The sequence below is a fragment of the Salmo salar genome, chromosome ssa13 (genome assembly GCF_905237065.1).
Source record: "Salmo salar chromosome ssa13, Ssal_v3.1, whole genome shotgun sequence".
Lineage (NCBI taxonomy): Eukaryota > Metazoa > Chordata > Actinopteri > Salmoniformes > Salmonidae > Salmo > Salmo salar.
The window spans coordinates 27284882-27421213 of record NC_059454.1 but is presented as its reverse complement, the minus strand read 5'-3'; the positions used below and the strand labels follow the sequence as shown (position 1 = coordinate 27421213).

Sequence of the window (136332 nt, the reverse complement as noted above, 5' to 3'; positions counted from 1 at the left end):
CAGTGGCCACGCCCCTGGCATAGGGAAACGCCGCACAGGCGGGCGGCTCTGGTCACGTTGACGGCGTATGGGCCCAGAACCTCAAGCATGAATGTGGCTAGCTCTGAGCAGGCTGTCTGGGGGGAGACACAGACAGAGGGGAAATGTCATTTGCAGACCTCAGACACAGTTACATTAGTATGACTGACAATGTATGGAAGATTTAAGAGATCTGAGTCCTTGTCAATGGTGACCCGTCATTCAGGGCAGGTGGGGCAGAGCCCCACCTTTTTAGCAATGCCTGTTTTGCACGTTATTTTGGCATTAATACGTGTCACATATCAGTTTGCAAACCATGTAAAACATTTTAAATATATCATTGAGTTTATAAAGCTGCATACAAACATGGTCTCTTTTTTGTTTTCTTGAATGAGGCAGCTCTAAAATGCAGGTGTTTCATCTTAGCTCAGTGCTTTCTTTGGTGGTGGGGCAAGCCAGCAGAAAATATGGAGCGTTGCGTCATGATTGACTCAGTGTTCTGTCACTCATGGGGACACTACATCACCACCAAGTCTAAGGGTAGAGCTTGAAAATTCAAGCCCCTTGGGTGCTGCCATAGAGTTACATTGGAAGTGCCCATCCAGGAAGGCTCAAGGTCATTGGCCACAGATAAAATTACGTCAAATCACATTATATGTACAGTAGCTATGGTTGGACTGATCATGTCAACATCATACTTTCAAAATCTTGGCTAGCAGTTATCATCATGAAGCAAGTCAACAATCTACTGGCAAATAATTTTTAATCCTTGTCATATGAAGAGAAATTATAGATAAAACATCTCGATGCTCATCGGCCATTGGACATGAACATTACACAACAAGTTGGAAATCGCAAATTCAACCATGAGTGGTTTGGAAGGAATCAGTGGCTAAAAGCAAGCTTGCAAAGCAATCACTAGCCTGCTATTCAGTGGAGTTGATGTGTGGTCCCAAGTCTAAGATTAAGGGGCTCCTTTCCTAGTTTAAAATGATAAAAATTCAACATTGGCCATGCTGTCAATTAAGCATGATTTGTGCCGCGCTCAAAATAACTGGTAAGTCGGAACTTCAAAATCTGACTTTAGTGAGTTCAAGACAACTGGGAACTCAGGAAAAACGAGCTACGACTGGGAAAATATGTTTTGAACTTTCATCCAACTCGGAATTGTAAATCCAGGTACTCGGGCCTCTTTCTAGAGCTACGACCTGAAGATCACTGACGTCATCAAGATTCAACCTTTTTTTTTTTAAGTTCCCAGTTGTCTTGAAAGCACCATAAATCCAGAGAATGTCAGACTTCGATGACAAAGTTTGATGACAAAATTTGCCCACGAAGGACTGCCGTGCCACCTTCCTGTTCAAGTGAGCACAGCACAACAAGGTGAGTCCAAAAATGTCTTGTATGCTGCTGCATAAATGATGTAATATGCCAGGGAGATATGTATACTGTAGCTAAGAAAGTAATACTAAGTGTATGTTGTGTAGTAAGCTGTTAGTAGCCCGTGTGCCTCACCCTAATAATTTGGTCTATTTTCATCTCTCAACTTCGCCTACTGTTCTGACTTGGTGTGCACATGTAGCCTATAAACTGTTCGAGAAATGTCTGCTTATATGCCCCCATTATTTATCCTACGGTTCTGACTTGGTGTACAGGGAGAACACTGTAATAACGGCCCATGTTCTGAATTCTGTCGCTGTACATTTCAAAGTGCTGAACAAATAGTTATATTGATGACATCCTTCCTAGCTCACTCATTGATGTCTTAATCGAAATTACAGATTGCCTCTAATCCGCTTGTCATTCCCTTATGCCATAGTTTGTACATCTCAATTGTTAGTAGAAACCACATTTTTTTAAGCAAGTCAGCCATATCAGCTATGTTTTTCTAAAAGGCAGTAAATAAGTCTGAATGAATTGTTTCACTGACAGACAAGGCTCCACTGATAGCCAGGTGTAGCAGTGGTAAGGTGTTGGGACTGCTGTTGGGACATCTTTATGTAGGCCCTAACAGTTTGTGGGCACTGTTTGTCACCGTTATAGTGCTATTAATGTATTGTTCAGTGTTGTGTTGTTGCTTTGCTGGCATGCATCCCACATTTTTTTTTTCCCCACCAAGATTTACATGCTAAAATCGCCACTGGTCCTTGAAGAGAAGACACCTGGATCGTTCTCTCAGAGGATAACCCCTGCTACCCCCATGGCAGCACTCTAACCAATATCGTTGACCAAGTCCACCTGAGGGAACATCACACAGTTATACATTAGTTACAGACCCACCAGACAAAAATATGGTAACATCCACTTCCACCCAGCACTATCTCTCACCTCATACAGAAAAGTGTTAGTTGACATATAGACACTACTGACTAATAGGAACACAGGAAAGTCGTAGGCGGTCTCACCCAAGCCTGTCACTCTCAGTGCCCCTCCGGATCTGATTAGATGTGTACAGTCTGGCCCCTGAGATCCCGCCCTGCAGCTTCTCTAGCGTGAGGGCAAGGTAGAGGGCTGAGCAGCGTTTCCATAGCCATAGCAGAAAGTCGTTCAATGCCATTTCAGCAGCGGGACAGCGGCCCGTGTAATTTGACATTGACTGAGGGGGACAGAGTTGTAGCAGTTGGGGTACTAGGACACGCCCCACAGAGCCTTGGGGCGGAGCCTCCTTATCTCCCACAGTGTCTCCATAAGGATGGACTGGGCCGCCGTCTCAAAGTCCACCTGGGGGACGGGATGACATCATCATTATGAGACAACTGTGACATAGTGAATAGCATCTATAATGTCTATTTATCCTATTACTATAAACTGGCACTGTCGTGATGAGGATCTTACCTGAGACCACTTCTCCACCTCCTCTGTGGTCCAGTTAGGGAAGAATGTCCTCAACAGAGCCCTCCAGGTAGATGCCCTGTTTCTCACGGTTCCTTCCCCACCGCTGGGAACACTGGCCCCAACACAGTACCCCATTCCCTGGTACCCCGGAGAGGGTAGCGCGGCCGCCAGGTCCTCCTGTTTATTCTGGAGGTGTCCTTCCGGTTTGAGGTGTTGGAAGGCCTCGCCTTGGGAACACAACACAGAAAGACCCTGACCTCAGCTGTCAACATGTGGAGGCAACACATTGCTACAGTATGTAATGTTAACAAATGACATGTACTGTCATTGAATCATAGTCAACAATAACAATTTAATCACAAAAACCTGACGTCAACAAACAAATGACTTTGCCAGGCTGCCCCAATCACTCCTAGGCCTCTATTCAATCTGTATCACTGAAGCGTTAGGGTAAAGAGCCGACATGCGCATATTTTACTGTGAATGCAGTCTCCTCTAACGCGGGAACATTGCCTTTACATTTCAATCATGCTGTAATGCTGAACTTTCGCGATATGGATTGAATAGAGCTCCTAGTCATCCCCATGTCGCCACCAGACAGTATTTAAACCATTCTCATTGACTGGCGGGATTCTTATGCAATCTTATTTTGGCCTCCAAGAGTACAGGCCTGAAACAAAGGAAAAGATGATTGATGAGGTGTGTGTGTCAGCGGCAGCACCAGCAGAGGAAACGTAGACTAGAGGAAAAGGATGCCTCAGAAAGGCAATTACCAAGAGTTAATTACCAAGAGTTAATTACCAAGAGTTAATTGGATTCATTAGTGCCGCCCACATTGGCCAGAGATGATGCTCAGGAGTACTGCTCAGTAATTACTCAGTAGTGCAGCAGAGGGAGCCATGCCAAAGACAACTACAAAAACCAATAGGCTTTTTGTTATACTACACTATGATTTTTGATCACTACCGTTATAGCCCTGTGAAAGACAGTAAATCCCTAATACCGGACATTTTTAAGAATCTATCCTATTTTGGGTAAAGCTCTAATCTTTTAACAGTAATCTGCCTTTGTTTGTTTTACTGATCAGGAGTGAAGGGGAGGGTACACCACCAAGCATGTGAACATATAGGATTCAATGTCAAACCTAAAGGATTAACTACCTCGGTCTAAGAAATCAGTCAACTGATATCATGGACAAGAACCCTTTGTGCTGTTGTTGGGTGGCAGGTAGCCTCGTAGCTGCGGGAAGTAGGGGTCCCCCCCAATTTAATATATTTCTAAAAACAGTGGGGTAAAGTACTTAAGTAAAAATATTTTAAAGTATTACTTAAGTCGTTTTAGCGTAGCTAGCAGGACTGACTTTGTGTTAGCTAGCCAACGTTTAATTACTTCTGCGTTATGAAAGGAACTAGACACGAACACGAATGATCCATTGGTAGTTTGTTGTAACCAAGTATTCGTGCTAACCGTGTGTTATTGGAAGCTAGCATGCTAGTTAGCTACGGCGTCATAGGATACGGTGCACTGGGTGGGGTTCACGGAAGAATATTGTACCAAGTTATCCAGCTGAATAAACTAAATTGGAGCCTATTCCTGGAAACATTGAACCACTGTAGTTTACATCAATTATAATTTCTAAAGTGGAAGTTGGAAAAGTTATATTTGAGTGTTTCAGTGAATGGTTAGTGAGGGAGGCCCTGCTCTCTCGCTTCCCCAGTTGTTTAGTTAATTTTCGATGTACTATTCGATGTACAATTGTAAAGTGGATGTTCCACTGGATATCATTAGGTGAATGCACCAATTTCTATGTCGCTCTGGATAAGAGTGTCTGCTAAATGACGTAAATGTAAATGTTTTTGTGGGTATCTGTACTTTACTATTTACATTTTGACAACTTTTATTTCACTACATTCCTAAAGAAAATATTGTACTTTTTAGTCTTTTTGACACATTTAATCATACACTCATACAGTATACTCTTATCCAAGTCACTCCCTGTCTGGAAAAAGTACAAAAATACTACAGTGTCATACTTAGACCCTAAGAAATCCCCCCACTAAACTTAAGAATCGCCCTCGAAACTTAAGAATCGCCCTCTAAACTTGGCAACAGAATCTTTATTTTGATTTCTTAAAAAAACGTATCCTGCTCTTTCTGTGGAACTTTAATGTGGAAGAGGACTGGAAAATGTTGCCATCATTGAAAAAGACAAATTTACTGAATGAGGCAATGTCTCATCCTTCCTAGAATTTGTCTGAAAAACTAAAAGACAGAAGTGTGTCATACATACAGTTGAAGTCGGAAGTTTACATACACTTAGGTTGGAGTCATTAAAACTAGTTTTTCAACCACTCCACAAATTTCTTGTTAACAAACTATAGTTTTGGCAAGTCGGTTAGGACATCTACTTTGTGCATGACACAAATAATTTTTCCAACAATTGTTTACAGACAGATTATTTCACAAATAATTCACTGTATCACAATTCCAGTGGGTCAGAAGTTTACATACACTAAATTGACTGTGCCTTTAAACAGCTTGGAAAATTCCAGAAAATTATGTAATGGCTTTAGAAGCTTCTGATAGGCTATTTGACATCATTTGAGTCAATTGGAGGTGTACCTGTAGATGTATTTCAAGGCTTACCTTCAAACTGTGCCTCTTTGCTTGACATCATGGGAAAATCAAAACCAAAAATAATTGTAGACCTCCACAAGTCGGGTTCATCCTTGGGAGCAATTTCCAAACGCCTGAAGGTACCACATTCATCTGTACAAACAATAGTACGCAAGTATAAACACCATGGGACCACGCAGCCATCATATCACTCAGGAAGGAGACGCATTCTGTCTCCTAGAGATGAACGTACTTTGGTGCGAAAAGTGCAAATCAATCCCAGACTACGGTTTGCAACTGCACATGGGGACAAAGATCATACTTTTTGGAGAAATGTCCTCCGGTCTGATGAAACAAAAATAGAACTGTTTGGCCATAATGAACATCGTTATGTTTGGAGGAAAAAGGGGGAGGCTTGCAAGCCGAAGAACACCATCCCAACCGTGAAGAACGGGGGTGGCAGCATCATGTTGTGGGGGTGCTTTGCTGTAGGAGGGACTGGTGCACTTCAGAAAATAGATGGCATCATGAGGAAAGGAAAATTATGTGGATATATTGAAGCAACATCTCAAGACATCAGTCAGGAAGTTAAAGCTTGGTCGCAAATGGGTTTTCCAAAAGGACAATGACCCCAAGCATACTTCCAAAGTTCTGGCAAAATGGCTTAAGGACAACAAAGTCAAGCTATTGGAGTGGCCATCACAAAGCCCTGATCTCAATCCCATGGAATATTTGTGGGCAGAACTGAAAAAGCGTGTGCGAGCAAGGAGGCCTACAAACCTGACTCAGTTACACCAGCTCTGTCAGGAGGAATGGGCCAAAATTCACCCAACTTATTGTGGGAAGCTTGTGGAAGGCTCCCCGAAACGTTTGACCCAAGTTAAACAATTGAAAGGCAATGCTACCAAATACTAATTGAGTGTATATAAACTTCTGACCCACTGGGAATTGGATGAAAAAAATTTAAGCTGAAAAGAATTGTTCTCTCTACTATTATTCTGACATTTCACACTCTTAAAATAAAGTGGTGATACTAACTGACCTAAGACAGGGAATTTTTCCTAGGATTAAATGTCAGGAATTGTGAAAAACTGAGTTTAAATGTTTTTGGCTAAGGTGTATGTAAACTTCCGACTTCAACTGTATGTCTGTACTTTTGTCTTTTTCATGTCCCTCATGTTTCTTACTTTCTCTATGCTTTTCCCCAGTATTCATGTTCCTTAGTCAGCAGCTCTGTATTTTGTTTTCAATCTTTCAATATTTTCTACAGTTTCATATGTCTATTTGGGCCTGAACATCAGCATAGAATCCTTATGGTGATTACAAATATGTACTAAAAGTAATATAGGTTGGTTTGAGAATCACAAAGCAATAGTGGTGGTAAATGTGCCTGTTTTCCATGCTACAATTGTAGAGATCATTGTATATTTATGTCTACGATTGCTTTTCTCAGTACTGAAATGAAAAGGCCGAGACCTGATTGTCTGAAGCGCAAGCGTGTCTGTGTGTGTGTGTGTGTTTGCGTGTGTCCATTCACCCATGTGCGGATTGGCGGATAAGATTTTCCTGGCCGGTTGAAAGACCTGAGATTATGAGGGATCTGAGATGAATCCTGCACTCTGGTGCCCATCACCATGGAAACAGATCAGGTGGTTTGGGTGACCTACACAACAGGTGGGTGTGGTGTTGAGTGATCTGTGTGCAAAGCACTGGTGGTTGACTAGGGTACTGGCAGGTCGCAGGTCAGCTGGCTGGTGGCAGCAGGTTTTTAGGTCAGGTGGTGGTGGCACGCCTTCAGGATGGCTCACAGTTGGATGCATTGCTTCTAAAGTTGTTTAAGGTGGTGGTTGGGTTTAGATAAGATGAGAGTAGGTCCCCTTTTACACTGTTTCATAGGATATATATTTTGTAGAATATATTCTGTTCACACTTTCAGCTTCAGCAACCTTGGGTTGGTGATTGGGGTAGGTCAGGTCCGTTGGTTGATTGGTTGGTTACGGTGTTGTTTTTACTTTAACTCCAGAAGCTTGCTGCAGTTGTATCCCTCAAGTAAAGCACCTCATGTCAATACAGACGCTTCCGGCCCTGCGGCTGAAACTGTGCTCCTCTCATGTAGTGTGTGTTTTGCTCATATTGAGACTACTATATATACACTATATATACAAAAGTATGTGGACACCCCATCAAATTAGTGGATTCGGCTATTTCAGCCACACCTGTTGCTGACAGGAGTATAAATCGGGCACACAGCCATGCAATTTCCATAGACAAACATTGGCAGTAGAATGGCCTTGCTGAAGAACTCAGTGACTTTCAAAGAGGCACTGTCATAGGATGCCACCTTTCCAACAAGTAAGTTCATCAAATGTCTGTCCTGCTAGAGCTGCCCTGGTCAACTGTCCATCTGTACATGCTCTACAAACTATCTACAGACTATCAGTAACATTTTAGCTAACTATATACTAACCCTAACCCTAGCTTTAACCTTATCCTAACCCTAAACTTAACCCTTACCCTTATCTCTAAACCTAACCCTAACCTTATTTTAATTTATTTGATTTATTTCACCTTTATTTAACCAGGTAGGCTAGTTGAGAACAAGTTCTCATTTGCAACTGCGACCTGGCCAAGATAAAGCACAGCAGTTCGACACATACAACAACACAGAGTTACACATGGAATAAACAAACATACACTCAATAATACAGTAGAAAAAAGAAAAATATATATTCAGTGAGTGCAAATGAGGTAAGTTAAGGCAATAAATAGGCCATGGTGGCGAAGTAATTACTATATAGCAATTAAACACTGGAATGGTAGATGTGCAGAAGATGAATGTACAAGTAGAGATACTGGGGTGCAAAGGAGCAAGATAAATAAATAAATACAGTATGGGGATGAGGTAGTTGGATGGGCTGTTTACAGGTGCAGTGATCTGTAAGCTGCTCTGACAGCTGGTGCTTAAAGCTAGTGAGGGAGATATGGGTCTCCAGCTTCAGAGATTTTTGCAGTTCGTTCCAGTCATTGGCAGCAGAGAACTGGAAGGAAAGGAGGCCAAAGGAGGAATTGGCTTAGGGGGTGACCAGTGAGATATACCTGCTGGAGCGGGTGCTATGGGTGGGTGCTGCTATGGTTACCAGTGAGCTGAGATAAGGCGAGGCTTTACCTAGCAGAGACTTGTAGATGACCTGGAGCCAGTGGGTTTGGCGACGAGTATGAAGCGATGGCCAGCCAACAAGAGCGTACAGGTCGCAGTGGTGGGTGATATATGGGGCTTTGGTGACAAAACGGATGGCACTGTGATAGACTGCATCCAATTTGTTGAGTAGAGTGTTGGAGGCTATTTTATAGATGACATCGCCGAAGTTGAGGATCTGTAGGATGGTTAGTTTTACGAGGGTATGTTTGGCAGCATGAGTGAAGGATGCTTTTGTTGCAAAATAGGAAGCCGATTCTAGATTTAAATTTGGATTGGAGATGCTTAATGTGGGTCTGGAAGGAGAGTTTACAGTCTAGCCAGACACCTAGGTATTTGTAGTTGTCCACCTATTCTAAGTCAGAACCGTCCAGAGTAGTGATGCTGGACAGGCGGGCAGGTGCGGGCAGTGATCGGTTGAAGAGCATGCATTTAGTTTTACTTGCATTTAAGAGCAGTTGGAGGCCACGGAAGGAGAGTTGTATGTCATTGAAGCTCATCTGGAGGTTTGTTAACACAGTGTCCAAAGAAGGGCCAGAAGTATACAGAATGGTGTCGTCTCCATAGACGTTGGATCAGAGAATCACCAGCAGCAAGAGCGACATCATTGATGTTTACAGAGAAGAGAGTCGGCCCGAGAATTTAACCCTGTGGCACACCCATAGAGACTGCCAGAGGTCCGGACAACAGGCCCTCCGATTTGACACACTGAACTCTATCAGAGAAGTAGTTGGTAAACCAGGCGAGGCAATCAATTGAGAAACCAAGGCTGTCGAGTCTGCCAATAAGAATGTGGTGATTGACAGAGTCGAAAGCCTTGGCCAGGTTGATGAATACGGCTGCACAGTAATGTCTCTTATCGATGGAGGTTATGATGTGGTTTAGGACCTTGAGCGTGGCTGAGGTGCACCCATGACCAGCTCTGAAACCAGATTGCATAGCGGAGAAGGTACAGTGGGATTCGAAATTGTCGGTAATCTGTTTGTTAACTTGGCTTTCGAAGACCTTAAAAAGACAGGGTAGGATAGATCTAGGTCTGTATCAGTTTGGGTCTAGAGTGTCACCCCCTTTGAAGAGGGGAATGACCGTGGCAGCTTTCCAATCTTTGGGAATCTCAGACGATACGAAAGAGAGGTTGAACAGGCTAGTAATAGGGGTTGCAACAATTTTGGCAGATCATTTTAGAAAGAGAGGGTCCAGATTGTCTAGCCTGGCTGATTTGTATGGGTCCAGATTTTGCAGCTCTTTCAGAACATCAGCTATCTAGATTTGGGTGAAGGAGAAATGGTGGGGGCTTTGGCAGGTTGCTGTGGAGGGTGCTGGGCAGTTGACCGGGGTAGGGGTAGCCAGGTAGAAAGCATGGCCAGCAGTAGAGAAATGCTTATTGAAATGTTCAATTATAGTGGATTTATCGGTGGTAACAGTGTTTCCTAGCCTCAGAGCAGTGGGCAGCTGGGAGGAGGTGCTCTTATTCTCCATGGACTTTACAGTGTCCCAGAACTTTTTTGAGTTAGTACTACAGGATGCAAATTTCTGCTTGAAAAAGCTAGCCTTAGCTTTTCTAACTGCCTGTGTATATTTGTTCCTAACTTCCCTGAAAAGTTGCATATCACGGGGGCTATTCGATGCTAATGCAGAACGCCACAGGATGTTTTTGTGCCGGTCAAGGGCAGACAGGTCTGGAGTGAACCAACGACTATATCTATTCCTAGTTCTACATTTTTGGAGTGGGGCTTGCTTATTTAAGATGGTGAGGAAGACACTTTTAAAGAATAGCCAGGCATCATCTACTGACGGGATGAGGTCAATGTCATTCCAGGATACCCCGGCCAGGTCGATTAGAAAGGCCTGCTCGCAGAAGTGTTTTAGGGAGCGTTTGACAGTGATGAGGGGTGGTCGTTTGGTCGCAGACCCATTACGGATGCAGGCAATGAGGCAGTGATCGCTGAGATCTTGATTGAAAACAGCAGAGGTGTATTTGGAGGGCGAGTTAGTTAGGATGACATCTATGAGGGTGCCCGTGTTTACGGATTTGGGGTTGTAACTGGTAGGTTCATTGATAATTTGTGTGAGATTGAGGGCATCAAGCTTAGATTGTAGGATGGCCGGGATGTTAAGCATGTCCCAGTTTAGGTCACCTAGTAGCACAAGCTCAGAAGATAGATGGGGGGCAATCAATTCACATATGGTATCGAGGGCACAGCTGGGGGCAGAGGGAGGTCTATAGCAAGCGGCAACAATGAGAGACTTAGCAAGCAGTTGCTTATCAACAGATAGTTTGTTGATAGTATGACCATCTGTAAAACATAGCAGATGGAAAATATTGTCTCTGAAAAATGTATTCAAACATAAAACCAGAGGGGTATTCTATGAAGCAAGCTAGATCTTCTCAGGGTTTTCTAAAGCTAACCATTTCACACATCCCTAGTCGAAGGTAGTCACTAGTTACCAGCGCCACAAAGTTCCTATTTCTGCAATCGCTCTTCTTAAAATGTTATTTTAAATCTAACTCTAACCTTAACCACACTAACTTTTTGCCTAACCATAACCTTAAATTAATGTTAAAATTTGTTTTTCATGAAATTTTACAATAAGCCTACAGTCAATTTTGACTTTGTGGCTTTGGTAACTAGTGGAAACCCTAATTGAATGCCGAACTCTTCATTGCGACAACGCTGAAACATCAATTCCTGGGCGAGACAATGCCACATTTTTATTTGTGCCGAAATCAAAACAAAAATGTGACATAAACAAAAATGTAACATTATAATTGTTTAATCAATCGTCTTCCTCAAATGAAGGGGTGATGATGCAATCTTTGCAAGAGAGATTGGTCCTCAACTCGCAGCTTAGTCATTTCAATCAGGGTAATTACCCTGTAGTTAGCACAGGGAACAGCGCGAGCAGCGACAACGTCATCACCTCATCCAAAAACATGTCAGACATTGGCTCTGAGTGATGAAAAAAGAAATTGATGTTTTGTGCACAAAAGTGATGACTAAAGTATCTTATTAGGAATTTTCATATCTGACTTCTCTATGTGGCCATCTATGGAAATTGTTGTCTGTCAGTTAAACTGCAGTACCCAAGCAGAACTGTAGGAGCAGTCGAAACCGTGCTTCTAGATCAGAACCCTTGCCCCTTGGTTAGTCTGCCCTGGAGCAGATAAGTACGGAAGTCCAGCAAGGAATAAAAAAAAGTATTCCCTCGTTATGTCGAGATCATAATTTATTTATCTCATATGATCACGACATAACAAAAGTTTTGTTGAGATTTTCTCTGTGGTGGAGAACAAATATTCCCTATGTACCACATTCCAGGCCAAGATTTACACTTTTGCCCTCCTCAAGCACTATCACATGCCAAAAGACAGACACTCTCGGCCAATCAGCCAACCATCTTTTACGACTCACATGTTATGGGGGATTTTCAGCTAGTCTTTCAGGTGCCAGGGATGTGAATTCCAGGGGGGGGGGTCGGTCTATGATATTCCTTTGTAACAAAGGAAAGTGCCATCAATAGCGCAAGGACATTTAAACACGTTTTCTGAACAATATATCAAACTGAAGGACTCATGACATGTTGCGATAACTTGAAGCATACTGTGAAATTTCTCTTCTGATGTCATTAAAAGGGGTATAACGTGTATTTGCTGTAACATGGAATGTGGACATTTCACCCAAGGCATGTTTGGAACCTACAGGCCGCGTATTTCATCCTAAGGACTGTTGAACTGTTTTTTTACAATAAGACATGTTGTAGACACTTATGAGGAAATTCCAGGTTTGTGTGAATGGACAGGAATGTGCTGGATTCTCAGAATCAACTGGGTGATCCCTGTGACACGCTGTCTGGCCTAATCGGCCCGCCCTCTGTGAGTATCTGTATAAATTACAGGACTTGCTACACCAGGTGAACAGATTGATACATACCTCCTTTGAAGCCAAACACCTATTGACGAAAACGTATTCTATTCAGACCAAAGCAATCATCCCAGAGGTGTCCCTGCGGAAAACAAAGTAACTAAGTTCCCCATCCATCCCGGCTGTGATCAGAGAAAGAATTAGCTGCACGGAAACAACTCCAATAGACTTTACTTTCCTGGACTGAGTACTGACAGAGAGAGAAGTGGGTATCGCTGCTTGGGCTGTGAATTATTTAGGCCTTCTGGCCTCAGCACTGCTGTCGAGAGAGACTTGGACAACCATCCATCCCTGCTCCGTCCCATCCTAATCGGAATCCAACTGGGCAGGCAACACTGACGTACAAGTACTATTACCCTGTTACATTCTTCATCTCCTCTGAAAGTGGCAGTGTGTGTGTAAAGTGGTGGAAGTTATAAGAGTATTGTAAGACGGAAAGTTTAATTTACAAACCCATGATCAATACTGTCTTGGCACTCTCCACATCAGAGGCAAATGGGTAGCCTAGTTCATGTCTATTCCTGGTTGGTGCGCTCTAGAGTTTCACGGTTGTGAATGCCTAAATTGACGAAGTCCTCTCACATTTTCTCTTTCAGTGAGTAAGATCATGTCATTTTCAAAAGTCTTGTGAATGTTCTGTTGTATTTGCCTGAGTTGGGTACGGAAACCAGTTATACTGTGGAGACTCTCACCTCAATATCTGTGTTGTACCCCATTGTACCCTGTTTTATAACATGTCTTTAACAACCTTGTTTTCCAACTTATTAAGTCTAGTAAATAAAACCTTAAATTAATTATTTGTGGCATTGAGTTCATTTGCAAGCGATTGGGCTGATAAGTCAGGATTCTGCCTTGTAGGCTGACTGCAAGGAGCCTTACATATAAAACGGCTTACAAAGCAGCGTCCGGATTTATCAGCTTCTGAGGTTGCTATTGAAATTGTTCCGCCTTTCAGAAATAGAGCTCACCCACTCTGTAAATGTAAATATTATCTATAAAATATGAAGTGTCCCTTACAATTATACTACAATTATACACATATCAGTTATGAAAGCTAACATAGATAAAAAGCTAGCTAGATAGCTATCTAACTAACAAAACTACCTAACTAGCTCACTGGCTCAAAAGACTAGCCAAGTTAGGTGCATTGTTGCTTGCATGTGATTGGCTGTGGTCTTGGGGGTGGCACACAGCCTGGGAGACAGTGCTGCCTGTCAGGCATCATTCAGGGTTTAAAAGCCCTTAGCTCAAGCTCTTAGCTCAAGGTAAGGGGCATTTAGCTTACTAACATTCTAATTTATAAACGGATAATGAGCTTCAAACACAAATGAAAGCATGATGTTGGCATGAAATGTACCATCCCATAGTGTAAGTAAGTAAGTAGCCTTGGCTTGTGCGAGCCGGAACGGCTCATAGGGCAGGACCCTATCTCCTGCTTCTGTAGCGTGGGGCACTGTAACCAACTTCATATAGCCACCCAGAAGAAAGGCACACGGACGCCCACACTCCAGGTTGTCTTGGTTTTTATCTGCAGTTAAAGATATCAAACGATAATGACAGGCATTGACAGGACAGTCACAGCCACACGTTCACTGCTCTCAGAATATCTCTCTCGGACTCAATGCACAAAGTGATCATATAGTATAGATGCGTTGTGTTTAGAAAATAACAAAAATAAAGTAAAGCATTCCTGCAGTAGAAGATATCAAACAGTGATGACAGACATTGAGAGGACGGTCACAGCCACACGTTCACTGGTTAGGTAAGACACAAGATATATTTTAGAACGCAACAAAACTAATAACACATGTCCTTTTTATATAAACCTTTTAAGGTAGTAAGAAAATAAACATTCACTTAATATTTTGATAAATCACCTGCTAGCAATAGCTAGAGTGACATTACAGTGCACTGACTGATGGTGCTAGTTAGCTCGTCATTAACATGGCTAGCTAAGCCAGCAAAAACTTGGTTAACTTGCCAAAATAGGCTTTAAATACATTAACGGCAACATAAGTATATACATAGCCACATTCCAAAGACACTATTGTGTTATACAGTTTTAAACAGTTTTTTATGTACAGAGGAAAGAGACTCAAACCTGCTCTCATAATATCTCTCTCAGACTGAGGAGCAGGCAGACCAACTTTCCAAATAGGGGAGAAGAACTCAAAACCCACTAGTTGTTCTTTCAAGGAAAATAATTTAAAAAATGGTAAGTCTGAAGACCTCTCGTATTGACAACCTTAGTAGAATGGCAGCAAATATTTTTATGAATTCGACAACACATAATGAAAGGAAACTTTATTTATATCTGCCACATCCTGATCTGTTTCACCTGTCTGTGCTTGTCTCCACCCCCCTCCAGGTGTCACCCATCTTTCTAGCTTTCCCGGTTTTTGACCATTCTGCTGCCCTGACCCTGAGCCTGCCTGCCGTTCAGTACCTTGTCACACCACCCTGGATTACTGACCTCTGCCTGCCCTTGACCTGTCGTTTGCCAGCCCCCCTGTTCCTGTAATAAACTTTTGCTACTTCAAAACTGTCTGCATCTGGGTCTTCTCCTGAGCCTTAATAATATCACACCTTTTTCTGAAGTAAATGGTTTCACCCACTACTCTGCCCACAAACTGCGGTGTTCTTTGATATTTAAATTGTGCGCAGTGCAAGCGAGGTTGATGGAAACTCTACATTTTACTTTGTCACAACAGCTTGATGTACAAGTGCACCCCCTGGGCAGGACGCTAGTCTTTCACAGGGCCTTACCCCCAATCTACTGTATCTCCTCAGTGCTGAGTGCCAAGCAGAGGCGCTTCAGGTCCCATTTTTACAGTTTTTGGTATGACTCGTCGAGGGATCAAACTCACAACGTTCCATTCTCAGCCCGGAAACTCTAACCACAAGGGTGGACACTAACCACAAGGCCACTTAGTGTAGCAGTGAATAAAAACGTATGCGCTGGTCCACCGTGCCCTGCCACCTCAACCATACTGTCCATCTATCATGAGTAGGTTCACTCCTATTCATAGAGTTTATCTTGTGATCTCGACAAAACAACTTTTGTTATGTGGTGATCATGAGATAAATAAGTTGTGATCTCGACATAATGAGGGAATAATTGTTTTAGTCATATGTCCTCTGGAGTGCCGTAGGTTAGTTCTGAAGGATTCGACGCCATAGAATTGCACCTAGCTAAAAGGTGAGCCACTTCCGTATGACCGTTATCCCGAGTTGAACTTAGAGTTGACCAAAGTTACCTCGCTAACTCCTCAAACCTGCTTTGTAGGATACCCCTCAGCAGAGAACCACAGTAAACAGCAAAGAGCAGAGGTTATGAAGTTAGTCGGTTGTTGGTCAAATCCTCTCGGCGATGGTCTAAGTGTGGCTATGAAGGTCACCTCCTGAGACCAGGCTACCACTGAGCTCCCTGTGTATCCATCCGCCCGCCCGCCAGCAAGCCAGCCAGCAAGCCAGCCAGCCAGTAGCTTCAATCAACAAAGTACAGCCCAGTACAGCACAGCACACAGACCCACCACACAGGCATTAGAGTTTGGCTGACATTGCAAGACTGGACTAAGAGTAGAATTGTTGCCAAGTGTAGGCTATGCTATTGTGCTGTGTTCTACATGACTCCATCCAGTAGGAATGTAAGCCAAATGGGAGAAAAGAACATCTCAAAAACGGGGTTTTAACACTAATATAGCTCCTACAAGTGTTGTGTGTTTGAAAATCCCCCCTATAATAGTAATAAACATGTGAATAAAGTCCTCTTCATGGTCCTGACCCGAACCACTGGTATACTGAAACATTGACACTGGGAGCTCTGTGAGATTACAAAATTGGGTCAAATAATTAATTTCCACACTAAATTACGGTATTGAGGATATATTGTGGCTACCTCCCAATTTCTGTGACCACTGTAGGAGCCTGATTAGTGAAAAAAGTTTCAGTGCTAGTGATGAGGTGAAAAGGAGAAAGGGAAAGGAATCCATTAAATAGTGTTAGGTCAAAGTCGATGCCCACTGTGAAGACTCTCCTGTGATTAATGTCTCTGAGCATTGATCAGTCCCACTGAGCGTGCTAGCTAGGTGCATTATATGCCCAGTGAGGCAGAGAGGACTGTGGAGCCGAGGTATGTCAGGCTAGGTTGGGCTGCTTGACCTGTGACCTGCTAGCTGTTGGTGGGGGCCCTCTGTGGTCTGTAGCTGATTGGAGTTGGCAGGCCGGACAGCCCCTCAGAGGAACTGGGCTTTGGGCCACAGCTGCAGGCAGGCTCCCTGATGCCCAGAGACAGAACATCCCCCCCACCCTGACTGCCCAAAGACCTTCCCCCAGACAAAATCCTCAAGTCTTTGAACTGGACCGCTAATCCGCAGCTCTCTTCAGGTGGCTCGTCCCCATGGAAGCAGGAATGGGTGGAGTGGAGGGTGGTGTAGGGAGGGGAAGAGAGGGAGTTCACGGTCCAGAAGGAGGTAGTTGTGAGGGGGGGGCGCTGCCAGGGCGGTTGGGTCCTTTAGGGAACCAGATGACAATGGAAGCGGTTGGACATGGCACCAAACCAGAAAAGGGTCCCACAAAGAGAGAGCGAGAGAGCGAGAGAGATAGAGAGAGAGTGACACATGGACCGGGACAATGCTGCTCTGGATGGAGGGAAAGCAGGACGATGTGGGGAGGGGCCAGTCTGCTTTGATCTCTGCCTTATTTAGAAAAGGATAAATGGAATTAGAGGAGCAAGACGGAGCTGAAGTAGAGAAAGGGGGTGGGGGGGATCCTGGATCCTCTGCTCTTGAATGGAGACACATGGAAGGAGCTGAGGTAAGGGGGTGGGATGTTTCTAGGTCCACCAGCCATGTCAGAGCAAGGATGTGGGGGAAAAGCATGTCCCAGGAATTTACAAATGAAAGGAGGTTTTTATTTTAATGCGATAACATTTTTCCCTTTCACTGCTCCACCAGCAGACAGTTCAGCTCTTTAAGTGCTGCAAGCTGCAGAACAATGTCTTAGAGGGGAGCTGGCAGGCGGTACAGAGACAGAGAGGAGGACTGTGGAGGAAGGAAGGGTTACATATCTTAGAAGGAGAGCAGCCATGACAGGCATACAGTACGGCATGTAGTCAGTAGGCACAGCACTATAGCTATTATACACAGTACATGATTCTAAGAATAGTAGTACAAATCGTGTCTTATTCCAACAAGCAAGTACAGCCCGTTCGTTAAAATCTAAAGCAGGTCATATGTGCGTAACGTATATAAGTTTTGTATTTTTAAAACATTCCCTGCTGTTTTTTGTTCATCACGAACAGGAACACAATTGATTCAAAACAAGATTGAGTGTAGCCTGTTGTGTGACAAAAACGAGTGTGACAAAAATAATTTTAAGGGCCCAGTCCAGAAACCGCTATCCTGTCCTCTTTCCTTGGCCTCGGTTCCTGGACTGGGTCTTTGAGTTCTGGCACGGACGTCTGTGTTACCAGGACCTGTCTAACAGTGTGACTGCCAGCCTCTGAAGCTGACAATGTTATTGAAAGTGTGGCAATCTGAGCCGAGATACAGAGGTGGTACATGGACATGAACAGATTATCACTGCCCTGCGAAAGGAATGGCTTTTGTTTCTCTCATTGAAAAATGTGTCAAAGTAACCACTTGATGTCCGTGTCTAAATGCTTTTCCCCACCTGCATACCACAACAAGCATTTAAGGCTTTATGGATACATTCTGAATCGCTCCCATGATTGAAAAGGAACATTCATAGTTGAAATATTAGGGGCATTTGAGGTAGGGTGACAAGTGTGGATCACACAGAGTCCCATCACCAGCCCTTGAACTGAACCATGTCAAAAGGTCAAAGTAAAGGGAGTCATGTGGCAATTGGAATCAAGGTCGGGTCCATGGGCTGATCTGTGGGGCCGTGTGGAGTGCTACAGGTCATTTAGGCTTGGTGGGTGGGTCAGGAGCCCTATTGGAGGTTCATAAGGCCATTGTAAGGGGTTCAGAGACAGGAACAGGGACAGAATGTCACTGGTTTTGTGTATGTGTTAGGGCTAGAGGGTCTGTGGACTTGGATTTGATGATCCATGACAAATACAGGGAGGAATAGCTCCATCAGAGATGCTGTGTTAATCGAACCACTAGATTTGTGTGTGCGTGTGTTTATGTTTGTGTGTGAGGTTATGTTTTTCTGTGAGGTTGTGTTTGTGTGTGAGGTTGGGGGGGCGTGAGGTTGTGTTTGTGTGTGAGGTTGGGGGTGTGTGTGAGGCTGTGTTTGTGTGTGAGGTTGTGGGTGTGTGTGAGGTTGTGTTTGTGTGAGGTTGTGTTTGTGTGTGAGGTTGGGGGTGTGTGTGAGGTTGGGGGTGTGTGAGGTTGGGGGTGTGTGTGAGGTTGGGGGTGTGTGTGAGGTTGGGGGTGTGTGTGAGGTTGGGGGTGTGTGAGGTTGGGGGTGTGTGAGGTTGGGGTGTGTGTGAGGTTGGGGGTGTGTGAGGTTGGGGGTGTGTGTGAGGTTGGGGGTGTGTGAGGTTGGGGGTGTGTGTGAGGTTGGGGGTGTGTGTGAGGTTGGGGGTGTGTGTGAGGTTGGGGGTGTGTGAGGTTGGGGTGTGTGTGAGGTTGGGGGTGTGTGAGGTTGGGGGTGTGTGTGAGGTTGGGGGTGTGTGAGGTTGGGGGTGTGTGTGAGGTTGGGGGTGTGTGTGAGGTTGGGGGTGTGTGTGAGGTTGGGGGTGTGTGTGAGGTTGGGGGTGTGTGAGGTTGGGGGTGTGTGCGTGTCAGGATTTTAATCATGCTTGACTCTGAATGAGGTGGAAATGTGTTGGGAAATGTGACTGAATTTTCTTGCTTGAACTTCACATTTTGTGCTTGAGTGAGCGTGTCTGTTCTGTGGTCTGGGAAGCAGGAACGAGTCGGTGTGTGTGTGTCAGTGTGTGTGTGTGTCTGTGTGTGTGTGTGTCAGTGTGTGTGTGCTTCTGGTGGGAGGAGAAGATTAACTGTCATTGGTAGGTGATGCTGACATCCTGCAATTTGTGTCAAGCATTAAGGGCACAGTGAGTGAACTGAACGGGGAGTACACACACACACACAGTGGAATATCATTTTCAGGGTTCACCCTGTCAACCCGCTTCACCCTGCCCTCTCCTGCCCCTCTGCCCTCCTGTTGTGGGATGGCACCAGTGGTGTGGCAGTTGTCCCCACACCCCCACAGAGATGCAGACATTCACAGCCCTCTTCAACTGTACCAGCGGGGTCCTCCTCTCATCATCCCCCCCTCTGTGTGCAAACACATTCCTGGAGCCGCTGACCCGCTCTCCCTGGGTTACCATAGCGACCACTGCTTCTCCATAGCGACCATTACTTCCCTAAAGCACACACAACAAGGGGCTTCATCTCCAGGTGACCAGTTTAGTCTCTTTCTTTCTCCTGTCACTTTCCTTCTCCACTCCTCCACTAGCTACCTCTGTCGTTCACTCTCTCCCTCTCTCTTTCGTCTCACACCATCTCTGTCTTTCCTTTGCTCTATTAGTCTGTGGTCGGTGAGGTCCAGGGATACGCTTGCAGAAAAGAGTAAAAACTTTTTCCAATTTCCTCAATCTGTAGTTTCTAAACACTTTGAGCATGGTCGCTGTGAACTGATCCCATTCACAGTGGGAAAATATGATATTACAGTAACAACGCATAATACAAACTTAACATTATTGGACACTAGAGAAAATGGGATATGATCTGATGATGAAATCACGCCCAGGCTTGAGCATGTCCCGGGTAGCTTCTCATCTCACAGCCAGACAAGGCTTCAGGTCTCTGGGTGGTCGCAGATAAAGAAAGGCCTTGTTATGTACTATGTCTTATCATCAGGCACTGTCCCCTGTTGTTTCTTCCTATTCATCTCCATTGAAATGAACCCTGGTGCTATTCATTCTAACCTCAGCTGTCCCATTCCACTGCTGACAGGCCCTTGGCATTGACAGAGATCCGCAGTCAAATTCATATTTTTTATTCTCCTCATTCAGTTTTCGAGGTCAGCGCTTGCTTTTTGTGTGAGAATGATTGTAGCCTTTACAAAAATAAAATGCCCCGCATCCCTCCTCCCCCCTCTCTGACAGGACTGCCGGTTTCCTGGCGTGTTCTGACCTTTCTCCTCAAAGACCATAACAAGACCAACTGAGAAAAACAGAGAGAGAGAATGTGTATGTAAATGGTTTAATTACACTGTACTGTAATGGAAGTCAATACACGTGCGTGTGCGTGTGTGCGCATGTGTGCGAATGTGTGTGTGCGCGCATGAGTGCGATTGTGTGTGTGTGACTGTGTGTGTGTCAGAAAGGAAATGTAGATTAGTTATGATGACTGGGGATAGGGTTGATGTAAATAAAGATATTTACTGCATTCCATCTTCCTGCTGTAGCCATGACAACCTCATAGCCGGAATAGATGTCTGTCTTACTGTGCTGACATGAATGTAGAAGGAAGCACTGTTTAACTCCCTTTCCTCCCCCTAACACACACACACACACACACACACACACACACACACACACACACACACACACACACACACACACACACACCCCTTGAGAATACAGCTTTTTCCGGTCTTATAGTAACACTGGCCATAAGACTGATCAAACTATGGTGGGCTGGGGAGGTGGGGGAGAAAAGGAGGGACTTTCCTTACAAGTGGATTTACATGAGTAAAATATGTTTAGTGATATCTAGCTTTCTTCAACATCAGATTGGCGACTTCACTGTTTACACTAGCCTTGGACACGGTGTGGTCAAAGCCACATTCCTGTTTCATGTGTGAGTGCAGCTATTATATTAGGATACCATAAATATCATGGTACATAGACAAACAAAATAAGGATAGCAATTCAAACTATACAGGAGCTTCTAATCTAAACCATATTGTACATAGTAATGCACACTTGATTAATGCAATGATTCACAAATGTGTGGATATTAAAAAAATATATTTTAAAAGCCTTTCATTTTCCATTTGGCTAACAGAGCAAAAATGCTGTCTACTGGTATTACGGTAAGTAAGGTCATCCTTGCAGGGAGAGTAGTTGTCCTTATAGTGTATCACTCAGAGGGGGGTATGTGGTGTAGATGTCCCCCACACTACCTCCGGAGGTGGTGTGGGAGACATCCCTTAAAGAGAGATTTGAGTCTAGTCTCTTTAGACTACACAAGTATCTCTCCTGGACCTAGTTTATGTTGTCAAAGTTTAGTAGTGTAGTGCAAAGAGGCCCTTAGCCTCAGAGGGAACCTAGTCTCTAAAGTACTCCTAAAATAAACTGTAACCTGGATATAAATAAATATCTCCTCAGTCTCCACTGTCAGCAGGACAAAGCAGAGGCAGATTGTGACCAAGCACAGACTCTCTCTCTGGCCCTGTGTCCCTTTTCTTCCACAGGAAACAGGAAGTCCCTGACTGCATCCCAAACGGCACCCTATTCCCTACATATGCAAGAAATGCACTATAAAGAGAATAGGCTGCCATTTGGGACTCATACCCATTCATACCTATTGTTGGATATTAAACAGATTAGCTGATGATTGCAAGGCTGCACTGCTTGATAGAACAAAGCTTGGAATAGATTTGTGTATGAAAACGGTGTCTCAAACAGGACTTTCAAAGTGATTATCATTTCATTCAGCTCTCAAAAACCCAGAGAAGAACGAACATCAATAAAACATCTTGAGAAATTAAAATAGATTGTGGAATTAGAGATGGATTGCAAGCTTTTGTGTGTGTGTGTGTGTGTGTGTGTGTGTGTGTGTGTGTGTGTGTGTGTGTGTGTGTGTGTGTGTGTGTGTGTGTGTGTGTGTGTGTGTGTGTGTGTGTGTGTGTGTGTGTGTGTGTGTGTGTGTGTGTGTCTAATAGTGTTCTCTGTCAGAAGTCTTCTGTCACACTTGGTAATGATCAAAGTCCTCCTCTGGACCCCCTACTGAACATACATACTCAGTCATCTGGAGCAGAATTGCTCATCCATGCAGCTCAACACATTTATACCACAACGCTTTCTCTAGTATTCTTCACAGGAAGAGCCATTCTACTAGTACTTGTGTTTCTGCTAAACTGTGATCTTTTGCTATTCAAAGTGTGGGTTGATCGTGAGTGTTTGCTGTGTTTCCAGTACCTCTGTATAAGCATTTGTGTGTGTGTACGTACATGCGTGTGTATATGTGTGTGCATGCGTGTGCTTCCAATGCCTGTGTATTATATTGTATGTGCGTGCATGTGTGTGCTATTCAGTCGGTACTCGGCTGAATCAGGAGTTCCAGAAGCTCCTGTTAGGTCGGAGGCATAAGAGAGGGACAGGGGTGGGTGGCGGCCTGCCTTTGTGCTCTAAATCCAGGGGGAATCCACCACCCATTGTGGCTCCCCGACCGTGTGCCAGGCAGAGAGCTGAGAGGGGATTTCTAATAGAAGCTCTGCACAGTAGACGAGATGACTCGCATGTTGTTTTTTTAAACTCTGTTTCTGTTATTGTTTCCCTAGATGGACCCGTTGCACAGTCAGTCCCAGAGCCGAGAGCCCCAGAGTCCAGACCATGACAGGGAGGTGGGCCTGGAGAGGTGGGTCTGTAGGGCCTGGAGAACGAGGGGCTCAGGTGTGTGACTGGGGGAGCAGGTGGAAGCATCCAGGACAGGATGAATGGGCTGTTAGCCTCTTCAGAAAAGGACATCACATTCCTTCTCTCTCTAACAAACAAACCATTCTGTAAACTACACTGAACAAAAATATAAACGCAATATGCACAATTTCAAAGATTTTACTGAGTTACAGTTCATATAAGGAAATCAGTCAATTGAAATAAATAAATTAGGCCCTAATCTATGGATTTCACATGACTGGGAATCAGTGGCAGTCGGTTCCGTTGAAGACAAGGCCTTATTTCTATTACAGCATTTTGGATGAGTGTCATTCATATTCCATTCACCCATCTCAATGTAACATCGATAGCTTGAGGCTACTACATGATACTCAAATTGTCCCTGTACCCATCATAAGGTTGCTACAACCTAGCCTATGAAGTTTACAACGTAGGTGCACAGGTCTAAAGAATTTTGAGTAATCAAGGTGACAGACAGTGAAACATGCAATATCGCCTTGCACACATTTGCCTGCATCTAGCTGATCATTAGTCCAACAGTTGCAAACAAGAATTTCTATTGGACAAATTCTGGTATGTTTATCCCCATTTCTTTCAGTTTCCTTCCATTTAAGAAACGTTTTTCAACAGAATCGGTGGAATGAATACACTCTTGATCACACGCAAACAGTTCACTTTCATAGCAGCCACATAAAAACAGCATGATCATTTTGCTCGTTGTATATATATCAGTGGAGGCTCCTCAGAGGAGGAAGGGGAGGACCTTCCTCCCCTTCCTCCCCAATTCATAAAAATAAAAATAGTGAAACATTTAAATAGTTATCTTTTTTAGATAAAAATATACTAAATATATTCACATTACAAATAATTGATTAAAACAGACTGTTTTGCAATGAAGGTCAAGAGTAGCCTCAACAGTGCTCTGTAGGGTAGCACCGTGGTGTAGCCGGAGGACAGCTAGCTTCCGTCCTCCTCTGGGTACATTGACTTCAATACAAACCTAGGAGGCTCATGGTTCTCACCCCCTTCCATAGACTTACACGGTAATTATGACAACTTCCGGAGGACGTCCTCCAACCTTTCAAAGCTCTTGCAGCATGAACTGACAACTTGTCAACCCAATCAAAGGATCAGAGAATGAATCTAGTACTGAAAGCATAAGCTACAGCTAGCTAGCACTGCAGTGCATAAAATGTGGTGTGTAGTTGACTCAAAGAGAGAGAAAGACAATAGTTGAACAGTTTTGAACAAATTAATTTATTCAAACATGAAGGAGAAGCTGTGTAAGTCTATGGAAGGGGGTGAGAACCATGAGCCTCCTAGGTTTTTAATTGAAGTCAATGTACCCAGAGCAGGATGAAAGCTAGCTGTCCTCTGGCTACACCATGGTGCTATCCTACAGAGTGCTTCTGAGGCTACTGTAGACCATTGCAAAACAGTGTGTTTTAATCAATTATTTGTTGACGTGAATAAACTGTATTAATATAGTTTTATCTAAAAAGGATAACTTTTTTATGTTTCACTATTTTTATTTTTATGAAATTCACTGAAACACGAGGTGATGGCGGATGGCGGATTAATGGCACGACAATGGGCCTCAGGATCTCGTCATTGTGTTGGCTGTCCATAGCTTATACCTGCCCATACCATAACCCCACTGCCATCATGGGGCACTCTGTTTCTATTTATTTAACCTTTACTTAACTAGGCAAGTCAGTTAAGAACAAATTCTTATTTACAATGACGGCCTACCAGAAGGCAAAAGGCCTCCAGTGGGGACGGGGGCGGGGATTAAAAATATAAATAAATAAAATATAAATATAGGACAAAACATACATCACGACAAGAGAGACTACACAACACTACATAAAGAGAGACCTAAGACAACAACATAGCATTGCAGCAACACATGACAACACAGCATGGTAGCAACACAACATGACAACAACATGATAGCAGCACAACATGGTAGCAGCACAAAACAGGGTACAAACATTATTGGACATAGACAACAGTACAAAGGTCAGGAAGGTAGAGACAACAATACATCACGCAAAGCAGCCACAACTGTCAGTAAGAGTGTCCATGATTGAGTCTTTGAATGAAGAGATTGAGATAAAACTGTCCAGTTTGAGTGTTTGTTTCAGCTCGTTCCAGTCGCTAGCTGCAGCGAACTGAAAAGATGAGCGACCCAGGGATGTGTGTGCTTTGGGGACCTTTAACAGAATGTGACTGGCAGAATGGGTGTTGTATGTGGAGGATGAGAGCTGCAGTAGATATCTCAGATAGGGGGGGAGTGAGGCTTAAGAGGGTTTTGTAAATAAGCATCAACCAGTGGGTCTTGCAACGGGTATACAGAGATGACCAGTTTACAGAGGAGTATAGAGTGCAGTGATGTGTCCTATAAGGAGCATTGGTGGCAAATCTGATGGCCGAATGGTAAAGGACATCTAGCTGCTTGAGAGCACCCTTACCTGCCGATCTATAAATTACGTCTCCGTAATCTAGCATGGGTAGGATGGTCATCTGAATCAGGGTTAGTTTGGCAGGCTGGGGTGAAAGAGGAGCGATTACGGTAGAGGAAACCAAGTCTAGATTTAGCTTAATGTCTGCAGCTTTGATATGTGCTGAGAGAAGGACAGTGTACCGTCTAGCCAATCACCAAAGTACTTGTATGAGGTGACTACCTCAAGCTCTAAACCCTCAGAGGTAGAAATCACACCTGTGGGGAGAGGGGCATTCTTCTTACCAAACCACATGGCCTTTGTTTTGGAGGTGTTCAGAACAAGGTTAAGGGCAGAGAAAGCTTGTTAGGCACTAAGAAAGCTTTGTTGTAGTGCGTTTAACACAAAATCCGGGGAGGGGCCAGCTGAGCATAAGACTGTATCATCTGCATATAAATGGATGAGAGAGCTTGCTACTGCCTGAGCTATGTTTATGTAAATTGAGAAGAGCGTGGGGCCTAGGATCGAGCCTTGGGGTAGACCCTTGGTGACAGGCAGTGGCTGAGACAGCAGATGTTCTGACTTTATACACTGCACTCTTTGAGAGAGGTAGTTAGCAAACCAGGCCAAAGACCCCTCAGAGACACCAATACTCCTTAGCCGGCCCACAAGAATGGAATGGTCTACCGTATCAAAAGCTTTGGCCAAGTCAATAAAAATAGCATTACAACATTGCTTAGAATCAAGGGCAATGGTGACATCATTAAGGACCTTTAAGGTTGCAGTGACACATCCATAACCTGAGCGGAAACCAGATTGCATACAGAGAGAATACTATAGACTTCAAGAAAGCCAGTCAGTTGATTATTGACGAGTTTTTCCAACATTTTAGATAAACAGGGGAAAATAGAAATAGGCCTATAACAGTTAGGATCAGCTTAATCTCCCCCTTTAAATAAAGGATGCACCATGGCTGCCTTCTAAGCCATGGGAACCTCCCCAGAGAGGAGAGACAGGTTAAAAAGGTCAGCGATAAACTTGGCAATTATAGGGGCAGGATCCTTAAAGAAGAAAGGGTCTAAACCATCTGACCCAGATGTTTTTTGTGGGTCAAGTTTAAGGAGCTCCTTTAGCACCTCGGACTCAGTGACCGCCTGCAGGGAGAAACCTTGTAGTGGGGCAGGGGAAAAAAGGGAACAGCATAGGGGCTAGTCGCATTAGAATGGGTGGGAGATGAGGAAATGTTGGACGGGCAAGGAGGCATGGCTGAGTCAAATAGGAATCCTGACTTAATGAAGTGGTGATTAAAAGGCTCAGCCATGTGCTTCTTGTCAGTAACAACCACATCATCAACTTTAAGGGACATGGGCAGCTGTGAGGAGGAGGTTTTATTCTCCAGGTCTTTAACTGTTATCCAGAATTTCTTGGGGTTAGACCCACAGAGAGAGAACTGCTCCTTAAAGTAACTAACTTTGGCCGTCAAGATTGCTTGAGTGCACTTATTTCTCATTTGTCTGAATGAGAGCCTGAGAGCATGCATGTGCTGAGCCTTTTGCCAAATGTAATTCTTAAGATGGAGTAACTCTGCAAGATCACGGACGAACCAGGGGCTGAACCTGTTTTTAATTCTCATTTTCATTATGGGGGCATGTTTGTTAACAATATCACTGAAAAAATCTAAAAAGAAGATCCAAGCATCATCGAAAGAGGGAATCAAGCTGATTCTATACCAATTTACACTGTTCACAACTCATCGCCCACATAACGCCATACACGCTGCCGTTTGCCCAGTATAGTTGAAACTGGAATTCATCCTTGATGAGCACACTTCCATGCCAGTGGCTATTAAAGGTGAACATTTGCTCACTGAAGTTGGTTATGACGCGGAACTGCAGTCAGGTCAAAACCCTGGTGAGGACGACGAGCATGCAGATGAGCTTCCCTGAGATGGTTTCTGACAGTTATTGCAGAAATTCTTCGGTTGTGCAAATCCACAGTTTCATCAGCTGTCCGGGTGGCTGTTCTCAGATCATCATGTAGGTGAAGAAGCTGGAAGATGGTGTGGTTACATGTAGTCTGCGGTTGTGAGGCCATTGGACATACTGCCAAATCCTCTAAAACGATGTTGGAGGCGGCTTATGGTACAGATATTAACATTAAATTATCTAGCAACAGCTCTGGTGGACATTCCTGCAGTCAGCATGCCAATTGCACGCTCCCTCAAAACTTGAGACTTCTGTGGCATTGTGTTTTGTGATCAAAATGCACATTTTAGAGTGGTCTTTTATTGTCCCCAGTACAAGGTGCACCTGTGTAATGATCATGCTGTTTAATGAGCTTCTTGATATGCCACACCTGTCAGGTGGATATATTATCTTGGCAAAGGAGAAATGCTCACTAACAGGGATGGAAACAGATTTGTGTACAACATTTCAGAGAAATAAGCTTTTGTGTGTATGGAACATGTCTGGGATCTTTTATTTCAGTTCCTGAAACATGGGACCAACACTTCACATGTTGCATTTATATTTTTGTTCAGTATAGATGGTCATCCTACCAGAGGCTTTGATTCTCATTCCATGTCTATGAGGGCAGAATTATAATCCAGTCTTTTGATATGAGTGAGTCTGATCAGCTTCCATGAATAACAATTGCTGGCTGTTTAAAATGCCAACTGAACTGAATGTCCATGTTGGTCTTGTTTTATCAATCATTGCATATGAAATGCCTGTCTCCTAGACCCCTGTATCGATTTAGGAGATATGCATTTTTACATAATCTGTATGTCCATGATGTGCACTTATATCAGATCTCAACTATGCAGAGGCACAACATGATGGCAGTAAGTGACATCATTTGACATTTGCCCAAAATGGCCATAGTGAGCAAATGCATGAAGAAGCCTGTGTCTGGCTGCTGTCTTCAGCTTGCTTCTGGAGAATAAGCAAGCCCCCCCCCCCCCTTGAGCACAGATCAAGGAGCAGTGTTGCTTGGTGGAACAGGGGAGCAGGGAGACATAGGAATGCAGGAGCCTCAAGGAAAGGAGGGGGCAATTAATTCTACAACATCCCTCTAAGTGTTTTTCTCCCTGTAGACATTTTGGGTTTCTTTTGTTTCCACTTTCTCCTTCAGTCTCGAGCTACAGTTCTGTTGTTAAGACAACCAGAATGAATGGCTGGCGACTTGTTGGTTTGTAATTCCTGTCTGTCCTCATGGAAGGGCTAGTGTAACAGGGCACCACCACACATCCAAACACACAAACAAACGGGGTATTACAGATACACACACACCTCATCATGGACACACACACACACTCACACACACATATGCTCTGCAGCCTCTGACGTTCAATAGCTGACTGTCTCCGTCTGTCTCACTCTACTTTATTATATGTAGAATGAAAGTGCTTTTTGGCGGTATTTGAATGGGAGTGAAAATACCCTATTCAGCTTCTATGACCCTTTATTAACACGCGTCTCTAGAGCTGCACAAAGCCCCTCGAATGGAGGAGGTCTCGTGCTCAGGTATGATGTCCCCTTTCATTCCCCGTGCTCGCCACTCATTGGCTCCCCGGCGCTGGGGGGCTTTTGTTCTTCCCCTCCCCACTCCCTCTCTGTCTGAGCGAGTGAATGGAAATACGCACAGATGTGTTCAAACTTCTCCTGCGCTGTCGCGCAACGGCCAGGCTAGACTGTGTGGTGTCCTCTAACTGGTGGTTAAAAAGATGCGATAGCCTATCCACCTGCCGATGCCACTCTAGCCGGCGGTCTATTGCCGTGGTTCACCGGTGACCAGTCCAAGGGTAGTAGCTGTTCTCGAGGTGCAGACGGCAGCCGGGAAAGCAGCTGTCCTTTTCAGGAGGCGAGACCTTGAACCCCGGCGTCATGGGATGGATGATGCAGCTCAGTGAACCAACATTCCCTTCACTATCGTATCTCAACTCGTCTGCAGTCTAAAAATTACAGAGGCTGAAGGAGTTTATTTTTTAATTAAGGTTAGGGTAGGTAGCCTGTGCCGTTTATTACTAGGTTATATTGCACCTGCTTTCAACTGCTCGCTATGGTTATGGAAATCTCTACTGGTAGGATATTATTAATTTGTTCAGGGTGAATTTTCCATTTTTATTTAGCCTACCACTTAGGCCTATGTAGCGTTTACAAATCACATGTTGATCTATAAAAGGTGAACTGATGTGTGATTTTGTTGATCTAGAATAAAACATATATTTTGTCATTTGTTTCATAACAAGCATATGGCTGGGATCCAAGGACCACTGTCGATGTTTCTTGTTTTATGTAAAGACAAATATAATGATGATGCTTGGCATTATTTGATTTCATAGTCCTTGAGAGAGCTTAATTCTTGATCTGATTCAATGGTGAATATATGCCATTGCATTTTCTCTCGAGAAAGGAGGCTGAGGGCAACGGGGCCACCAGAGGCAGTCATAGACAACGAGAGTTAAAACAATTACTACTTTCACCTGCAAACGGCCAGACATCTCGGAGAACGCGTCAACTTACGACATGACAACAGGTGCCTCTTTGCGCACCGCGACGGACACAGAACTGGCATTGCGCATCGGGGTAGCAGTGAGAGAAGACACCGTTTCCTCTTACCTGGTGTGAAAACGGAAAAGGTTATACATGCTTGGGCTTTTGATTTAAAAATATAAAAAGGTGTTGAATGAAGGAGTGGGGGAAACTCACAGCCCGCTCCGAAGTGGATTCATCTACACCTGTACCTTCCCTTACCACTAGGTGAAGCGCGGCACCATACCTGCTACAGTAGTGTAGTTACTACACCACTCCTGTCTGTGTGTGTGTACAGTGTTTGTGTAGCTGTAGCCTGTGTGTAAGTTATGAGTATGGGCAGTTTATATTCTGCTCAGAGTGCCCACTGCACTGTATGGCTTTTTATTCCTATCTGACTGCGTTGAGGGTTCATATAGGGATGGAAGCCATGCAGTGCGCTGGGCTCATATCACGCTGGACCACAGAAGAGGACCACGGAAACAATCCCCCCAGTGCTCACCCCCCTCTCCCCTCAACTTCCTCTCCCCTCCCCATGATGATCTGTCTCCTACTGCATCAAGACTGTCTGGAAATGTGTCTCTTATCAGTTCACAGACAGCTCCCTGAAGTGACATAATAGCTTCAGGCTCCATCATCACCCAGATGTACATCCACAACAAGAAAACATTGTGTGTGTTTGTCCATGAGGAGGTGTGTGTACGTGTGTGTCTGTAATGTGCCACCTTGTCAAATACAGAGCTATATGTTTATACATCTCTCTCTGCACCTTGTTATGGTCTAATCTCACATGTTGATTTTGAAAGATGATTGTGGTTTGGCCAATATACAATCACAACAATATCAGTCACTGACAAGTAAAGTGAATAGATGACATGTCTTGTGACTAGACTCAAACATGTCATAGTGAGATATATAGAGTGATATTGAAGGGGTGAGAGGGTGGTGCATCTAGCTGTTTTATAGAACAAGTGTCAAGAGTGATGACATTTACCCCTTCCTGTGCCCTCACACACATATCGTTGGAGTCAACCAGTTTATCTCGCCTTTGGATTTTCCTGGTGCAGACCATAAATGCAAAAACCTTTCTGCCAGTTAGCACAATACTGCCACCCCCAGTAATGCACAGTGCACTGCATTTTACCCTTAGTTGTTCTTATCACAGAGTTCGTCAAATCACCACTACATATTACAATCGTGTGCACTGAGTGAATTTAACAAACAATATATCTACCTACACAAGTCTGGAACTTGTAGCCTACTAACCACTAGTACCCTAAGGCCTCTATGTGTAGGCTTATCGGTAGGTCTCCCAGACACACAGTATCTCCCCAAAAGAAACTCAGATCAGAACACAACCAAAAGTAATATATGGACTATTTTACAACTATTTTACCACTAATCTGAGTTTTGATGTGAAGGGCACTGCTGCCTGCAGGCCATCCCTGTTTCTTTCTCTAGGGAGTACTGATGGCACAACGGAAGTGGATGCGGATATGACGTTTTCTGAAACCCACCCACAACATTCGCCGCACATTGAGGGGATTTGATTAATTTGGACCGGGAACTCGTATAGGCGTGTTTTGCACCGGGTATTTGGTATTTAATTAGGATCCCCATTAGCTGTTGCAAAAGCAGCAGCTACTCTTCCTGAGGTCCACACAAAACATAATATAGAATGACATAATACAGAACATAATTTAGACCGGGTAAAAGTTGATTGCATTCGTTTTGGAACCTGGCTGCCTCCCGGGCGTGAGCCAGGTGCAGGTTAACGTTTATTGCCATGATTCGTGTCCTGTAGGCACCACTGAGCGATTTCCCATTCGATAGGCCAGCTGAAAAGTAAAAATGGCTATATTGTTAGAATGAATGCATTTAATTTTTTTTTTTTTTAAAGGTTGGTTTTTGGTCGCAGTTTAAGGTTAGGGTTAGGCTTTAGGGTTATCAGTGTGGTTAAGGTTACACGTAACGGGACATAGACCGGTGTGCTGCGGCTCGGTATAATCGAATCAGCCCACTGTATTATGAAATGCTCGGAAAAGTAGTGAAAATAATCACGGTTTCTCGCACGAATTCCACAACCACATGTGCATGGGAAACGCAGTCATTCGTGAGTCTGTAATACTGTAAAAGCCAGCCATTATTATGAGCCGTCCTCCCCTCAGCAGCCTCCGTTGCCATTGCCAAGCGGAAAGAATCTACAGACACACCATTGAAGACCGATACAAAGAAGCTGAAGCAGGTTGCAAAGTACATAGCTGGCGGACCAAGAGCCCAAAAAGACCAAGGTATTGGTACATTTAGCCAACTAGTTACAACACTCGGCTAGCTAGTTAACACTGATGAAATACTGATAGGAAACATCCATGGAAAAATCTGCTCTGTATCTTGCCATTTAGCCAAGTTAGGCTACATCGTGACACTGACAACATGACATATCAAATGTTTGGCAGCCAGTTACATGTAAAATGCTGTCTTATAATGTTGCAATTGCATCTCTCTGAGTCTGACTGCATGACTTCAATAACTCCTGCTTCAAATGTGTCACTGATGCGTTTTAATGGACCAGCATCTGTCAGATACATGTTTCCACAGATTGTATGCAGGTGCATAGTTTTGTATGGTCACCATTGTGGATAAACAATCTGTCTGTAAACATGGCTGCATATAGAAACGTGTTTTACAATTGATCTGAATTTATTTTTTGTTAATTCTGTGCAGAATTAAATTGCAATAGTTATTTACCACACAACTTTCATATAACAGTAGCCATATTCATGACCTGTCCTCCTTCCTCAGATGTTTTATAGGGGTTTAAACAGAGATTTTAGGCTAGGCAGCCATTATGTTGAGAAACTAAGGTTTTGTCTACTTTATGGTGTGGCACAAAAACAAATCAGTGGACTAGTGAAAGTCTTTCTCTCACTCTCATCTTACAATGACCCATCTCTCCACCCCCTCAGAGAATGGAAACGGAGAAAGTTCAGAGAAGGGCCAAGCCCAAAACTACAGTAGGGGACAACCAACACCAGTAAATACTTCCACAAGGCTCCAGTGAAAGAGGAGCCTACTGACATGACTCCTGAGAGTGATATCATCCCTCCTTTTATAAGAACTAGGATATACATGTATACAGTAAAGCCTGGGGGAAAAGAAGAAGAGGATGATGAGGACAGTGTGGAGGATGAAGAATGTGGAAGGTGAGAAAGGAATGAACACTAGTTTTGCTTGTACAATGTTTGTTTACATCATATGTAGATTAGTGTTCTCTGTATGTAGGCCTATGATGGCTCCTGTGTGTGTGTGTGTGTGGGCGTGTGATATTGTTGTCTGTCCTCAGAGCTGGCTGAGCCCTTAGGTCCGGTGGAGCCGGTAGAGCCCTGCCCCCATAGCCTGTGGAGATAGAGACCCTAGACATCATCCGCAAAAAGCAGAAAAGTTGAGAGATGGTGGAAGATACAGTCTGTGTATTTGTATGTACTCCTTTGGAAAATCAAGTGCTCCACCCTAGATAATACTATCAGAGACTAGGATAATTGGTCATTTTTCCAAGATGGAAATATGAATCAATCAATCACCATGACAACTCTAGTGGTAAACCACATGACTCCAGGGAGAAGAGGAAGGCAGAGTTTGAGACCTACCTGCGACACATGATGAACCGCTTCAACAAAGATGTGGTGGAGGACACACCCAAGGTGAGCACACCCAAACACACACACACACACACACAAGGCCATGTGGAGGTCCTTACATCACGTTATCTCACAGATTGTCATGCTACGTTCACCTGATAACAGAATGACTGTCGTCCATTTTCCTCCCTAACATATTCTTTTCTCATCTGAACACTATATTCTTACGATACCGATTAGTAACATCTTTCCCATAGGTCCACTTCGTGTCTTTTAGCCAATGGGATGTTCCGGAATCAGTTGTGTATTGAACCAGACCTGCTGGCTATCACCCTGTCTCTGCTGCCCACCCACTTTACCATGGTGGCCAAGGAACGCATTGACACTAACTACCCCTCTGGCCTGCTCAACTGGCAAGAAGGGCCTTCAATTTGTGTGTGTGTGACTTTAACTGTGTGGAAACCTTTTTCTCTGCTTATTCCTGAACTATGTTTACCCTTAACCAGACTCATTTAATCATACCTGGCTATGTTGTTAAGTCTGTGTTGTTCTTTGTAATTTATCCTGTTTGATGTCATCTTTCTCTCCAGGTTTGGGGAAATGTTCATGCTGAACCCAGATCTTCCCTGTGAGGAGAGGCTGGGACCACAGGCCGTGCTGGAGAGGAGGCTGGGCAGCCTCACTGCTAAAGCGAACCAGGAAATGACACTTGAGTGACATGTATCCTGCACACTGAAGGCACCTTGCAGAAACGTTTGTGCGTGTTCGTCTGTTGCATATTCTTTTTTTCACTGCGAATGGAGTATGTTTGTGAGGGAGGACCATATTATTTTTAACAACTTGGGCTCTTATGGTATGACTTGTTCTCTCTAGACATAAATCGGGCCCAACTTGGTTTGGTTTGATGGGACTCAACTGAAGCCTGTTTCCTTTGTCTTACCTGCATGATGTAACTTTGACCTCTGACCCTTGCGCTTGTGTCTGTTTCCTCCAGCTGTTTCTGTAGGTGCTTAGGTTGCAGCTCTTGTCGACTGCTGCTCTCTCTGCCGCCCCTGTCACTGAAGCCTACCCATCAGCCAAGAGTACAGCCTAACTGAAGGCTTTTTGGTCGTTCTTCGAAATGAGTGCATTTTGCATCCCTTTGATATTTTTAAGTAGAAATTGTGCACCAATATTGGATTTCAAAAGCCTTTTATATTACATGAAGTGCCCTTTAATATAGACCACGTGGAGTATTCAACAAATCAGATTTTTTTACATGAATAAAGACTTGCTAAAGTGCCAAAATCCCGCATTTTGATGTGTCCCTCCGTGCACCCTCGTGAATCTAGGAAGATTTTAACCCACTTAATCCCAACATTTCTCTAAATTGTTACCATTATTGTAAAGCCATAGTTATTTTGTTGCTTTGACAGTCATTTCTCAAGATTAATATTTATTTAAACTGATTAGTGATTAATTTACATCTGTCCCTCATTTTAAGGTCAACCCTGTTATGTGAACTGAACTCTCATTTTAATGTGGTGAAGTGATTTCTTTTAAAATATTTTTTAAACATCTAATAGTCATACCATAGTGTAAAAGCACACAACAAACTTCCATTCCCTGTGTTCTACTCGTTAAATGTTTTAACCATTCAATTTTTTGGGTGAAACTTACTTTCAATTTCCCCTCCCTGTTGCACACAACAAACTTCCATTCCCCCTGTCTCAATGGGATTTATGTCTGTTTTAAGATTAAATAGTCAACCTGTTAATTTATTTGGTACTTACTTTATCCTATCCTAGGTATTCCTTAAAGAGGTGGGGTTTCGGGTGTCTCCGGAAGGTGGTGATTGACTCCGCTGTCCTGGCGTCGTGAGGGAGCTTGTTCCACCATTGGGGTGCCAGAGCAGCGAACAGTTTTGACTGGGCTGAGCGGGAACTGTGCTTCCTCAGAGGTGGATGAACGCAGTGCCCTTGTTTGGGTGTAGGGCCTGATCAGAGCCTGAAGGTATGGAGGTGCCGTTCCCTTCACAGCTCCGTAGGCAATCACCATGGTCTTGTAGCGGATGCGAGCTTCAACTGGAAGCCAGTGGAGAGAGCGGAGGAGCGGGGTGACGTGAGAGAACTTGGGAAGGTTGAACACCAGACGGGCTGCGGCGTTCTGGATGAGTTGTAGGGGTTTAATGGCACAGGCAGGGAGCCCAGCCAACAGCGAGTTGCAGTGATCCAGACGGGAGATGACAAGTGCCTGGCTTAGGACCTGCGCCGCTTCCTGTGTGAGGCAGGGTCGTACTCTGCGAATGTTGCAGAGCATGAACCTACAGGATCGGGTCACCGCCTTGATGTTAGTGGAGAACGACAGGGTGTTGTCCAGGATCACGCCAAGGTTCTTAGCACTCTGGGAGGAGGACACAAGGGAGTTGTCAACCGTGATGGCGAGATCATGGAACGGGCAGTCCTTCCCCGGGAGGAAGAGCAGCTCCGTCTTGCCGAGGTTCAGCTTGAGGTGGTGATCCGTCATCCACACTGATACTTAATAGGCACATACTATAGATTCTTTTTAATTTAACCTCTTGAGATGGGAAAACATTTATTTATGAAGTTGAATATGTGCTCTTAATGATAAAATTAGGTGGAATCAAAAGTTACTACTCAAAGGGCACCCAATTTGTGGAACAACCCTTTTATTTGTTAGTGTGCTTGTGTTCATTGCGGTTGTATGTATACCCTTGTTATAGTTCACAGGCTCTGTGTGTGTCCTTATCTGATCCAAATCTCTTCCTCATAGCAAGGCAGCCTCAGGTAGCCTGCCTGGAAAGAGTCCCTTGCAGAATAAACCTCCCAAAGAGATCCCCTCAGAGCCCAAGGTCTCCCCAGGGACCAAGAGACCTTAGGGGGGAAGCCAAAAAAGAAAGAGTCAGGGGAGACTGAGACAGCTTTGTCAGTGGGACAGAAACCCAATAACTCCCAAGTGCCGCAGCATAGCCTTGAAGGTGAGTTAGAAAGAGAGCAGTGAAAGGGAGGGACCCAGTGACGGGGAGGAGTTACAGCTGACCAATGAGGAGGACAGCGAGGCATCTGAGGAGCCAAAGCCATCAGGGCCAAGAAATAGGAGGCAAGAGTTCAGCACCACAGAGAAGAAGTAGTGGAGGCAAGAAGAAAGTGAAGAGGATGAGGATTGGGAGGGAGATGGGGGAGAAGGGGATGAAGCCGGCCAGGAGGAAAGTGGGGAAGGGTGAAGATGAGTGGTTGAAGGTCTACCTGGAGAAGATTGTGTGTGGGTGGGGCAGCCGCCGCTGTTCTCCAAGCAGGCCACCTAGCCCATGACCTACGTGGTAGCCGTGGACGGAAACAGTCACATGAAGGATCTGGGCAGCAAGTACGACCCCACCTGAATGACCTTCACCAAAAAGTGCCAGGTGGACGAGGAGTGGTGGGAAGTGACGAATCTGAGAGAGACATCCAGGAGGAAACAGGTGAGAATGAGACGCACATCTACACACTTTAATTTATACAGCTTGTCATATACACTCCTCTCTCTGCTCTAGCTCCAGGGGAAGTTGCTGGACAAGCCGTTACCCACATCAATAGCAGAGTTAAAAAACCATCCCCTGTACGCCCTGAAGAGACTACTGAGATATGAAGCTCTTTAACCCCCCCAGCAGCAATCCTGGGGTACTCCAGGGGAGAGCCTGTACTCCAGGTAAGCGGCACACATAACAGGGATTTTTTCATAACTGATTTTGAATATAAAGAATTAGATAGAGGGCTGTTTAAAATGATAAAGTTGTTTCAAAGCAGAGTTAATGGAAATGTTGTTCTTTTTTTGGAGGTAATGTAAATGTATTATTGTGGTGTTCATAGAGATTGTGTTTGGTATCCAAAACAAATGTATATTTTTTTGGATTGTGAAAAGTAATGAGAAATACAGTTGTACTTATTTGCATCTGGGTTATCCACCGGGACTGTATTCACGCACTACACTCCAAAGACACATTGCTGAAGGAGGCACGCACCTTCCGTCTAGGAGAGAAGCCCTACAAGGTGAGCAGGGTCGTATTCATTAGGGCACACCGTAGCAAAACCCTCACTCACTCACTCACTCACTCATACTCATATATACACACACACACACACACACACACACACACACACACACACACACACAGATGGTGATAGGTTGTTCGAATCGCTCTCGGAAGGCCAGGATGACATCAGAGCAGAAGGACAAAGATGACCTGCCTCTGCTTGGTAAATGGCAGACAGCGGAGTACCAGCCACCAGTAGCTGTAGATGGAAGGGTATGATTACTCTAATAAAACTGTGTGTATATTACAGTGTATTAACCATTGAGTTAGGTGTATGTTTGTTTTCTCCAGGTGCCTTGTAATGACTTTGGCAATGTGTTCCTGTTCAAGCCCTGCACGTTGCCAGTAGGCTGTGCCCATCTTCAACTGCCAAACCTCAAGAGTGGCTAAGAAGCTGGACATGGACTGTGCCTCTGCTGTCGCTGGCTTTGACTTCCACCATGGTGGCTACTTTCATGCTGTGTATGTTTTTCCTTGTCTGTGTGACTGTATGTGCATATGTATGGTTGTGGAATTGTTTGTTTCTGACATGTATGCTGATGTTACATAGTATGTTTCTGTGTGTTTATTTTCTAGAACGGATGGCTACATTGTGTGTGTGTGTGTGTGTGTGTGTGTGTGTGTGTGTGTGTGTGTGTGTGTGTGTGTGTGTGTGAGGAGCATGAGGAGATCCTGAGAGCAGCTTGGGTGGAGGACCAAGAGATATAGTAGAAAGAGGTGAGTTATAGTGTGTCTGAATGTGTTTGTGAAAACACAATTAGCTCAAAGCTCACCTTTTTTAACCGCCACTTGTATTGTACAGTTGTATTTAATTAAACGCATATTTTATGCAATTAATCCTCTTTATGGAGGTGTCGTGACGTTGTATTAGTTAAAGTGACGACTGTTGCTCATCGAATGATTAACGGTTTATAATTGCGTGATTAAATGAATCAAGCAATTATTAACTCATTAACCTGGGGCACCATGGGAAAATTAGTTTTATTGAGTTTCTATTTCCCAAATTAATTCAAAGAATATCAGAATATCGATTTCACAACAGTCGCTAATTAATCTATTTCCTCTAGTCTCATTTCAACGTCGCATAATCCGGGAATCTGCACGGACCCGGTCCCACCAATGACTTCGTACCACACCAATCTTAGTTGATTATTTATTTACTAGCAAGCTAAAATTATGATGACAGATACACAGTATAGCTATTGATTAGGACTTAGTATAACGGGCCAACACACTGTGGCGCGTGTTACCCAAAATGGGGATTTAAAAGAGAGAGAAACAAAGAAAGTACACGAGAGAAATTTACATTTGGGTTCATTTGTCAGCCATGCTTATTTAAACCTAGCCTTGCCCCGAACTGCAGCTCTTATGGGTCAGAATATAATGATGTAATTACGTGTGGGAGGTCTCAAAGGGGAAGCTCTGCGGGGGTCGTTTAGGCTTCTCAACGACGCACTTCTCCGGCGCAACTCTCTGGTTGTCCTCACGATGTCAGTGTCCTTCTTGGCTTAGTGGTCTGATTTCTCCCCCTTTCTCTGATAGTGTCGTCTGAGGACAGACAGCTCTGTAGCTCAGAGCTCACAGCGTAGGAATGAAACAGCGTAGATACCACGATTCGATGAAGAGTGGAGGCTAGGTGGTTCGACTTGAATTCACCCGCTTAGACACAGCTACTCATTCGTAGCTTGGGTAGAAAAATATTTATTTGTCTTCAACCTTGTGTTGCGTTTTGGGGTTCGTTGACCATTCAGACCTTGGCTGCAGCCTGGGGTCACTTTAGTCTGATATGTTAATTCTTCAGTCTCCTGTCTTATACCCTCGGGTCAGAAGTGGGCGTAACCGCCTTTAGGGCAATTCTCTGGGCGTACCAAGTTAAGGGACAAGGCCTAGATTTTACTCAAATCCAATTTTAGACAACTAACTTCACATCTCATCTTTACCAAAACATTCTCTTTGATTTGGATATTTCCCACACAACGTACAATGTATAAACATCAGGCATATACTGGGAAAACTCTTAAAGGTACAATGTTTTCATAATAACGTAATCTGTTAACCTTTAATAATAAAACAAAAATTACATACATTTTCATATTCCATCTATCGTTATGACCACCATTGTGGCTGACGGAAACCATTGTTCCAAAGTCCCTTTATTGCATGTTTAATGTTCTGAGGCCAGTTCTCCATAGTGAGGACAAAGGAATTTCTCTGTGGCCTAAGACTATCATGGGTGTAAGGGGTCATAAAACCCCCACATCTTCAGACCCCTAGATCTCTCCTCCTCTGTTGGGGGTTGAGAGATACTCTGTATGATTGTGGTCTCCTGTAACCTGACCTGATCAGGACAGTCATGACAGAGGTGCCTTTTTTAAACATGTAGTACAGACAATGTTTGTTATGTTAGTGCTGCTCATATTTTGTTCACATGTATCTTGTGTGTGTTTTCCAGAAGCAGGAAAAGAGAGCCATGTCTAACTGGACTCTGCTGGTGAAGGCCCTGCTGATCAGGGAGACACTCCAGCGGTGCTATGGGAAGAAAGGCCCAACAGCCAGGGGAGGACTGGACCAACTGAAGAGCCAGAATGGGGACAGGGTCTGTCGTCTGAAGAGGAGGGGGACGAGGAGGGTGGGCAGAACACAGCTGCTGCCACACTGGCACAGACCTGGCCCCAGGACAGTGGCACAGGGGGCCCAAACGGGAGAAAAGGGTCCCATTTGAGAAAGTATGTGTTCATGTTTCCAGAGCGGATCAGAGCCAATATTCACAAAGTGTTTCAGTGCTGATCTTTAATCTGTTTTTCCTTCTAGATCATAATGAATAAGATTACATGGACAGGGAGGACCAGATCCTAAATCAGCACTCCTACTTTAAGACACTTTATGAATACGGGCCCAGAAGTAGGTCAGACAGACAGGTGTCATAACAACATTAGTGTTCCATGATGCTCGGTTCTCGGTTCCTGATGTCTTACAGGAGATGTAGGTCATTGTAATCCCTGTGGACCAAGGCCTACAAAGCAGCCTGGCACAAACTCAGACCTGTACTGCTGCAGGTGGTGTAACCTCAATGTAAACTGATTTCCTTCAACCCCCCCCTCATTACACTTCTATCTTTCTAGAGAGAGAAAAAGAAGCTGCTGGTGTGTGTATGTTTGTACGGGCACGTAAATGGGGGAGCTCAGTTGTTTGTCTCTACTCTATATTGGTAGAAATAATGTTTCTGTATCAAAAATATTTTTCAAAGATTATTTTATGAAAATAAAAAATGTCACACAGTATTGTTGTTATTTTACAACTGATGGAGTATTAAAAGAATGGAAATGAAAAGCAAATATTTTGGGACACATTAGTTTGACCCAAATGGAAGCGTTGCCTCAAGTTATTAAGTTGCCCACAAGATCAATTTCATTATCATCTGAGCTCAGACATTTATTTTGTGAAATCATGTTCTGTGTTATAGCAACAGTATGTTTTATCCTTGTTAAAATGATAATTGGAGCCAATCATAGATTGAGAGTCAGAGACAAGGATTACACAGGCGGTCAGGGCTTCCCATCATGAGCCAAGGACTGCCACTGAGTCACACAGCCAAGAATGCACACTCAGTTTTACAAAGACATCAGAGCTTGGAATATATTCCCAGCCACCCAGAGAAAATAGTGGAAGAGTGTTGTTGATTTCTGACAGAAGTTTTTTAAACCAGACTGATCTCATATGATAGTGTGTTCCACATGTAGGCTATTTTACATTGCATTACTTTTGTTCGTGCAGTCTGGCCATAGACAGTTCTTAAAATGTCTTAATGGACTGCTCCTACTTGTTGCTAAATGTATTGGTATTAAAAGATGTGGAAATTATTTAAATATAGATTAATTTTTAAATTCACCAGAAACTAATGTCAGACAGTCTATTTATATTTGGGTCCGGTCTTGAAAAACAGAACGTCCAATGGTTGTCATAACTGGTGACACGGAAGTGGCGTAAATTGTGAATATTCGTGTACTTCCTGTCTTCTGCTTAACTGGGGGTGCTGATTAAGAATTGGTTGTTTTGTAAAGCCAGGTTTGGCTTCAATTGCAAGGCGACCCAACGCAGTCCGCAAGGTAAGTATAGACAGCAGTACTTGGTGGGAAGGTATATGCTAACGATAAAGCGGAGTAGTTTGTTAACGAGCCCCAGATGGCCTTGTTTATATGCCGATCTCCGGCCTAGAGTGTGAGAGGCGGTTGCGAAGGGGTTCCAGCGACTCGCTAGCTTACTAGCTAGCTATCAGCTGTGGATAATTCCAGGGTGGAACAATGGCACAGCTGTTTTTCTACCTCGCCTAGGTCTAACATATCGTATTTGATGGATTATTAATATATTGAGTTGGAAAACTGATTTTGTGTTAACCCCCAGTGTATTGCTATATTGTTATCTAACGTTAATATGTAGCACCCAAAGTGAGGGAGAGTTGAAAAAACCTAATATAATCTTTAAAATCAATTGGATACGGAACAATTAAAGAAATAAGGCTTGCATTTAGAATATAATCCCTAATTAAATATTCCAACAGATTGGTGGTCTAGAGATCTTACTCAAATGCAACGGTGATGTGGGTAAGATCCCTATTAAGCTTTCTAACTAAGTACTTCTAACTTGGAACCAACTTTTCCCCACATAGATATACAGTACAAGTCAAAAGTTTGGACACATTTTACTCATTCCAGAGTTTCTTTATTTTTACTATTTTCTACATTGTACAATAGTAGTGAAGACCTCAAACTATGAAATTACACATGTGGAATCATGTAGTAACCCAAAAAGTGTTAAACAAATCATTATATTTTAGGTTCTTCAAAGTAGCCACCCTTTGCCTTGACAGCTTTGCACACTCTTGGCATTCTCTCAACCAGCTTCACCTGGAATGCTTTTCCAACAGTCTTCAAGGAGTTCCCCCATATGCTGAGTACTTGTTGGCTGCTTTTCCTTCACTCTGCAGTCCAAACCATCTCAATTTGGTAGAGGTCGGGTGATCTCATTCAGCTGGGTGAGAGAATGCCAAGAGTGTGCAAAGCTGTCAAGGCAAAGGGTGGCTACTTTGAAGAATCTCAATTATAAAATATATTTAGATTTGTATAACACTTTTTTGGTTACTACATGATTCCATATGTGTTATTTCAGAGTTTGAATGTCTTCTATTATTTTACAATGTAGAAAATAGTAACAGTAAAGAAACCCTTGACTGAGTAGGTGTGTCCAAACTTTTGATTGGTACTGTACTTTCTGGAATAATAAAGACATAAAATACAAAAATAAGTGTTTCCAGAACTGGTTTGACAACAGCGTTATATGGGTTAAACAATTGTTGAATAATGATGGACAACTATATGATTATCCAGAATTCATGAGAATGTTATATTCTTTTAGGAGAATATAACAGTACTCCAAGTGCAACTGTTGAGGATTTTGTAGCCTCAATTCAGTTAGAAAGAATTGGCATTTTAAACTATAAATGTAATAATATGTATGTATGAAAACTCTAAGATGTTACTTGTATGGCAGCCCCCCGCACCTCTCTGATTCAGAGGGGTTGGGTTAAATGCGGAAGACACATTTCTGTGGTATGCATTCAGTTGTACAACTGACTAGGTATCCCCCTTTCCCTTATTCCTTCTGCTAGAATATACTGGAATGCAGCCCTAGGACAAGTGAACTGGGACAGTCTCGTTGTTGTCTGGCAAATATTGTATATCTAATAAGGTGAAAGAAGTATCATTCAAACTCATTCATAGAATCTACCCTGTAAAGACCTTTATAAGACCGTCTGCTAAATGACGTAAACGTAAATACACAGATTTAAAATAGCTATTGATAACACATGTGTATTTTGTTGTTCTGACCCAGAGACTCTTGACCATTTATTTTGGGACTGTTCTTATGTCAAAAGATATTGGAGTGAGTTAGAAGATTTTAAAATAAACTACTATTAATGTTAATTTGAAAGACTCTGATATTATGTTTTATTTTGTTCCAAATGATATGGACCCTGATTTAACTTTCATTTTTTTATTTATTTTTCATGGAAAAATTAAGTGGGTAGAGAACAAACCCCTTTTCATATCGTTTAACATAATTTCAAAATAATGTTTCAATTATATCAGTAATTGATATAATCTACACTCCCCTAGTTCCATTTAGTTGAAAGTTAGGTATTTGGACCCATATTCCTAGAACGCAATGACTACATCAAGCTTGTGACTACACACTTGTTGGATGCGTTTAGGTTGTTTAACATTATGTTGTGCCCAATAGAAATGAATGGTAGATCATGGAGGCATCCACCTTAATGTAGAAGTGTTCAGAAACAAGTTATATTTTTATGTGCAATAAGGGACTCCAAAGTGACACTACATTATTTAACATTCTTTTCTATTGGGCACAACATAATCCAAAACGCAACCGAACAAACTGCAAATCCATTCAACAAGTTGGTAGAAGAGTCACAAGCATGATTTTTAGTCATTGCATGCTAGGGATATGGGACCAAATACTAAACTTTTGACTAAATGTAGTGAATTTGTTCAAATTCCTATGACGCCTTAAAATCTGGGGGGGACTATTTACATGAAAGTGCATTCATTTCTAAACGGTAAAAGATCTGTTTGAAAATACCCTCAAATAAAAGGCGACATTCTGTACTGTCGCCTCATCTAAAACATTTGATATTAAATCCAAAATCTGTAGTATAGAGCCAAATGAAGTTTAGGAAGTGTATGTAAAGTTACGAATGTCACCCTGCATAAGTGTCTATTTATAGCATGGAGGGAATGCGAACAAGCGTCTGGAACTGACCTGGGGCCAGGTCGATTTTGCAAGTCACATATTACAACTCCTGGCTGAACTCCTGGCTGCCCACTGTGGTGATCTTATGGCTTCATGTTATTGCCGCATACGTGCATCACAACCTGTAGGACAGGATCAGATATCTGAGAGAAACCTACAATCACAACACCGCCAACTACATCAAGGTGCTTTTGAGATTGTAAGTCATTAATTAGTTGGCTAAATAATCTTGTTTTTGGTTATTATGGCTAGCTGGACTCTGTCACACACCTGCTCCTGTCTACTTTCCTACCAACTTGTCTGTACTGTAAAACATTGTCATGTAGCTAATCTTTTAAACTGCTGCATTAAGCTGCTACTCATGCTTTGTATCCCACACGTGTTTACTTACCGTTTGTCTAATGTACAGTACAACTAAAAGAAAGTCCTAGGGGTAATGGAAGATCTGAAGAGTAAATCTGAAGCTTTGGTTGGAGAGAAGCTTTACCGGATCGCTACTCAGTGAATCACACAAGTGGCTGGGTATTAGAGCAGACTGCTCTGTCTTGTGCAGAGAGAGAACTTGACTGGAGTACAAGTTACATTGATCTAAGTACAGAATATTTAGATGAATGAACACCATGCCTGGCAAGCCATCTCTCCTCCCTGACCCAGTTCTTCTAGATCATAGAACTGGATTTCCTTATAAATCTCTTTAAAGTAACACTCAACCATTATCAGTTTTTTTGCAACAGCTAACCCATTATCCTTTTTCCCCTTTCATCCCTCCCTCCCTCCCTCCCTCCCTCCCTCCCTCCCTCCCTCCCTCCCTCCCTCCCTCCCTCCCTCCCTCCTTTTCTACAGTTCTTTGTGTCCTCTCAGACCATCCACCTCGGTTCCTCATGAAAGACGGGGAGTGTAACTTCTTCTGCTTCTTCCGTTGCTGCTGAGTGGTGTCGGGCTAGTCTGTGGAACCGTGTTCTCTGGGAGCTGTAGTTCCCCCGGAGGCGCTGACGGCCGGAGAGCTGTCAGTCAGTCCCAGAGAGAGAGAGAGAGAGAGAGAGAGAGAGAGGCTCTGCCGGGGAATGTCTGTGGACATGAACAGCCAGGCCTCTGACAGCAATGAGGATGACTTCGGGATCAACTCGGAGGAGGAGGACGAGGATGACGACGGGGGTGACGATGAGGAGCAGGGGGACATAGTGGACTACTACGACGGCGTGGCCGGAGACATGGAGCAGCAGGGGGCCGACTCGTTTGACCCAGAGGAGTACCAGTTCACCTGCCTCACCTACAGTGAGATCCAGAAGGTGCTCTGTAAGGAGGTCAACAGTATCGCCGCCATCCTGAAGGTTGGTGTTGGCCTGGTCTGTGGGGTAGTTGTTACCATTAACCACAGATCTAGGATCAGATTAACATTCCCTCAATCGTAACCGTAACAATTAGAGGTGTGAAAATATCTGACCCTAGGTTAGTGGCCATGCATGATTAATTCGCATCAGAACGGGTGTGCTTCAGCCCAAATTAAATGGGGGAACTGAAAAATCTGACCATATCAGTGGCAGGGTCACATGATATCTAGGTATATGAGTTCCTTGTCGTTTCGGTCTCAGTAATTATCAGTTTGAAGAAGTATGTAAATGAAAATGGTTGAAGATGAGGGTGTGCAGCCTGCTGGGAACAGCTGTGTTGATACGCTGCCTTCTCATGCTGCTCTCTCCCTCCTCTCTGGACAGGTTTTACCTGCTGTAGCCAAATTGGTCCTTGTGCATTTTCACTGGCAAGTGTCACAAATACTGGACAGGTAAACGCACACATGCATTGTAATACTCACTCACTTATATTTTCATACACATGCATAGCAAATATTCTGGTATACTGGTACTAATTCTATTTCTGATGCCCTCATTTTTATTTTGCCTTTCAGATACAAGTCCAACTCATCTCAGTTGCTGTCTGAGGCCCAGGTCCAGCCCAGCAGCACCTGCAGATCAGTTCCTGTAAGAACTAAGAGTGCTCTTTTGTCTTAGTGAGTGTGTCTGTAATGTATTTGGGTAAAGTTAAAGGTGGTATCTGGAAAGGCAAGGCGACTGAATGTTCCAGTAGTATAGGTGTTCTGAACTAAACACCAACTAAAAGGTCACTGACCAGATATGGCACTTGGGCCACTATTTGAGAATCACTGGTATGTAATATTGGTATGTTTTAATGTTTTGTGGGTCTCCAGACCCCTCAGTCCCTTCAGTGTGGGGTGTGTCTGCAGCTGGTTCGGAGGGATGCCCTGCTCGCGCTGCCCTGCCAGCACTCCTTCTGCAAAACATGTTGGGAGCAGCATTGCACTGTACTCGTCAAAGATGGGATGGGAGTGGGTAAGCAGCACTGCACTGTACTCGTCAAAGATGGGATGGGAGTGGGTAAGCAGCATTGCACTGTACTCGTCAAAGATGGGATGGGAGTGGGTAAGCTGCACTGCACTGTACTCGTCAAAGATGGGATGGGAGTGGGTAAGCTGCACTGCACTGTACTCGTCAAAGATGGGATGGGAGTGGGTAAACTGCACTGCTAGGGATGATACGACCTGTCAGTGTTAAGTCAGGAGCTGGTTCTTCCTTTGAAGGGAGTGATGTGATAGGCTTTGAAGAGGACCCCTGGTGGGATATTTATTTACCCGTATTTGATAGCCTTTATGTGCAATCAGATTCAGATGTATTTTTACCTTTAGATGTTTTGGTAATAAATAAAAAAACGTTATGCATGTGTTTCTCCAGATCATATTTTTTTATGCTCTGTGTGTATGCATCATCTTCAAATGTTCAAATTACGTGTGTGTTTGTCTGTGTGTGTGTTTGTCTGTGTGTGCAGGTATCTCCTGTATGGCTCAGGATTGTTCCCTCCAAATGCCAGAGGACTTTGTGCTCCCGCTGCTGCCCAGTGAGGAGCTGAAGGACAAATATAGACGCTACCTCTTCAGGGACTATGTGGAGGTACAAGTCTTTGCGTGTCCCTCTGGTGGTCTGTCTGGCTGCTTGTTGGTGCTTCCCACTCTGTCTGTCTGCCCTCTTTCTGTTAGTCTCTCCCAGTCTGGCTTTCTCTCACTGCACCTTTTGTTCTTGGGACAGCAAACAGTGAACAACCACACTGTCCGCATACACTGCTTTAATCATTATTTTTTACAATCAAACTTTTCATTTCTGTCATTCAGCTAGTGTGTGCATGTTTATCAAGTGCTCTTTAGCTATTGAACATGTCTGTAACAGTGGGTAAGGCCCAGTCAGTCTCTAGGCACTGCCGGTAAGACCCAGTCTCTCTCCCGCCTTCAGAGCCACTTCCAGCTGCAGCTGTGTCCAGGGGCAGACTGCCCCATCGTCATCCAAGTGCAGGAGCCACGGGCCCGCAGAGTACAGTGCATCCGCTGCAATGAGGTCTTCTGGTGAGACATGCACTGATGCACATACAGCTCTTACTTACAGATGCCTGCACATACAGCTCTTACTTACAGATGCCCGCACATACAGCTCTTACTTAGATGCCTGCACATACAGCTCTTACTTACAGATGCCCGCACATACAGCTCTTACTTAGATGCCTGCACATACAGCTCTTACTTACAGATGCCTGCACATACAGCTCTTACTTACAGATGCCCGCACATACAGCTCTTACTTACAGATGCCTGCACATACAGCTCTTACTTACAGATGCCCGCACATACAGCTCTTACTTACAGATGCCCGCACATACAGCTCTTACTTACAGATGCCCGCACATACAGCTCTTACTTACAGATGCCCGCACATACAGCTCTTACTTACAGATGCCCGCACATACAGCTCTTACTTACAGATGCCCGCACATACAGCTCTTACTTACAGATGCCCGCACATACAGCTCTTACTTACAGATGCCCGCACATACAGCTCTTACTTACAGATGCCCGCACATACAGCTCTTACTTACAGATGCCCGCACATACAGCTCTTACTTACAGATGCCCGCACATACAGCTCTTACTTACAGATGCCCGCACATACAGCTCTTACTTACAGATGCCCGCACATACAGCTCTTACTTACAGATGCCCGCACATACAGCTCTTACTTACAGATGCCCGCACATACAGCTCTTACTTACAGATGCCCGCACATACAGCTCTTACTTACAGATGCCCGCACATACAGCTCTTACTTACAGATTAATGCACAAGGTGTCAAATAATATGCATCATGTCCGATGCATCCCTGCAGATGCCTTTTTTAATGTTTCTCTCTACACCTGCCCTCAGTTTCAAATGCCGGATCATGTACCACGCCCCAACAGACTGCCCAACCATCCGAAGGTGGCTAACCAAATGTGCAGATGATTCAGAGACTGCCAACTACATCAGTGCACACACTAAAGATGTAAGACTGCGCACACACACACACACAATTAAAGTACCGTAATTTCCGGACTATTGAGCGCACCTGAATATAAGCCGCACCCACTGAATTTAAAAAATGTATATTATTTTGAACATAAATAAGCTGCACATGTCTATAAGCCGCAGGTGCCTACCGGTACATTGAAACAAATGAACTTTACACAGGCTTTAACGAAACACGGCTTGTAACAAAAATAAATAGGCTTTAACGAAACACGGCTTGTAACAAAAATAAATAGGCTTTAACGAAACACGGCTTGTAACAAAAATAAATAGGCTTTAACGAAACACGGCTTGTAACAAAAATAAAAAATGAGCAGTAAACAGTAGCCTACCAAGAAAGTCATTGCTCCAGACCAAGCTCCCGTGCAGCAGCTCTATTTCCTTTTCCAACAGCCAGATCAATCGCCTTCAACTTGAAAGCTGCATCATATGCATTTCTCTGTGTCTTTGCCATGATGAGGGTGACAAAATGACTACCGTAATCAGAATGATGGGAAGTTTGAGCGCGCTCGATTTAATCTAAACAGTAAACAAAAAAGTTGTTTGACCTTAACCCGTTCGGCAATTTCATTGGTCTAATGAAAGCTTCATGCCACCAAAAAACTGAGCACGTCACAGAATGTTTTATTTTTTTATTATTATTTTTAATTTCAAAGCAGGAAAAATCCATATATTAGCCGCGTCATTGTTTAAGCCGCGAGGTTCAAAGCGTGGGGAAAAAAGGCTATAGTCCGGAAATTACGGTAATTGTGATTTTTCCAATATTTTCCTTTGCTTTTGTACATAATTATTTATTTATTTCACCTTTATTTAACCAGGTAGGCAAGTTGAGAACAAGTTCTCATTTACAACTGCGACCTGGCCAAGATAAAGCAAAGCAGTTCGACAACATACAACAACAGAGTTACACATGGAATAAAACAAACATACAGTCAATAATACAGTAGAAAAATAAGTCTATATACAATGTGAGCAAATGAGCTGAGATAAGGGAGGTAAAGGCAGTAAATAGGCCATGAAGTAAATACAATATAGCAAGTAAAACACTGGAATGGTAGATTTGTAGTAATGTATAATGTTTAATAGTATGTATTTTTCAGTGTCCTAAGTGCAATATCTGCATTGAGAAGAATGGAGGCTGCAATCACATGGTGAGTGAGGACGGAATCCAGCATTATCTCAAGGTTATGCCAACTATGGGCACATTGACATTTGTATTAGTGTTCTCTAAATCTCTGGCACTTTTAAAGGAATTTCAAACTATACATGTTCTTTATATTGTCTCTATTTAATCAGGCTTTAAATGAATCAGACAGCTAGCTAGACAACTGCAGGACAACCTCCATCTTATGAAATCAGAATTATTCAAATACAATTTGCCCAATTAGAATTCCCCTTAAGAGAGAGACTGCCTACTGCTTTCTTGCCGGGCTATAAGCTGAAGATTTCAGTAATGCTTTTGCTCCTGTCTTTATTCAGACCAGGCACTTTGAAATACTAATTGATTCTAAAGTCATTGAACGATATTCTCTGTAATGTTAGAGCTGCTATATGACTGATGTTGCGTTTCCTCTGTCTGTTTCAGCAATGCTCCAAGTGCAAACACGGTATGTATCCAATTATACGGCTACTTACAGCTTTACACCTAATTAGCTTTCCTACCGATCATCATTTGTCAGTTCAACTGACTGCAGCCATATGTAACCCATTTTGACATCCATATCATATTGTTTTTTTCACTAATGTCAGCATCACTGTGTGTGTAGACTTCTGCTGGATGTGTCTGGGGGACTGGAAGACCCATGGCAGTGAGTACTATGAGTGCAGTCGCTACAAGGAGAACCCAGACATCGTCAACCAGAGCCAGCAGGCACAGGCCAGAGAGGCCCTCAAGAAATACCTCTTCTACTTTGAGAGGGTGAGATGCATACACACAAACATGCTACTATCACTGACAGGAACATATGACAGTCAAACTTCTGCTCACACTATGAGTATTATGTGGAATTAAGTTAACCTTTCTGAAGTATCAAGCTGTTTTAATGTAAATAGATGACATTAACTACATCAAATAACTGTGTGTTGCCAGAGTAACCGTGTCAATCAGGTGGTTTGTTTAGTACTTGGCGCCACCGCCATCAGCACCTGTAATGTCAACCAGAGCCGAATAAAATATTATATTAATACATACTGTGCACTTTCAAGGGTAGTATATACATGCATGTTCCTCAGTCACACATACTTACACAGAAGTAGTCGTCACATTCTCTTGTACTTCTAGGTACTTTTAGATCATGGGAACTCAATCTCCCATACATGTGAAATACCTCTTATGTTAAAAACAAATCTGTGAATGTTACAAGCAACGACACCATGTCAAATGAACACTGAGATCCATCTCAGAATCACCCAGAACATGCTATAAGTATGTGACTTTCTTGAAGATATGTCTGTCGTGTTTTATTTTATTACATTTTGTCTGTCATGTTTTCTTACTGTTTCTCCAGACTGTGACCGTGTGTTTGTGTCTCTTTAGTGGGAGAACCACAATAAGAGTCTCCAGCTGGAGGCTCAGACGTACCAGCGGATCCAGGAGAAGATCCAAGAGCGGGTGATGAACAACCTGGGCACCTGGATAGACTGGCAGTACCTGCAGAACGCTGCCAAGCTGCTGGCCAAGGTACTACTGCACCTGCCTGCCTCAGTCACACACAAAGGAAAAAACACACACATTAACACGGGAATGTATAGGGCTTTTCACACTACAAATTAGTATGTAATCGAGGCAGCACAGCTTGGTTCAGGTTGGCATTATGGTGTGAAAGGAGTATCTGTGTTCTTATTTGACCTACTACACTGTACTTAAACCAATAGCAAGTCATGCTTATCTCTTATCTGTTTGTCCCACAGTGTCGCTACACACTGCAGTATACTTACCCCTACGCCTACTACATGGAGTCTGGTCCTCGCAAAAAACTGGTGAGAATCCTGTCTTGTTCTGTGTGTGTCAGTAGTATAAGCTAACAAAGGCTTACTAAGCTATATTAAATATATCTAGTCAAATGCTAATTATCTATATTATAATACCGTATGCCACTTAACTGCGTTGGGGGATCTCCCCTTACAATTTAGCACTGATTTATAAGGGGGGGAAGCACGTCGTCCTGTTAAATGCTACTGGCCATTTTATATTCCGCTGTGTTTTGTATTTTTGTTTATTTTCCCGGTTTTTGTGTTTTCAGAATGTTCGTTGCTGTGGGAGATCGTGCTGTCACAATGCATATGATGTAGGCAATTGTAGGCCAATTTGGAAACTGTAGAATGACTACATTACCCATAATACTCATTTACTGACCATTCCAAATTACCATGGCAATTATGCTGCGTTCAGTTGCTAGTCGGGAACTAAGAAACTCATAAATTTGACTTGGAAGCTCGTTGTAGAAACAAACTGTTTCCCACTTAAGTACCAGAACCAACCAATAGGACACTCTATGCAAATAACTTGCATTCATTTAAACTCGGAGGTTCCAAGTTTCCGATAGAACGTGAATGCAGCATTATGCATCACAATAGTGAACCAAGGCATTTACATTTATTCATCACAATAGTATTTATATTGTGTAGGCCAGGCCAGTAACCTTTGCAACCAAATGATTTTACTGTGCCTGGCCGCATAGACTTATGGTCACACAAGGTGCCACCTGGGGATTCAAAAGTATTAAGTATTCTAATTATTTACATGGACACAATTGCTTTAAAAGAGGGGAGGGGAATTCCACTCACATTTTTAAAGCTTTTATTTAGAAAGATTATAAATGACAAGGGGATACAGAGGTAAAGAGGGGAGAAAATGAGGGTCAACTTGTCTCTGGCGAGGAGTCACATATGTGTTGAGAGTTACCACTCAGCCACGGCTCTGTACACCTACTTAAATTTGTAACCACATTTTCAGTATTGCACACACAGGATGACATTTAGCAGTGAGCAAAATAATAGCTTATTAGCAGCATGAATTTATGCTTTGCAGAGGGGTTATTGAGTGAACGATTCTGTGACGGTTGCAGTCCACAAAGATGAAATTGAATTGATCAGATCCATAAATGAACTGGCAGGGTGCCACTAGTTGCTGATGTTACTTATGACATATCAAACATGCTGTCTGAAATGAAAGTGTTTTTCTATCCTATTCAGTTTGAGTACCAGCAGGCCCAGCTTGAGGCAGAGATTGAGAACCTGTCTTGGAAGGTGGAGCGAGCAGACAGCTATGAGAGAGGGAGTGAGGGGGAGCTGAGCGCCAATGACCGAGGGGTAAGAAAGAGGGGGTTTGGGAGGTTTGTGGGGATATAGAGGTTTCCAGATTGGGACTTGCATTGGCTGGGAGCACAGGGGAGTTGAGAGGTCTTGGGAAATCGGAAGGACCCAAAAAATGTTGCAGCGTATTAGTTTATTAGACCATTGTGTAAAGAATTGAACTCCTTCATCAGTCATTCATGACCCTCTGTTCCTCTCAGGATCTGGAAAATCAGATGCACATTGCTGAGCAGAGGAGACGCACGCTGCTGAAGGATTTTCACGACACCTGAAGTCTCCATCCTACTGCAAAGCACCAACAGTCCCTCCCTCATTAAGTGCTCTGTTTGTCTGCTACAGGGTCTCAGAATGGCACGGTCCCCCCACCCCCCCCCATTTAGATCTGTCAACAACACCACATTCATACACACTACACCATGAAATGAGAAAGCATGCGCATGCTCGCGCGCGTACACAAACACTCTTCAGAAAATAAAACAAATTCTTAATTTGCCTCCCACGCGGTCCCACCATCCTATTGTTCTTCTCACATTGTTCACCTTTTTCTGGAAATGGCTGTTGATAGTTAGATTGTTTAAGGAACAGAAAATAATAAAAAAAAATGCTGTAATTTTCAACGGTTGTACATTAATACAGAAATAGTTACTGAGTTTTTAAAACAGATTTTGTTTCTTGTGTATTAATTATCACACCAATGCCTGTAAGAGTTTGCAAGAGAGCAGAAACACACTGGCACCCAGGCTAGGTTCACCAGCAGTGGTGCGGTTGACTGCAAACTTTTGCTGATAACCCTTACTCTTAGAGAATCTGAACTTCAGGACTCATTTTGCTCAGATTACAGATCACATACTCAACACTTCAGATGTGTTAAGTTCTGACACCCTCTGACCTTCCAACACAAACAGTAGGCCTCCGCAATGCATTCATTTCGACACAGCCGCTTAACAAGAGCGTCAGCATAGTCACTGCTTATTCTGATCAGTCTGCAATGTCCAAATATAGGCAGCATCATATGCCAGATATAACTGGTCTAATGCCCTCCGTCCTTTTACGTGTGCATGCCACTTTATAGTGGGAGGTCCATAAAACTTAAATAGGGGAGCTCACAAGGTGACATAATTCACCGCGCCCTCTCGAGTACACTTGATGAACTGCAAGATTTTTCAAGCATATGGCGGAGTTGGGCCCGGTTCCGGAAATGACGCATGACTGGTTGGAGGGACTTATTTGTCGTGACGGAAAAAAGGTGGTCTGACTAGCTGGTGATGGGAAGTTCGGCTCTTTTTACTGACTCGGATCTTTTCGAGTCGTTCAGTCAAAGGAATGAATATTTCGTTCGAGTCAGTGCTGCCCAGAGCCCGCAGGACCACCTACCGGCGAACGATGAACTGAAAACTCGAGTCATGATTCTACTACGCGCTCGTTCACATGTCCTTCACCATAGGGGGCTTATTGGCTATAGAGCTGCGTGGGTAAAATCACTGGGGAAGACAAGAGACGAAATAAAGGATTGGATGTTTTTTATTTTCTTTGTCATTTTGGGGGGGAAGCCTGGCTTTACTTGGCATCCATGAATACACGCCACTGTTTATTGGAGCTGTCATTTGTTTCACTTGTTTAAAATTGTGCTTTAAAAAATGTACAATTATTGATCGCTAGGCATACAAATAAGGTTATTTCTTGATACATTTGAAACGAGTTATAGTTGTGGCCACAACCAGATTAGATTGTAAGACTTGGCGGAACGCATTGCTTGACTGCCGTGAGAGTAATATGCAGAGGCTGTGTCCATCATAACGTTTAATAATCAATTACTTGCATTCATTCTTGCACCATGCGATCAATTATCAGTTCTAAACATGTATGTTTAGATCAATTTTCACTTGCGCACATGATACACAGTTGCTGGTCGGAGCACGTCTCTGGAGCCACTGAACCGGAGGAGCGTGTATTAATCCTGCTGTAGAATTCATTGCCGCCTGCAGGTCAAACGAACGAATAAAATGAACTAGTCGCTCTAAAAAAAATGAATCATGACTCGAGTCAGTAAAAAGAGTCTTTCAAAAGAACGAATCGTTCACAAACTGCACATCACGAACACGTGTGCGACCAGAGCTACCGCCAAACAGGGCAGGAGCTTGATAACATTAAAGGCCGAAGAATTAAAAGGGCATTTCGGTTTATTTTCTACTGTTGTGAATGCATTACATATCATTTTTATAGACTTGACTTTAACAAAGCACGCGGGGGACAGTGCGCATGGTCGCACCACGCCACAGCTGACTGACAGATCGGAACTAGGAGTGAAGCAAAGAAACGAAGAAAGTTCTCGGTCGTTGTATGTTTAGCACCAAAGTGACTGATCAAACACCCAATAGATTGTGTATCATGGCTGACTACTTGATCAGTGGACAGACTGGTTACGTGCCCGATGATGGACTGAGCGGGCAGCAACTCTTCAACTGCGGGGACGGCCTTACGTACAAGTAATTATTGGGATTTGGCAGTCGCATTTATTGTTTTACAGTCTATGGTCGCATGGCTCCTTGATGAAATCCATCTCAATTAGCTTCCGTTGTTAGTTTCTCTGCAAGCCCTATATTAAGTCTTAAACACATGACATTATTATTTGCGCATGTAGGGGCTTTGAGTCATTGCAGTACACGCAGTAAATTACATCTTTCTACATGGGTCTGCCGACTTAGGTTTCCCGGCTCAACTCTTGCTTTCAAGTGACATCGAGTTGCGTAACAATTTGACTTTGGGGACTGATGCAAATCTACCAACATAATGAAGTAGCTAGCTGGGTATTTGATTAGGTTCTGGATAAGCCTGGCTATTCAGTTATGCATGGTTTGGACGTTCCTCTATTGTAGTACACTACATGACCAAAAGTATGTGGACACCTGCTTGTCGAACATCTCATTCCAAAATCATGGGCATTTATATGGAGTTGGTCCCCTTTTGCTGATATAACAGCCTCCCCTCTTCTGGGAAGGCTTTCCACTAGATGTTGGAACATTGCTGCGGGGGCTTAATTCCATTCAGCCACAAGAGCATTAGTGAGGTCGGGCACTGATGTTGGGCGATTAGGCCTGGCTCGCAGTTGGCGTTCCAATTCATCCCAAAAGTGATCGATGGGGTTGAGGTCATGGCTCTGCAGGCCAGTCAAGTTCTTCTACACCGATCTCGACAAACCATTTTTGTATGGACTTCGCTTTGTGTACAGGGCATTGTCATGCTGAAACAGGAAAGGGCCTTCCCCAAACTTTTGCCACAAAGTTGGAAGCACAGAATCGTCTAGAATGTCATTGTATGCTGTAGCGTTAAGATTTCCCTTCACTGGAACTAAGGGGCCTAGCCCGAACCATGAAAAACAGCCCCAGACCATTATTCCTCCTCCACCAACTTTATAGTTGGAAATATGCATTGGTACCATATAGCGTTTTCATGGCATCTGTCAAACCCACATTTGTCCATTGGACTGCCAGATGGTAAAGCATGATTCATCATTCCAGAGAACTCATTTCCACTGCTCCAGAGTCCAATGGCGGCAAGCTTTACACCACTCCAGCTGACGCTTGGCATTGCACATGGCTACCCGTTTCATGAAGCTCCCGACAAACAGTTATTGTGCTGACGTTGCTTCCAGAGGCAGTTTGGAACTCAGTAGTGAGGACAGGCAATTTTGTATTTATTTATTATGTGTGTGTGTGTGTGTGTGTGTTTTTTTTACGTGCTTCAGCACTGAGCGGTTCTGTTCTGTGAGCTTGTGTAGCCTACAACTTCGTGGCTGAGCCGTTGTTGCTCCTAGACGTTTCCACTTCACAATAACAGTTGACCGGGGCATCTCTAACAGGGCAGAAATTTGACAAACTGACTTGTTGGAAAGGTGGCATCCTATGATGGTGCCATGTTGAAAGTCACTAAGCTTTTCAGTAAGGCCATTAGACTGCCAATGTTTGTCTATGGAGATTGCATGTATGTGTGCTCGATTTTATACACGTCAGCAACGGGTGTGGATGAAATAGTCAAATCCACTCATTTGAAGGGGTGTCCACATAAGTTTGTTGTATATTTAGGTCCATGCATTTATGGCACTGCATCACCCTTATTGAGGGTGTCTGGGACATGTTTCTTAATTCTGTTTATTAATCAGCCTACTTTCAGTGTCTGACACACAAGACAATAACTATTTTGTGGTCAGATACGTTAGCTTCGTTTCCAGCAGTTGAATTAGGAAATACCATGAAGGCATGACATGCCTTGTGACGATGTTTGACAAGAATGTAATTATGACACTCTGGAGGCACCATTATGTCAAGATTTTAGCAAAAGGGTCTGATTGTATTGGAATGACACGAACAATAAGTAGTTGTTAGGTAGAAATATAGCCTATTTGGCAGTCAGTCAGCCACTGTCTGCTACAGTGCCTTATCTCTTGTCTGCTCTTTCAGTGAAGTTACCACCACATCTCATTCTGCTAATTCCTTGCTTAATCTCCTAGAAACATGGGTCACACATTGACTATTTAGGTGTTTATAGTACCAGTATACACCAAAATGAAGATGCAAGTGGAACAGCATGCTTTAAATCTCAACTAGTTAGTACAAGACACACAGTACGCTTGGAAACTTCTCAGGACCTTTAGGAATGTGTTGACCATCAGCACTAATGTGTAGTAACACAGGACTCTGTTGCCTGCTCATCAGATGCATGCACACCACGTAACATACACCCAACTTCTCAGAAAAATTATCCACTTGAAGTTCCAGATATCTCAGATGATCAAATACTGAGCTTGCAGTACCACTCAAGTGGTACCATTTTTTTTACGGCCACTGTGTCAATGAAAAAAAACATAGCATAGAATATGACTGAAGATGGAAATTAACCTTTGGCTTCCCCTTGTGTGATTTCGTAACACCTTGCAGTACATTATGTGTGAAATTGCAAACGTGTGTGTGAATGCCATTGATAGATTGTATGCAGCATGTGAGGCCTGGCCCTGCTCTCCTCTCACCCCTTCTCTCTCACTCACTCACTCACAGTGACTTCCTGATTCTTCCAGGGTATATTGACTTCACATCGGAACAGGTGGTGAGTAGAACCCTTGTTCTTCAAGACAATAGGGCTTCTGTCTCTCCATGACCGGGGTCTAATTCATTAGTGCACACTAGCAAAACAATTTGCAACAGAAACCAAAAACAAGCATTTCTTATTGGACAATTTCAGGTAGTCCCTGCCTGTTTCAATCCGTTTTCTTCTGTTTGGCGCCTGTAAATACAACCCAGGGTTCCATTTATGAAGGAAGAACTTCCCATTGTAACCTTGATTTGTAGCAGAGCCTTATTCATTAGGCATACCCCCTAAAAGTTGTTTGTTACTACAATAAGTGTTTGTTACAAGTATTCACTGTAGAAACTGGTTTGTTTCCTCTGCAGGATTTGACTTCAGCCCTGACAAAACAGATCACCATGAAAACGCCTTTTGTATCCACCCCAATGGACACAGTCACAGAGTCAGCGCTGGCCATTGCCATGGCAGTAAGTCTGGTTTAAACACACACACTTTGGCATGGCGTCATAATTGAAGGTTTTAGTTAAAAGTAGACTCTGCAATTCACAAAGTAAACAGCTGTATCGGGTCAACTTACGAAAAACTAAGAGCGTGAAACGTGAGGCTAATCTTCTCCGCACTTGTTGGCACGCAGCTACCAAAGAGGCAAGAAGGAATTAAAGAAGGATCATCACATAATTGGCATATATATTACTCTTACAGAATTTCCACATGGGTGAGGATATTGGAAATTGAATCAAAGCCTACTAGATGATAAATTGTTTATAACTAGGACTGAAGAATTTATAACTGACTTTTTCAGACATAGCATAGGTACAGCAGATCCTCTTATTGTATGGGGCACTTTTAAATGTGCTTTTTAGAGGCCATGCAATTCAGTACTCATCTATAAAAAAAAAAGAAGCAATTTAGATCAAAGGAGTCCATATTAACAAAGGAAATTGAAGGACTCACAGTACAGATAGCAATAAAAACTGTACCATAGAGGCACAGAATAAGTTAGAGGAAAAACAAAAAGAAATGGAGGAACTTATTCAAGAAAGATCCAATGTAACATATTATAAAAATAAAGCGAACTGAATGGAATATGGGGGAAAATGCACCAAATTCTATTTCAATCTTCAACATAGAAATGCTACCAAAGAAATGTATTGAAACTTCTTCCAAATGATGAGTCACGCATGATTCACCCAATAATATTTTGAAAGAGGAAGTAAAGTATTTTAAGAATATGTTTTAGTTTGCCTCCTCCATCTCCACTAACCGAAGCTAATTGTATAGATGTTTTTCCTATTAATAATGTAAAATTAACATCTGTACAGAAAGACTCATGTGAAGGCCAAAATACAGAGGAACTTCTTGATGCAATTAAAGCCTTCAAGTCCAGGAAACTCCAGGGCTGGATGGCAAACCAGTGGAAGTATACCAAACTTTTTTTTATATATACTCAGAGGACCATTATTAGCATGTTTTAACCACTTAAACTTTAGATTATCGGACACGCAACAAGAAGGTCTGATTTCATTATTACTGAAACAGGATCCAAGTGGTGTATATATAAAGATCCAGTCCATTTAAAAAAATTGGAGGCCTCTTACACTTCAGTGTTGTGATGCAAAAATTTGAGCTAAATGCTTGGTGCATAGAATTAAAAAGGTATTGTCAGATATTATTCATCCTAATCAGACAGGTTTTTTACATGGACGATACATAGGAGATAATATAAGACAAGTACTGGAAACAATAGAATACTATGAAATATCGGGGAAGCCAGGCCTGGTTTTCATAGCTGACTTTGAAATGGCTTTTGATAAAGTACAACTGGAGTTTATATATAAATGCCTGGAATATTTCAATGTTGGAGAATCTCTTATAAAATGGGTTAAAGTTATGTATAGTAACCCTAGGTGTAAAATAGTAAATAATGGCTACATCTCAGAATATTTTTAACTGTCAAGAGGAGTAAAACAAGGTTGTCCACTATCTGCATATCTATTTATTATTGCCATCGAAATGTTTGCTGTTAAAATTAGATCCAACAATAATATATAGGGATTAGAAATCTGTGGCTTAAAAACAAAGGTTTCATTCTACGCTGATGATTCATGTTTTCTTTTAAAACCACAATTAGAATCCCTCCACAGCCTCATAGAGGATCTAGATACTTTTACTAACCTCTCTGGACTAAATCCAAATTATGATAAGTATTACGTATTGGATCACAAAAAAATGCAACTTTTACATTACCGTGTAGTTTACCAATAAAATGGTCTGATGGGGATGTGGACATACTCGGTATACAAATCCAGAAATAAAGAAATGATCTCACTCCGATAAATTTTTATAGAAAGTTATCAAAAATAGATAAGATCTTGCTACCATGGAAAGGAAAATACCTGTCGATTTGTGGGAAAATCACCCTGATTAACTCTTTAGTCATATCACAGTTTACCTATTTGCTTATGGTTTTGCCTACACCTAGTGGCCTGCTTTTTAAATTATATGAACAAAAAATATTCAAGTTTATTTGGAATGGCAGGCCAGACAAAATTAAAAGGGCCCATTTCTATAACGAATATGAATTCGGAGGGCAGAAATGATTAAATATTAAAGCATTAGATCTCTCACTAAAGGCATCAGTCATACAAAAGTTATACTTCAATCCAAACTGGTTCTCTAGTAAATTGGTAGGAATGTCTCACCCCATGTTCAAGAATGGCCTTTTTCCCTTTATTCAGATTACAACTGCACACTTTTGGTTGTTTGAAAACGAAATCATCGCCAAAATATCGTTATTTTTTAAACAAGCCATAGAAAGTTGGTTGCAATTTCAGTTTAATCCACCTGAAAAGACAGAACAAATAATACAACAAATATTGTGGTTAAACTTAAATATAATAATTGATAAAAAAATATATATATATTGATAAAATGTTTTAAGAAGGTATAATTTTTGTAAATTATATCATAAATAGCACTGGTGGGATTATGTCACACATGCAGCTAACACAGACATATGGAAATGTCTGTCTACCCAATATTACAACCAACTAATTGCAGCATTACCACAAAAATGGAAGAGGCAAATAGAAGTGGGAAAAAATAATGAACTTGTCTGTCGGCCCTGCATTAAAGAACAGAAATGGTTAAATAAAATTGTGATGAATAAAAACATATACCAATTTCATTTAAGGACCAAAAAATTGACAGCTGTGCCAAATAAATTGCAAAGTAGTTGGGAAGAGATTTTTGATGTATTCATTCCATGGCACATGGTTTATGAATTGACACGCAAAACAACGCCGGATTCAAAACTTCGAATTTTTCAATTTAAATTATTATACAAAATTCTTGCAACCAATAGAATGTTATATATATGGGGGATACAATCTTCCCAGCTCTGCAGATTTTTCTGCGAGGAGGTAGTCATTAGATCATTTATTTTGGTACTGTCCATATGTAGCTCGTTTTTGGTCACAGGTCCAGGAATGCCTGAAGAATGGCAACATTTGCCTAGAACTAAGTCATAGTCAATCAATAATATAATTATTTTAGCAAAAATGTTCATCTTTAATTTACAGTCTGTAGAAGCTATAAGAATAGAAAGATTCAGTACTTTTGTGAAGCATCACAGCACAGTTGAAATATATATGGCAAATCAAAATCAAATCACATTTATTTGCCACATACACATGGTTAGCAGGTGTTAATGCAAGTGTAGCGAAATGCTTGTGCTTCTAGTTCCGACCATGCAGTAATATCTAACAAGTAATCTACCAATTCCACAACAACTACCTTGTACACACAAGTGTAAAGGAATGAATACGAATATGTACATAAAAATATATAAATGAGTGATGGCCGAACGGCGTAGGCAAGATGTAATAGATGGTATGGAGTACAGTATATACATATGAGATGAGTATTGTAGGGTATGAAAACATATAAAGCAGCATTGTTTAAGGTGGCTAGTGATACATTATATCAGGATGGCAAGATGTAATAGATGGTATGGAGTACAGTATATACATATGAGATGAGTAATGTAGGTTATGAAAACATAAAGCGGCATTGTTTAAAGTGGCTAGTGATACATCTAATTACATCAAGATGGCAAGATGCAGTAGATGGTATCGTGTACAGTATATACATATGAGATGAATAATGTAGGTTATGTAAACATTATCTAATATAAATAATATAAAGTGGCAAGTGATAAATTGATTACATCAATTTTCCCATTATTAAAGTGGCTTGAGTTGAGTCAGTATGTTGGCAGCAGCCACTCAATGTTAGTGATGGCTGTTTAACAGTCTGATGGCCTTGAGATAGAAGCTGTTTTTCAGTCTCTCGGTCCCAGCTTTGATGCACCTGTACTGACCTCGCCTTCTGGATGTTAGCGGGGTGAACAGGCAGTGGCTCGGGTGGTTGCTGTCCTTGATGATCTTTTTGGCCTTCCTGTGACATCGAGTGGTGTAGGTGTCCTGGAGGGCAGGTAGTTTGCACCCGGTGATGAGTTGTGCAGACCTCACTACCCTCTGGAGAGCCTTCCGGTTATGGGCGGAGCAGCTGCCGTACCAGACGGTGATACAGCCCGACAGGATGCTCTCGATTGTGCATCTGTAAAAGTTTGTGAGTGTTTTTGGTGACAAGCCGAATTTCTTCAGCCTCCTGAGGTTGAAGAGGCGCTGCTGCGCCTTCTTCACCACGCTGTCTGTGTGGGTGGACCATTTCAGTTTGTCCGTGATGTGTACGCCGAGGAAGTTAAAACTCTCCACCCTCTCCACTGCTGTCCCGTCAATGTAGATAGGGGGCTGCTCCCTGCTGTTTCCTGAAGTCCACGATCATCTCCTTTGTTTTGTTGACATTGAGTGCGAGGTTATTTTCCTGACACCACACTCCCTGAAGGGCCCTCACCTCCTCCCTGTAGGCAGTCTCGTCGTTGTTGGTAATCAAGCCTACCACTGTGGTGTCGTCTGCAAACTTGATAATTGAGTTGGATGCGTGCATGGCCACGCAGTCGTGGGTGAACAGGGAGTACAGAAGAGGGCTGAGAACTCACCCTTGTGGGGACCCAGTGTTGAGGATCAGCGGGGTGGAGATGTTGTTACCTACCCTCACCACCTGGGGGCGGCCTGTCAGGAAGTCCAGGACCCAGTTGCAGCTCCAAAACGGATGGTGTTAAGAGATAGATGGGAGGGGTTGAATGGAGCTGAAGGGTGGGACTAATAACAAGACAACAAATGTAAAACATATGGGGTCAGTAAAATGTATATAGGTTTAGAAATTTTGTGAAATAGCACAGTTACAAATAGAAATCAAACTGGATGGACATCAGACATAGAGGAAGGACTAAAAACAAACAAAATATGACTATTGTAAAATAGATTTGGTCTGTAAAATGTGTATAATATGTATAAACTGAAGGTAGAAGCCAAAGTGTTATTGTTTATTAGTTTACTCCAATTGAGGGAAGGGTGTTAGGGTTTGCGGGGAATAATAAAGGTATATTTGTTTTAAAGTATGCATGTGTGTATATACACTGCTCAAAAAAATAAAGGGAACACTTAAACAACACAATGTAACTCCAAGTCAATCACACTTCTGTGAAATCAAACTGTCCACTTAGGAAGCAACACTGATTGACAATAAATGTCACATGCTGTTGTGCAAATGGAATAGACAACAGGTGGAAATTATAGGCAATTAGCAAGACACCCCCAATTAAGGAGTGGTTCTGCAGGTGGTGACCACAGACCACTTCTCAGTTCCTATGCTTCCTGGCCGATGTTTGGTCACTTTTGAATGCTGGCGGTGCTTTCACTCTAGTGGTAGCATGAGACAGAGTCTACAACCCACACAAGTGGCTCAGGTAGTGCAGCTCATCCAGGATGGTACATCAATGCGAGCTGTGGCAAGAAGGTTTGCTGTGTCTGTCAGTGTAGTGTCCAGAGCATGGAGGCGCTACCAGGAGACAGGCCAGTACATCAGGAGACGTGGAGGAGGCCGTAGGAGGGCAACAACCCAGCAGCAGGACCGCTACCTCCGCCTTGTGCAAGGAGGAGCACTGCCAGAGCCCTGCAAAATGACCTCCAGCAGGCCACAAATGTGCATGTGTCTGCTCAAACGGTCAGAAACAGACTCCATGAGGGTGGTATGAGGGCCCGACGTCCACAGGTGGGGGTTGTGCTTACAGCCCAACACCGTGCAGGACGTTTGGCATTTGCCAGAGAACACCAAGATTGGCAAATTCGCCACTGGCGCCCTGTGCTCTTCACAGATGAAAGCAGGTTCACACTGAGCATGTGACAGACGTAACAGAGTCTGGAGACGCCGTGGAGAACGTTCTGCTGCCTGCAACATCCTCCAGCATGACCGGTTTGGCGGTGGGTCAGTCATGGTGTGGGGTGGCATTTCTTTGGGGGGGCCGCACAGCCCTCCATGTGCTCGCCAGAGGTAGCCTGACTGCCATTAGGTACCGAGATGAGATCCTCAGACCCCTTGTGAGACCATATGCTGGTGCGGTTGGCCCTGGGTTCCTCCTAATGCAAGACAATGCTAGACCTCATGTGGCTGGAGTGTGTCAGCAGTTCCTGCAAGAGGAAGGCATTGATGCTATGGACTGGCCCGCCCGTACCCCAGACCTGAATCCAATTGAGCACATCTGGGACATCATGTCTCGCTCCATCCACCAACGCCACGTTGCACCACAGACTGTCCAGGAGTTGGCGGATGCTTTAGTCCAGGTCTGGGAGGAGATCCCTCAGGAGACCATCCGCCACCTCATCAGGAGCATGCCCAGGCGTGGTAGGGAGGTCATACAGGCACGTGGAGGCCACACACACTACTGAGCCTCATTTTGACTTGTTTTAAGGACATTACATCAAAGTTGGATCAGCCTGTAGTGTGGTTTTCCACTTTAATTTTGAGTGTGACTCGAAATCCAGACCTCCATGGGTTGATAAATTGGATTTCCATTGATTATTTTAGTGTGATTTTGTTGTCAGCACATTCAACTATGTAAAGAAAAAAGTAATTAATAAGATTATTTCATTCATTCAGATCTAGGATGTGTTATTTTAGTGTTCCCTTTATTTTTTGGAGCAGTGTATATATGTATGTATGGGTATGTATGTACAGTTGAAGTCAGAAATGTACATACCGTTAGGTTGGAGTCATTAAAACTCATTTTTCAACCACCACAAATTTCTTGTTAACAAACTATAGTTTTGGCAAGTCGGCTAGGACATCTCCTTTGTGCATGACACAATACATGTTTCCAACAATTGTTTACAGACAGATTATTTCACTTATAATTCACTGCATTACAATTCCAGTGGGTCAGAAGTTTACATACACTAAGTTGACTGTGCCTTTAAACAGCTTGGAAAATTCCCGAAAAATATGTCATGGCTATAGAAGCTTCTGATAGGCTAATTGACATAATTTGAGTCAATTGGAGGTGTACCTGTGGATGTATTTCAAGGCCTACCTTCAAACTCAGTGCCTCTGCTTGACATCATGGGAAAATGAAAAGATATTAGCCAAGACCTCAGAAAAAAAGTCTGGTTAATCCTTGGGAGCAATTTCCAAACGCCTGAAGGTACCACCTTCATCTGTACAAACAATAGTACGCAAGTATAAACACCATGGAACCACGCAGCCGTCATACCGCTCAGGAAGGAGACACGTTCTGTCTCCTAGAGATGAACGTACTTCGGTGCGAAAAGTGCAAATCAATCCCAGAACAACAGCAAAGAACCTTGTGAAGATGCTGGAGGAAACGGGTACAAAAGTATCTATATCCATAGTAAAACGAGTCCTATATCGACATAACATGAAAGGCCGCTCAGCAAAGAAGAAGCCACTGCTCCAAAACCACCATAAAAAGCCAGACTACGGTTTGCAACTACACATGGGGAAAAAGATTGTACTTTTTGGAGAAATGTCCTCTGGTCTGATGAAACAAAAATAGAACTGTTTGGCCATAATGACTATTGTTATGTTTGGAGGAAAACGGGGGAGGCTTGCAAGCCGAAGAACACCATCCTAACCGTGACGCACGGGGGTGGCAGCATCATGTTGTGGGGGTGCTTTGCTGCAGGTGGGACTGGTACACTTCACAAAATAGATGGCATCATGAGGAGGAAAATTACGTGGATATATTGAAGCAACATCTCAAGACATCAGTCAGGAAGTTAAAGCTTGGTCGCAAATGGGTCATCCAAATGGACAATGACCCCAAGCATACTTCCAAAGTTGTGGTAAAATGGCTTAAGGACAACAAAGTCAAGGTATTGGAGTTGCCATCACAAAGCCCTGACCTCAATCCTATAGAAAACTTGTGGGCAGAACTGAAAAAGCGTGTGCGAGCAAGGAGGCCTACAAACCTGACTCCGTTACAACAGCTCTGTCATGGAGGAATGGGCCAAAATTCACCCAACTTATTGTGGGAAGCTTGTGGAAGGCTCCCCGAAACGTTTGACCGAAGTTAAACAATTGAAAGGCTATGCTACCAAATACTAATTGAGTGTATGTAAACTTCTGAACCACTGGGAATGCGATGAAAGAAAAAAAAGCTGAAAAAAATCACTCTACTATTATTCTGACATTTCACATTCTTAAAATAAAGTGGTGATCCTAACTGACCGCAAACAGGGATTTTTCACTAGGATTAAATGTCAGGAATTGTGAAAAACTGAGTTTAAATGTATTTGTCTAAGGTGTATGTAAACTTCCGACTTTTATTTATATATATATATATATATATATATATATTTACCCCCAAAATATATGGGGATTGGAAATGATCCAGACAATTACATTGATGGAAGCAACAATCTTTCTGCAATATTAAGCCCCACATTTTTTTGAAATAAAAAGGAATTAAAAACGGCTTTGTTGTGAATGACCAATCACATGGTCACAGGAGACCACAAGCCACAACCCTATAAAACCCCTGATGGTGTAAATATCATCAGCTATTGGAAAACAACTTCTACTTTCTCCCAGGCCAGGGTAACTTGAAGTGACTACAACAGCTGCACATATCCGTTTCACTTAAAATAGTAACCTAAGATAGTTGTGAACCCCCCCAGAGGCAAACGTCAGAGGAAACATCACAATCTTCATCGTAAAACAAAGGCCAGAATTCCCTCGAGGCTTGGAACAGTTTGTTCTGGATAAATCCTTACAGGCAACTTCAGTTAGGGTTAATGTCTGAGGACACACATTCTCTCACACACATTCTTACACGTGTGCACACACAAATAAAAATATGATGTCCCTTCTTTCAGCTCACGGGAGGAATAGGCTTCATCCACCACAACTGCACTCCAGAGTTCCAGGCCAACGAGGTCCGCAAGGTCAAGGTAATGACCCCTATGCCATGCTCTCTCTTTTTCACTCCCATCTCCTTTCATCTTTCTTTTCTGTTACATGTGTGTGTCTGTATGTTTGTCTCTGTTACTCATCTTATCGTCTGCTCTCTCGGTTTGATCTTCCTGCCAAACTAGTTGCTACTGTTTCACTGTAGTGTTCCCGCCAGGCAATCTTTTTCTTTATATTCTCAGATTTGGATCTATCGCTCATGCTCTGTCTGGCTTGCTTTTTAAATACCCTGTAGGTTTGCAGAGTGTAATAGATATCCTTACCCTCTCGCTCCTCTCCCTGTTCACTTTTCTCCTCTTCCCCCTCCCCCAATTTATATTATCCTTCCTGCTACCTCATTCCTCTCTCCACCCCCTCCACCCTGCTCCCTCTTTTCCCCCTCATCTCCCTCCTTCTCCTGCCTGCCTCCTTCCCTCTCTCTCCCAGCGGTACGAGCAGGGCTTCATCACAGACCCGGTGGTGATGAGTCCTACAGACCGTGTGGCAGACGTGTTCCAGGCCAAGGCACGCCACGGCTTCTGCGGCATCCCCATCACAGACAACGGCCACATGGGGGGCCACCTTGTTGGCATCATCTCCTCGCGGGACATTGACTTCCTGAAGGAGGAGGAGCACATCCTGCCACTCAGTGAGGTGTGTGTGGCTTAATACATATTATGGTTGAATGTTATTCGGTCTTCGAGTTAGTATTTTTAAATCAGTGTATATGCATTTAGTTTACTTCCCTACCACTCTCTAACTGCCGTCCAAAGGTAAATGCTCATCTTCCTTTGTTTTCTCCTTTCCTTCCCCGCTACAGGTGATGACAAAGCTGGAGGACCTTGTCGTTGCTCCAGCTGGAGTGACACTGAAAGAGGCCAATGAGATCCTGCAGAGGAGTAAGAAAGGTGAGGAGGCGGGACCTGGGAAAAGGGGAAGGACAGTCCTATACATGTCAAATTCATGTGCCTCGTGATTAGATTTCCCCGTTCTAAATGGTGTCCATCTCTGTGTAGGTAAGCTGCCCATAGTGAACGAGGACGGCTGCCTGGTGTCCATCATCGCCAGGACAGACCTGAAGAAGAACAGGGACTTTCCCCTGGCCGCTAAAGACTCCCGCAAACAGTTGCTGTGTGGGGCAGCCATCGGCACGCACAACGATGACAAGTACAGACTGGACCTGCTGGTGCAGAGCGGAGTAGACGTGGTCGTACTGGTGGGTCACTGGTTCTCCTACCCCATCTCTTTGTTCTTCTCATATAGATACTTTCTCTTCTTCAATCTGTTCTTTAATGTTGCTCTCATTCTTTAAGGACTCCTCTCAAGGGAACTCAATCTTCCAAATCAACATGATTAAGTACATCAAAGAGAAATACCCACTGCTTCAGGTCATTGGAGGCAATGGTAAGTGTTGGGACGCACACAGAAATGCTGCATTCTCAGAATTGCCCTCATGTACCACCCTTGACATTGTTGGTCTGTCTCCCCCTGCTTGTCTCAGTGGTAACTGCAGCCCAGGCCAAGAACCTGATCGATGCCGGGGTGGACGGCCTGCGCGTGGGCATGGGCAGTGGCTCCATCTGTATCACACAGGAAGGTAAGTCCCAAAAATGGCAGGCTTCCTAGCTCCCCTCCCACAGCTCTAACCCAATCGGGAGTCTCCAATCTGACCACCTTCCCACTAACGACTGAAATCGCCCCTTAGCCAAGTGTAGAAGTCTGTACAAAGGGTCCCATCCATAAGTGTTCGTCCTAGTTTTTTTTCTCTCTGTCTACTGGCTGTAGAGAATGCTGAATGGTTTTTCAGAATCAAATTGTGCTGCCATGCATGCTACATTCTAATACAGGCAATTTAACAGAATAAGAGCACCTGCTGAATGAATGCAGCATATGCAACATCCTCAAACCTCAATCAAACCACTTCAGAGCAAAACGTTCAACGAACAAACAATTGATTTTCTCAAGGGGCAGGTCCTCAGAAAGCACGCACAACTTTCTTCTTGTTCATCGTTCCTACCCTCTATTTTATGTTTCTCTCCGTCTCATTCTCCCCTTCTCTCTCCATCATGCTATTCTCTCTCCATCTTTCATGATCTGTTTTGGGTTTCTTATTTTCTATCTATCTATCGCTTCCTTCTATCTCTCTGTAGCAGTCTCTTTCTTTCTCTCTGTAGCAGTCTCCTTCTTTCTCTCTGTAGCAGTCTCTTTCTTTCTCTCTGTGTAGCAGTCTCTTTCTTTCTCTCTGTAGCAGTCTCCTTCTTTCTCTCTGTAGCAGTCTCCTTCTTTCTCTCTGTAGCAGTCTCTTTCTTTCTCTCTGTAGCAGTCTCTTTCTTTCTCTCTGTAGCAGTCTCTTTCTTTCTCTCTGTGTAGCAGTCTCCTTCTTTCTCTCTGTAGCAGTCTCTTTCTTTCTCTCTGTGTAGCAGTCTCCTTCTTTCTCTCTGTAGCAGTCTCTTTCTTTCTCTCTGTAGCAGTCTCTTTCTTTCTCTCTGTAGCAGTCTCTTTCTTTCTCTCTGTAGCAGTCTCTTTCTTTCTCTCTGTAGCAGTCTCTTTCTTTCTCTCTGTAGCAGTCTCTTTCTTTCTCTCTGTAGCAGTCTCTTTCTTTCTCTCTGTAGCAGTCTCTTTCTTTCTCTCTGTAGCAGTCTCTTTCTTTCTCTCTGTAGCAGTCTCTTTCTTTCTCTCTGTAGCAGTCTCTTTCTTTCTCTCTGTAGCAGTCTCTTTCTTTCTCTCTGTAGCAGTCTCTTTCTCATCACCTTCGTTTCATTGTGTGGACCTCTCCTCTCCTCTCCTCTCCTCTCCTCTCCTCTCCTCTCCTCTCCTCTCTTCTCTCTTGGTTTCACACTGCCTGTAATGTATGTCTCTCCAGCGCCTCTCAGTGTTCCTCCTGGTATAAAGCGCCACAGCCCCAAAACCCCAACTACTGTTACGGGATACTGCAGTAAGTCCCCCACCCCCCTACGCAGGGCTCTCTCTCATTGGCTCTACTACCACACTGTGCCCGCCCACCCGCCTTCACAGCCTCTCTGCATTGGTTGCTAACGGCTCTGCATCAGTAGAAGTAGTAGTCAAGCTGGCCTTGGGTTTTGGGGTTTTTGTCCTTTTGTCCTTGACTAATCTGTCAGTCACCGTGTGTGACATCACACCTATCTTGTCTCGACATACCCTCATCATTACGACACATGCGCTATGTTTGGATGCATATGATGAAGTATGTTTTAGTAGTGGACCTGAGATGCATCCTTAAATGCAGTGCAGAGGCATGTGATGGACAGTCTCAGTCATGATGGTGTCTGTCAGTTAGGCCATTCACCTTCCCATCTGAAACAAGTTGTAACTTCTTTAGCAATATCAATTGGCCTACTACAGATGAAAGATATTTTCATCATTCTGCATCTGTCAATTTACTGTAAAAGGTCGTTGTCCCTGTTAAGAAAAAATAAACCTAGTCTTTTTCCCCAATGAGTTGTATTTAACTGCATTTACCCTGTCGGTTGTACACCAACCTATGCCCAGGTTTTCATATAGGAGTGGGGAGGGAGCCCTTAGCGCCGAATTAAACTGGCTGTTGTAAGGCATTTCATTCATTTACATATGTCATTGTTTCTAACACTTCATTTACATATGTCATTGACTTAACATATGATTTACAATGTGTTTGATCATAATATTATCATTATTTTAAGAGGTTAAATATGCATGACTGCAAAAACCTTCTGGTAGTGCTGGTCTGGATATTGAGTATTTTTTTTAGGTCATTATTTAGTATATTACATACCTGTAACAGTTAGACTGATCCAAAGCTCATGCATAATAATCACAGAAAAAGAAGTGGACATGAAGCTAAAATAATATTTTCCACTTTATCGACTTGTTTGATGTTCTAATGAAGTCATTTTAGAGTAAGAGTTCATAAAGAAATTCTCTGAAACGGATTGCTCATTTAAACTGTTACACAACATGTTTAGGAGGAAATTATAGCAATCGTCTACTTCTCAAATTTAGTGTTGGACAAAGCCTGCATACGAAACAAACTCCACTCAAAACACCTAAGACTTACTCAATTTGTTTTCTCTTTTCATTTTATGAATGTTATTTTCCCAAATAAACATCAACTTTGTATAATGTAATATAGTGTGCGGTTGGTCTATGTTTGCAAATTGGAAATCCTATCATGCCCCATCATCTTGCTATTTAATCAGTTTGATAATGATTCGATTTATCAGGTAAACACATGATAAAATACCATTCATTAAAATATAGTCCACTTAAGCAAGCCAAAACAATGTTTAATCTACAGCAAATCAACAAAAATATGAATTAATGCTGACTTATTAACTTCATAAACCAGGAAATTACATCAAATACATTCAAGGACAGACTGTCTGCTGTGTGTGAGAATGACTAGTCTGTCTCTGATAGGTGGCCTGCAGCAGGGTTTCCCAAACTTGGTCCTGGGCCCCCCTGGGCGCATGTTTTGGTTTTATGCCCTAGCACTACACTGCTGATTCAAATAACCATCTCATTAAGCTTTGATGATTTGAATCAGCTGTGTAGTGCTAGGGCAACAACCAAACCGTGGGCCCCAGTGTGTAGTGCTAGGGCAACAACCAAACCGTGGGCCCCAGGACTGCGTTTGGGAAACCCTGGTCTACATGTGCAGGCTTGGCTGGATATTCTCCATGACCTGTCAGCCTCAATTGAAGTGACAATAAGTCTGCGTTTACACAGGCAGCCCAATTCTGATATTTTTTCCACTAATTGGTCTACATGTGCAGTCTTGGCTGGATATTCAACTTGTGTGTGTGTGTTCTTTGTTCACACCTGGCCTCCTTCCCCTGTTTTCTCAGTGTTGGCATGCGGGCGTCCCCAGGCCACCGCCGTGTACAAGGTGTCGGAGTACGCCCGTCGATTCGGGGTGCCGGTCATTGCCGACGGGGGCATCCAGACCGTGGGGCACATTGCCAAAGCCCTGGCACTGGGGGCATCTACAGGTGAGTCAGGCTTAAATTAAATACCCATACACACACAAACTCTCATTATAGTCCTTTCAAACTCAACTCTGGACCTCAAAGCCAATTCCACTGCTTGTTTTCATTGTTCTCTTTTAATCAGGGACTGATTTAGACCTGGTATTCAACTCTTACCCTACGAGGTCCGGAGCTTGCTGGTTTTCTGTTCTACCTGATAATTAAATTGCACCCACCTGGTGTCCCACGTCTAAATCAGTCCCTGATTAAAGGGGAACAATGAAAACAAGCAGTGGAATTGGCTTCAATGTCCAGAGTTGAGTGGAGGGGTCTAAAGTACACACTCAGTGAAAGGTTTTTACAAAAGACACACCACAAGCATACACACATTCCATTAGCAGTGGATAAAGGGCTAACACTCACATTATCTAACGGTTACCTCTCCTTCCCTCTGTCTCTCCAGTGATGATGGGCTCTCTCCTGGCTGCCACCAGTGAGGCTCCAGGTGAATACTTCTTCTCTGATGGCATCAGGCTGAAGAAGTACAGAGGCATGGGCTCACTGGATGCCATGGACAAGAACCTGGGCTCCCAGACCAGATACTTCAGGTACTGAGGCGCAGTAATACTAATATAATAATTTGCCAATCATTTCATTCTGAACAGAACCATCATTTGTTCATTCCGACCAGCAAAATATAGTTCTGAACCGGTTCGAACCAACAAAAAAAAGTAACTGTTTATAAAGCATGTCATAACAACCCAGCGCTTCATCTGAATTAGGCCCACAGAATTATACCTGTGGAGGAGCGGAAACTATGAAGGAACTTTGAATGTCTTGGAACTTCAGAGAGTTGGCTTAACTAACGTTGGACCAGAGCTAGCCCTTGACCATGACTCTCAGTCCCATTACATTACGCATAATGCCGCCTAGAGTTTGTGAGCTAGACCAAAACTAGCTTGTGACGTCTATGTACGGTAGACTATGCTTCTGAGGGAGGAGGAGGGGCAGGTAGCCTGCACACACACACTGGAAAAGATGTTCAGCTGGCAGGCAGTGTGACACCGGAATTAGTTTGAGTGACAAAGTGAGGGTTTTGCATAGGCGCTTTGTTGCGTTCTTTTGTGGGAATAGGAAAAAATGCCCGGAACGTAAAATAACGGTTCCCATGCTTTTAAAATAACGGTTCAGTTCCGGAACAGTATAGATCACTTTCGTTCTTGCTTCTGTTCCTCAAAAAATGTTTATTTTACATTTTTCAGTTCTGTTCCCTGAACCGGTTCCAACACCTGATACTAATACACTAGTAATACACATTTATTGTCTCCAGGGTTGTAATCATTAGGCACGAAGTGAAATAACAGACAGAGACACTACCTGAACGCTTGTTTTTGTTTCCCGTTGCAAAACATTTTGCTACAGTGTGCAATAATCAATGAATACGACCCAGGGGTAACTGGCTTTGAAGCAGGCAGTCAATCAAAAGACAAACAGCATATATACAGTGCCTTTCAGAAAGTATTCACACCCCTTGACTTGTTCCACATTTTGTTGTGTTACAGCCTGAATTTAAAATGGATTCAATTGCGATTCTTTTGGGCCACTGGCCTACACACAATACCCCATAATGCCATTAATATTTTTTTTTAAGCTGAAATGTCTTGAGTCAATAAGTATTCAACCTCTGTTATGGCAAACCTAAGTAACTTAAGGAGTAAAAATGTGCTTAACAAGTCACAATCATTTGCATGGACTCACTATGCAATGATAGTGTTTAACATGATTTTTGAATGACTACCTCATCTCTGTACCCCTCACATACAGATAATTGTAAGGTCCCTCAGTCGAGCAGTGAATTTAAAACAGATTCAACCACCAAGACCAGGGAGGTTTTCCAATGCCTCGCGAGGCCTGTACATATTAAAAATATTCCAAAACATGCATCCTGTTTGCAACAAGGCACTAAAGTAATACTGCAAAAAAATTTGGCAAATCAATTACCGTAAATTCCGGACTATAAGCCGCAACTTTTTTCCCAGCTTTGAATCTCGCGGCTTAAACAATGACGCGGCTAATATATGGATTTTTCCCGCTTTCAATTTTTTTTTCTCCAAAAAACACATTCTGTGACGTGCTCAGTTTTTTGGCGGCATGAAGCTTTCATTAGACCAATGAAATTGCCGAACGGGTTAAGGTCAAGCAACTTTTTTGTTTACTGTTTAGATTAAATCGAGCGCTCTCAAACTTCCCATCATTCTGATTACGGTAGTCATTTTGTCACCCTCATCATGGCAAAGACACGGAGAAATGCATATGATGCAGCTTTCAAGTTGAAGGCGATTGATCTGGCTGTTGGAAAAGGAAATAGAGCTGCTGCACGGGAGCTTGGTCTTAATGAGTCGATGATAAGACGTTGGAAACAGCAGCGTGAGGAATTGACTCAGTGCAAAAAGACAACTAAAGCTTACTGCAAATTTTTAATTTTTTGTTACAATCCGTGTTTCGTTAAAGCCTATTTATTTTTGTTACAAGCCATGTTTCGTTAAAGCCTGTGTAAAGTTCATTTGTTTCAATGTACCGGTAGGCACCTGCGGCTTATAGACATGTGCGGCTTATTTATGTTCAAAATAATATTTTTTTTTAAATTCAGTGGGTGCGGCTTATATTCAGGTGCACTTAATAGTCCGGAAATTACGGTACCTTTTTGTCCTGAATACAAAGTGTTATGTTTGGGGCAAATCCATTACAACGCATCACTGAGTACCACACTCCATATTTTCAAGCATAGTGGTGGCTGCATCATGTTATGAGTATGCTTGTAATCATTAAGGACTGGGGAGTTTTTTCGGGATAAAAAAGAAACGTAATGGCGCTAAGTACAGGCAAAATCCTAGAGAAAACCCTGGTTCAGTCTGCTTTCCACCAGACACTAGGAGATTAATTCACATTTCAGCAGGACAAAGGAGATGCAAAGGAGATCTCCTTCAAGACAAAGAAGATCGTGGATTACATGAAAAGGAGGACCAAGCACGCCCCCATTCTCATAGATGGGGCTGTAGTGGAGCAGGTTGAGAGCTTCAGGTTTCTTGGTGTCCACATCACCAACAAAGTAGAATGGTCCAAACACACCAAGACAGTCGTGAAGAGGGCACGACAAAACCTATTCCCCCTCAGGAGAGTGAAAATATTTGGCATGGGTCCTCAGATCCTCAAAAGGTTCTTCAGCTGCAACATTGAGAGCATCCTGACCGGTTGCATCACTGCCTGGTACGGCAACTGCTCGGCCTCCGACCGCAAGGCACTACAGAGGGTGGTGCGTACGGCCCAGTACATCACTTGGGCAAAGCTTCCTGCCATCCAGGACCTCTACACCAGGCAGTCAAAGACCCCAGCCACCCCAGTCATAGACTGTTCTCTCTGCTACCGCATGACAAGCGGTACCGGAGCGCCAAGTCTAGGGCCAAAAGGCTTCAACAGCTTCTACCCCCAAGCCATAAGAGTCCTGAACAGGTAATCAAATGACTACCCGGACTATTTGCAGTGTTTGTCGTCGTCCGTCTGTTCACCCCCCCCTGCCAACCCCTCTTTTACGCTGCTTCTCTCCGTTTATCATCTATGCATAGTCACTAACTATACCTACATGTACATATTACCTCAATTAGCCCTACTAACCGGCGCCCCCGCACATTGACCCTGTACTGGTACCACCTGTATATAGCCTCGCTACTGTTATTTTCACTGTCATTTTACTGTTTTTATTTTGTATTTCTTTACTTATCTATTGTTTACCTAATACCTATTTTTTTACTTAAATTGCACTGTTGGTTAGGGATTGTAAGTAACATTTCACTGTAAGGTCTACAGTCGTGTCCAAAAGTTTTGAGAATGACACAAATATTAATTTTCATAAAGTTTGCTGCTTCAGTGTCTTTAGATATTTTTGTCAGATGTTACTATGGAATACTGAAGTATAATTACAAGCATTTCATAAGTGTCAAAGGCTTTTATTGACAATTACATGAAGTTGATGCTGAGTCAATATTTGCAGTGTTGACCCTTCTTTTTCAAGACCTATGCAATCCGCCCTGGCATGCTTTCAATTAACTTCTGGGCCACATCCTGACTGATGGCAGCCCATTCTTGCATAATCAATGCTTGGAGTTTGTCAGAATTTGTGGGGTTTTGTTTGTCCACCCGCCTCTTGAGGATTGACCACAAGTTCTCAATGGGATTAAGGTCTGGGGAGTTTCCTGCCCATGGACCCAAAATATTGATGTTTTATTCCCCATGCCACTTACTTAGTTATCACTTTTGCCTTATGGCAAGGTGCTCCATCATGCTGGAAAAGGCATTGTTCGTCACCAAACTGTTCCTGGATGGTTTGGAGAAGTTGCTCTCGGAGGATGTGTTGGTACCATTCTTTATTCATGGCTGTGTTCTTAGGAAAAATTGTGAGTGAGCCCACTCCCTTGGCTGAGAAGCAACCCCACACATGAATGGTCTCAGGATGCTTTACTGTTGGCATGACACAGGACTGATGGTAGCGCTCACCTTGTCTTCTCCGGACAAGCTTTTTTTCCGGATGCCCCAAACAATCGGAAAGGGGATTCATCAGAGAAAATGACTTTACCCCAGTCCTCAGCAGTCCAATCCCTGTACCTTTTGCAGAATATCAGTCTGTCCCTGATGTTTTTCTTGGAGAGAAGTGGCTTCTTTGCTGCCCTTCTTGACACCAGGCCATCCTCCAAAAGTCTTCATCTCACTGTGCGTGCAGATGCACTCACACCTGCCTGCATCCATTCCTTAGCAAGCTCTGTCCTGGTGGTGCCCCGATCCCGCAGCTAAATCAACTTTAGGAGACAGTCCTGGCGCTTGCTGGACTTTCTTGGGCGCTCTGAAGCCTTCTTTACAACAATTGAACTGCTCTCCTTGAAGTTCTTGATGATCCGATAAATGGTTGATTTAGGTGCAATCTTACTGGCAGCAATATCCTTGCCTGTGAAGCCCTTTTTGTGCAAAGCAATGATGACAGCACGTGTTTCCTTGCAGGTAACCATGGTTGACAGAGGAAGAACAAGGATTCCTAGCACCACCCTCCTTTTGAAGCTTCCAGTCTGTTATTCGAACTCAATCAGCATGACAGAGTGATCTCCAGCCTTGTCCTCGACAACTCACACCTGTGTTAACGAGAGAATCACTGACATGATGTCAGCTGGTCCTTTTGTGGCAGGGCTGAAATGCAGTGGAAATGTTTTTGGGGGATTCAGTTCATTTGCATGGCAAAGAGGGACTTTGCAATTAATTGCAATTCATCTGATCACTCTTCATAACATTCTGGAGTATATGCAAATTGCCATCATACAGACTGAGGCAGCAGACTTTGTGAAAATTTATATTTGTGTCATTCTCAAAACTTTTGGCCACGACTGTACACCTGTTGTATTCTGCGCACGTGACAAATAAACTTTGATTTAACAATAGCCTAAAATGCAAGGCCAAATCTACACTGGAGTTGTTACCAAAAAGACAATGTTCCAGGGTGGCCTAGTTACAGTTCTTACATAAATCTACTTGAAAATCTTTGGCAAGACCTGAAAATGGTTGTCTAGCAATGATTAACAACCAATTTGACAGAGCTTGAAGAACTTTGAAAAGAAAAATGGGAAAATGTTGCACAATCCATGTGTGGAAAGCTCTTAGAGACCTACCCAGAAAGACTGATGGTTGTAATCGTTGCCAAAGGTGCTTCTTCAAAGTATTGACTCAGGCCTGTGAATACTTATGTAAATGAGATATTTCTGTGTTTTATTTTCAATACATTTGCGAAAATGTCAAAATACATGTTTTCACTTTCATTATTGGGTATATTTTGAATTCAGGCTGTAACACAACAAAATGTGGAATAAGTCAAGGGGTATGAATACTTTCTGAAGGCACTATAGCTTACCCGTCTCCTCCCTCTCTCCAGTGAGTGTGACAAGATCAAGGTGGCCCAAGGTGTGTCGGGGGCGGTCCAGGACAAGGGCTCCATACATAAGTTTATTCCCTACCTGCTGGCTGGGATCCAGCACTCCTGTCAAGACATCGGATCCAAGAGCCTCACCCAGCTCAGGTACACATTTGAATGTAAATCAAAGTGAGCCTACTTTGATAACGCCATCTGTTCGAAGGCTGTGTGTGTGAGCTCGGGGCTCTGTGTAACATTATTTGTCTTCCCCCTGCAGAGCCATGATGTATTCTGGGGATCTGAAGTTTGAGAGGAGGACGACATCGGCCCAGATGGAGGGAGGAGTCCACAGCATGCACAGGTACTTACTGATGTGCTCTAGCTTGGCAGTGTTGGCTTGCCCATAGTGCAGCGCTGTCACAGAGGCTAACATTACAATATATTATCTGAGGATCTTCTGAAAATCTCAGTTCCACGTACAAGCCCCTAGATTTAGAATGGTTTCCCTTTCAAAACTAATCTCACTTCAACCTGCCTATATGTCTCTACAGTATCTGATCTCGGCCTGATGCAACATGTTGGTCATTTGTTATGTGATCCATTAATCTGTTAAACCTGTCTCTCTCTCTCTCTCTCTCTCTCTCTCTCTCTCTCTCTCTCTCTCTCTCTCTCTCTCTCTCTCTCTCTCTCTCTCTCTCTCTCTCTCTCTCTCTCTCTCTCTCTCTCTCTCTCTCTCTCTCTCTCTCTCTCTCTCTCTCTCTCTCTCTCTCTCTCTCTCTCTCTCTCTCTCTCTCTCTCTCTCTCTCTCTCTCTCTCTCTCTCTCTCTCTCTCTCTCTCTCTCTCTCTCTCTCTCTCTCTCTCTCTCTCTCTCTCTCTCTCTCTCTCTCTCTCTCTCTCTCTCTCTCTCTCTCTCTCTCTCTCTCTCTCTCTCTCTCACACACAGTTATGAGAAGCGACTGTTCTAAGGAAGAGAACACAGTAGTGGGCTGCAGACTTGTGTTCCTCAAGCATACGCACATGCAAGCACAAACAACTACTTGCCAACCCCAAATCTGTCTGCCCTTGAGCAAGGCACTTAACACTAATTGTTCCAGGGTCGCCGTTGATAATTGCAGACCCTGGCCGTGACCCCACTCTCTTAGTGTGTCTCAGGGAGAGTTGGGATATGCAAAAATAAGTTTCTAATTCACACATGCGTATTAATACACACATGTACATGTGTGAAATAGGAAAAATATTAGCACCCACAATTATTACACACTCACACAAGTGCTGGGCGATTAGTTCTTTTTGAAGGTAGTTTCGGTTCGATTAGGAAAAAAGAAATCGGTTTCGATTATTTTTTTAAACATTAAATGCATTATGAAATAATGACATTAAAATGATTTTATAGCTTTTTAATGGAAATTCCAAAGCCAAAAATGGTGAACATTCAATTGCCAAACTAAAAATATTCCATGGTCTCTTTCAGGTCCACATTCGGTAGACATCAAAAGAAAAACAGGAAATTACTATGAATTAATATTTCAGTTGTGTATATTACTTACTTTTTATTTGATAACTTTATTTTTCATTCCTTAAAGTCATCATGTATTACTTAGTCATCCTATTTAGCTAACTGGACTAAGCATGCTGCAGAGCTGTCTGATGTAATAATTTTACTAGTTATTCAAAGTAGATGAGGCATACTTTCCCAAACTGTCTCTCTCTCTCATTGTTGTGTTGTGCAGTAGTGGTATATGGGTAAAATCATTGGGGAAGCCAAGCCAGCCAGGAAAAGAAAATCCAAATGATAACCTATATGTTGTGATAATTGCGTTGTTTGCTCTATAACCTGTTATATCACGGTGGCAAGGCATGTGAACTATAGGCCTAAAGGCCAAGACAATAAGAAGACACAGTGGCATAATAAATTAAACCACACCCGTTTCATCACAAATCCAGAGAGCAACATCTGTCCGGTGAAGTCCACAAAGCATATGGCATGTAACAAACAGTTACATGACCTACAGCATAATCAAGCACGTTAATGTTACCGACATTTTCAAACTACTAAACAACTATTGATTTAGAACACCAGAGTTACCAACCGCAAGTTCCAAAGAAAACAGGAGCTGCCTCCAATATTCCAGCACCATTTCAACTTTAACATGTCAACATCATCAAATCACCTCTGCTTAGTCTAATACAGTGACAACTAAAAGATACCAAAAACGATTTAGTCCAATCAACATAAGCTAAATATGATGTGGTACTGATTTCTCTGTGTGCGGCGTGCTTGCAAGTAGAAAAACGTGGACTCGCCTAACTGGTATAGGAACGCCAATGCCATCCTCTCTTTCATGTTGCCGAAACGGTCTATGACTGTCATATACAGTACATATTTTACATTTTTGTTGTCCAAGGCTACCTGGCTAAAATGCTTGCTCGCTAGCCTAACTTTCTTTCATGGGCAACAATGAGCCAGCTAGTTATCAGGCCAGGGGCACAATATATGAATTTATGGTTGGATCAGAATCACCGTTATAATCAAATAAGAATGTTTTTAACTGACTTGCCTAGTTAGATTTATTTTTTATTTTTAAATTGGCCAGTACAGAGAATTAAGTAAAATCACAAGTCCAAATCCTTATCGCCATCCATGGCTATTTTAGACAACAACACAACAATTCCATTTTTTTTCTGCCAATGACGTTTGGCTTGATGTGATGTGAAGCCAAATCCAAACTGGCTTCCCTTGACCCTTTTTTTTGGTGCGACAGGACCATTCACAGTTTAGATCAATGCTGATTGGCTAATATTTTATATTAGGGAGGGCAAATGCTACGGGTGGCATCAATATCATACTCTTTTTGACCAGACAGCACCGGATAGATGGGCTATAGAGACAGAGAGGCTCTTGCGAATTTAAGGACAATTATTAAACAGATTATTTTTTTCCATTTTTGGGGGAAGCCTAGCTTCCCTTGGCAGCCATGAATAGACACCACTCACGTTGTGTACATTCCTTTTTCATCCAGTCTATGCGGTCTGTGTGTATCTAACATAACGTAGCAGACGTAAAAGTGTATCCGTCTCTGTCCACACCGGAAAGAACAGGCGCAATGGATTATGATCATTGTAGTTAATTACCAATTTTCTGCACTAAACTATGTTGAATATTTTCTTAATGAAAACTACAACACCCTTCAGCACAGCGTTCCACATAGTTCTTGACTTGATTTCTCTCGTGAATTATTTGATTTATCTCCAGAGAAACGGCGTGTTGGACTCACACAAAAAAAAACGACATTTCGGTTAATCGCTCAGCACTAACACACACAAACATAAATGACCTTAGCCATCAGTCTTCCCTGACAGACAGACATGCTCTGCTCTCCCAGATAGAGCATGCTCTGTCTGTCTGTTTGTCTATCCGTCAGTACTGTGATGGAGTGTTTTTGTGTAATCAGATGCCTCCCATGTCCTTGTGAAATAAACTGACTTTGAATAAGTCAAATAAAAAAGTAAACATTTTCAACAAGCTTTTGTTGTTATTGTGGTAATTTATCAAGTGTAGAGATATTGTAAACACATTTGGGTTGAAATATATGCGTATTTATAATTGTAATATTTATTTTCTGTGTATAAAGTATTCTCAAATAATGTGGCCGAAAAATATAAATTATTGGAACCAAGACTTACATAAGTGTCACGTAGACGCAGGAAACAGGTGCAGAAGGTGAGTTTATTAACAATAATGAAAGGCAAATTAACATAACAGGGGATCTGTACTGAACATGAAAACAAACAATTACTGACTGAGGCTACTGAGGGCTAAATAAAGGGAAGGTAATCAAGGTGATGATGAAGTCCAGGTGTGCGTAATGATGGGGAGCAGGTATGCTTAATAATGGTTAATTGTTACATGCTGACCAGACCGGACGCGTTGCGTGCGCTGCAAAATAAATGTACACGTTATTCAATCATTGCACCCACACTGCTTGCGAGCGTCTGCGTAGGCAGGCGCTTAAATAGAACTTGGTTCTATTTGTGACGCTCGATGCGCTGCAAGTCCTGCCTCTCCCATCTCATTGGTTTTTAAGATCATATACCCATGTGGGTGATTGAAAGATGAACTGAGGTCTACACTCCAGTCGGTTGTGGTAATGCACTTTAAAGTTGGTTGCCAACCACCATATAAAGCCCGAAGAAGGAGAAGAAGCCTGAAGGAGGAGAGATGACTAGAAACGACTCGGTTGACCGTTTTATGTGTGGATTAATTGTCGGAGTAGAAGACCTTGTGCATTTCAGGTAAAATAACAACCCAATGTTTATATCCCAGAACAAATTAGCTAGCAACAGCAAGCTAGCTAGTTAAATTGCCATAAATGTTTAATGCTTTTCGACCTGTCCCCAAATTAATATAATTGGTTCAGAGTTTGTTTTGATATTTCAACCTACATGCCCTGACTCCAATTGTTAGATATTACTGCACAGTTGGAGCTAGAAACACAAGCATTTCGATACACCCACAATAACATCTGCTAAACACGTGTATGTGACCAATAAAATTAGATTTAATGCCAGGACCGGTGGTTAGTAGACCGGCGACATCAATTGCTGGAGAGGGAGCGGGAGTAGGCATGACAAAAATAACTGCTATTTGGCAGAAAATGGAGTGTTGGAAGATAAATGAAATTACAGCTAACAAATGTATGCTTAATCCAGTATAAACTACTGTATAGGTCATGTCTTAAGTGTAAAACAAACAATGACACAATAATTCATGCCTTCTCGGAGTCCTAAAGTTATGAGTTAGAAAGCTGGCTGTCAGAAGTTTTACAATGCAAGTTTAGTTTTAATCTGTCTCTGCAAATTTCAAGACATGGCATCTGAGGGTGCGGTGAGATACCCAATGGGTTGGTCAATATTATTTTTGTCGCTTACACTGAGTGAACAAAACATTAGGAACACTTTTTGAAATTTGAGTTGCACCCCTTTTTGCCTTCAGAACAGCCTCAATTCGTCATTGCATGGACTCTACAAGGTGTCAAGCATTCCGCTGGGATGCTGGCCCATGTTGACTCCAATGCTTCCTAGAGTTGTGTCAAGTTGGCTTGATGGCCTTTGGGTGGTGGACCATTCTTGATACACACGGGAAACTATTGAACGTGGAAAAACCCATTGCAGTTCCTGACACACTCAAACCGGTACTCTGTTCAAAGGCACTTAAATCTTTTGTCTGGCCCATTCACCCTCTGAATGGCACACATACATAATCCATGTCTCAAGGCTTAAAAATCCTTTAACATGTCTCTTCCCCTTCATCTACACTGATTTGAAGTGGATTTTACAATTGACATCAAATTGCAACTGCACTTGAAGAAACTTTCAAAGTTCTTGACATTTTCCAGATTTACTGAACTTCATGTCTTAAAGTCATGATGGACTGTCATTTGTCTTTGCTTATTTGAGCTGTTCTTGCCATAATATGGACTTTGTATTTTACCAAATAGGGCTATCTTCTGTATACCATCCCTACCTTGTCAGAACACAACTGATTGGCTAAAACGCATTAAATCTATTAAGAATGAAAGAAACTCCACAAATTAACTTTTAACAAGGCACACCTGTTAATTGAAATGCATTCCAGGTGACTACCTCATGAAGCTGAGTGTTTAAAGCTTTCATCGAGGCAAAGGGTGGCTACTAATTACATATTTTGATTTGTTTAACACTTTTTTTGGTTTCTACATGATTCCATGTGTTATTTCATAGTTTTGATGTCTTCACTATTATTCTACAATGTAGAAAATAGTACAAACAAAGAAAAACCATTGAGTAGGTGTGGCCAAACTTTGACTGGTACTGTATATACAGTGTGTGTATATAAACTCAGCAAAAAAAAGAAACGTCCCTTTTTCAGGAACCTGTCTTTCTAAGATATTAAGTAAAAATCCAAATAACTAAACCGATCTTCATTGTAAAGGGTTTAAACACTGTTTCCCATGCTTGTTCAATGAACCATAAACAATTAATGAACATGCACCTGTGGAATGGTTGTTAAGACACTAACAGCTTACAGAAGGTAGACAATTAAGGTCACAGGTATGAAAACTTAGGACACAAAAGAGGCCTTTCTATTGACTCTGAAAAACACCAAAAGAAAGATGCCGATCTCTGCAGTAGATTGCAACTCCACCCCCTTTGTCAGTTCTATCTTGGCGGAAAAACTTGTAGTTGGGGATGGAAATTTCAGAATTTTTGGTGGCCTTCCTAAGCCAGGATTCAGACATGGCTAGGACATCCGGGTTGGCAGAGTGTGCTAAAGCAGTGAATAAAACAAACTTAGGGAGGAGGCTTCTGATGTTAGCATGCATGAAACCAAGGCTTTTACGGTTACAGAAATCAACAAATGATAGCGCCTGTGGAATAGTAGTGGAACTGGGGGCTACAAGGCCTGGGTTAACCTCTACATCACCAGAGGAACAGAGGAGGAGTAGGATAAGGGTACGGCTAAAGGCTATAAGAACTGGTCGTCTGGTGTGTTGGGGACAGAGAATAAAAAAAGCAGATTTCTGGGCGTGGTAGAATAGATTCAGGGCATAATGTACAGACAATGGTATGGTAGGATGTGAGTACAGTGGAGGTAAACCTAGGCGTTGAGTGACGATGAGAGCGGTTTCGTCTCTGGAGGAACCAGTTAAGCCAGGTGAATTCTCCGCATGTGTGTGGGGTGGGACAAAAGAGCTATCTAACGCATTTTGAGCGGGACTGGTGGCTCTAGGCCTATTGACAGAGAGAGGCATAAAGCAATCACAGGTGTTGATCAGGAGAGCTAAGACAACAACGGGTAAATGGCGATGAATGGGCAGAGCGGGTTAGTTAGGTACATAGAAGACCTGAGTTCGAGGCTGGGGCTGACAGGTACACCAAATGAGGTACCGTGTTATTGAAGCAGTCCAGGGGGCATCAGTTGTGTAGCCAAGTGATCATAGGGTCAAAAGAGCAGCAATAGGTGAGTCAGGGTGCCGTTTGGTAGTCACTACTACGCTAGATGAGCAGGGGACACAGCATTCAGAAAATGCTAGTGGGCCGGGGCTAGTAGATGATTGGATAATATTTCATTGGATATGATTTGGAAAGGCACACACCTGTCTATATACAGTGGGGTAAAAAAGTATTTGATCCCCTGCTGATTTTGTAAGTTTTCCCACTGATAAAGAAAGGATCAGTCTATAATTTTAATGGTAGGTTTATTTGAACAGTGAGAGACAGAATAACAACAAAAATATCAAGAAAAATGCATGTCAGAAATGTTATAAATTGATTTGCATTTTAATGAGGGAAATAAGTATTTGACCCCCTCTCAATCAGAAAGAGTTCTGGCACCCTGGTGTCTTTTATACAGGTAACGAGCTGAGATTAGGAGCACACTCTTAAAGCGAGTGCTCCTAACCGCAGCTTGTTACCTGTAAAAAAGACACATGTCCACAGAAGCAATCAATCAATCAGATTCCAAACTCTCCACCATGGCCAAGACCAAAGAGCTCTCCAAGGATGTCAGGGACAAGATTGTAGACCTACACAAGGCTGGAATGGGCTACAAGACCATCGCCAAGCAGCTTGGTGAGAAGGGGACAACATTTGGTGCGATTATTCGCAAATGGAAGAAACACAAAAGAACTGTCAATATCCCTCGGCCTGGGGCTCCATGCAAGATCTCACCTCGTGGGGTTGCAATGATCATGAGAACGGTGAGGAATTAGCCCAGAACTACACGGGAGGATCTTGTCAATGATCTCAAGGCAGCTGGGACCATTGTCACCAAGAAAACAATTGGTAACACACTACGCCGTGAAGGACTGAAATCCTGCAGCGCCCGCAAGGTCCCCCTGCTCAAGAAAGCACATATACATGCCCGTCTGAAGTCTGCCAATGAACATCTGAATGACTCAGAGGACAACTGGTGAAAGTGTTGTGTTTAGATGAGACCAAAATGGAGCTCTTTGGCATCAACTCAACTCGCCGTGTTCGGAGGAGGAGGAATGCTGCCTATGACCCCAAGAACACCATCTCCACCGTCAAACATGGAGGTGGAAACATTATGCTTTGGGGGTGTTTTTCTGCTAAGGGGACAGGACAACGTCACCGCATCATTTGACGGGGCCATGTACTGTCAAATCTTGGGTGAGAACCTCCTTCCCTCAGCCAGGGCATTGAAAATGGGTCGTGGATAGGTATTCCAGCATGACAATGACCCAAAACACACGGCCAAGGCAACAAAGGAGTGGTTCAAGAAGAAGCACATTAAGGTCCTGGAGTGGCCTAGCCAGTCTCCAGACCTTAATCCCATAGAAAATCTGTGGAGGGAGCTGAAGGTCGAGTTGCCAAACGTCAGCCTCGAAACCTTAATGACTTGGAGAAGATCTGCAAAGAGGAGTGGGACAAAATCCCTCCTGAGATGTGTGCAAACCTGGTGGCCAACTACAAGAAACGTCTGACCTCTGTGATTGCCAACAAGGGTTTTGCCACCAAGTACTAAGTCATGTTTTGCATAGGGGTCAAATACTTATTTCCCTCATTAAAATGGAAATCATTTTAACATTTTTGACATGCGTTTTTCTGGATTTTTTGGTTGTTATTCTGTCTCTTACTGTTCATATAAACCTACCATTAAAATTATAGACTGATCATTTCTTTGTAAGTGGGCAAACATACAAAATCACCAGGGGATCAAATACTTTTTTCCCCCACTGTAATGTCCATGTCAGAGCAAAAACCAAGCCATCAGGTCAAAGGAATTGTCTGCAGAGCTCTGAGACAGGATTGTGTCGAGGCACAGATCTGGGGAAGGGTACCAAAACTTTCTGCTGCATTGAAGGTCCCCAAGAACACCGTGGCCTCCATCATTCTTAAATGGAAGAAGTTTGGAACCATCAATCCTCTTCCTAGAGTTGGCCGCCTGGCCAAACTGAGCAATCGGGGGAGAAGGGCCTTGGTCAGGGAGGTTACCAAGAATCGAATGGTCACTCTGACAGAGCTCCAGAGTTCCTCTGTGGAGATGGTTGTCCTTCTGGAAGGTTCTCCCATCTCTGCAGCACTCCACCAATCAGGCCTTTATGGTAGAGGGGCCAGACAAAAGCCACTCCTCAGTAAAAGGCACATGACAGCCTGCTTGGGGTTTGCCAAAAGGCACCTAAAGAATCTCAGACCATGAGAACAAGATTCTCTGGTCTAATGAAGCCAAGATTAAACTCTTTGGTCTGAATGCCAAGTGTCACGCCTGGAGGAAACCAGGCACCATCCCTACGGTGAAGCATGGTGGTGGCAGTATCATGCTGTGGGGATGTTTTTCAGTGTCAGGGACTGGGAGACGAGGCAGGATTGAGGGAAAGATGAACAGAGCAAAGTAAAGAGAGATCCTTGATGAAAACCTGTTCCAGAGTGCTCAGGACCTCAGATTAGGTAGAAGGTTCACCTTCCAATGGGACAACAACCCTAAGTACACAGCCAACACAACGCAGAAGTGGCTTCGGGACAAGACTCTGAATGTCCTTGAGTGGCCCAGCCAGAGCCCAGATGCTCCCTATCCAACCTGACATAGCTTGAGAGGATCTGCAGAGAAGAATGGGGGAAAAACTCCCTAAATACAGGTGTGCCAAGCTTGTAGCATCATACGCAGACGACTAAAGCCTGAAATCGCTGCCAAAGTGCTTCAACCAAGTAATAAAAGGTTCTGAATACTTGTGTAAATGTGTTTTTTTTTTTATTTTACTTCCAAACATTCCTTTTTTCGCTTTGTCATTATGGGGTATTGTGTGTAGATTGATAAGAAAAAAACAATTTAATCCATTTTAGAACACGGCTGCAACGTAATAAAATGTTAAAAGTCAAGGGGTTGATTACTTTCCGAATGCACTGTATATGCACTACCGTTCAAAAGTTTGCGGTCACTTGTTTTTGAAAGAAAAGCACATTTTTTATCCATTAAAATAACATCAAATTGATCAGAAATACAGTGTAGACATTGTTAATGTTGTAAATGACGATTGTAGCTGGAAACGACTGATATATATATTTTTTTACAATTATGGAATATCTACATAGGTGTACAGAGGCCCATTATCAGCAACCATCACTCCTCTGTTCCAATGGCTTGTTGTGTTAGCTAATCTAAGTTTATCATTTTAAAAGGCTAATTGATCATCAAAAAAACTTTTACAATTATGTTAGCACAGCTGAAAACGGTTGTTCTGATTAAAGAAGCAATAAAACTGTCCTTCTTTACACTAGTTGAGTATCTGGAGCATCAGCATTTGTGGGTTCAATTACAGGCTCAAAATGGCCAGAAACAAAGAACTTTCTTCTGAAACTCGCCAGTCTATACTTGTTCTGAAATTGCTAAGAAACTTATGATCTCGTACCATGCTGTGTACTACTCCCTTCACAGAACAGCGCAAACTGGCTATAAACAGAATAGAAAGAGGAGTGGGAGGCCCCGGTGCACAACTGAGCAAGAGGACAAGTACACTAGAGTGTCTAGTTTGAGAAACAGACACCTCACAAGTCCTCAACTGGCAGTTTCATTAAATAATACCCGCAAAACACCAGTCTCAACGTCAACAGTGAAGAGGCGACTCCAGGATGCTGGCCTTCTAGGCAGAGTTCCTCTGTCCAGTGTCTGTTCTTTTGCCCATCTTAATCTTTAATTTTATTAGCCAGTTTGAGATATGGCTTTTTCTTTGCAACTCTGCTTAGAAGGCCGGCATCCTGGAGTCTCCTCTTCACTGTTGACGTTGAGACTGGTGTTTTGCTTGGATTAGCTAACACAACGTGCCATTGGAACACAGGAGTGATGGTTGCTGATAATGGGCCTCTGTAGATATTCCATAAAAAATCTGCAGTTTCCAGCTACAATAGTCATTTACAACATTAACAATGTCTACACTGTATTTCTGATGAATTTGATAAAAAATGTGCTTTTCTTTCAAAAACAAGCCATTTCTAAGTGACCCCAAACTTTTGAACGGTAGTGTACATATAACAAGAATAAATGTATTTCCATATACATTCCATTATCAACTACTTGTATTTTCAAATTTAAAAAAAGATTCAAATAATTACTCAAATGTATTTGAAAGTAATTGAAATAGTATTTGAACACAGGTCTGATAGGAAATGCCATCCGTGTTGTCTTGCCTTGTGTTAAGGTAAGAGTTGGGGATGGAAAACCTGTAAATTGAATGAAATAAATATTGCCTTGTGACTGTTTTTAGGGCAGACATATTCAATATTATACATAGTGTTGTATTTAATTCTGTGATTTAGTGTTTATAACCAACCTGTCTAGTACACATCTTGATCGTACTGTACCATGAAGAGGACTGTGAGGTCTCTGGGGGGAGGGGGGGGTCAGCTACACCTCCAAATCTTCCGGACTTTCCAGACACCTCACAGCACAACGCACCAGTGGAAACACACACACACCTGTCCCACTAATCCGACAGACAGGTGTCTACAATTAGCAACTCCATAAGGCTGAAGCCTTGACTACTGTAACAGAGCTATTTGTATTGTATCTTTTGGTACATCTATATATAGAGCATATCAACTGTATGAATCACTTAAATGGCAGGTGGTAGTGGTACAGTAGTAAAGTGTTGTGACAAGGAAAGGGATGGAGCAAAGGAGGAGTTGTGGTCAATTGCTCTGCAGAAGTGAAAGTGAAATACATTTTTGGTGTATTTAGGAGGAAGTGAAGACTCATAAATAGAGCAACACATACACATATGTGCAGATGCAGGAGGGTGACAGGAAAGTGGGATCAAGATTATGGTGACCTGAGCTGAGCCTTTATACGGTAACTGTCTTTTCAGAAATGGGACTTGTCTTTTTTTGTCTGTACTTTCACTTTGGATGGCTGTCTTCATTCAACCCTTTCTCGCTATTTATTTATCTTCCTTAAACAAATACTCCTCTCTGATTCTCTCTTGTTTTGATTTACACAAAGTTTCCCTTTCTGTTTGCGTTCGCTTCTTCTATTGATCAGAGACACTTGCTTTCCCTTAGCACCTGAAGAGGAGATGACTTCAATCAATAAGTGAGTGTGTCTGTCTGTATCTGAGAATTAATTGTTAGGCTTTTTGTCCTCTCTCTCGCTCTCTCTCTCTCTGTAGGTTTGTAGATAGCAGAGCCTGTGTGAGATTTAAAGTAAAATGACTTATGAAATTAAGTTACACAGCCATCCTATCATTTCCTTTTATCTCTCCCAGAACTCTTTGCATTTATGATTCTCTTTATCTGCTCTACCTTCAATGCACTGACCTGCTTTCTCTTTCTCTCTACAGACACGAAACAGGTTTTTCAAGACTTCAAGATATGAATGGAACAGGATAGCCCGTCTTTTTTCCACCCCATGAAGGCAGCTAAATTCAGTATAGAAAGTGAACCTGAGTTTAAATGACATTAGTTTCAATTGTGAATGGGACACTCAGTAGTGGTGTTAGCGGGTAGGGTGGTAACGGAACCCATAAAGCAGCTGTGTCTTTCAAAGGCAGCTGGATGTGAGCTCCGTTTCCATCCCGTTTCGCAACATCCAACAGTCTGACCGTTTGTAGAGAGAAACATACTTCCTGGTGTACTTGAGTCAGTGAGTGTCTTTTAGTGTGATGTGGCTGCAGTTGACTCTTCAAGAACTAATAGGTGATGTTCTTCAATGACACGTTTTCTCCCGGATTGACAAACACTATAAGCCACCGGGAATTTCGTGTCAGCAAAGAATGACACCAGCTTCTATATAGGACCTGAGCAGCTGATGCTATTTATTTTAGCTGATGAATACAGTGTGTAAATTAATTTATCGTCAGGCTATTGTTTCTGAATTGTTGCCCTGTTATTCTGAATTAAAATAACTGGATTTTATTCACAGTATCCATTTGTTATATTATCTGGGAACACTTAAGATAATTTACTATACCATGTCATATGTCCATGGATATGTGTATGCTGTCCAATTGTCTAATTCAGTTTACATTACAGAGCCAGTTTACATTACATTGTGGTCCCGTGTGGCTCAGTTGGTAGAGCATGGTGTTCAACGCCAGGGTTGTGGGTTCGATTCCCACGGCGGACCAGTGTGGAGAAAAAAAATGTATGAAATGTATGCATTCACTACTGTAAGTCGCTCTGGATAAGAGCGTCTGCTAAATGACTAAAATGTAAAATTACAGAGCCAGTTTACATTACAGAGCCAGTTTACATTACATTCATACCAGGCAAAGTTTAAAATGTTCAACTCCTTATTCCACTTAGTAAGACTATACTGAGACTTCATGAACATCTGTAGGCTACTGTCCAAATGAGCCTGACAATAGGCCTGTGGTCCATTGAGCCTGAACCAGCCCTGTGTTCCTGGCAACCACCATAAGAACATAATGATTTATCATGACTTGTCATTGGAACAAATTGACCACATGAGTTTCTATACCAAACATTTTTTGTATGAAGAATGAAAATGAATTCAGATAGATATGTGAATCAGTGGTGAATTTAGCATGTAAATCTTGGTGGGGCAAACTCCCCCCAAATTTTTGGGAGCAAGACAGCAAAGTCATTACACAACACAACACTAAACAATACATTAATTGCTCTATAACGATAAACAGTGCCCACAAACTGTTAGGGCCTACATAAAGCTGTCCCAACAGCAGAGCTTTCTTTTCAGCACCACGGAGTGAATCCTTACCACCACTACACCTGGCTATCAGTTGAGCCTTGTCTGGCAGCAAAACAACTAATTTAGCCTCATTTACTGTCTTTTAAAAAAACATAGCTGACCTGGCTGACTTGCTTAAACAAATGTGGTTTCTACTGACAATTTAGATGTCAAACTACGGCATAAGGGAACGATGAGCGGATAAGAGGAAATCTGTAATTTTGATTACGACATTAATGAGCGAGCTAAAACGGACGTAGTCAATATAACTATTTGTTCAGCACTTTTGAAATGTACAGCGACAGAATTCAGAACATGGGCCGTTTGTTCAGTATTCTCTATAAGCAGACAATGAAAGCTCTTACAATATTAGATGATGACAGTTCTCTAAAACAGGCTATAAGCTACATGTGCACCACCAAGTCAGAAAAGTAGGCGAAATGAAGAGGGTAAATAGACCAAATTATTAGGGTGAGGCACACGGGCTACTAACAGCTTACAACACAACATACACTTAGTATTACTTTCTTAGCTACACTATACATATCTCCCTGGCATATTACATAATTTATGCAGCAGCATACAATACATTTTTGGACTCATCTTGTTGTGCTGTGCTCACTTGAACAGGAAGGTGGAGCGGCGGTCCTTCTTGTGAGCAAATTTTTGTCATCAAAGTCTGGCATTCTTTGGACTTATGGTGCTTTCAAGACAACTGGGAACTTGGGGAAAAAATCATGACGTCAGTGATCTTCAGGTCGGAGCTCTAGAAAGAGGCCTGAGTTCCTGACTTCAAACTCAGAGTTGGATGACCGTTCAAAATGTATTTTCCCAGTCTGAGCAAATGTTTTTCCGTTGTTGCCAGATGTCTTGAACTCAATGAAGTCTGAGATTTCCCAGTTCCGAGTTTCCAGTTGTTTTGAACGTGGCAGAAGTCATGCTGGATTGACAGTATGACCAATGTATTCAACCTTTTCTGGCCCATGGTGTTGCGTGTTAATGTTTATCCTTTTAAGCTTTGAAAAGAGACCCTTAAACCCAGACTTGGACCACACACCCACTCCACCAAATAGCAGGGGAGGCAAAATAGTGATTGCTTGCAACGCTTGCAGTTAGCCACTGATTCCTTCCAAACCACTCATTGTTGAATATGCGATTTCCAACTTCTTGTGTAATGTTTATGTCCAATGGCCAATGAGCACTGATACACTGAGCACTGATTTTATCTATAATTTATCTTCTTATGACAAGGATTGAAAAGGATTTGCTGGTAGATTTTTTGACGTGACTCATGATGATGACTGTTTGTCTATGTTGCTAGCTAAGATTTGGAAAGTATGATGTTGACATGATCAGTCCAATCAAAACTATTGTAGCTATAACGTGATTTGACATTTTATCTGTGGCCAATGACCTTAAGCCTTCTTGGATGGGCACTTCTAATGTAAATATACTGCTAAAAAAAATAAAGGGAACACTAAAATAACACATCCTAGATCTGAATGAATGAAATAATCTTATTAAATACTTTTTTCTTTACATAGTTGAATGTGCTGACAACAAAATCACACTAAAATAATCAATGGAAATCCAATTTATCAACCCATGGAGGTCTGGATTTGGAGTCACACTCAAAATTAAAGTGGAAAACCACACTACAGGCTGATCCAACTTTGATGTAATGTCCTTAAAACAAGTCAAAATGAGGCTCAGTAGTGTGTGTGGCCTCCACGTGCCTGTATGACCTCCCTACAACGCCTGGGCATGCTCCTGATGAGGTGGCGGATGGTCTCCTGAGGGATCTCCTCCCAGACCTGGACTAAAGCATCCGCCAACTCCTGGACAGTCTGTGGTGCAACGTGGCGTTGGTGGATGGAGCGAGACATGATGTCCCAGATGTGCTCAATTGGATTCAGGTCTGGGGAACGGGCGGGCCAGTCCATAGCATCAATGCCTTCCTCTTGCAGGAACTGCTGACACACTCCAGCCACATGAGGTCTAGCATTGTCTTGCATTAGGAGGAACCCAGGGCCAACCGCACCAGCATATGGTCTCACAAGGGGTCTGAGGATCTCATCTCGGTACCTAATGGCAGTCAGGCTACCTCTGGCGAGCACATGGAGGGCTGTGCGGCCCCCCAAAGAAATGCCACCCCACACCATGACTGACCCACCGCCAAACCGGTCATGCTGGAGGATGTTGCAGGCAGCAGAACGTTCTCCACGGCGTCTCCAGACTCTGTCACGTCTGTCACATGTGCTCAGTGTGAACCTGCTTTCATTTGTGAAGAGCACAGGGCGCCAGTGGCGAATTTGCCAATCTTGGTGTTCTCTGGCAAATGCCAAACGTCCTGCACGGTGTTGGGCTGTAAGCACAACCCCCACCTGTGGACATCGGGCCCTCATACCACCCTCATGGAGTCTGTTTCTGACCGTTTGAGCAGGCACATTTGTGGCCTGCTGGAGGTCATTTTGCAGGGCTCTGGAAGTGCTTCTCCTGCTCCTCCTTGCACAAAGGCGGAGGTAGCGGTCCTGCTGCTGGGTTGTTGCCCTCCTACGGCCTCCTCCACGTCTCCTGATGTACTGGCCTGTCTCCTGGTAGCGCCTCCATGCTCTGGACACTATGCTGACAGACACAGCAAACCTTCTTCCCACAGCTCGCATTGATTCTGCCATCCTGGATGAGCTGCACTACCTGAGCCACTTGTGTGGGTTGTAGACTCCGTCTCATGCTACCACTAGAGTGAAAGCACCGCCAGCATTCAAAAGTGACCAAAACATCAGCCAGGAAGCATAGGAACTGAGAAGTGGTCTGTGGTCCCCACCTGCAGAACCACTCCTTTATTGTGGGTGTCTTGCTAATTGCCTATAATTTCCACCTGTTGTCTATTCCATTTGCACAACAGCATGTGAAATGTATTGTCAATCAGTGTTGCTTCCTAAGTGGACAGTTTGATTTCACAGAAGTATGATTGACTTGGAGTTACATTGTGTTGTTTAAGTGTTCCCTTTATTTTTTTGAGCATTGTATGTGGCAGCACCCAAGGGGGCTTGAACTTCCTAGCTCTCCCTGTAGATTTTGCTCAGACAGTGTCCCCATGAGTGACAGAACACTGAGCCAATCATGGCGCAACTAGAGGACATTACCAACCCTTAGCTCTGTATTTTCTACTGGGCTAGGCTGAAAAACCTGCATCTTGGAGCTGCCTTACTCAAGAAAGCAACAAAGAGATCATGTTTGTAGGCGGCTTTATTAACTCAATCATTATTTTTATTATTTTTTTACATTGTTTGCAAACTGATATTTGACGTATTCATGCCAAAATAACATGCAAAACAGGCAACAAAAACACAAAATAAAAATATATATTTTTTAGCTAAACAGGTGGGGCTCTGCACCACTTTCCCTGAATGACAGGTCGCCACTGATCTGAATTAATCCAGACCATGACATTATTGAAAAAGTAGGAGAAGCCATATAATAAACTGTCATTCTAACATCTACGACACGTGTACCACTTAATGTTTTCAGAAAGTTAATTTAAGTTTCATAGATTGTGCTGAACAGGCAACCCTGCCACACATAAAATGGCCCTAAACTCGTGCTTTTGTCCTGCTTCACAAGTGAATGGGATTCGGGGAAACAACATTTGCACTCTACAGTTCCGTATTGTGATAGACTAACTGGATCAACTGAACGCATGCTTTTCTATTTGAAAAACTAGCTGTCATAAAGCAGAAATTACTACGATAACGTTTAGCTCAGCTGAAGTGATGACCAGGTTGTGAGTTAGTGATGGAGAACATTGAGGAGACGCCATTTCGGATCACCCATACCGTCCAAGCGCTGGGCTCCGCACTACGGGGAGAGCCTGAAAATGTTCCTGATGCTAATGGTCTGGGTAGCGGGGACAGAATCTCTAGTGAGCCGGTGAAGCTTTGGTTCAAAGAAAGCAGCGCTAAGAATCTCCGAAACAGGGACTTCTTGTCACCCACTACGGTGCTGAATACGCTTTATGCAGACGGACAGGTCGGTCTGTTAACGTTAGCTAACTGACGCTAGCTTGCTTCTTCTTATTTAATTCTCGTATAACCCCATTGTATTTTGCCTTTGAATTGTTTTGCAGTTGGTGCACTGGTTGTAATGTATGGGTTGACAGCACGCGCTTCTCTCTTTGACAGGTTGAACTCTCGAGAGATATGTGGAGGCAAATTGTACCCCACACTGTCAACTTCCACTTGATGATTGTGAACGAAATTGAATTCATACATTTTATAATTTGAGACGGTTGGCATTGCCATCATCGACAACATTTAAACATTGCTGCAAGTATTATTAACCCCTGACTGGCAAATACAATGTGGGTCACACTGCTAAATGTGCCACCGTCTTTCTACATGGCATCGGTCAATACAACACCACACAATCCTGTAGGAGGCAAATGAAGCCAATACCACTACAGGCAGAAGGCTATTACTGCAATAGTTTTTGACTGTGTGATTGATAGTGCATATGTCTTTGCATGCTAGAAAACTGTTTGCTATCCATGGACAGCATGTACAGTTGAAGTCATTAAAACTCGTTTCTCAACTACTCTCCCTGATTTCTTGTTAAACTATAGTTTTGGCAAGTCGGTTAGGACATCTACTTTGTGCATGACACAAGTCATTTTTCCAACAATTATTTACAGACACAGTGAATTAATCTGTCACAATTCCAGTGGGTCAGAAGTTTACATACACTAAATTGACTGTGCCTTTAAACAGCTTGGAAAATTCCAGAAAATGATGTCATTGCTTTAGAAGCTTCTGATAGGCTAATTGACGTCATTTGAGTCAATTGGAGGTGTACCAGTGGATGTATTTCAAGGCCTACCTTCAAATTCAGTGCCTCTTTGCTTGACATCATGGGAAAATCAAAAGAAATCAGCCAAGACCTCAGAAAATAAACTGTAGACCTCCACAAGTCTGGTTCATCCTTGGGAGCAATTTCCAAACGCCTGAAGGTACCACGTTCATCTGTACAAACAATAGTATGCAAGTATAAACACCATGGGACCACACAATCGTCATACTGCTCAGGAAGGAGATGCGTTCTGTCTTCTAGAGATGAACGTACTTTGGTGCGAAAAGTGCAAATCAATCCCAGAACAACAGCAAAGGACCTTGTGAAGATTCTGGGGGAAATAGGTACAAAAGTATCTATATCCACAGTAAAACGAGTCCTATATTGACATAACCTGAAAGGCCGCTCAGCAAGGAAGAAGCCACTGTTCCAAAACCGCCATAAAAAAAGCCAGACTACTGTTTGCAACTGCACATGGGGACAAAGATCGTACTTTTTAGAGAAATGTCCTCTGGTCTGATGAAACAAAATTGAACTGTTTGGCCATAATGACCATCATTATGTTTGGAGGAAAAAGGGGGAGCCTTGCAAGCCGAAGAACACCATCCCAACCATGAAGCACGGGGGTGGCAGCATCATGTTGTGGGGGTGCTTTGCTGCAGGAGGGACTGGTACACTTCACAAAATAGATGGCATCATGAGGAGGAAAAGGATGTGAATATTGAAGCAACATCTTAAGACATCAGTCAGGAAGTTAAAGCTTGGTCGCAAATGGGTCTTCCAAATAGACAATGACCCGAAGCATACTTCCAAAGTTGTGGCAAACTGGCTTAAGGACAACAAAGTCAAGCTATTGGAGTGGCCATCACAAAGCCCTGACCTCAATTCTGTAGAAAATTTGTGGACAGAACTGAAAAAGTGGGTGCGCACAAGGAGGCCTACAAACCTGACTCAGTTACACCAGCTCTGTCACGAGGAATGGGCCAAAATTCACCCAACTTATTGTGGGAAACTTGTGGAAGGCTACCCAAAATGTTTGACCCAAGTTAAACAATTTAAAGGCAATGCTACCAAATACTAATCGAGTGTATGTAAACTTCTGACCCACTGGGAATGTGATGAAAGAAATAAAAGCTCAAATTAATCATTCTCTTTTCTATTATTCTGACATTTCACCTTCTTAAAATAAAGTGGTGATCCTAACTGACCTAAGACAGGGAATTTTTACTAGGATTAACTGTCAGGAATTGTGAAAAACTGAGTTTAAATGGATTTGGCCAAGGTGTACGTACATTTCAGACTTCAACTGTAAGTGCGATGTGTTTGTGTGTAGGTTCCCCCAGCAGTGATGGTTAGACTGCAGTCCCTGAGAGGGACAGGGGTTCTCCCTGTGGCTGGAGGGGAACTTATGGGAGAGGGGCTGAGGGTGCGGGTCGACCGGACTGCTGCGTTTCAGAAGGTCCTGAGTGACTCGTCGGTGTACCTGACGCCTCCTTGCCAGAGACAGGGGTGTGTGGTGCTCAACTGCCCCGCCCTGCACCCCAAACCAAATTTACCCTCCCCTGACACCCTCACGCTGGGGCAACTACGCACTGTGCTGCTGACTGACCACTTAGGGGCGCTACTGAGGAGACAGGGGTGAGTAAGGAGACTACTAGTCTGCCATAATGTCAAATTTGGACACGCCTACACTACCGGTCAAAAGTTTTAGAAAAGCTACTAATTCAATGGTTTTTCTTTTCTTTTTACAATTTTCTACATTGTGGAATAATAGTTTTGATGTCTTCACTATGAAATAACACATATGGAATCATGAAGTAACCAAAAAAGTGTTAAACAAATCAAAATATATTTGAGATTCTTCAAATAGCTACCCTTTGTCTTGATGACAGCTTTGCACACTCTTGGCATTCTCTCAACCAGCTTCATGAGGTAGTCACCTGGAATGCATTTCAATTAACAGGTGTGCCTTGTTAAAAGTGAATTTGTGGAATTCCTTTCCTTAATGCGTTTGAGCCAATCAGTAATGTTGTGACAAGGTAGAGGTGGTATACAGAAGATGGCCCTATTTGGTAAAAGACGAAGTCCATACTATGGCAAGAACAGCTCAAATAAGTAAAGAGAAACAACAGTCCGTTACTTTAAGGTCAGTCAATCCAGAAAATTTCAAGAACTTTGAAGAAACTTTCAAGTGCTGTCGCAAAAAACATCAAGCTCTGTGATAAAACTGTCTCTCATGAGGACCACCACAGGAATGGAATACCCAGAGTTGCCTCTGCTGCAGAGGATAAGTTCATTAGAGTTACCAGCCTCAGAAATTGCAGCCCAAATAAATGCACAGAGCTCAAGTAACAGACACATCTCAACATCAACTGTTCAGAGGAGACTGTGTGAATCAGGCCTTCATGGTCGAATTGCTGCAAAGAAACCACTACTAAAGGACACCAATTAGAAGAAGAGACTTGCTTGGGCCAAGAAAAACGAGCAATGGACATTAGACCAGTGGAAATTTGTCCTTTGGTCTGGAGTCCAAATTGGATAGTTTTGGTTCGAACCAAAAATGTGAGGTGTGAGTGAACGGATGATCTCCACGTGTATTTCCCACTGTAAAGCATGGAGGAGGAGGTGTGATGGTGCTTTGCTGGTGACATTGTCAGTGATTTATTTAGAATTCAAGGCACACTTAACCAGCATGGCTACCACCGCATTCTGCAGCGATGCGCCATCCCATCTGGTTTGCGTTTAGTCCCACTATCATTTATTTTTCAACAGGACAATGACCCAACACACCTCCAGGCTGTGTAAGGGCTATTTTACCAAGAAGGGGAGTGATGGAGTGCAGCATCAGATGACTTGGCCTCCACATTCTCCCGACCTCAACCAAACTGAGATGGTTTGGGATGAGTCAGACCGCAGAGTGAAGTAAAAGCAGCCAACAAGTGCTCAGCATATGTGGGAACTCCTTCAAGACTTGGAAAAGCACTCCAGGTGAAGCTGGTTGAGAGTGCCAAGTGTGTGCAAAGGGTGGCTACATTTTGAAGAATCTCAAATATAAAATATATTTTGATTTAAACTTTTTTTTGATAACTACTTGATTCCATATGTGTTTTTTCATAGTTTTGATGTCTTCACTATTATTCTACAATGTAGAAAATAGTAAAAAATAAAGAAAAACCCTTGAATGATTAGATGTGTCCAAACGTTTGACTGGTACTGTATGTATCTGCTGAGTTGTGTATGTCAAGTGCACATAAATATGTGATAGATATAGGGTGTTGCTTTATCACTATATCATATGTCAGTGTCAGTTGCGTCACTGTTTTTCTCAGGTTTATTGTGTCCTGCTGCCCTGTGCTGCCAGAGGAAAGTGACATCATTGTCTTTCTCCGATTGCTTGGCATCGATTGGCCCACAGTGCCCATCAGCTGGACCAATGATGAGAGGGAGGAGAACATTTTGGAGGCTTTACAGAATTCCTCGTACAGAGAAAGAGAGGAGACAGATGGAGGAAGAAAAGAGAGTGAAGGAAATAATATGGATGGAGATAAAGAGGAGATGCTCAGGGTGAACTTGAAGAGGGTGTTTCAGGAGGAGCAGCTGCCAGGGTATGACCCCAGCCTGGGCACCTGTACAGGTGAGACAAACAACATTGACCTTTTGACCTGGGGATTGGCTGTAAATGTCTTAACATATGAATAACCCATACAGTGCATTCGGAAAGTATTCAGACCCCTTAACTTTTCCACATTTTGTTACATTACAGACTTATTCTAAGGAGGATTAAATATTTTTTTATACCTCATCACTATCAAGCAAAAACAGTTTTGTTTATTATTTTTGCAAATGTATTAAAAAGAAAAACCGGAAATATCACATTTACATAAGTATTCAGACCCTTTACTCAGTACTTTGTTGAAGCACATTTTGCAGCTATTACAGCCTCAAGTCTTCAAGCTTGGGATACCTGTATTTGGGGAGTTTCTCTCATTCTTCTCTGCAGATCCTCTCAAGCTCTGTCAAGTTGGATGGGGAGTGTTGCTGCACAGCTATTTTCAGGTCTCCAGAGATGTTTGATCGGGTTCAAGTCCGGGCTCCGGCTGGGCCACTCAAGGCCATTCACAGACTTGTCCCGAAGCCACTTCCTCGTTGTGTTGGCTGTGTGCTTAAGGTTGTTGTCTTGTTGAAAGGTGAACCATCACCCCTAAAGCAGGTTTTCATCAAGGATCTCTCTGTACATCTTTCCTTTGATCCTGACTAGTCTCCCAGTCCCTGCCGCTGAAAAACATCCCCACAAAATGATGCTGCCACCACCATGCCTCACCATAGGGACGGTGCCAGGTTTCTTCCAGATGTGACGCTTAGAAGGCCAAAGTGTTCAATCTTCGTTTCATCAGACCAGAGAATCTTGTTTCTCATGGTCAGAGTTCTTTAGGTGCCTTTTGGCAAACTCCAAGCAGGCTGTTATGTGCCTTTTACTGAGGAGTGGCTTCTGTCTGGCCACTCTACCATAAAGGTATGATTGGTGGAGTGCTGCAGAGATGGTTGTCCTTCTGGAAGGTTCTCCCATCTCCACAGAGGAACTTTGGTCTGTCAGAGTGACCATCAGGTTCTTGGTCACTTCCCTGACCAAGGCCCTTCTCCCCTGATTGCTCAGTTTGGCTGGGCGGCCAGCTCTAGGAAGAGTCTTGGTGGTTCCAAACATCTTCCATTTAAGAATTATGAAGGCCACTGTGTTCTTGGGGACCTTCAATGCTGCAGACATTTTTTTGTACCCTTCCCCAGATCTGTGCTTCGACACAATCCTATCTCGGTGCTCTACCGACATCCACTGTCAACTGTGGGACCTTATATAGACAGGTGTTGTCTTTCCAAATCATGTACAATCAATTGAATTTACCACAGGTGGACTCCAGTCAAGTTGTAGAAACATCTCAAGGATGGTCAATGGAAACAGGATGCACCTGAGCTCAATGTTGAGTCTCATAGCAAAGGGTCTGAATACTATTGTAAATAAGGTATTTGTTTTTAATTTAATACATTTGCAAAGATTTCTACAAACCTGTTTTCACTTTGGATTATGGGGTATTGTGTGTAGATTGATGAGGGGGAAAAAATAATTCAATCAATTTTAGAATAGGGCTGTAACGTAACAAAATGTGGAAAAAGGGAAGGGGTTTGAATACTTTCCGAATGCACTGTGCATTGGCAAATGGTAGGGTCAAATTGCTCAATAAAATGGATTTCTTTCACAAGGAGCTAGGCCTATAGGACACCTTTAGATATGAAACTTACTTTAATGTAGTTTAGATAAGTAAAACCTACAGAGATGAACAGTCTATAGGAGCAGTCTGTAACCCATAATCCTGTTGATTTGTCCTCAGTGCAAAGGGACAGTGTGTCTCATCTGGCCCAACTGGACAGGGCTACTGCAGGCTGCACTGTGAGTAACATTCCCCCCCCAAACTTTAAACATCAAGCTACAGCCGTGTACTACTATAGCTGCTGTTGTGTATGTTCATACAATACTAAACAGTATAGGGTCTCATGTTTATCACTTCCCTTATTGACCAAGGTATCCACGGCAACCGCAGTACATGTCACTTCCTGTCAGGATGAGTTCCGTCAGCAGCAGATAGCAATGCTGTGGAGAGCAAGTGGTGCAACAGTGACACAGGTTTGTTTGACACAAGGCATTAACTACCATATAATGACTAACTGTACCTCCCCAGACTAACCAGTAGAGGTGCACCAATTTTTGTAAATGAAAAAGAAATTGGTTTATGTTGCCCCAACTTTACTCAGATTTTTATCCAAAATCAGTTTATAAACCTATCCTTGCTGCAACCACATATTATCAGTGTTGGGATTCGTTACTTGTAAAATATGAAGTATTGCTCGTAACTTTCAATCAAAATAATGTGTTATATTACAATACTACTTTCTGTGCAAAGTAATGCGTTATGTTACTCCTTATATTACAAACACCATCAAATCCCACTTGCCAACAAGGTATGTTGGTCACCGATTTAATAATGCAGAGGATACAATACTAATGATAGGACAGACATCAAAGCATTTTAATTATTTAACACTAGAATAGCCGTGATGAATACAAATCAGTGTAGATGAAGGGGAGGATTTTTAAGCATTGAGATAATTGGGACATGGATTGTCTATGTGTGCCATTCAGAGGGTGAATGGGCAAGACAAAATATTTAAGTGCCTTTGAATGGGGTATGGTGGTAGGTGCCAGATGTACTGATTTGAGTGTGCCAAGAACTGCAATGCAGCTGGGTTTTTCACGTTCAACAGTTTCCTGTGTATATTTAGAATGGTCCACCGCCCAAAGGACATCCAGCTAACTTGACACAACTGTGGAAAACATTGGTCAACATGGGCCAGCATCCCTGTGGAACGCTTTCGACACCTTGTTGAGTCCATGCCCCGGAAAATTCTGACTCTTCTGAGGATAAAAGCGGGGATGCAACTCAATATTAGGAAGGAGTTCTTAATGTTTTGTACACTCAGTATACTGCGTATATAGTAAGAATATAACGGAATACAATCAAAATAGAATATATTTTTCCCAAACATACTTTTGTCTTGCGAATGCTCACTTGAGAAATGGATGGACTTGCGGTTATCCCAAGAATAAGTGATATTTTGAAAGAGCATTTAGTTTTTTGTTGTTTAGCAAATGTAAGGGTTTTGAAAAGCTCAGTATCTGCTCTTTGTAATCATATATATATATATATATATATATATATATATATATATATATATATAAATCAAAATATCTTACTTGCATGTGACTGCGGGAGCATTCTCAAAGTCGCTTTTTGGTAAAAATACAAAATAAGAGTGTGTTCCGTTTCCCAGCCTCTGTGTCAATTCCATGCTGGGCTGTTCATCAGGCTCTTCATTCACAATTTGACAATGTCTAAAAATATTGTCCGAACAAGGCCACCTCTTAATTTGTAGATTGAATCATTCCAAGAAGAATGAAAATAAAGTGTGATCAGGCCTCACTGTGACAACAGCTTGTATCCATTTAAAACACCAACACTTGTGACAGATAATTCTTTTTCAAACCTTTCCGAGAGAGCCTGGACCAGAGGTGTGGACTCAAGTCACATGACTTGGACTGGAGTCTGACTCGAGTCTCAAAATTGATAAGTTGAGACTCGACTTGATATACTTTTTTTAAACTTGAGACTTGATTTGGAGCCTAAAACTCGACTTTGACTTGAGACTGATGACTTGAAAGTATTTGGCCAGGTTTTTTAACGTTTAGTCACTCATTTTGTGGCACAGAGTCAACGTGGATTATTCTCCACGCAGCCAGAGACAATGGCTGCGTTTCAAACACATATAAAAGACACACCATCCTCCTCTTACCCTCACCTTATGCCCTTGGGGGAATCCCCAGGGCCATCTTTGCCAACTGTCCAAACGATTAGCCAAGTAATGGAAGTTGGCAACCTAAGCCCCTCAGCCCTCGTTTGTGATAGTTTGTGAGTTTACAACCCTGTTCACTCCGGGGCCTGTAACGCCCCATAATTCAATTTCTGATGATTGTACATTCGCTAAGAAAAGTCAGCCAAAATGTAAAACCAACATCAATATGGAGAAGTCAACATTATAAGTAAAAACAAATGTAAATAAGTTAGAAACTGTGCTAATAATGCACATGACAGCACAAACGCATATCGTGAAAGTAATGATGTTTTTGTTTGGTTAGCTTTTGGAAACATTAGCTAGTGCATACAACTTTCCCTGACATCACACTTCTACATTGTCATTTTCGATTTACCTGATATAGTCAGATGGTTAGCATTCGATGTCTGCGAGTGCGTTGTCTTCTAGCCAATATATGAAATGCAATCATAATTGACTCTAACGCATACAAAGCACACACACAACAGCTACCGGGGGTTCCATGATGACTGAAAACACAACCGTGGGACGAACGAGTGACACATTTCAGGGCAAGGGCAGTCCATTTTAAAATGCATTCATTATTCCCTTGGCCTGCAAGTCTCAACTCATCATAAGTCATGATATTCACTTAATTTGAGGGCTGAGGGGAGAGGGTGTGTATTTTACATGTTTGGAATGTAGCCAGTATCGCACTTGCAAAAATACTCATTGGCTAGTGAAACACACACAGACCTCTGATTGGACCAGCAAATTGTCAATCAACACAGGTCGGGTGAGCTAGCGCAGTGAGGTTTTGGGGGGTTGCCAGTGTGAAACTGAATGGGGAAAAATCTATATTTTTCTACATATTTTAATAGGCTACATATAGCCAACCATTTGTATTATACCTTTTGCTTATTCGATCTGGTCACTAACCTAGGCCTACGGCGTAGCACCAAATTCTTCTTTCCAAAAAAATCAAATTTGTGCTTCAGAACAAAACTTGCACGTCTTGACTTAATATTGTCCATATAAAGTAGGGTGAATTCAGAAAGAGTGGGACATTATATAAACTGAGACAGCTTAATCCTGAGATGTTTATTTCTTGATCTGACAAGAGAAAATCTAAACGGTGGTTACTAAGCCCTTGCAGAGAAACCACATCATCAAAATCACATCACTCCATTAGTGTGACATTATAGAGGGGGCAGAGCAAGCTTCAAACAGCAAGTTGAATCTTGGTTTCCCTGCATAGCACACAGTAAGGATCAGTGACAGCTTTCTTCTGTTTTGATGTTAGGGTTACAATGCACTGTGCCAAATTGTGATGTAAATGTACATACTGTACTGGTGCATCAAAATACATAAAGTTGCCAATATTATGTTTCAATTTTGTAATTCAGTATTTTTTAGTTGTCCTGCTTTACCAGCCATAGCTAAAGAGGAGGAAAGAGAGATTACCACAAGAACATGGAGTAGCCAGCCAGGATCCCCCGGGCCGTGGGACTTTTTTGACAAACAAGCTCTCTTTTGGTGGTCTCAGGTAAATTTTAATGCATTTATTCCATATGAAATACACAGCGAAATGTTTGAATTCCAGTTCAAAATTTGCCTGCTCTGCCGCAGTCTACCATTTTGAAGACTACACATGTAAATGTCATGCCATTTTGTATTTGAGCAATATGATTGGCAGTTCATTCAAGCAGCACCACGGTCCCGATCGGGTCAGTGACTGACGAGATCCACGCTTTTCCATTGCTCACTTTGTGACTGAGAGGTGCCAGTCCTGTCAATAGATTGCTAGAAGATGCATTTGTTCATTCTAGCGGGAGGGGGCTCTGCAGACTTTTTTCTGGTGCTACACATAGGATTTTATTTAATTTTTGCATTGTAATTTAAACAATGTCTAATATATCTGACATTAATAGTGGAATGATAGTGTTTCACAGTATTACTTACCCTTAGTGTTGTGATTGGCTGTGATATTCTCCTATTGATTTCTCCCGGCTAAGTAGCATCTGTTGTGAAACTGAGAAAGCTGTTCAGACTTTGGCTCTGTTATCTAGCGGAAATCGAACTTTGTGGCTGCGTTATCTAGCGGAAATTGCTTTGTCATTTCCTGGTTGCTAAAATTCTACACTGTTCGCTCAATTTCAGTTTTTTGAGAAAACAAGCATTGACTAGTATAGGGAATCATTGTACCATCAAAAAACTACTAAACTAAAATACCCTGCTAAAAATGACTCTGTAAACAGCGCTTGGGGAAAACACTGACTATCCTCTTAATTTGTTAATGTAGTGCTGTTATGAACACTGTTATTTGAGGGAATTCAGAAAAAGGTGGGACACTTTTTGCATTTAAGTATTCTGTAACTTCTTCAGACATCTATCCAACATATTATCCCAACACATGATGCATTTCTGAAATCCTCAGATGTTTCCAAATCACACAAAATGTAATTCAATTTTCATTGGGGTACAATTAGGACTATAATAATGGTGTCCCCGTTTATCTAACCTGCTGTCCCAGTCTACCAAATGCAAACTGAAAATATGGTTTTGACTCAGTGTACAGATGGGTGTGTCATGCCTCCTGTGAATATGATATTAAACATATTTTTTTTGTGTGTGATTAGGAAACATCTTTCAGAAATGTATCATGTTGGGCTAAAGCAAAAAGTGTCCCGCTTATTCTGAATTCACCTTAGTGTTTAACAATCTGCTACGGATACATCTTTGCCACAACAGTAGGCTACCTGGTGATTTCATTTATCATTTTCATATTTCAGATAGGTGTAGTTTGGGTAGGTTATATACTTCTGATGGTACAGGTTATATGTCTAAAGGTAGCTGGAACATTGCACTTCCTTCAATACTTATGGGATGAAGATGTAACATATTCTGGCAAATTAATTAGGACATTTTGTGAGGAAGAAAAAGGCTACAGAGACAGATCATGCTTTCCATCCAATCCTGCAACCTAGGCTGCATACAGGTAGGGCTAGGGACGGGCAACTCCAATCCTCGGGGTCCTATTGGTGTCACTTTTCCCCAGCCCCAGCTAACACACCTGACTCCAATAATCACCTAATCATGATCTTTAGTTTAGAATGCAATTAGTTTTATTCTGCTGTGCTTGCTAGGGATGGGGAAAAGTGTGACAACACTCTGGCTACCAAGGACTGGAGTTGCCCATCCCTGAGGTAGGCCATATGATCCTGCTTGCTCTGGACTCCAGAGAAGTGACATGATATCCCTGGTTGATATTGACTGCTAACATGAATGACTTGCAGTTGATTTCTGTATCTTGCATTTTGAAGATGCATCCCCGTTTATGGCTGTAATGACAGGCTTCATTTGCACAGGGACTGCATGTGCGTGCGCAGGGTCGCAAGCTTTGAACCACTCCTTTTTGGAGGTCACGGGTCAAAGTTTGAAAACCACTGAACAAGCAAACAGATTGCTGATTTGCTGTACAGCTATAGGACCGGGTGCAGCGCAAACGCCAAATTGTAGGGAGAGAGGATTGCCATAAATGAGTATGCAGCTCCAAAAGTTGTTTGGTGATCAAGAATATGAACCATTTACTTTGCAAGCTCACCAGCAATGGGGAATCAATGAACAATTACTAGCATAGGTCTACTGGTCTTTTGGTATGTCAAAATTGCCTGATTGTTAAAATGTATTGTTACCTAATCAAAATCTAATGAAAAGGTCTGTCTTGTAGCCTCAAATGATTTCAGACAACTTGTTACAACTGGACTGGACTTAACTTGCTTAGAATGCACAACTTGGACTTGACTCGACCGGTTCTACTTTGGACTCGACTTGAGACTTTGACCTTGTGACTTGCTTGTGACTCGAATGATAGAGACTTGTTCACACCTCTGGCCTGGACTATAGTCTACAATACACGTTTACTTGCAGTCTTGAAATGAAATAAACCATCAAATAGGTAATAACATTAGAAGACTGGCATAACCACTATGAATTGACTTACTGTGACAACATCGTTTCAGAACATAATATGGCCCATCTTTTCAGTTATGCTACTTTGTGCAATTAATTTATTTAACAGTAAAATTAGTTTCAGCTTGAATTCAGTAGAGACGAGGCTTTTTAAACTATGATACACCAGTAGAGAGATGATTCTGAAAGTAACACACTTGTTACTTAAAGCACCTGTAATAATATTATCTTACGTTAGTCCATTAGTCATAAAAGGATCTGATTACGTAACTAATAATCAGAATCTCTCTCTACCGGTGAGTTATAAACTCAGCAAAAAAAGAAACAGGGACCCTGCGCATCTTTCTTTTGGTGTTTTTCAGACCTTAATTGCCTACCGTCTGTAAGCTGTTAGTGTCTTAATGACTGTTCCACAGGTGCATGTTAATTAATTGTTTATGGTTCATTGAACAAGCATGGGAAACAGTGTTTAAACCCTTTACAGTGAAGTTATTTGGATTTTTACAAATTATCTTTGAAAGACAGGGTCCTGAAAAAGGGACGTTTCTTTTTTGTTTATATAAAAAGGCCTCGTCTCTCCCAATTTCATGCTGTAACTCGACATCTCATGTTGTGTTATAAAATGATTGCTCAAAGTAACGGTCTTTTTGCCCCCTCTTTTTCTTTATCTTTTTCTTAGAGGCATCTTGTTTGTGGACCAATGAAGACACCTGGAACTCACCTCAGTGCTGCCCAGTACCTTCAGTAAGAACATCTTCTTTTATCATTTTGATTCAGCTTTAGTCCCAGTAACTATCACTTTGCTCCGCTGTTTGCTCTAATGTAGCCTTTTCAGATCTCTAATGTAGCCTTTTCAGATCTCTAATGTAGCCTTTTCAGATCTCTAATGTAGCCTTTTCAGATCTCTAATGTAGCCTTTTCAGATCTCTAATGTAGCCTTTTCAGATCTCTAATGTAGCCTTTTCAGATCTCTAATGTAGCCTTTTCAGATCTCTAATGTAGCCTTTTCAGATCTCTAATGTAGCCTTTTCAGATCTCTAATGTAGCCTTTTCAGATCTCTAATGTAGCCTTTTCAGATCTCATCGAGCCTGTGTGTGTGTGTGTGTGTGTGTGTGTGTGTGTGTGTGTGTGTGTGTGTGTGTGTGTGTGTGTGTGTGTGTGTGTGTGTGTGTGTGTGTGTGTCATTGGCTCCTTGTTCACCCTATCCTACAGACTGAGAAGAGTGCAGATGAAGGAGGCCTCTGAGATTAAGTATGGAGAACAAGTCGAAGGTGAGTCTGCTCAATTTGTCTGAACTCTGTAGCATGTGTATGATCAGGGACTGTTGTGGTATGTGATCTCCCTCCTTGGACTTAACACTTCTATTACAACTCCAAATACTGTTTCAGACCAGACTTTGGATGACATCATCAAGGTCATGACCTCAGCCACAGTGAGGTTTGAGCTGCTCTCAACAGTCCATACGAGCCCGGTGAGTCTTAGGAGCTGTGTGGGAGAGAGACTCACTTCTTGGAGCTGGTCTGCATGCGCGCATGCACACACCGATAATCATGTGTGTGTATTTTGATTTGATTTATTAGGATTCCCATTAGCCGTCGCCGATGGCGACAGCAAGTCTTACTGGGGTCCGATATATCATGAAAAATACATTACAGACAAAAGATTTAACAATTTACACACACTACATGTTCATGTTTTTAAATGTATCTATTAGTTACACATACATATCAGTACATACACACACAGTGGCGATTTTAGCATGTAAATCTTGGTGGGGGAAAAAAAATGTGGGATGCATGCCAGCAAAGCAACAACACAACACTGAACAATACATTAATAGCACTATAACGGTGACAAACAGTGCCCACAAACTGTTAGGGCCTACATAAAGATGTCCCAACAGTAGAGTCCCAACAGCAGTTCCAACACTTTACCACTGCTATAGTTCATTTAGCCTCATTTACTGCCTTTAAAAAAAACATAGCTGATATAGCTGATTTGCTTAAACAAAAGTGATTTCTACTGACAATTGAGATGTACAAACTATGGCATAAGGGGACGACAAGCGAATAAGAGGCAATACTTAATTTCAATTAAGACATTAATGACTGAGCTAGGACGGACGTAGTCAATATAATTATTTGTTCATCACTTTTGAAATGTACAGCGACAGAATTCAGATCATGGGCCGTTCTTACATATAGTCAGACAATGAAAGCTCTTACAATATTCGATGATTACATTTCTCTAAAACAGGTTATAGGCAAACAAGCACACACCAGCCACGAACGATAGGTTTACAAAAATTGACCAAATTATTAGTGTGAGGCACATGAGCTACTAACGGCTTACTACACAACACTCACTTTAGCTACAGTATACATATCTCTCTGGTATCCTATATCATTTATGAAGCTGCATAAGACATTTTTGGAATCAAGTTGTGATGTGCTTGAACAGAAAAGTGGCGCGGCGGTCCTTCGCGGGCAAATTGTCATCAAAGAGAAAGATGACCGTTCAAAACGTCTTTTCCCCAGTCGTAGCTCATTTTTCACGAGTTCCAAGTTGTCTTGAACTCAGTTGAATTTGCTATTTCCAACTTGTTGTGTAATGTTTATGTCCAATGGCCGATGAGCACCGATACGTTTTATCTATAATTTCTCGTCATACAAGGATCGAAAAGGATTTGATTGTCGACTTGATTCATGGTGAAGCTAGCTAGTTTGCTAGCTAAGATTTTGAAAGTACGATATTGACATGATCAGTCCAATCAAAGCTACAGTAGATAGAATGACATCAAATCACGTTATATCTGTGGCCAGGGACCTTGAGCCTTCTTGGATGGGCACTTCTATTATAACTCTATGGCAGAACCCAAGGAGCAAAACTTTTTGATCTCTAACCTTAAAATTGGGGATGATGTACTGTGCCAATCATGACAGAAAACTGAGCCAATCAGGCGCAATGCTCCATTTTCTGCTGGCTAGCCCCACCACCACAGAAAGCTCTTAGCTAGGCTGGAACACCTGCATTTTGGAGCTGCCTTACTCAAGAAAGCAAAAAAGAGACAAGGTTTGTATGCGGCTTTATTAACTCAGTGCAATTGCCCTGAATGACGTGTCGCCACTGCATACGCACAGCAAGAAGGTCACATGGGGGAGAGGCATTGTTCCGTGAGGTGTTGCTTTGTTTTTTAAACCAGGTTTGCTGTTCACTTACGCTATACGAGATGGTAGTTCCATGCAATCATGGCTCTGTATAATACTATACGTTTCCTTGAATTTGTTCTGGACCTGGGGACTGTGAAAAGACCCCTGGTGGCATGTCTGGTGGGGTAGGTGTGTGTGTCAGTGCCGTGTGTAAGTTGACGATGCAAACAATTTGGAATTTCCTACACATTGAATGTTCTTATAAAAACAAGAAGTCGGGGGATCACGAGATGGCCGCATGAACTAAGAGCTCCGCACAAGTAGTTTCCAATTCTTAATCTTACCTCCACTTAGAGTTAAAACTCCTTTAGCTTTAGTCAAAAAGTCATGGCGGCCACAAAAATTGACATTACAGGTGACATTTTTACCCGGACTCGAGCATTAGCGGCGGAAAAAGCCTCCAAGAAGCAGCTAGCTTCAGAAAAAGCTAGTGCCATTAGCCAGGAGCCCCCCTGAGGCCCAACAAATGCCAACCTCGCACTCTGTCGAAGACATCCTTTCTGAGCTGAGATCCCAACGTACAGAACTCAACATCAAACTAGATGGCATTAACTCTCAGCTCAGTGCGATAGGGGGCAAGGTGACAACCCTGGAAAATGCTTTGCCTGACATCAACAACAAGATAGCCATCAACGCAGGGCGCCTGGATGACTCACTGACAGACGCCATGGAAACAATAACATATGCTAAAAAGAAAATAGAGCATCTGGAAGAGAAAACAGAGGACCTGGAAAACAGGGGGCGAAGGAATAATTGTGTTCTATTAAATCTGGGAGAAAAAGAAGAGGGAAACATGCCACTGATCCGCTTCCTGCAAGACAAACTCCCCGAGTGGCTCCACCTGTCCACCGACAGGCCCATAGAACTCGAGAGAGCCCACCGAGGACTGAGGCCCCCACCAGCAGCCAGACAACCACCGCGCCCAATCACCATACGTTTCCTGAGATTCACTGACAAGGAACGAGTCCTACAGGTGGCGAAAATCAATACCATTACAGTGGGAAACGCCAAACTCACTTTACACCAGGACCTGTCAGCTGGAATGCGCCGAGAGTTTGACAAGGTGAAGAAATACTCCATTGACCGAGGCATCTTTAGGGGATTCAAATACCCAAACGAGCTCAGGATTTTTCACCAAGGAGCCCTGCGACACTTCAAAACTCCCAAAGAGGAAAAACGTTTTTTTGAAGGACAATCCTGATCACTGAGATATGGACCAATGACTAAAAGCGATTACTGTTATTACTAAAGGGGGTAAGACAACATATAGCCGACATCCAAAGACCCATCGCCCCTCTAAATGTCATTATAGCCGTCTAATTTATATTCATTTTCTTTTGGGATAGGCTCTATAGCCTAACCTAGGCCTACTAATGTTTCAGCCTACTTTTATTTCCTTTTTTTAATTATTATTATTATTATTATTATTATTTGTAGTTCTCATTTTCACATAGGCCTCCACCATTTATAGGCTGTCGATTATGACACACTTACAGACCTAACGAGAAGCTCAATGTGTCAATTTTATGCCTGTGGCCTTATCCTGTTGATATTAAGTTTTAATAAAAACAAACAACTTGGCCTATAGATCCCTCTTAAGGATTTACCCCGACATTTCTGTTTTATTTGGTCCAAACGATTAGCCCTATGTCCCTTGGGGGAGGTATATGTAGACTGGGCTATTGATTTTATTTTCTCTTTTTTAATGTGGTCTGGACGGGGGCTACGTTGTCATTTACTCAGTGCGGGGCGAAGAGGATGAGGCATTTCTTTGGTGGGGAGGGGGAGACGTGTGTTGCGAACTGGTTTTTTTTCAGAACACAGAATTGAGACTGAGCGGGGGGGTAATAGATCCAACAGGATATGTCCAGTTGTTTGGGAACTCGGCTGGGGTGTTCAGAGATTGTTATTTTATGTACACCATTTATTTTCCTTTTATGTGAACGCAGCTGTAACTATTATCCACCTTTACCCAGAGATGACTTGCACTGGAGTTCGATTACTGTTCGATGACGTTGACTAGTACCTTAAATCTATTGACATGGAACTGCCATGGTCTAGGTCATGCAGTAAAACGGAAAAAGATTCTATTTGCTCTAAAAAAGGAAAAAGCAGACATTGCGCTATTACAAAAGACACACCTCTGTGATGCTGAACATGCCAAACTCTGCAGAGCCTGGGTGGGACAGGTGTATTTCTCATCTTTCAAATCAAACAGTAGAGGTACAGCCATACTTATCCATAAGAATGTTCCATTCATAAATGACAAAAACATATCTGATCCGGAGGGGAGATTTATTTTGATAACTGGGTCACTGTATGGGCAACCAATTACTATCTTAAACATATACGCCCCTAATACAGATACTCCTGCTTTCATGTCAAAAATGATAACCCTGTTCAATGAGCATTGTGTTTCCTTTGGCGTGGTGGCAGGAGATTTTAATTGTACCCTCAACCCAACCCTAGACAAAACATCTCAAGTCCCCTCCACAAATCCTAGATCTGCAAAGATGTTGAACTCTCTTACTAAAGAGATGGGACTGATAGATATCTGGAGAGAGACTAATAGCTCATCTATGGACTATACATACTACTCTAATGTCCATAACACCTACTCCCGTATAGATTACAAGATTTTCATAAATTCAGCGACATGTACAATCAGACCCATAGCACTTTCAGATCACGCCTTTGTCCACCTCCGCTTTGACCTCTGCAAAAACATTGAGGTCAAAGAGCTGGAAATTCAACACCTCCATGTTATCAAACGAAGCGTTGCATACATTGGTAACTACATGGATAGACAACTACACACAAGACAAAGATTCTCTGGCCACAATGTGGGACGCTGCCAAAGCCACACTAAGAGGTCATCTAATTGCATATGCTTCCTCTAAGAAAAAAGCAATGGAAGCACACAGGCTAGATCTTGAGGGAGCTGGAACGCTGTGAAAAAGTACATAAACAATCCCCAGACAGCACCTCCTGGAGTCAACTTAAAACAGCCAAACTAAACTTGGACTATACTCGGGAGATAAAAAATATGTTTTCTTTACTAAACAGAAATACCATGAGTATAGCAATAGGCCGAGTAGATTGCTTACCAATTAAAAAAAGAGCAGTCAGAGCGTACAATCATGGCTATCCGAACAGCAGAGGACAAGGTCACATATGACCCAAAAAATATACATTAACTTTCCATGATTTTTACTGCAAACTATATACCTCTGAGAAAACATACGGAGGCAGAACTCCACTCCTTCCTAGAGGGACTCTCGCTACCTAAACTATCAGAGACCGACCAAGAAGATCTCATCTCCCCCTTCACTCCTGAGGAGGTCCTGGAGGAAATTACCTCCATGCCACCTAACAAGTCCCCAGGCCCAGACGGATTCCCCAGAGTTCTACAAAGCTTTTTGGCCCCAGTTTAGCCCTATTTTCATGCCAATGCTGGATGATTTTTGCAAAAACTGAGTTCTCCCAGACTCTATGCACACAGCTCACATTAGTGTTGCTCAAAAAAGACAAGGACCCTCTATCCTGCTCGTCCTTCCGGCCCAAAAGCGTGTTGGATTTCGACTACAAAATAATTACCAAATTGCTCGCCAAAAGACTAAACACTCTTCTTCCCAAAATAATAAAGGTGGACCAAACTGGATTTATTAGAGACAGGTACTCTTCTGATAACATTCACTGTCTTTTTGATATTATAGATCAACTAAACACACAGAAGACCTGCTGTCTTGCTGGCTTCACTGGATACTGAGAAGGTGTTTGACAGGATGGAGTGGAGATTTCTGTTCTCAGTCTTAGAAAAGTTCAATATGGGCCCAAACTTTATTAAATGGATTAAGTCCCTATACTCTAATCTAAATGCCATGGTGACTACTAACGGACTGAACTCTGACAGATTCCCTTTGGGACGGGGCACAAGACAAGGGTGCTCGCTGTCCCCCCTGCTCTACTTGTTGGGGGCGGAGCCTCTGGCAGAGTTCATAAGGAGCAATCCAAGTATTATGGGTGTTTCTGCAGGCGGCCTGCAGCACAAGATTTCGCTCTACGCGGATGATGTCTTGCTCTACATATCCAACCCTGAGAAATCCCTCCCTCCCATTTTAGACACAATTGCTCAGTATGGCAAGTTTTCAGGATATAAGATACATTTTAACAAATCCACTGTTTGCCCTCTCAATCTTACACTCATCAGCTCTATGAAGACACTATGTCCATTCCAATGAAGACACAGGGGTTTCAATACCTTGGGATCTTTGTAACACCAGATCTGAATAGCCTTTTGAAGGAAAGTTATCTTCCACTCCTGGATCGAATCAAGAACGATCTCCAAACCTGGATCTCCCTTCCAATTAGCTTAGTCGGAAGAATTCATGTTATCCGTATGAACATCCTCCCTAGATTGAACTATTTATTTCAGATGCTCCCATGCTATCGCCCAGTTTCCTTTTTCAAAACAACTAACCAAAGCATCACCAAATTTATATGGGGCAATAAAAAACCTAGGATCAAGTTCTCCACTCTATCGAAACCTGAATCTAAGGGTGGTCTTGCCCTTCCATCTCTTCAATTGTACTACTGGTCTGCCCAAATCCGCAACATGCTAACATGGATCACAAACAGACAAGACTCAACGTGGATTCAGATAGAAGCCCAATCCTGTGGTTCATTGCCCCTAAGCTCAATTATATTCATTAATAACTTTAGTGAAGTGGGCAACAATGCCAAAACCTTTGATTTACAGCACCCTACTAGCGTGGAGGGACTGTAAGAAATACCTGGGCATTTCCTCCCAAATATGTTCTCACTCGCCTATAGTATGCAACCCAGACTTGCCAAAAGCCCTGAGTGATGCCAACTTTAATCTTTGGCATACTCTAGGAATCAGGACCTTTTCAGACCTATTTCATCAGAAAACCACTATACTGAAATCCTTTCAAGAGCTCTGCAGTGAATTCAATGTGCCAAGATTCAATTTTTTTTTAAATATCTTTAAATTGGACGTCATTCCCTCATTTACTTCCAAGAGGAGGTTTAGAGCTCAGCTGAATGAAGCTGAAACTCTTCTTGTCACAGCACAATCCATTAAAGGCAAAATCTCATATCTATAGACTCCTTTCTGAGAATGGAGGCTCCTCCTTTACTCCTTTGAAAATAATCTGGGAAAAGGACCTTGGTCTGACTATCAGTGATGAGTTATGGGCGGAGGTTTGCGACAGGGTATACTGCTGCTCTACTAATGTAATAATGAAAGAATCTAATTACACTCCAATGAGACTCCATAGAATGAAAACAGATATTTCTCCTAACTGTAAAAGATGTACCTCTGAAAGTGGAACCTATATGCACGTATTTTGGAGCTGTAGAGAGCGTGCCAGATTTTGCCAATCTATACATACTGCTGCACAGAAAATACTAGATGTACAGTTTGATATGACCCTGTGTATCTATCTTCTTAATGCCCAGCAGGACTCTGTTCTTGATCCTGACAGAGAAAATGTGTTTATGACTATCACATACTTTGCTAAGAAATGTATACTTCTCCTACATTTAAAATGTGGATTGACCAGATTGTTGACTTTCTCCCTCTTGAAAAGCTCACTTATGACCTAAGCAAGAGACAGCCCAAGTTTGATAGACTCTGGTCTCCACTACTCAACTATATTTCATATTGGACAGAGTGAATGGGGTGATTAGGGAAATGAGCAGACACATGTTGTGTAAGGTGCTGTAAAAACTAATTGTTTGTCATCTCAGCTAAGGCTGGAAATGGCTAATAAGAACCTTGATAGTGCTGCCTAAAAAAAATGTATTATATATATAATTATTATTATTTTTATTTTTTTTGAAGTCGGTCACATCTGTGAATGTGGAATGTGTTTTGTTGGTTGATTTTGAAAAACAAGAAAACTTAATAAAACTTTAAATAGAAAAAAAAAATGAAAAAAAAGTGATGCAGTCAGTGTTTCCTCAACTCTTAGCCAAGAGAGACTGGCATGCATAGTATTAATATTAGCCCTGAAGAGCAAGATGTGCCACTCTGTTCTGGGCCAGCTGCAGCCTAACCGGGTCTTTATTTGCAGTACTTGACCATACGACTGGACAATAATCAAGATAAGATAAAACTAGAGCCTGCAGGACTTGCTTTGTGGAGTGTGCTGTCAAAAAAGCAGAGCATCTCTTTATTACGGACAGACCTCTCCCCATCTTTACAACCATTGAATCTATACTGGACAAAAATATAAATGCAACATGCAACAATTTCAAAGATTTTACTGAGTTACAGTTCATATAAGGAAATCGATCGATTGATGTAAATTCATTAGGTCCTAAACTATGTATTTCACATGACTGGGCAGGAGGGCAGCCATGGGTGGGCCTGGGAGGGCATAGACTCACCCACTTGGGAGCCAGGCCCAGCCAATCAGAATTCGTTTTTCCCAACAAAAGGGCTTTATTACAGACCGAAATACTCCTTAGTTTCATCAGCTGTCTGGGTGGCTGGTCTCAGACGATCCCGCCGTTTAGAAGCGGGATGTAGAGCTCCTTTGCTGGGGTGGTTACACATGGCCTGCGGTTGTGAGGCCGGTTGGGCGTACTGCCAAATTCTCTAAAAACTGTTGGAGGCGGCTTATGGTAGAGATTAACATTCAATTCTCTGGCAACTGCTCTGGTGGACATTCCTGCAGTCAGCATGCCAATTGCACACTCCCTCAAAACTTGAGACATCTGTGGCAATGTGTTGCTCTGACGAAGGCCTTGAGGCCGATACATAAAGCTTATTAAAGAGCAGTGATACTATCAAGAGCAGTGTGCAGGTTTCTTCTTTTTTTCTCGTGTGACAAAACGGCACATTTTAGAAATGCCTTTTATAGTTCCCAGCACAAGTAATGATCATGCTGTTTTAATCAGCTTCTTGATATGCCACCCCTGTCAGGTGGATGGATTACTTTGGCACAGGAGAAATGTTCACTAACAGGGGTGTAAACAAATGTGTGCACATTTTTTGAGAAATAAGCTTTTTGTGCATATGGAAAATTCTGGTGTCTTTTTTATTTCCGCTCATTAAACTTAGGGCCAACACTTTACATGTTGCGTTTTATATTTTTGTTCAGTATACATGTTTTGACCACGACAGTTTACAATCGAAGGTAATTTAGTCTCCTCAACTTGTTCAACAGCCAGACCATTGATTACCAGATTCAGCTGAGGTCTAGAACTTAAGGAAGGATTTCTACCAAATGTTACCGACCCGCTCGATTCGGTCTTATGTACACTACCATTCAAAAGTTTTGGGTCACTTAGGAATGTCCTTGTTTTGAAAGAAAAGCAACAAAAAAATCAATTTAAAATAACATCGAATTGATCAGAAATACAGTGTTGTAAATGACTATTGTAGCTGGAAATGTCTTTTTTAATTTTATGGAATGTATGCCTATGTAGATAGAGGCCCATTATCAGTAACCATCACTCCTATGTTCCAATGGCACGTTGTGTTAGCTAATCCAAGTTTGTCATTTTAAAAGGCTAATTGATCATAAAAAACTTTTACAATTATGTTTGCACACCTGAAAACTGTTATGCTCATCAAAGAAGCAATAAAACTGGCCTTCTTTAGACTAGTTGAGTATCTGGAGCATCAGCATTTGTGGGTTCGATTACAGGCTCAAAATGGCCAGAAACAAAGCACTTTCTTCTGAAACTCGTCAGTCTATTCTTGTTCTGAGAAATGAAGGCTATTCCATGCGAGAAATTGCCAAGAAACTGAAGATCTCGTACAACGCTGTGTACTACTCCCTTCGCAGAACGGTGCAAACTGGCTCTAACCAGAATAGAAAGAGTGGGAGGCCCCGGTGCACAACTGAGCAAGAGGACAAGTGCATTAGTGTCTAGTTTGAGAAACAGACACCTCACAAGTCCTCAACTGGCAGTTTCATTAAATAGTACCCGAAAAACACCAGTCTCAACGTCAACAGTGAAGAGGCGACTCCAGGATACTGGCCTTCTAGGCAGAGTTCCTATGTCCAGTGTCTGTGTTATTTTGTCCATTTTAATCTTTTTCTTTTTATTGGCCAGTCTGAGATATGGCTTTTTCTTTGCATCTCTGCCTAGAAGGCCAGCATCCTGGAGTCGCCTCTTCACTGTTGACGTTGAGACTGGTGTTTTGCGGGTACTATTTCATGAAGCTGCCAGTTGAGGACTTGTAAGGCGTCTGTTTCTCAAACTAGACACTCTAATGTACTTGTCCTCGAGACACTTTGGCAGTAGAATGGCCTTACTGAAGAGCTCCGTTACTTTCAACGTAGCACGGTCATAGGATGCCACCTTTACAACAAGTCAGTTCTTCAAATTTCTGCCCTGCTGGAGCTGCCCCGGTCAACTGTAAGGGCTGTTATTGTGAAGTGGAAACGTCTAGGAGCAACAACGGCTCTGCTGTGAAGTGGTAGGCCACACAAGCTCACAGAACGGGACCGCTGAAGCCTGTGGTGCGTAAAAATCTCCTGTCCTCGGTTGCAACACTCACTACCGAGTTTCAAACTGCCTCTGGAAGCAACGTCAGCACAATAACTGTTCATCAGGAGATTTGTGAAGTGGGTTTCCATGGCCGAGCAGCTGCACACAAGCCTAAGATCACCATGCGCAATGCCAAGAGTTGGCTGGAGTGGTGTAAAGCTCGCCGCCATTGTACTCTGGAGCAGTGGAAACGTGTTCTCTGGAGTGACAAATCACGCTTCACCATCTGGCAGCCCGACAGACAAATCTGGGTTTGGCGGATGCCAGGAGAACGCTACCTGCCCCAATGCATAGTGCCAACTGTAAAGTTTTGGTGGAGGAGGAATAATGGTCTGGGGCTGTTTTTCATGGTTTGGGCAAGGCCCCTTAGTTACACTGACGGGAAATCTTAAAGCTACAGCATACAGTGACTTACGTTCCCCAGTTTCTGTGTTTTGTTGTGGCAATGTATGTATGTATGTATGTGTGTAATGTGTGCGTGCCGTTTCAGGAAATGGCTTCCTGGATTCCCCCAAGCAGCTGATTGGTCGCCCCCATTGCAGATTGGAGGTCTGATCCCGCCCTCTCATTAAGGGATACAGCTGTCTGCAATTGCAGACTCCCCCTCCAGCTGTATAAAAGCCAGTGTTCCTTTGCTCAGAGAGAGCTTATTGGTATGTCCTGTGTTGGTTGTTGCTCAGATAGTTTTTGGAAAGTATTTTGTAGCCGGTCCTGCTGAGGTATGTTTATGTCAAAAGGACTGTTGATTATCGAAATTGTTTGTATTATTCTGTTTCATTTGTTCCCAGGGGGAAGGGAAAGGCACCTTGGGAGTGCTTAGGCAAGAGGCCTGCGGGCATACATATACCCATAGTATGTACTCTGTCTATGCACACTAGGTAAGACCTGGGCGGACCACCCCCTGTATTTTGGTTAGCACGCCAGATGGTGTTAAGAACAGATAAGTTGTGGGTAGGTAAGGTAGGAGAGGGGGCTCTAACTTTTTTACTTTCTTTGCTTTGGTTCCGTCCAGCCCCTTTTCCCCAAATTACCGTGACGGAATAAATTCCCTGTTAACGGTAAACTTCTCTGCCTCTGTCATCCTTACCCGCACCTACAATCACATACCTCTTTCACTCCGCGGGGAGTTGAGAGTAGCAGGGTGTTGTGTTCCCTCCTCCAAGAGGCATGCGTAACAGTGACATTCTAAACGATTCCCACTTTGTGCCAAGAGTTTGGGGAAGGCCCTTTCCTATTTCAGCATGACAATTCCCCCGTACACAAAGCGAGGTCCATACAGAAATGGTTTGACGAGATCGGTGTGGAAGAACTTGAGTGGCCTGCACAGAGCCCTGACCTCAACCCCATCGAACACCTTTGGGATGAATTGGAACGCTGACTGTGAGCCAGGCCTAATCGCCCAAGATCAGTGCCTGACCTCACTAATGCTCTTGCAGCTGAATGGAGGCAAGTCCTCGCAGCAATGTTCCAACATCTAGTGGAAAGCCTTCCCATAAAAATGGAGGCTGTTATAGCAGCAAAGGGGGGATTAACTCCATATTAAAGATCATGATTGTGGAATGAGATGTTCGACGAGCAGGTGGCCACGTACTTTTGCTCATGTAGTGTATTTTCAACATCATCCACATAAGTCACAGCAAAATCTTTTGTATGATCTCCTATACAATAGTTTAGGCCCAGCTTTTGGAACGTTGGCTTTCCTTGATGTAGCCACTATATTGTGATCACTGCATCCAATGGGTATGGATACAGCTTTAGAACAAAGTTCTCCAGTATTAGTAAAAATGTGATCAATACATGTGGATGATCTTGTTCCTGTAGTGTTTGTAAACACTCTGGTAGGTTGATTAATAACCTGAACCAGATTACAGGCACTGGTTACAGAGAGAACCTTCCTCTTGAGCAGACAGCTTGATGAAAACCAGTCAATATTCAGGTCCCCAAGAAAGTAGACCTCTCTGTTTACATCACATACACTATCAAGCATTTCACACATATTATTTAGATACCGACTGTTAGCACTTGGTGGCCTATAGCAACACCCCAAAAGAAAAGGCTTTAGATATGCCAGGTGAACCTGCATCCACAACATTTCGATAACACTTGACATGAGATCTTCTGTAAGCATTACAGGGATATGGAGTATGTGAGTATATATCGATACCTTCCCCATAGGTCTTCCTGTCTCATCTATAGATGTTATATCCTTGTATTGTTACTACTGTATCATCAAATGAATTATCTAAGTGAGTCTCAGAAATGGCTAATATATGAATGTTATCTGATCTTAGTAAGTTTTTGATTTCATGAACCTTATTTCTAAGGCTTCATACTGTATATGAACTGGTATAGCTCTGTAGCGTGCTGGCCTACCTTGCTCTGCAGGGGGGTTGTGTTGAGTCAGAGCTGACTGGCAGACTGATAGCTGTTTTCACACACAGGTCACTCTGGATGTGCAGAGGGAAGGCAGCGTGTCCACCAAGGGCCCCAGGGGCGGAGTCTTCGTCATGTACAACTGTGCACGGCTGCACACCCTATTTGACAGCTACGAGCGAGGTGTGGAGAAAGGTGAGACGAGGGACACGCAAGGCAACTGGATGATGGATGTGATGATGTCCTTTAGCAGATGTGACTGACTTGATAATGCCGCATTCGAAACACCTGGGAAATCTCAGACTTCCGACCTCAGTGCAATCGAAACAACTGGGAACTGTGAAATAAATTAGCTCCAACTGAGAATAATGTATTTGAACGGTCATCCAACTAGGGAACACAGGTCTCTTTCTAGAGCTCCAACTTTCAGACCTGAAGATCACTAACGTCATGGTTTGAGCGCAGTTGTTTTGAATGTGCCATTATCCAAAGTGACCCAGCAAAGGTCACATACTGTAGTGCGTATGTGTTATGTTGTAGTCAAACCACAAACTGAGCCATCTGAACCACACAATTGTACCGCTTGGTTACCTGCCGCCTTTACACTGCCATGTTGTATATGCGTTCTAGTGCAGACCACACCAAGCAAACATGTACTTCCTACATTGTACTCGGTCTTTCTCATGCTGCATGTTCACTTCTTCCTTATTTGCATCCCACAGGACTTTACCCTGAAATCCCAGAGGGATCCCAGTTGGACTTCTCAGCTCTAAAAGAAGAGGTAGGCCTATAATTGGTTAAATGACTGCTCCACAGCACACATTACAGAGCCTGTGCTGAACAAGGATCAGTTTTTCCTTTTAGGTCATTATATGCATGGGGCACAGGAGGCTGCTGAGGGGAGGACAGCTCATAATAATGGCCGGAACAGAGAGAATGGAATGGGATCAAACACCTGGAAACCAGGGAAGCCATGTGTTTGATGTATTTTATACCATTCCACTTATTCCGCTCCAGTCATTACCACAAGCTTGTTCTATCCAATTACGGTGCCACCAACCTCCTGTGGGATGGGGGAGGACCTGATCCTGGATTCCTCCAAGCACTTCTGCTCTGAGGCGCTTTGTGAATATGGGCCTAGATATCTGTGTTTCATTTGTACTCTGGTCCTCCAGAGATTGCTATTCTCCACAGTCATGGTGTCTTTTCCTGTTTCATAGGGGGAGTGGCTTCTTCTGTTCAATTACCTCATTCCATTCTCTGAGCTTCTCGACCAAACAGGACAGACGTTGGAGTGTGATGGAGGGGCCAGAGTCAACCTGAAGACTGAACAGGTGAGATTTAAAATAATATTCAAGTGCATTTGAAATATCAGTTGATATACAGTACCAGTCAAGTTTGGACACACCTACTCATTCCAGGGTTTTTCTTTATTTTTACTGTTTTCTACATTATAGAATAATAGTGAAGACATCAAAACTATGAAATAACACATGTATTTATGTAGTAGCCAAAAAAGTGTTGAGTAAATGAATATATATTTGATATTCTTCAAAGTAGCCACCCTTTTCCTTGATGACAGCTTTGCACACTCTTGGCATTCTCTCAACCAGCTTCATGAGGTAGTCACCTGGAATGCATTTCAATTAACAGGTGTGCCTTGTTAATTTGTGTAATTTCTTTCCTTAATGCGTTTGAGCCAATCAGTTCTGTTGTGACAAGGTAGGGGTGGTATACAGAAGATAGCCCTATTTGGTAAAAGACCAAGTCCATATTATTGCAAGAACAGCTGAAATAAGCAGAGAAATGACAGTCCATCATTACTTTAAGACATGAAGGTCAGTCAATCCGGATAATGTCAAGGACTTTGCAAGTTTCTTCAAGTGCAGTTGCAAAAACCATCAAGTGCTGTGATGAAACTGTCTCTCACGAGGATCGCCACAGGAAAGGAAGACCCAAAGCTATTTCCGCTGCAGTGGATAAGTTCATTAGAGTTACCAGCCTCAGAAACTGCAGCCCAAATAAATGCTTCACAGAGTTCAAGTAACAGACCCATCTCAACATCAACTGTTCAGAGGAGACTGTGTGAATCAGGCCTTCATGGTGAAATTGCTGCAAAGAAACCGCTATTAAAGGACACCAATAAGAAGAGACTTGATTGGGCCAAGAAACACGAGCAATGGACATTAGACCAGTGGGAATCTGTCCTTTTGGTTTGATGAGTCCAAATTTGAGATTTTTGGTTCCAACTGCCGTGTCTTTGTGAAACAGAGTAGGTGAACAGATTATCTCTGCATGTGTGGTTCCCACTGTGAAGCATGGAGGAGGTGTGATGGTGTGGGGGTGCTTTGCTGGTGACACTGTCTGATTTATTTAGAATTCAAGGCACACTTATCCAGCATGGCTACCACAGCATTCTGCAGTGATACACCATCCCATCTGGTTTGGGCTTAGTGGGACTGTCATTAGTTTTAACAGGACAATGACCCAAAACACACCTCCAGGCTGTGTAAGGGCTATTTGACCAAGAAGGAGAGTGATGGAGTGCTGCATCAGATGACCTGGCCTCCACAGTCACCCAACCTCAACCCAATTGAGATGATTTGGGATGAGTTGGACCGCAGAGTGAAGGAAAAGCAGCCAAGTGCTCAGCACGTGGGAACTCCTTCAAGACTGTTGGAAAAGCATTCCAGGTGAAGCTGATTGAAAGAATGCCTAGAGTGTGCAAAGTTGTCATCAAGGAAAAGGGTGGCTACTTTGAAGAATTATAAAATATATTTTGGTTTAACACTATATTTTTGGTTACCACATGATTTCATATGTGTTATTTCACAGTTGATGTTTTCACTATTATTCTACAATGTAGAAAACAGTAAAAATAAAAACCCTTGAATAAGTAGGTGTCCAAACTTTTGACTTGAACAGTAGGTAAATGAATGCTCATATAATGTATGTTTAATATTGCAATGTGTCTCCCAGATCTGCAAGTTCCTGGTGTCCCTCAGTAAGGATTTTAGCTCCTATTACAACAGAGTCCACGTCCTTGGGGTGAGCACTCCCTCATTTTTCCGCTATGGTTGTCTCTGTGTTGAGGGTGGGGGTAGTTAATTTAGGTTCGGTTTAATTACAGCATGTGGTCTCGCAGTATGCAGAATTAAATATGTTTGCATGTGTGATGCCCCTCGATGTTTGGCACATTGTGTTAATGGCCTATGACCGACCATACCAGGCCTGAAAAATGGTGTACTGATAGACAGCACAGCTGATTTTTTTTATTTATTTAAACTGATTACAGTTCACACCAAGTTCATTCCATACATATCCCCTCCCCCCTCTTTTTCAATCTGTCTCTCTATATCCCCTCTACAGGAGCCGTTGCCTCACCTCTTCAATCAGATGTTTTGTCGGCTGCAGTTGTTGAGAGCACTAAGAGAGCTCTACCATAGCGCACTAGACACTCTTCACCTTCCTCCCATTCCACAGCTATAGCCCCAAATACCCCAACTATAGCCAGAATTATAGCCCCAAGAACTGACCCAAATACCCCAACTATAGCCCCATGAACTGCCCAAATATAAGGCCCATTAACGGACAAAAATATCACTAGCCTATCCCATAGATGAAATAGACATAGAAATCTCACTTTTACTGCCCAAAGGTAATACTGTAGTTAGCAATAGCCTTTTATTTTCTCCAAATTGAAGCCCTTTAAGTCCCCATATACTTACACCGTATATTACACCCACTCTATTTATTGTTGATAAAAGAACGTGTATAAATGATTCACCCTACAGTGAAGTATTTGTCTCCCCAGTCTTATCACCAGTATCTCTGATCTACCACAGATACAGCCTCTACCATAGATACTCACTGCCTTTGAACCAATGATCATCTTCAGTCTTCCCTTATACAATACCATAGATTCTTTTCCACTAACAAACACTGCCCCAGAGCCATAGGTATTTACACAGACTCTGCATGTACACTGTAAGCAATGCCCCCGCCCTCATCAATAGATATTGCTCCTGGCCATGAGCCATTTGTTCCCCTACCTTCCCCCCTTCTTCAACTTGAATAATACAAATAGAGATGTTTCACTACATCTCTCACACACACACACACACACACACACACACACACACACACACAGTGCATTTGGAAAGTTTTCAGACCCCTTGACTTTTTCCACATTTTGTTACATTACAACCTTATTCTGAAATTGATTACATTAGTTTTTTTTCACCCTCATCAATCGACACACAATACCTCATAATGACAAAGCAAAAACAGGTTTTTAGAATGTTTGGCAAATGTATATAAAAAAAACTTTACTTTGTGTTTTGTTGAAGCACCTTTGACAGTGATTACAGCCTCGAGTCAAATCAAATCAAAAATCAAACTTTATTTGCTACATGCGCCGAATACAAGTGTGGACTTTACCGTGAAATGCTTACTTACAAGCCCTTAACCAACAGTGCAGTTCACGAAGAAGAAAATACTTAAGTAGGCTTAAATAAAAAGTAATAATAAAAAGTAACACAATAAGAATAACAACAACGAGGCTATTTATAGGGAGTACCGGTACCGAGTCAGTGTGCAGGGGTACAGGCTAGTTGAGGTAATCTGTACATGTAGGTGGGGGCGAAGTGACTATACATAGGTAACAAACAAACAGCGAGTAGCAGCGGGGGGGTGGTGTCAATGTAAATTGTCCGTTGGTGATTTTTATGAATTGTTCAGCAGTCTAATGGCTTGGGGGTAAAGCTATTAAGGAGCCTTTTGGTCCTAGACTTGGTGCTCCGGTACCGCTTGCCGTGCGGAAGCAGAGAAAAGTCTATAACTTGGGTGACTGGAGTCTGACAATTTTTATGGGCTTTCCTCTGACACGCCTATTATATAGGTCCTGGATGGCAGGAAGCTTGGCCCCAGTGATGTACCCTCTGTAGCGCCTTACGGTCAGATGCTGAGCAGTTGCCATACCAGGCGGTGATGCAACCGGTCAGGATGCTCTTGATGGTGTAGCTGTAGAACCTTTTGAGGATCTCGGGGCCCATGTCAAATCTTTTCAGTCTCCTGAGGGGGGGGGGGAAGGTTTTGTCGTGCCGTCTTTACGACTGTCTTGGGACGTTTGGACCATGATAGTTTGTTGGTGATGTGGACACCAAGGAACTTAAATCTCGACCCGCTCCACTACAGCCCCGTCGATGTTACTGGGGGCCTGTTCGGCCTGCCTTTTCCTGTAGTCCATGATCAGCTCCTTTGTCTTGCTCACATTGAGAGGTTGTTGTCCTGGCACCACCTGCCAGTTCTCTGACCTACTCCCTATAGGCCGTCTCATCGTTGTCGGTGATCAGGCCTACCACTGTTGTCAGCAAACTTAATGATGGTGTTGGAGTTGTTTGGCAACGCGGTCTTGGGTGAACAGAAAATACAGGAGGGGACTAAGTACACACCCCTGAGGGGCCACAGTGTAAAGGATCAGCATGGCAGACGTATTTTTGCCTACTCTTACCGCCTGGGGGGCGGCCCATCAGGAAGTCCAGGGTCCAGTTACAGAGGGAGGTGTTTAGTCCCAGAGGCCTTAGCTTAGTGATGAGCTTCGTGGGCACTATGGTGTTGATCGCTGAGCTGTAGTCGATGAACAGCATTCTCACATAGGTGTTCCTTTTGTCCAGGTGAGAAAGGGCAGTGTGGAGTGCGATTGAGGTTTGTAGTCCGTAATAGTTTTCAAGCCCTGCCACATCCAACAAGCGTCAGAGCCAGTGTAGTAGGATTCAATCTTAATCCTGTATTGACACTTTGCATGTTTTTATGGTTCGTCTGAGGGCACAGTGGGATTTCTTACAAGCGTCCGGATTTGTCTCCCGCTCCTTGAAAGCGGCAGCTCTATCCTTTAGCTCAATGCGGATGTTGCCTGTAATGGCTTCTGGTTGGGATATGTACGTACAGTCACTGTAGGGACGACGTCGTCGATGCACTTATTGATGAAGCCAATGACTGAGGTGGTGTATTCCCCAATTCCATTGGCTGAATCCCGGAACATATTCCAGTCTGCTAGCGAAACAGTCCTGTAGTGTAGCATCCGCGTCATCTGACCAGTTCCGTATTGAGTGAGTCACTGGTACTTCCTACTTTAGTTTTTGCTTGTAAGCAGGAATCAGGAGGATATAATTGTGATCAGATTTGCCAAGTGGAGAGCTTTGTATGCATCTCTGTGTGGAGTAAAGGTGGTCTAGGATTTTTTTTCCCCTGGTTGCACATGTGACATGATTGAAGTTTGCCTGCATTAAAGTCCCCGGCCAATAGGAGCACCGCTTCTGGGTGAGCATTTTCTTCTTTGCTTATGGCCTTATAGAGTTGGTTGAGAGCAGTCTTAGTGCCAGCTTCGCTTTGTGGTGGTAAATAGACAGCTACGAATAATACAGATGAGAACTGTGGTCAACAATTTATCATAAGGTACTTTACCTCAGGCGAGCATTACCTCGAGACTTCTTTAATATTAGACATCCCGCACCAGCTGTTATTGACAAAAAGACACACAACCCCACCCCTCGTCTTACCAGAGGTAGAGTCTCTGTTCTGCCGCTGCATGGAAAATCCCACCAACTCTATATTGTCTGTATCTTCGTTCAGCCACGTCTCGGTGAAACATAAGATGTTACAGTTTTTAATGTCCCATTAGTAGGATTATCTTAATCGGTCATCAATTTTATTTTCTAACGATTGCACGTTATCAAGGATAATGGAAGGCATTGGGAGTTTACTCGCTCACCTCCGGCTTCTCAGAAGGATCCCCGATCTGCGTCCCCTTTTCCGCCGTATTTTATTCAGGCAAAAGGCGTGGATCTGGGCCTGTTTCAGTGAGAGCAGGATATCCCTCTTGTCGGACTCGTTAAAGGAAAAAGTTTCTTCCAGTCCGTGGTGAGTAAGCGCTTTTCTGATGTCCAGAAGTTATTTTCGGTCATAAGAGGCGGTAGCAGCAACATTATGTACACTAAGTTACACAAAATGCAAAGAAAATAACAAATTTGCACAATTAGTTGAGAATGTAAAACATCAGCCATGTTCTTCGGCGCCATCTTTAATCCGTCTTTAAGTCATCTTGGGTATGACGCTACAAGCTTGGGACACCTTTATTTGGGGAGTTTCTCCCATTCTTCTCTGCAGATCCTTTCAAGCTCTGTCGGGTTGGATGGGGAGTGTCGCTGCACAGCTATTTTCAGGTCTCTCCAGAGATGTTCGAGTCCAGGCTCTGGCTGGGCCACTCAAGGACATTCAGAGTCTTGTCCCGAAGCCACTCCTGTGTTGTCTTGCCTATATGCTTAGGGTCGTTGTGCTGTTGGAAGGTGAACCTTCACCCCAGTCTGAGGTCCTGAGCACTCTGGAGCAGGTTTTCATCAAGGATCTCTGTACTTTGCTCTGTTAATCTTTCCTTCGATCCTGACTAGTCTCCCAGTCCCTGCCAGTGAAAAACATCCCCACATGATGCTGCCACCACAATGCTTCACCGTAGGGATGGTGCCAGGTTTCCTCTGGAAGTGACACTTGGCTTTCAGGCCAAAGAAACCAAGATTGAACTCATCAGACCAGAGAATTTAGTTTCTCATGGCTGTAGTCTTTTCTTTTAGGTTCCTTTTGGCAAACTCCAAGCGGACTGATGTGCCTTTTACTCAGGAGTGGCTTCCGTCTGGCCACTCTACCATAAAGGCCTGATTGGTGGTGTGCTGCGGAGATGGTTGTCCTTCTGGAAGGTTCTCCCATCTCCACAGAGGAGCTCTGTCAGTGACCATCGGGTTCTTGGTCCCTGACCAAGGCCCTTCTCCCCCGATTACTCAGTTTGGCCTTGCGGCCAGCTCTAGGAAGAGTCTTGGTGGTTCCAAACTTCTTCCATTTAAGAATGATGGAGGACACGGTGTTCTTGGGGACCTTCAATGCTGTATTTTTTTGGGTATTTCTGTTTTTTATTGTTAATAAATTTGCAAACATTTCTACAAACCTGTTTTTGCTTCGTCATTATGGGGTATTGTGTGTGTCTGAATACTTCCTGACTGCATTGTATATGTGCCATGGACTAACCCTCCACCACTGCAGTGCTTCTCCTGTGCCATAGTACATACTATACTGCACTGCACCAGACCCCACTTCTCCATTGTCGCTCCGTGCCAGATCTTGGACATTTATTATCGTGTATGTTTTGTGTGTTGGTGGTGTGCGTGAATCTTGGGTCAGACTCTTTTTCACTCTCTAACTCTCATCCACAAAGTTTTTGTCAACAGTGCATCAGATCAATATATTTTTCACCTTCACTGATTTGATCAATAAATGAATGTTGACCTCGGTGACCCCACTGCTGTGTGACGGTTTGTATGTGTCATATTGCAGCACTGTGTTCCACTATTTGGTCATTTTAACGCTAGAATCCTTAATTGAACCAATAACAAAGCGGTCACCCTGACTCTGATTTGGTAAAAGCTGAAGGATGTGCCTGAAGAAGATTAACCACCCTCAAATTCATAGACAGAGCTATGGATGCATGGACTGGCCATCCATGATATCAAAATGATCGTTTTAACCATGTTTTGAGGCTATACAGTGTTTGTTTACACTGAACAGAAATATAAACGCAACATGTGAAGTGTTAGTCCCATGTTTCATGAGCTGAAATAAAAAGATCCCAGAAATTTTCCATATGCACAAAATGCTTATTTCTCTGAAATGTGCACAGATTTGTTTACATCCCTGTTAGTGAGCATTTCTCCTTTGCCAAGATAATCCATCCACCTGCCAGGTGTGGCATCTCAAGAAGCTGATTAAACATGATCATTACACAAGTGCACCTTGTGCTGGGGACAATAAAAAGCCACTTTTAAAATTAGCAGTTTTGTCACAACACAATGCCACAGATGTCGCAAGTTGAGGGAGCGTGCAATTGGCATGCTGACTGCAGGAATGTCCACCAGAGCTGTTGCCAGAAAACCGGCCTCACAACCATAGATCACGTGTAACCACGCCAGCTCAGGACCACCACATCCGGCTTCTTCACCTGCGGAATCATCTGAGGGGGGAGGGGTATTGAGTATTTCTGTCTTTAATAAAGCCCTTTTTTGGGGGAAAACTCATTCTGATTGGGTGGGCCTGTGCCCTCCAATGCCCACCCATGGCTGCATCCCTGCCCAGTCATGTAAAATCCATCGTTTTGGGCCTAATTTATTTATTTCAATTGACTGATTTCCTTATATGAACTGTAAATAAGTAAAATCTTAAATTTTGCATTTATATTTTCAGTATATATTGTTTACAAACTATATTTTGGGTTTTGATGAGGTACGACAGTTGAACTAAACTCATGAGGCATAGGTTATATTCTTCAAGAATCAATTGGTGTATATATAATTCATTTATAAATCCAAAAATGTATTTAGCAGATAAGTATTCCAGCTTTAAGTGTGACAAGTTACAGGGAAAATCTATAGATGGTTAGATAATGCCTGGGGATTATGGAAATAATTGGTTATGAGAATAATTCATTTGTAGGCAATATCAGATAATTTACCCAATCATAGCGCTAATAAAAGAAAGGTACATGGATGCTCAAGTTCATCCTAGGCAATTAAAATGGGTGACGGGGCCACGCAATTAGAATCTTCCCCACGTTGGCGACGATTGAGAATAATTGGGGAATGTAAGAGCTTTCTCCTCATCATTAGCTGGTCCTGCCACACCAAGCTCTATGCTCTCTGTATGAAAGATGTAGTGATTATTTCCCCCTCCCCCCGGTGTCCTTTTGACCCCCCCCCCATAATGAGATGGAACAGCTGTCATTGGAGCTCTCCACAGGCTTCAGCTGTCTGGCCTCCCAACACCACCACCACCATGGGTAAACATATTCCAGAGGAGGCCGCTGGGAGGAGCAATAGGAGGACAGGCTCACTGTAATTGCTGGAATGGAATGGAGTCAAACATATGGTTTTATAGCATTCTAGATATTATAATGAGCCTGCCCTCCTATAGGTCCTCCTACCAGCCTCCACTGAACTATTCATTATGACACAGTAGTAAAATGCTTTGCAATGTAAAATGAAATTGAGCCTTTCTGATTGGACATGTTTCAGTAGTCACTCCCTGTTTAATTCTGTTTCCATCCGTTTAGTGCCTAATAAATACACACCATATCTCCATACACACACCTCTGCACTTTTACCCCCACAGTCTTCCCGATGCAAGGTGGAGACACGGTTTGCTGACGCCAGACCAAACCTCTTGAGAGAGACAGGGTTTTACAGAGCAGATGTATGGGGTGACACTAAGTTCAGTGTTACACTGAACTGTGTGGAATCAGCTGTTTCTGACTCCAGCAGTTGTATTTATCCATTTAGCAGGGGAATAGAGGGCAGTATGTTTACAGCACTGAAGCCTAGTTGATTTCCCATAGTTTATTCACCATTCTGTTTCATATTTGTGAGTAAATTCATACTCAGATTGCCATATACTGGCTAGATTTCTGGTGCAACATGATGCAATGCTATGACTTTAGCTTTTTTAAATCCTGGGAATATGGGACTGGTTATTGCAGTTTGGAAATGGTTGTGTGTGTGTGTGTGTTCCCGTGTTCCCATTCCCCACAGCCAATGAGATAAGCAAGTCTGGCTTTAGAAGTCTGACAAGACGAGGCAGGGGTCATGCAGTACATGAACATAGCCACAGGGTGGAGGTCTACTGACAGATATTTCAACCACCTGACAGACAGTCCACCAGCAGGCAGCCTTGCTTTTCATCTCCTGCTATCATGTCTCTCCCCTTCGCCTGCCCTGCCTGCTTGTCAATCACTCCCCTCAGGCCTTGGTTGGCCAGAGACAATAGAGGGAGGAGAGAGAGAAAAGGGGATGCAAACATGAAAGAAGTTCAAAAATGGAGGGATGAATGCAAAGGGAAAGGAGGAGAGCATGCAGAGTAAATGCTATGAGCAAATCTACTGTCTTAAAGGAGGGGGAAAACAGGGAGATGAATGAGGTCAGGGATGCCCATGAGAATAGAGTTCTTTGTGGTTGCCAGAGAGAGAGAGTGCAGGAGAGAGCACAGAAGGAAGGAAGGGAGGGAGGGAGGGAGGGAGGGAGGGAGGGAGGGAGGGAGAAAAAGACGGAGGGAGTAGGCTAGGCTAGGCTACTGATATTGATGTGTATTTAAGTGCTTTGGCCGACTGACTGGGTATACCCTACCAAGCCAGGAAACGACAGGATGGGAGATTGGGGGTGGAGGGAGGCTAACAGCGAGACTGAGGAGCAGAGAGATAACATAAATTATGTGTAACACAAAAACACAGTGACTGATATCAGTTAGAACATCCAGGATATTTGCTTCTTAATGTCAGTCACAGCCACTTTGAACACAGAGGCAGTGGTGGCTGTGACGAAGAGACTGATAGGGATTCTATCTGAAAGATAAATTGTGTCTTTAAACACAGGGGCAATTTTGCACATCAGGCTTGCTTATTTCCAAGAGAATGTGGCTCCTGTTGAGCGAGTCACATAGTGTCTTTGAATGTGCAGAGTGTGGTGAGAGGAGAACTTGAATTTGTGGGGGTTGGGTTGTGGTTGATGGCAGGGGCAGGGGCCCGGAGATGGACAGATTTAATCAGATAAACTCCTCATGCAACAGCTGTCATCCAGCCCTCTCTGCCTCTCTCTCTCCTTCTCTCGTTCTGTGGCTCCCTTTCCTTTCTCTCATCCTCACTCTACCCTGGTTGAATACAAATTAGGGAACTGGTTGAATTTGAATTTCTCAATGCTGGATACCTAATTGTGAGCAAATGAGACCAACCATCCATTGTTTTAATGATTCTCTGAATTAGTGCATTATGATTATTTAAAGGGACAATCAGCAGTTGCTGCATCCATTTTTAGATGTATAAATGAATGGTGTGTAAGCATAGATTCTTGTAGAATATAACGTAATTGCCTCATGAGCTGAGTTTAACTGTTGTACCCCATTAGAACCCAAAATATAAGGTTATTTTATTTCAATATGTGTAAACAAAGTAAATGTAAATGAACACTATATAGCCTTAAAACATGGTTAAAACTAGAATTGATATGGATGGTTCAGGAGATGAGGCTGATTAGAGGAGGAAGGCTCATAATGGCTGGGATGGAGTGAATGGAATGGTATCAAACTCATGGAAACCAGATGTTTGATACCATTCCATTCATTCCATTCTAGCTATTACAATGAGCCATCCTCCCCAATGTTGGTACCACACGCTGCCTGTGATGGATGGTCAGTCCTTGCATCCACAGCTCTGTCTATGAATTTGAGAGTGGTTACATTTGTTCAGCCCCATCCCTCAGCTTTTTAAGGAAACAGGGGTGGGGAGAAAGCCTTGCTATTGTTTCTCCTGCTGACTGCTGCTTTAACTGCTTTTAATCATTTATTTCCTGATTCTGTTTTCTCAGACGTTTATGCAGGCATGCTATGTGTGTGTGCAATCTTAAGTCTACATTCAAACATTCACATGCTTACTAGCTGATCAGATCACATCACTGTTCAAATGATGTCAAGGGGGAAGAGGTACCAGCATGGATATTGACCCTCTCCCAGCACTTTCATTTAATCCAATATCCTCTTAACCAGCCAAATGGTTGAGAAGCTCCTATATCAAAGTAACTGCACATCCAGCAATAATGATCTAGAGTCAGCATGAGGCCGGGTCTGGGATGCCCCCTGCTGGGTTCAAGCCCCCCAGGACCCTAGTTTAGTAGCTCTGCTTATACGGATAATACACTTCTTTAGCTAATGCTGATGAAGTCTCATAAAGTCCTACTGATCTCTGCTGATAGTGATACCTACAATACCCAGTGATAGAGATCCAGCCATTCAGCTGCTGCTGATGCAATTTGTATTGGTAGGGTTCCCATCTGAAATGGATCCAGATTCCAGTGCGACCTGGGCCAGCGGCCACCAGGAGCCAGTCTGATGCAACCCAGACCACAGTAGTGTGATAGAGATCCTCCATCCAGCCTAATCTCATCTGATATGAATCCAGCTTGGATAGATCCAGCCTGACGCCGCTGTGGCTCTGCTAGCTCTTAGACCTGGCAAATATTGCTCTAGAATCTCATGACCTCATCGTGTAGCCTACTGATCTAGATCTCAATCTATATTTATTGCAGTGACTATGTGATTCTGTGTTTAGACATTGTATTTCGAGGGTTAACTTTTGTCTGTCATTGGTAAAATGGCAATAGGGATTTATGTTCTGAATATTTCCTCATGGTGAAAGATTTCATTCTAGCCATTTTCACATCTGTGTTCTATCTGAATGTTCACATTCTTCAGAACATTTCCATAATCAGTGCCATGGCAGTTTGATACGATCTATGGGAATAGGCTTGGGGGGATTGTGTTCGTGTAGTGAGAGAGCAATGGTAAAAGCATTGTTTAGGGAATACCAAGGTCTGATATTTATATCTGTGCTGCATAATTTTTCATCATTCTCCTTTTTAAATGTCAA

The 136332-nt window shown here is 42.8% G+C and overlaps 4 protein-coding genes and 1 long non-coding RNA gene across 26 annotated transcripts; all 5 read left to right on the top strand.

Moving 5' to 3' along the window:
• Positions 1–30592: 30592 nt before the first annotated feature.
• LOC106566788 (DNA repair protein complementing XP-C cells) lies at positions 30593–35644 on the top strand. 18 transcript variants are annotated; one of them, XR_006758536.1, is made up of 5 exons: positions 30593–32458; positions 33134–33370; positions 33511–34240; positions 34396–34562; positions 35593–35643. XR_006758536.1 is itself a non-coding variant. In XM_045693093.1 (3 exons), the coding sequence occupies exons 1-3, from the start codon at positions 33246–33248 to the stop codon at positions 34435–34437; spliced, it is 252 nt and encodes an 83-aa protein (XP_045549049.1). In that variant the 5' UTR covers positions 33135–33245; the 3' UTR covers positions 34438–35092. The 18 variants fall into 18 exon arrangements, 2 of the variants coding, with proteins under 2 accessions (XP_045549049.1, XP_045549050.1); XR_006758539.1 differs by lacking the exon at positions 35593–35643 and adding an exon at positions 34800–35092 and having other exon boundaries at positions 33784–33868; XR_006758533.1 differs by lacking the exon at positions 35593–35643 and adding an exon at positions 34800–35092 and having other exon boundaries at positions 33511–34242.
• A 450-nt stretch (positions 35645–36094) lies between these two features.
• Positions 36095–41156, top strand: LOC106566789 (uncharacterized). Of its 2 annotated transcripts, XR_001319946.2 has the most exons (6): positions 36096–37265; positions 37338–38090; positions 38208–38339; positions 38454–38594; positions 40330–40603; positions 40689–41156. It is a non-coding gene; the product is annotated as an uncharacterized lncRNA (long non-coding RNA). The 2 variants fall into 2 exon arrangements; XR_001319945.2 differs by having other exon boundaries at positions 36095–37265; positions 40330–41156.
• A 699-nt stretch (positions 41157–41855) lies between these two features.
• Positions 41856–54038, top strand: LOC106566786 (E3 ubiquitin-protein ligase ARIH2). 3 transcript variants are annotated; one of them, XM_045693091.1, is made up of 17 exons: positions 41872–41983; positions 42436–42478; positions 45549–46036; positions 46421–46488; positions 46612–46684; positions 46912–47053; positions 47547–47668; positions 48005–48114; positions 48967–49084; positions 50208–50258; positions 50693–50714; positions 50874–51025; positions 51644–51787; positions 52018–52086; positions 52350–52394; positions 53302–53418; positions 53622–54038. In XM_045693091.1, exons 3-17 carry the CDS (start codon positions 45770–45772, stop codon positions 53691–53693), a joined length of 1572 nt encoding a protein of 523 aa, XP_045549047.1. In that variant the 5' UTR covers positions 41872–41983; positions 42436–42478; positions 45549–45769; the 3' UTR covers positions 53694–54038. The 3 variants fall into 3 exon arrangements, with proteins under 3 accessions (XP_013990650.1, XP_045549048.1, XP_045549047.1); XM_014135175.2 differs by lacking the exon at positions 42436–42478 and having other exon boundaries at positions 41856–41983; XM_045693092.1 differs by lacking the exons at positions 42436–42478; positions 52350–52394 and having other exon boundaries at positions 41856–41983.
• Positions 54039–55486: 1448 nt separating this feature from the next.
• On the top strand, positions 55487–82304 carry LOC106566785 (inosine-5'-monophosphate dehydrogenase 2). Of its 2 annotated transcripts, XM_014135172.2 has the most exons (15): positions 55487–55907; positions 58473–58521; positions 58866–58967; positions 67797–67871; positions 68317–68523; positions 68690–68777; positions 68886–69085; positions 69183–69273; positions 69371–69466; positions 70733–70804; positions 72714–72857; positions 73297–73441; positions 78802–78945; positions 79058–79141; positions 79725–82304. In XM_014135172.2, exons 1-15 carry the CDS (start codon positions 55762–55764, stop codon positions 79744–79746), a joined length of 1665 nt encoding a protein of 554 aa, XP_013990647.1. In that variant the 5' UTR covers positions 55487–55761; the 3' UTR covers positions 79747–82304. The 2 variants fall into 2 exon arrangements, with proteins under 2 accessions (XP_013990647.1, XP_013990648.1); XM_014135173.2 differs by lacking the exon at positions 70733–70804 and having other exon boundaries at positions 55489–55907.
• A 13751-nt stretch (positions 82305–96055) lies between these two features.
• On the top strand, positions 96056–127006 carry LOC106566782 (DALR anticodon-binding domain-containing protein 3). Its single transcript, XM_014135171.2, has 13 exons — positions 96056–96509; positions 98659–98963; positions 100655–100959; positions 102707–102765; positions 102898–102999; positions 109393–109457; positions 109927–109985; positions 110103–110185; positions 122894–123020; positions 123548–123606; positions 124046–124159; positions 125805–125873; positions 126195–127006. Exons 1-13 carry the CDS (start codon positions 96276–96278, stop codon positions 126312–126314), a joined length of 1701 nt encoding a protein of 566 aa, XP_013990646.1. The 5' UTR covers positions 96056–96275; the 3' UTR covers positions 126315–127006.
• Positions 127007–136332: the final 9326 nt, after the last annotated feature.

What these genes read in the sequence shown, in the direction of transcription:
- LOC106566782 (XM_014135171.2), top strand. Translation starts at nt 96,276, where the DNA reads ATGGAGAACATTGAGGAGACGCCATTTCGGATCACCCATACCGTCCAA. An exon ending in GGGCTACTGCAGGCTGCACT is followed by an intron (nt 102,766 to 102,897) that starts GTGAGTAACATT and finishes TTATTGACCAAG; the next exon opens with GTATCCACGGCAACCGCAGT. An exon ending in TCTCAGCTCTAAAAGAAGAG is followed by an intron (nt 123,607 to 124,045) that starts GTAGGCCTATAA and finishes CCTGTTTCATAG; the next exon opens with GGGGAGTGGCTTCTTCTGTT.
- LOC106566788 (XM_045693094.1), top strand. Translation starts at nt 33,246, where the DNA reads ATGACTCCTGAGAGTGATATCATCCCTCCTTTTATAAGAACTAGGATA. An exon ending in GAGGATGAAGAATGTGGAAG is followed by an intron (nt 33,371 to 34,395) that starts GTGAGAAAGGAA and finishes CTTTCTCTCCAG; the next exon opens with GTTTGGGGAAATGTTCATGC.
- LOC106566785 (XM_014135172.2), top strand. Translation starts at nt 55,762, where the DNA reads ATGTTTAGCACCAAAGTGACTGATCAAACACCCAATAGATTGTGTATC. An exon ending in ACTTCACATCGGAACAGGTG is followed by an intron (nt 58,522 to 58,865) that starts GTGAGTAGAACC and finishes TTTCCTCTGCAG; the next exon opens with GATTTGACTTCAGCCCTGAC. An exon ending in CGCTGGCCATTGCCATGGCA is followed by an intron (nt 58,968 to 67,796) that starts GTAAGTCTGGTT and finishes CCCTTCTTTCAG; the next exon opens with CTCACGGGAGGAATAGGCTT.
- LOC106566786 (XM_014135175.2), top strand. Translation starts at nt 45,770, where the DNA reads ATGTCTGTGGACATGAACAGCCAGGCCTCTGACAGCAATGAGGATGAC. An exon ending in ATGCTCCAAGTGCAAACACG is followed by an intron (nt 50,715 to 50,873) that starts GTATGTATCCAA and finishes CTGTGTGTGTAG; the next exon opens with ACTTCTGCTGGATGTGTCTG. An exon ending in TGAGCGCCAATGACCGAGGG is followed by an intron (nt 53,419 to 53,621) that starts GTAAGAAAGAGG and finishes TGTTCCTCTCAG; the next exon opens with GATCTGGAAAATCAGATGCA.